The 144,179-nt window shown below is 33.9% G+C and overlaps 7 protein-coding genes and 1 long non-coding RNA gene across 9 annotated transcripts in view; 5 read left to right on the top strand and 3 right to left on the bottom strand.

Annotated features, from left to right (window-relative positions):
• The first annotated feature begins 26,351 nt into the window (after positions 1-26,351).
• LOC123669740 (NT-3 growth factor receptor-like) lies at positions 26,352-34,902 on the top strand. The gene is made up of 8 exons (XM_045603330.1): positions 26,352-26,441; positions 29,551-29,632; positions 30,391-30,534; positions 30,871-30,968; positions 32,496-32,705; positions 33,184-33,406; positions 33,484-33,642; positions 33,727-34,902. The coding sequence occupies exons 1-8, from the start codon at positions 26,352-26,354 to the stop codon at positions 34,503-34,505; spliced, it is 1,785 nt and encodes a 594-aa protein (XP_045459286.1). The 3' UTR covers positions 34,506-34,902.
• Positions 34,903-39,439: 4,537 nt separating this feature from the next.
• On the top strand, positions 39,440-104,847 carry LOC123669349 (dedicator of cytokinesis protein 9). Its single transcript, XM_045602955.1, has 34 exons — positions 39,440-39,654; positions 40,355-40,474; positions 40,689-40,861; positions 41,814-42,108; positions 42,790-42,961; positions 45,067-45,274; positions 45,767-46,070; positions 46,407-46,624; positions 46,731-46,921; positions 48,237-48,481; positions 48,962-49,161; positions 49,464-49,584; positions 49,682-49,954; positions 50,541-50,657; positions 50,962-51,144; positions 51,239-51,376; positions 51,638-51,833; positions 52,287-52,357; positions 52,544-52,703; positions 58,345-58,584; positions 58,913-59,030; positions 59,421-59,564; positions 59,928-60,145; positions 60,765-61,001; positions 61,153-61,313; positions 62,816-62,936; positions 63,337-63,432; positions 64,340-64,470; positions 65,010-65,151; positions 101,447-101,859; positions 102,743-102,947; positions 103,490-103,655; positions 104,232-104,357; positions 104,535-104,847. Exons 1-34 carry the CDS (start codon positions 39,607-39,609, stop codon positions 104,746-104,748), a joined length of 6,165 nt encoding a protein of 2,054 aa, XP_045458911.1. The 5' UTR covers positions 39,440-39,606; the 3' UTR covers positions 104,749-104,847.
• Positions 76,276-79,628, bottom strand: LOC123669350 (prostatic acid phosphatase-like). The gene is made up of 7 exons (XM_045602956.1): positions 79,279-79,628; positions 78,860-78,970; positions 78,538-78,777; positions 77,659-77,841; positions 77,115-77,235; positions 76,793-77,004; positions 76,276-76,490 (listed from the first exon to the last, which is right to left on the bottom strand). Exons 1-7 carry the CDS (start codon positions 79,435-79,437, stop codon positions 76,329-76,331), a joined length of 1,188 nt encoding a protein of 395 aa, XP_045458912.1. The 5' UTR covers positions 79,438-79,628; the 3' UTR covers positions 76,276-76,328.
• Positions 98,182-109,917, bottom strand: LOC123669351. The gene is made up of 3 exons (XR_006745741.1): positions 109,834-109,917; positions 105,749-105,752; positions 98,182-98,193 (listed from the first exon to the last, which is right to left on the bottom strand). It is a non-coding gene; the product is annotated as an uncharacterized LOC123669351 (long non-coding RNA).
• A 629-nt stretch (positions 109,918-110,546) lies between these two features.
• LOC123669131 (protein phosphatase 1L) lies at positions 110,547-112,322 on the top strand. Of its 2 annotated transcripts, XM_045602767.1 has the most exons (3): positions 110,547-110,683; positions 110,760-111,664; positions 111,767-112,322. In XM_045602767.1, the coding sequence occupies exons 2-3, from the start codon at positions 110,777-110,779 to the stop codon at positions 112,145-112,147; spliced, it is 1,269 nt and encodes a 422-aa protein (XP_045458723.1). In that variant the 5' UTR covers positions 110,547-110,683; positions 110,760-110,776; the 3' UTR covers positions 112,148-112,322. The 2 variants fall into 2 exon arrangements, with proteins under 2 accessions (XP_045458723.1, XP_045458722.1); XM_045602766.1 differs by having other exon boundaries at positions 110,547-111,664.
• A 4,722-nt stretch (positions 112,323-117,044) lies between these two features.
• On the top strand, positions 117,045-118,061 carry LOC123669130. Its single transcript, XM_045602765.1, has 2 exons — positions 117,045-117,356; positions 117,477-118,061. Exons 1-2 carry the CDS (start codon positions 117,191-117,193, stop codon positions 118,025-118,027), a joined length of 717 nt encoding a protein of 238 aa, XP_045458721.1. The 5' UTR covers positions 117,045-117,190; the 3' UTR covers positions 118,028-118,061.
• Positions 118,062-119,927: 1,866 nt separating this feature from the next.
• On the bottom strand, positions 119,928-134,170 carry LOC123669348 (cysteine protease ATG4B). The gene is made up of 9 exons (XM_045602954.1): positions 133,853-134,170; positions 133,584-133,779; positions 133,310-133,456; positions 132,867-132,946; positions 121,684-121,832; positions 121,397-121,531; positions 121,138-121,236; positions 120,905-121,058; positions 119,928-120,771 (listed from the first exon to the last, which is right to left on the bottom strand). Exons 1-9 carry the CDS (start codon positions 133,977-133,979, stop codon positions 120,713-120,715), a joined length of 1,146 nt encoding a protein of 381 aa, XP_045458910.1. The 5' UTR covers positions 133,980-134,170; the 3' UTR covers positions 119,928-120,712.
• Positions 134,171-140,361: 6,191 nt separating this feature from the next.
• The window catches only part of LOC123669129 (NHL repeat-containing protein 2), a 10,112-nt gene continuing 6,294 nt past the window's right edge, over positions 140,362-144,179 (top strand). Inside the window, exons 1-6 of the mRNA XM_045602763.1 lie at positions 140,362-140,518; positions 140,601-140,767; positions 141,090-141,249; positions 142,325-142,503; positions 142,978-143,125; positions 143,265-143,432. Coding sequence (XP_045458719.1) covers positions 140,362-140,518; positions 140,601-140,767; positions 141,090-141,249; positions 142,325-142,503; positions 142,978-143,125; positions 143,265-143,432 — 979 coding nt within the window. The remainder of the gene's footprint in view (positions 140,519-140,600; positions 140,768-141,089; positions 141,250-142,324; positions 142,504-142,977; positions 143,126-143,264; positions 143,433-144,179) is intronic.

The following is a 144,179-nucleotide window of genomic DNA, read 5'->3' as shown; positions in this document are numbered from 1 at the left end:
TTTACATATTAAACGGGTGGAGTGACATCTAGCAGGATAATAATAACAAATGTTACGGTGACAGCCCTAAGTGAATATCTACAGTAAAAATGATACATAGCGGCATTTCACGAGATTTCAAGGAAGTCGAATTGTTGGAACGAAGATCCTTACGGCAGGCAAGCTTGACATTTGGCTGGGCGACCAAACTGAAAAAAAAATGTGATACTAAAACCGTAAGAAAAATATATAACGGAAGTGACATAATATCAGTCACACGACTATATAATATGACGTTTGTAAAACTAAAATATTTTAGTGAACATTTTTTAAAATTATTTATGTGATTTTATACTGTCGACGAAAATAAATAAAGACATGTTTGTATTTCACTAAATAGTTTGAATTATTATTATTATTTTGTTTGATTTATTTTATTTTACGGTATTTGTTATTTTCTAAAATACTAAATTTCCTAAATAATTTTATGTACTTAATAAAAACAAATCAACAAACTTAAAAAAAAATCAAGAGCTAGAAAATATATATAAAATTCAACATTTTTTTAAAAATTGTGTTGCTTCTATACTATCCGAAGGAACTTCGTTCCTACCTGGTGTCCCATGACACCACATAATTTTTTATATATTTTCACCTTTGGCTTTAAGCAGTAATGAAATTTACGCGATAGTGACTAACAGTATATTAGAAAGCAGTAGCAGTTTCATCCATTTTAAGTATCGATATTTGCAGATTTGACACTGATAGTTGCTGCTCTGTTTATTTGAAAAAATCTTTGACATCCCTTTCTGCGTCCTCCCGTGACTGTGGTAGCTGTAAAGTTGTCATTTAAAAAACTTGACAAACCGCGATAAAATCGGAAAAGTTGTTTCATTATATTTTTTCTGGTTTCAAAATTAAGTTGCCATATCGATATACGAGTATCAACTCTACCGACCAATCCATAGTGGCATTTCCAACACGTGACAATGGCGAAACTCATCGTGATTCACTAACACTGCTGAAAGCTATCACAACATTCAATCAATAAAAAAATTAAAGCTTTCTAGATACGTGATGTTGGCGAAATCGTCCGTGATATTCTGGCACTATTCTATTCGAAGCCATTAATCCAAATGAATGAATAGACAGTCTATTCCAAAACAATAATATTAAAGTGCTTCTAGTAACTATTTAGGTAAGCGCGATTAAATACTACTTTTCAAATATTTAAGCTAATTAAGCTTTATTATATTAAATGTAAATGATATTTTTGTTGAACCCGATAATTTATCGGATCAAACTCCGGTCAGCAGATCCTGGCGTAGAGCGTTTCGTAACAAGTGCGTAAACAAACAAACTGATTAACAAACGTTTCTGCTTTATATTTATGAAGCAAAAAGGGGAGTTGATTTATACTTCAGATAGGATAACGATTAGTTATTTTATGTCAATGTAAAAAAACAAAATACCTTTATGCTTATAAATGAAAAATACTATTCATTCATTCCGTAAAACCGGTGACAATATTGATAATGTAATTGTTAAAACTTCGACACTAAAAAACTGGAAGCGGGATTAAAATGTCAGCGATATATTTACATGAAATATGAACGTAATCTTACATCGGAGACTATTTCTTTTAATAATAAATCATTGACCTCGAGGTTAAGATAATTCATAACTCCTTAGCATCTCGGTGTCAACGAGAATACAACTGGATCCCGCTTATTTCTTTGGGCATACCAGTTTCGATAATAACATCATGATAAATTAGTATATTATACTGCATTATCTCGGTGTGGATTACGGCACCAAAGGCCTACACGGTTTTGGTTTTTAATAATAGCTTGTCCGTGAAGAAAAACCTATGCAACATGTGTGGATAAGAAATAACATTTTTTTTATGTATCATAAATATTTGTGAATTTTTTAAAATTATTTTATCATTGACATCATCAACTTCATTTGAATATATAATTTCATTAAACGAAAAACACATTACTTAGCCTTTCCGTATCGTAATAAAAATTTATAAGCTATGTTGCGTGCGGCGCACATTTGTCAAAACTCAGTGAATGTAACCTCTTAATAATAAGTCTCAAGACTGCGTAAAGACAATCGTGTAGTGAAGAAGTCCGCGTTATCTCGAGTTTTATCTCGGAACGTGACCCCACTATCAGGCGGGACCCCGCCCGCCCATCTCACCAGAAAATTCTGAGTTGAGATCGAATGCAAATAAATATGAGCCGCGGTGTATTTAACTGAACGAAAACCATTAATTTAAAACTGCCGATCTGTTTTGAATTATTTACGGTCGGACCACCTTGTCTGTTTATTAATTGATCTTATGATAAGATTTTCTTGTAACCCAATCACAGGGTAGTAAAGTTTTCTCTGTAACCGTTGTATAATTTGTATTTGATATGTAAAACAATTGAAGGATAGTAATTTACTAAATATTTATACATGCTACGGATAATATTTTGTTAATTTTAACGTTGTAAATAATAAAATTTAAACTGCATTGCTTATGTCGTACGTTTGCTTTGTAAAATATGAAATATAGCTAAATATATCAATAGTGTTCGTAAAAAAATTATTAGGAGCAAATTATGGATCACCTAGGGGAGCGAGGGGCTTGTTGTAACAGGGGTAAGTAGTAACAGGCTCTTTTCACTAGGATCTTAAACTTTATCAACGCATTTCTTTGACTCGATTTAACCTATAAACCGCGCTGCACCATGTTGCCATAGCCAGTATCCCACCAGCCGGCGCAGTGAGCGGAATTGTGCATGCGCATCATTTTTGCCAGGTAATTTGAAATTGTACTGTCGTAAACTTTTGGTTTGCATTATTAATATCGACCAATTTTAGACTTTCTATATCTTATTTACATTCAAATTTTCTATCTTTGATAATGTGTAACAGTTTTTAAGGTTGCTAAATTGTTTAAATAGTTATGTTGATAAATGTTAAAAATCATACCATGGGGTTAGTTGTAACAAAATCCCGGGGCTAGTTGTAACAAAATTCCAGGCTTGTTATGACGTAGATACCTACTTTTTTCCTTTCTTCTAGAATGAGGGTGTATAAAAGAAGTGTACGAGTTAGCGGCAGCTGAAGTTTTAGAAAAAAATGCAGTATTCGGAAAGCTAGTCAGACTTTCGGATTATGTCACGTCTCTCTTTATAGATACATATTGTCTGGTATGTGGTGAAGCTTACACAGATTCAAATAAAGAAGATTGGGTAGAGTGTATCATTTGTAAGATATGGGCACATGTAGGATGTGTTACAGGAGACACTATTTCTTTTATTTGTATTAATTGTTGCTCAGATGAAGACTGAATTTAATTATAATGAAACCTACCAAATTTTGTTTCTTATATAAGTACAATACTTTGTTAGATAGATATTAAAAAGAGATAATTACGAAGCATACCTTAGATATAAATAATTTAATTACTTACTGTGATATAAAAGTGCAATGATGATTATAAGTAGTGTTTAAGTACATAAAACAGTTAATTATTTAATTTTTAGGCGTTGATTACTTAAAAGTCTATTTGAGTTGATCTTTGATAAGAATTACACAATACCTACTTTAAAAAGGTGTCAATTTTGTTAAAAATAAACAAAGAATAAATGATTACAGGTATTAGTGTCGTTTTTTTTTGTCGTTACTACTTGCCCCGGTAGATGTTACAACTTGCCCCAAGCACGAGGTAAGTTGTAACACCGCACTTCTTCTAGAAAATAATTGATTATAAAATAATGAATAATAGTTATGGTATTATTTTTACTTTATTGGGTAGAGGGAGAGTTACAGCATCCATCCATCTTTATTTAGTAGCAATATAATCAATAGATTTCAAGATATATTAGTTTTCATGAAAAATGTTACAACAAGCCCCTCGCTCCCCTATATGACTATCATAGATTAACTTAATCTAGACGCGCTTGAGAAACATTTAGACATATCTATGCATTTTTGAACAAACATTTTCTATTTACTCGTAACACAGTTCTTTTTCAATAAATTTACGCAGATTTTATAGATTAAGTTGAAAGAAATAAAAGTTGAAAGAGTATACTAATAACTAGAAAAGATTTATTAATAGTTAACTAGTATTTTATTACAAAAAATAGTGAGCGCTTTTAATTTTTTCAGTTTAGCTTCTAATTTTTTCATACATAGATAATAAAGTGCGTGAACGTTATCGAAAATGTAAATCAAGTGATAATGAAGTGCTGTGGAGACACCGGACATGGTTCGAGGGGTCCCGAGCCGGCACGTGGGGAATGTCCACTTATTTATTAAGCTAATAATATCGTACCGTTATGCACCCACTACTTTCTTAAATATCAGCGACATGCAAAAAATTTTTTTATCATTATCTTAGACTAATTCTATCGTATAAATACTGTACTGAAATGTAAATATTTTTACTTCTTGATAGAGAAAATAAATTTACAACTTATGTTTTTATTATTTGTTATTAATAATCTGTAGCTCATTACTTGCTCGATTTTTAAAATTTTACTTGCAGAACTTTAAATTGCAATTGTGTGGTAATTTAGTTCGAATTTCATTGCGCGCCTGGCTCTACACTAGGGCTGATTTGGCCCGAAAATATTTGACAATTTTAGTGAATTTGAAATACTTCACCTTAATATAACCGTGTTCACGATGATTTATGCGTGATAACATATTAATAATAATCAATAATATTAATCAGGTGTGTTATTCAACAAACAATAAAACTACAACTATATCGAAAGGTCTCGGTCTTACTAATGCTCCTGAAGAATGTGTGCACGGTTGAAAAGATATGTCAGATTACACTCAACCACCTATATTTCTAATTTTAAATAAATAAATTTGAAAAGTCGATTTTTTCAAGAGTGCCACACTGCTCTAATATTAGTTGAAAATATCAACCTACCTCTAATACTTATAAGTGTTGACTCTACGTATAGGGCTCTACGTGTAACAAAAGTTTGCTTTTTATGAAGTAGACATTAAACATCGATGTTTAGCAAAGTCTATTAATAATGATAGTGGCAAAAATAAATGATATTTTAACAGTGGCATAGATAGCCATACCTAAATGAAGTGTATGACAAAGATGATGAATGAAGATGAAGGATGAACTTAATCCCAGTTAATTTTATCATAAATTTAACGACCCATCCATTTTTCCAGTGGCGTAGCTAGGTAACCAAAGGCTCGGGAGCAAAATATAAACGAGGGCCCCAACTAAACTATTTAAAATAGTTTGTTTCGTATTTGTCGTAGTCTGAATTCGACATACTCCAAAATTGTCGTAATATTACAGCCGACTCCGTAATAAACTTTAAAACCAAATACAAATTGTAACTTATTTTAGTGAACGAATTAAAACTATTTTATGAAAATAAAAGAAAATATCTATCTGTTACCGTTCAAAACAGTACAGTACAGTCCTGACACAGACAGCGGAGGTGCGTTGATATGATCTTGACCGCGTTAATATAGTCTCATTTAATATGTACGATTTTATTTTTGTGTTACCCACACATTAGGAATTCTAAACATTTTTGAATATCATATCAAAAATTGACCGCTCCAGCGTGGTTCGAACCCGCGTCTCCGACTGACCGTGTCGGCGCTCTAGCCAATTAAGCTATGGAACGATGTACCCGCTAGAGCGAAATTTGATATTCAAAAATGATATTCAAAAATGTTTAGAATTCTTAATGTGTGGGTAACACAAAAATAAAATCGTACATATTAAAAATAGCATGGTGTCGTCTCCTGTCAAAGATTTTCATTGTAATATGAAACTTTGAATAGTTACGGGTCTCTGTAAAGAACTCACTATAGACGGCGCCACGGTTCGCTTAAACCGAAAATAAAAATCATCATATCAAAAATTTCGCTCTAGCGGGTACATCGTTCCATAGCTTAATTGGCTAGAGCGCCGACACGGTCAGTCGGAGACGCGGGTTCGAACCACGCTGGAGCGGTCAATTTTTGATATGATATTCAAAAATGTATAGTCTCATTTATCCTATCTTTGAGAGAAACCCCAAACATTAGTCCGTTCCATTGCACGTTGAGCGACTTTTAACTTGTGGACCAGTCTCTTCCTCAGTGTCTACGTCTCGGCTCCGTATGTTAACACAGGCAGAACGCATTACTCGAAGACTTTTGTTTTCAAGCATTGCGGAATCTTCGAAATGAAGACTTGACGGCAATGTGCACTCGGACCACCCACGTTCGGCAGCAGTCTCCCTAGTGAGGCGGCGGCTACCACGACTCTCGGGGCTAGCTGGGCAAAAAGAGCTCCGAAAGCCCACTTCCCGTCGAGGGTGAGACCCAGGTACCTCATCTGGGCCCCCGCCCGAACCGGGACCCCATCCAGACTAACCTGCGTACCTGGACGGGGTCCCCCCCGAGGCCCATGGAACAGCAGAGCGTCGGTCTTAACCAGGGCGACTTCTAGCCCCAGGACTCGTATACGGCCAACCACGAGTGTTGCACCAGCTGTGGACGACCGCATCACCTCCGCGAGGTCCCTTCCTTTAGCCACGGCTAGGGTGTCGTCGGCGTAGCACGACACTCGCACGCTTGCGGGCAGCGTGCCCCGAAGCACCCAGTCATAGCCGACGTTCTACAGGAGCGGTGACTATACCCCCGACCCGACCCAGGAGCTCTGGCCAATTTACTCACTCTACTGCTTGAAAGCAGTAGGTAGTAGGACTGCTTCAAATTAAAAAAAAGGATGTATCCTGCTTTGCCCTTTCTCAATTATCCTACTTAAAAAAGATTTTTTTTGCCCAGCGCCTCAGGCTGAATTAATCAACCAATCAATCAAAATTATTTATTAATACACATTAACAACAACTGTAATTACTATTATTTAAGTACATAGAATATATATAACAATGAAATAAAAGTCTCTAGAGGCGTTCGTATGCTCTATGCGATTAAACATAGTCAGTCCCCTTAGAATTACCGGACACGAGTGACCAATATACCAGTAGATATTTATAAACTTCAATATATATAGCGAAACAAAGACTTACTCATATAAAATGCTTTAAAACCTACTGATTCATTATCACTGGTCATCGACTACTAAATATCTAATGTATAAAATTCTCGTGTCGCGGTGTTTGTAGTTAAACTCCTCCGAAACGGCTTGACCGATTCTGATGAAATTGTGTGTGCATATTGGGTAGGTCTAGGAATCGAACAACATCCATTTTTCATCCCCCTAAATGCTAAGGGTAATCCACCCCTAATTTTTTTTAATTTTTTGATAAATTATTTATTTTTTATATTATTATGATTTGGCGTTGAAAAATACATACAACCCTAAATTTTCACCCTTCTTCCACCAACCCCTATTTTTAAATAGAGTTTAGCGGCAAGACAACGTTTGCCGAGTCAGCTAGTAGACATATAAAATTTACCTAGTCTTTAACTTGAATACTCAATGAGAAAAGAATTATCAAAACCCTAATCTTAAACGTTTAAAAGAATACTAGAAAGTGTACATGAAATTACTTATTTTTGAAGTCAGAAGAATTCCAATATTTTTAATAAGTTAATTTATTAGTTACTTTGACTAAGCAAATTGTCGACCAACCTACTATAGAACAGGCTATTGTATTAAACTTCAGCCATTCCTCTTTATAGGCTTTAGTCCAGCATTTTGTATTTACGGACCGTTTCAGTTCAGAAATGTAATTATACTGATACTAATAATCAACCTCTTATTAACATCTGGTACTCATCTTTTTTACCCTAGAGTAATTTTAAAGGCACGTAGAAGGTGCAAGTATCACCAGTTGTATCATGGGATTGTTTGCTTGTGTTTTATTGTGTGTAAAGGTTACTCATTAGCATCGTAAATATACTCGTAGATAAAACGATAAATTATGTACAGAATTCATGATTCAGAATTTCATAGTAAGATACACTAATCTTCGCTCTTTACTTCTTAATTAACTCATCTTAATATTATCAATATTATGGTTTTATAAAAAAAAAAAATATGTAGGTACCTGTAATATAATAACAACGTTTATTTTGTATTTAATCTCTACTCAAACAAGACTACGGTCAAAAGTTATTAAAAGAATGGCCGAAAATTACTTAATTAAATTTGTAAGTAACATATATATTTCATCGTTTACATTCATGAAATTAACAGGAAGATCCAGACCTATTTTTCTATTTATATCCATATAACAAGTCTACTTATAATAATCTATAGGAAACCAATCATTTTTTGGAAATCCTTCAATTAAATGTGTAGATATGACCAAAATATTTTATTTATATTATTGTACTACCTATTTTTTACTAGCCATTACGCTATTAACGCTATAAATTTTACTTTTCCACGAAATTATGTATAAAGTCACAAATCGTCATCATCAGAACTAAACTTTTGGTTCTTGCTTTTAAAATTATACGTCATATTCAATGTTTAATACAAAAGTCGGTTTTCTTTTTACTGAGAATGCAACGTTGTGGGGCGTTAATTAATGTTGTTATGTTGTAATCATATATTTGAGTTCGTAGTTTTAGCGATATCAAGGGTCAATAGTTCGATGATATGAAACGAATTTTAACCCCCATAATAATAAAGGTATTCAAATTCTTAGAACATTTTATAATAAGACTTATTAACTAAATTTATCATAAATGATAATCATTATTGTATTTTGTTCATATACCTAACGTAGTAAATTAAACATTACTTTCAATTATGTTACGTTATCATGTTATAATATATAAATAAACAAAATGTTAAAAAAAATATCTATAATTAAGTGACTGTAGATAATGACCAAAAAATATGAATATTTATGTACATAATTTTGAATTGTTTAAGTTAAATAAGCATATTAAGGATAGCGTTTCGAGTTAAAGAGGTTTTAATGTTGTGTGTACAAGTAATGATCGGTATTTATTAAGTGGAAGTGCAGTGGGAACTCGCTGTAAATGTAGTACCTAATTAACGTCACTTGCTCCTGCGCAGTAACCATAAACCGCCTGTGTCACTACTCACGCGCCATAAATGGATAATATGTTGAATTCCTACGTTTTTTATTTAACAATGTTCGATGAGAAACGTCGAATACAGTCTCTTGTTGATATATCGTTATCGATTTTTAAAATCTTATCTTGAAAGAGTCAAGAAAATGCAAGTTTATGTCGTTGATAAATCGCACATATATTTTTAAAAATAAAGTAAAAGATTTTTTTAACGCGGCGTGAGGCTTGATCAAATTATATTTCAATACTATACATATTATATCTACTGAGTAAAAACAGATTTCAAAATTGAAGATCAAGAATTTTAATATTAGATTTATTAAAGTTCTGATTCTATTTTGAAATTTTATTGCTTCTATATTGTTTTCAACCTTTGTGTCTGCAACCTAACCTAATGGGGTCTTATCACGTAGTGATATTGAAAATAGTGATTTCATTGTATTCAGAAATAACTTGAAATAAGACTAATGTATTCATTGAAAGTAAGAAGATACGTTAAAGCACTGTTTATATACATTTATTAAAAAATAAAATAAAAAAAAAAAAACTCTTCAAGGCAATAAAAAATCCGATAACATTTTTTTTTCTTTATGCAAACATAGTGACAGTTGCTAAGTAAATATTATAAAACTAGCTGTTCCCGCGACTTTGTTCGCGTGGGAGATCTGGATACTCATTATTTTTTTAACGGAATTATCCTGATCATATGCGAATTATGGCATAAAAAGTATATGTTGCCATATTACCACTTTTTATTTTATTTTAGTCATTCCAAAAACATGTACAGACATGCAGACAAATATTTAAAAAACGTTATAGTGTTTTTCCCATGTAAATGCCGATTTTGTGAGTGAATTCTGGGATAAAAAGTAGCATATTTGTGGCTCCACAAGCTTCTCTATTTTCCAGTGACAGTCCCATAAAAATCGATTCAGCCGTTCCGGAGATTTGCCTGGACAAACAGAAACACAAACAGACTGACCAATTTTTTTTATAACTATATGCATTTGACAAAACGCAGCTATTTTGAAATCATAGACAGACACTTCAATTTTATTTATATGTATGTAGATAACGTTTTGAAAAAAAAATTTCGGTTCGTAGTTGGCTGCTTACGAAAAAATTAAAATAAATCTATTCAAATAGGCTTCAAAAGTACTTTTGAGTCGTCTTGAAAATTTCCTTCTCATCTATAAATGCCACGTGAACACGCGGAGATACACAGTAAATATGCCATATGGACCACATAACATTTTCATCAATTTTCTTCCATTCACTTCATCCCTAGATGTGTCCGTGAGCGAGCTACATACAAACGGATCGGCACGTCCGATTCAAGGGAGTATTTGTCGACAACAAATCAAACTCCAAGCATAAATTAGCAGGAAGCAAGCAACTACTATACACATTCTATTGGAAATGAACACTAAGATTAATAGAACCTTAATTCAACAGATTTGTTTGAAATGCATGTTCAGATAGTATCCGCACAATATGTCTCGGTTTATAGTTTCTAGTTATACTGGAATTGCTGAGATGTTTTTTGAAGCCTAAATTTGAGACAAGTGAAAAAAACCTAACTGTCATCCCAATTTAACTGCCTGACTTGAGTTAAGTACGATTAAGCCGAACCTTTTTTTTCCTAATGAACCGAATGTACAGTCCATTATTCGCGTATTATCATATTATATATGAATACTAGCTGACCCTGCAAACGTTGTTTTGCTATATAATTTTATTGATACCCCCCTCCCGTTACAACTTAGGGGTATGAAAATATATGTTGGTCGATTCTCAGACCTATCCAAAATGCACACAAAATTTCAAAAAAATCAGTCCAGCCGTTTCGGAGAAATATCTTAACTAACATTGTGACACGATCTCTAAGCCTATTTATTTATTATTCATTAAATCTATGTCAGAAAAAAATATTCCATCCATATGGAAGTGAGCTTTTATAACACCAATATATAAAAAAGGATCAAAATCCGATGTTTCAAATTATAGACCTGTCTCAAAATAATGCGTTGTAGCTAAAGTATTCGAAAAAATAGTATGTAAACAATTATATTCTTCACTTAAAAACTCTTTTTCCGATTTTCAACATGGTTTTCTGAAAGAACGGTCAACTATATCTAACCTTATTTTGTTAAATGAATTTATAACTGGTGGTATGAGGAGGAGAGGGCAAGTGGACGTTATTTATACCGATTACAGCAAATGTTTTGACAGAATACTTCTTCTTGGGGAATTAAAGAGTGCGTGTTGATGATTTCCCCCCGCAAAAAATGACAGAGTGTTTTGTATCGGTAAAAAACGCTATGGTTACTCCCGTCCGTGTTGCTCTTTGTATAAAGGTAACGAATACCTACCCCCTACCCTAATCCGTAAGCTCGAAAATATTGGAATTAGTGATGATTTACTTAGGTGGTTTGAGTCTTATATTTCTAACAGATCCCAGGCTGTTTCTAATGGTGTACCCCAGGGTTCCCTCTTAGATTCACTGCTGTTTTTGATCTTTGTAAATGATATTGAAACATGCTTCCGACACTCTAAGTTGCTATGTTTTGCTGACGATATGAAAATTTACAAGACCATCTCAACCAGATCCGTCCGTACTTGACCTTCAGTCGGATTTATTACGTTTGAGCACTTATTGCGAATTAAATAAATTGGACCTTAATCCATCTAAGTGTACACTTGTATCATTCTGTCGTCAGTCAGCTCACATTCCATCTGAATACCAACTAAAGGGTCAAAATGTGCGGAGACTTAAGGTGCAGGAAAGCAGGTGGGGGGAAAGGTGCGGGATCTTGGGGTGATTCACGATTCGAGGCTAATCTTTGATGAGCATATCGACGAAATTATTTAAAAAGCCTCAAAAGCTCTGGGATTCATCATGCGAACCTCAGAAAATTTTAAAGACATCAAAACTATTAAAATTTTATATTGCACGTTTGTTAGAAGTATCCTAGAGTATGGATCAGAGATCTGGAATCCCCGTAATAAAAAGAACACAAACAGAATGGAGCAACTACAAATGAAATTTGTTAACTTTTTGTGTTATCGTTTGAAGCTACCTTATTCCTCTAATACTTACCTAAGTCAATGCGCACGATTCCACTTGCTTCCTTTATACAAACGAAAACGTGAAATTGCTCACATTATTGAAAATTAAATCTCCGAAACTTCTTTCTAAAATTAATTTTACTGTACCGTTGTAATTAGTACGGCATTATACACCTATTCAACTACCTCTGTTATCCACAAATTACTGCCAAAATGCTTTCCTGTGGCGCGCGAGTAAAGGCTTAAATAATCGGTGTAGACTGGGCGATTTTGATGTATTCAGTTCGGGTGTGGTAGTGGCGAGGCGAGTATCGAGCCAGAATTTTTTTGCATTATTTAATTGATATAATATATGTATTGTTTAAAAAGGTTATGTAACATCTTGACGTGCAATTACTCTGTCCGCATCATGTTTATTTATATACCTACTTCTTATACGTGAAGACCTATCATTAGCCAAATGTTGTTAGTTCAATTGTTATATATTGTTATTTGTGCTGTTGGTTTTCCGAATAATAAATAAATAAATAGATAATTTTATATATAAGATAATATTATAATTATATTATATATCATGATCATGATGTAAGCAGTTGAAGGGAGAGAGTCGTACACAAATCGGGATGAAGTCATATTTTTGACTAGGCCAAGGCCCACATTCGGCTTCAGGGCCTTAGATGACGGTGATGATATTACACTTTACTTTTCGATAAAGTAATAATTGTTTGCTAGCAAACGAAAAAATCCGACTTAAAGAACATCGACATCGAGTCGTCACTACGATTTTCGAAGGTTCCCCTCAATTTCTCTGGGATGCCATCATCAGATCCTGGTTTCCTTATCATGGTACTGCTCTCAGGATATCTTATTTCCAACAAAAAAGAATTATCAAAATCGGTTCATAAACGACGAAGTTATCAGCGAACATACATAAAAAATATATATACGTTTGAATTTACAAAACTCCTCCTTTTTTGAAGTCTATTAAAAATTAGTAGCTATACGGTATTAAAATTTGCGTTCAACATCTAATTAATTTTTAATTCCCGTTTCATAAGAATTTTAAAAATACTTAATTAAGACGTTAATTTTTTTACTTTAATTGGTTCAAAATAGCTTGAAAATTTTAAAATTATCAAAATAAAACGTAATGTAAAGAAAAATTTCTTTCACATATTTTATTATAGAAATAACAAAATTTTATAAAAGACTAGCTCTACCCCGCGGTTTCACCCGAGCGACATATAAGTTCCACAAACACTGATTACACTATCTATCGAACATTAACAAAACCTAAGTAAATATTATACTATCAATTGAATTTATTTAGGTTATTAGTTTGTAATAATTTAAAATATATTGTCATCTATACAAATAAATAAAATTTGATGTCTGTTTGTAATATTAAAGTAACCGCTTTTACTAAATGCATATGGATGATACACGGTATACTAACCAAAATTTATAATTTTTGTCTGTTTGTTTGTCTAATCACTGAAAAGGCTTGGCCGATTTTAACGGGACTTTCACAGGCAGATAGCTGATGTAATAAGGAGTAACTTAGGCTACTTTTATTTTAGATTTTTTGGAACGAAGTTCCTTACGGAAGGCTTGACATTTGTCTACGCAAGCGAACTGAAAAAAATGTAATACTAAAATCGTAAGAAAAATATATAATGTAAGTGACGTAATATCTGTCTAATATGACGTTTGTAAAACTAAAATATTACTAGTAAACTTTTTTTTTTAATTATTTATGTAATTTTATACTGTCGACAAAAATAAATAAAGCCATATGTTTTTTTATTTCACTGAATAGTTTGAATTATTATTATCATTATTATTTTGTTTGATTTATTTTATTTTACGATATTTGTAATTTACTAAAATACAAAATTTCCTAAATACTTTTATGTATGTAATAGACTTAACTATATATATATATATATATATATTTCTGGAATCAGTTGATCAAGTCTTTTAATATGATATCCCACTCGATATTATTATTATTTTTTCATTTTATTGTGTAATCTGGGGGCACGGTAGTGCCCCTGCCAAGACGAGCCAAAAAAAAAAAGAAAAGCACTACCTATCTTTTCTCGAAGCGCTTCGTCGTTTTTTTGAACCCTCATAACTTGGGTTTGGATTATACCAGATAAACAAAATTCTGGGGATATAATGTCAATAGTGGACTTATTAAAATGTTAATAAGTTATGAATTAATTATTCATTTAGCAAGATAAGTCGTGAATCGTGACACAAAAATTAGACTATAAACACACATGTCGAAAATTTACACTTTGTAATTTTGGTATTTAAGTTTTGGCGAAGGTCACCGTTTGCGTATCAGTTCAACATAAAATCAAAAACAGCGTGCTTAAACCGTTACTTAACCTTAGTCAAAATATGTGGCTTGGCCGTTTCGTTACTACCGGCTGCCGATGTTGTAGATGACGACTTTCCTGTCTCATTTATATATATATATATATATTTTCTCTTTTTATTTTTATTTGTATTATATGTATATCAATTATTCTTCTTCTTTTTATTTTTTCTTTAATAGAACTATTGTATAACAGAAAAGTAATAAACATTGAATAAAATTTTCACCTTACGCCCACGTGACGGTAGAGAAACGGCCAAGCCACATATTTTGACTAAGGTGTAGAGTTTGTGAAGTTAGGGCTTGTAGAGTTAGGGCGTGTAGAGTTAGAAGCTTGGCTCTACATGAGATCTGATAACTTTTTGACAGTGCGAGCCATATGATCTCGTCTTGGCAACATTTTACATGAAAATGTTTTTGGTGGGATTATGGTGTCCAAATCCGCCTTTTTGACTTTTTATGTAGTCAGTGTCACTTGGGCTATCAAGACGAATTTAACGACACCTCAAACGTTCAATTCCTTCAAGCCGTTTCGTCTGTAATGGAAAACATAGAATAGATATATATACACTCCAAAAATATTACCCTCCTTCTGCAGTCGGATAAAAAAGGGTAACACTGGTGAAATTAACGTATCGACGTAGAGTAAATGCTTTCTTGATGTTGTATCGTGCAAAAATAACTAATATCGACGGCGTTAAGTGCTAGACGACAGTCGGGTAAACAGCTGGAGCGGACGCTTCAAGGACGCACGCGTTTTTGTGTGCTTTGAGAAGCAGCAGCCCACGCCGGGGCTCTAACATAACGCTCGTACTGATACATGTCCACTTACCCACGCGTAATAAAATTCAATAACATAAATATTTTATAAAATCAGTTATTTGCGGAAATCTATTCAGATCGTACCGACACAGAATTATAGATTCGTAACGATAGAAGAAATATATGAAATCGAAAATTATTTTTGTCGACTACATAATTTTATCGAAAGCTCTTGGAAATTCTACTACAAATGTCGGTATTGTTTTAAAGTAATCTGAAACAAGATATTTAAATATTTTGTTTTACAATTTATTATATCAAAAATAAAGTTAAACAATAATAATAAATTGTATATAAGGGTGATGAAGTTTGATTTTAATAACATTTTCCAAATCGTTGATCCGTTATTATTTATCTATCCACAATAGTAATTATTCATACAGTTACGTAATAGTGATAAAAATGGCATGAGCGTAGCAGTTTTCATCTTAAAAAATACAAGAACATCGTTATTTATTTTATGCGTTTAGTGAAAATTAAATTTATGAAACTCATTAAATAAAAATTTTATAATTTCTAGACCCAGACACGTTCATTTAGCAAAATAAGTCGTGAATCGTGACACAAAAATTAGACTATAAACACACACACACACACACACACACCAACACACACACACACACACACATCAGCCTATTGCAGTCCACTGCTGGACATAGGCCTCCACAAGTTCGCGCCAAAAATGGCGTCAACTCATGTGTTTTGCGTATAGTCACCACGCTGGGCAGGCGGGTTGGTGACCGCAGGGCTGGCTTTGTCGCACCGAAGACGCTGCTGCCCACCTTCGGTCTGTGTATTTCAAAGCCAGCAGTTGGATGGTTATCCCGCCATCGGTTGGCTTTTTAAGTTCCAAGGTAATAGTGGAACTGTGTTATCCCTTAGTCGCCTCTTACGAAACCCACGGGAAGAGAGGGGGTGGCTATATTCTTTGCTGCCGTAACCACACAGACTATAGACAATTGGACTTAACACTCGTATATTTGCTAATTATGATTTTATTTGCGTGTAGTTGATCGTCTGCGACTTTGCCTGTGTATATTACACTACTTCAGCAGTTCTGTTTTATCCCATTAAAATATAGTCTATGTAACTTCGTGGTAACATAGCTTTAAAATCGATTCATTCATTTTGGAGTTTATCCAAAACAATCGAATAAAGGTTTAAAATGTTCCTCTTTTATAATATTAATAGATGTGAGTTGATATAATATTAGCATAATATAATATGATGATAAAAAAAACACATTCACAAAGACTTTGACTAATACTACCTGTCAATTACTTGATTGATTAATTGATTCAGTTTAGCACTGTTGGGCATAGGCTTCTTTATCCATGAAGGTGAAAAGTCGGAGCTTAATCCACCACGCTGCTTAACTGCGTTTTTGCGGATATACCTACTCCCTAACTCCCTACTATAAGAAATGATCGTTATCTATATTTCTTAAAAAAAATATGACATCAATTTGGGTACCTATTTCATATGTACAATCATTAATTATTAAATATTCATTGATCAGAAGCTACAATTATTAACTTTAACGAGAATCTATAGTACTCTGCTTATAGAAATACGTACTTGTCTTATAAGAAAAAAATATACGATTTTACATTAGACTTTCTAAGAAACAATAAAGCTATGTATATTTAATAACTTTCTCACGTAAAATATCATCTTTAACTGATCACTCAATAGAAATGAGAGATGGCTTACTAAGATAAAGAGAATGAATAATAAATCAACTTCATTTAAAAACAGTTCAATACATCTAATACACGTAGAATATTAAGTATCGACATTTTTTAAAAGTATATTAGATGAATTACGATTCTGGATAAGCTAATTTTTAACCGACTTCAAAAAAAGGAGGAGGTTATTCAATTCAACCGTATATATATATTTTATGTATGTTCGGGGATAACTCCGTCATTTACGAAGTTTGGTACCATGATAAGAAAACCAAGATCTGATGATGGGATCCCAGAGAAATCGAGGGAAACTCTCAAAAATCCGCATAACTTTTTACTGGGTGTACCAATTTTGATGATTTATAATTTAATCGAAAGCCGATGTTTATCATGTGGTCACATTTAAATTTCATCTAGATCTAATTACAACTTTTGGAGTAATCTTTAAGAATACGTATTTACTTGACTATTTTTTCGTCTACCTACGTTGTATTACTTGTCGATATAATTGAAGTCGGTTTTTTTACGTTTGCCTGCAAACACAATTATATATAATAATGTTGTCTAAACAAGTGTTTTAAGTACTTGGTAAAAATTCTTTTAGTTTGGGCATAGCTTGTAATATTTTATTTTTTTATGTAGGAAACAATGTTTTATTTTATTTAGTAACTAGCGACCTGCCCCGGCTTCGCACGGTTGCAAAAACTATCAGTATTCCTCTATTATATTATGCATGTATTATACATATAAACCTTCCTTTTTAATCACTCTATCTAGTAAAAAAAAACCGCATCAAAATCCGTTGCGTAGTTTTAAAGGTTTAAGCATACATAGGGACAGAGAAAGCGACTTTGTTTTATACTATGTAGTGATGTTGAACATAACTTATTACACAGTATTTTAGTCTTATCTTAGACGAAAAATCAAAATAAAAAATTGCTTTATAAAAGCACTTTTGAATCTTCGTTTGATAAATTAATATTGTATTTTGTTTTCAATAAACTAATTAAAATGAAGCTGCCATTCTTAATGTTGATTCTGCAAAGAAGTATAGCCAAGAAAGTCCTATTTATGTCAAATTATCAATATTTTTGTGAATATAATTATGTACCTAATATTATTATAACTGTGACGTAATTGTTAGTGTATCTACAATCCGATTCCTTATTTAACGAAAAAATCTTATTCTAAATCTTATTCAAGTACTTAAAAGCTAAAAAAACAAATTATACTAAATAATCTCATATAAACGAAAAAGCAGAATAGTTTTATATTACTATTGAAACAAAAACACACGCAATTTTGCTTATATTTATATTCAAGTAATTAATTAACTATACAAGAAAACAATTAGCGCTTCAAAATGCTTATTTTAGACTAATGATAGAGTGGAATTAATCTTTATTTATTTAATTAGGTATTTACTTATAAAAGCAATCATTTAGTTGTCCGAACTAGTTAAACTTGTCTTCTGTTTGATTATTTGGATCAAATAAAGAGAAATCTCGAGTATAATGATATAGGTAAATGCATCTAATAAGAGAGCGTTACGTAACAGTGCAATGTGCATGTTACATTGAAACAGTACAAGTCTAATTAAAGGTTCATAGCATGTAGGTCGAGTGAAAAGTAGTGTTACAATTTGGAAATTATTTAGTAAAATTGACAGAAAGTTATATACATTATCATAATTACAAAAAAAAAATTGAATATTTTACATTCAAAAAATGGAAATGGTTTTAAAAACCTAATTTATAGTATAATACTATAGAGTTACCTTCCACCAGAACAACATCGTGTAATATAAATCGACGGCATAATATATAGCAAAAATAATAGCTCTTCTTGTCATATTATTTTATACCATCGTCATCAAGGTAAGATGGTACCTAAGTGAAAAGAACAAGTATTCCTACAACTAGGAAATTCTAACTGACACCAGCCCGAAATTCATAACTTTTCAATATAGAAAATCAACTTATCTAAAACACCCAGAGACATTATATTCTTCGACATGCAATGGGATAGCATGGTTAAATTAAGCTTCAATTTCTTTTTAATAGAAGAAGAGGCCTTTTCCCAGCTGTGAAACGTTTAGGCTTTTAAGCCTAGCAATAGTGCTCTTACTATACTCATTTATTTTTAACCGACTTCCAAAAAAGGAGGAGGTTCTCAATTCGACTGTATTTTTTTTATGTATGTTACATCAGAACTTTTGACTGGGTGGAGCGATTTCGAAAAATTTTCTTTTAATCGAAAGGTGGTATGTGCCAATTAGTCCCATTTAAATTTATTTGAGATCTAACAACTACTTTTCGAGCTATATCTAATAATGCGTTTTTACTTGACGCTTTTTTCGTCGACCTACGTTGTATTATACCGCATAACTTTCTAACTACCGATTTTGATAATTCTTTTTTTGTTGGAAAAGAGATATCCCTAGTTTGGTATCATGATAAGGAAACCAGGATCTGATGATGGGATCCCAGAGAAATTGATGGAAATTCTTGAAAATCCGCAATAACTTTTTACTGGGTGTACCGATTTTGATAATTTTTTTTTTGTTGGAAAGAAGATATCCCTAGTTTAGTACCATGAGAAGGAAACCAGGATCTGATGATGGGTTCCTAGAGAAATCGAGGGAACTTCTTGAAAATCCGCAATAACTTTTTACTGGGTGTACCGATTTTAATAATTTTTAATTTAATCGAAAGCTGTTGTTTGTCATGTGGTCACATATAAATTTTATTGAGATCTGATAACTACTTTTTGAGTAATCTTTGATAACGCGCAGTTACTTGACTATTTTTTCGTCGATCTACGTTGTACTACTCGTCGATGTAATTGAAGTCGGTTTTTTTTTCGTTTGCGAGCAAACACAATTATTACATTATACGTTTCAAAGTTTCTGAATCTTGCTATGCTTATGACCAATTATTTAAAAATAACCTATTGAATACTAAGCAGTGCTTTATAGATCCGTGGCCCTGACCCTTCAATCAAACGAAGTAAATTATGTTTGAGTCAATAACCGCGACCGATGTAGTTTCGAAGCCACCTATCCAGCAATTCACATGTTCCAAATGCGCATTTCCGTATTAAGCCCCGACGCCCGGTCTTTATAATACATGATGATAAGCACTCAAAATCATATAAACAAGTAATCGTGACTAAAATACATTTAACCAAACGAAGTTTAAATGTAAAGTTTTTGTGACAGAAACCGTTGCATCATAATAAAAAAACGAGTGTGTTTTGGACCACACGACTAAAGTAAAACTTCTTTGGCGTCATCTAACTTTAATACTGATAATGACTTCTAAAAAATGTAACTCAAAAAATTAGGTGATTTTTAAATTTTTTGAAGTAAACATCTTTACGTACGCTTGATTTGGGCTGTAAGCTGGTGAATGCGTCACATAAGCGTTAGGAAAATTGTGATCGAGCGAGTAAGAGAGAAGTTGAGAGGGATAAATTAGTGAAGATAGAAAGATTGAGAGTTTAGGTAAAGCACGCTTCATTTTTTATTTACTACCAAACGATAAAAAATTTCGTCGGGTATTTTTCAAAGTTCATTACTTTGTAACCATATTATAAAGGTCGTATTAGTAGGTAGGTACAAGGTGTAGTCAAATATAGTGTAAATTTTACTTTAGTCGTGTGTCTAAAGCGCACTCGTTTTTTGATATTTATAAATTATCGTCCTAAAACAAAATTGAAGATATTTTTGTATAACATTATGAATTATAAACGACTACGTTTATAACACGCAATGAGCACTCGCCCTTATTCTGCATATTGGTACTTGAATTTCAAATGAGTATAATTTTATTGCAGACGAATATATCTGTAAGCCGATACACTAATAAATTAAATTCTTGCGTGTACGTATTCATCTTCATCTTGCTGCAACGCTTTCTTTGAGATTGCAAAATAAACTTCTCTAAAGGGCATAAAAAATTACGTTCGTTAACTATGTATTTTCTAAAATTCAAAAGGAATTTAGGTATATAATAAGGATTTTCACCTTTACATGAGGATAGTTAGTCACTTTATATCAAAAAGGAACAAAATATACAACTTTATTGAATAAAAAAAATACACGGATTAAAAAATGTTGAGTCTTAAAATATTAAATATCATTAATTAACAAAACTAAACTTGTATACACTAACTTATAAACATTTATCTTAAACTAGTGGTCGCCTAGTGGTCGAAATTCGACTTTATTGAATACCTAAACAGAACCTTATTAATGTTCAAAACTTATAATTTAAATTATATAATTATAATTATGTGTGTGTGTGTGTGTCAAATACATAGTAGTGCGAGTAATGATTTTTTTATTGGTCTAATATATTTTTTATGCATAATTAAAAAAAAAATTGCATTCTGCACTCCTTCTCCATATAAACTATAAATTTGCGAAATTTCATACTTCTACGTCCGCACAATTTTCGTAAAACAATTATAAAATTTCGTATACAATTTTTGCTTCACGTATTAATCACGTAATTACTAGTGGCTCATAGGTCGAAATTCGACCATAATTAAAAATTTTAATTACAGAAAACCAAAAAATTATGAAATAAAGAACCTTTTTTAAGAATTTTCAATTTGAGTAGAAGACTGACAATCAACAAAATAGTATATAAGTAGGTACGCGTGTGTGTCAAATCCATGGTAGTGTATTTAATGTGTTTTTTATTGATTTAATGTATTTTTTATGCGTAATTTAAAAAATATATTAGTTTCTGCACTCCTTCTCTATATAAACTAAGTGTGCGAAATTTCATACACCTCCGTCCGCGCAATCTTCGTAAAAAGGGGTACAAAGTTTTTGCTTCACGTGATAGATATGATGATAAGAAAAAAGTTCAAATATTCTGTGTATCTTCTATTTTAGTATAATCAAAATACGCCTCATACATTCCTATATATGAATAAATGTAGGCTAGAAGATTTCTAGTACAAAGAACTCATTACATTGGAAAAAGGGTAATAATTAATAGTCGTTATTAAAAGTTTAAAATCGCGTATCTGGCTCATTTACCTGCTAAATTAACAATCAATCAGAGAATAGAAACTAGAATACTGGAATAAGTAACAAATTTTTAAATTAGCACGAATTACGGTAGAGCAAACATCGATTACCGAAATAACGTTAAGAGAAATCAGGACAACACTAAAATAATCTAAACGAAGTTTTATTGCAACATAAACTCGTATAAACCATTCTGTTAACCACAATACACAATTGAATGTCGAATTGTATTACAATAAACTTATAACATATCAAAGTTAGATTTACAGCTGTAATCGAAATTCTTTTATCCTTCGAGGAATATATATAAAAAAAAAAACAAACACAACAGCCCGTCCTGAATTAGGAGTTTACGGGTTGATGAGATAATAAAAAGTGCTCGTTTTGACACCAATCTGGTGTTTATTATTTGGGACAAATGTGACCCGCCGTTCGAAACCTAACACCGCGACGTCTGTCGACCGACACTACACAAGTTGTTTGATCTACTGAGAGCTTTTTAAACTTTTTATGTCATAGTTTAGTAAGCTTTAGCGGCTTTATTGTTGAGTAAACATTTTAGAATTATCATCCTCGGCAGTCGAAAGGAACTTAAATTATTTATCGTCGCTACAAAAAATTCCACACAATCGATTTGTAATGTTGAATCACGATTTCTAAGCATGTTATATCATAAATCATCAACGAGATTATATTATTAAACATTACTCCTAGCTACGCACTATTAAAAGCTTTTGAATTTATAATTATCAACGTTGAAAGAAAAGTTTTCATAAGATAAATAAAAAATAAATTAAGGGCTCTTGTGGGCTTGTGTTATATCTTCTAATGCATAGAGATCTTGAAATGTTGTTGATGTTACAAAAACACTTTTGTTTTCTTAAAAACAAAGTTCGGCGGATAGAATCGCTCGACTGCTGACAAATACATATTTGGAAATGATCATTCAGTAAGTGATCAATGTGTTTTAATTTGTATGTTAGACCAACAAAAGATAAACTTATTAACGGAAATTTATCATGCTCACCTTATAGTTTTATGTAATGTGAAATAATTGTTTACATTATTAAACCCTACATACTTTTCGTTTTGAATCCACGAATAAAATTCGATAAATATGTTTAATCTTTAGGAAAAGATATAAAAATGTCAAAAATAATAAACCATAGTATTTTGGTTACAAAAAATGTTCACTCTTGCTTGAAGCGGACAGACGCTAAGCGGTCGGATTTTTAAATAAACATTTTTAATGATAGGCCCGCGCCCGCTCTCTGCCAGGTGTGCGCAGACGGTGCTCTCGCGCACACATCCCCCACTCTCTTACACGTACCTTCCTACCTACTTCTTTTGTTCCTATTCATAGAATTTCCTGACATGACCTGTAACAATAATCAAATTATACTTCTTCGGAAGGGCATCATAAATATTTAGAATATGTATTCATATGTGATGCAAGTATTACTAACACACAAAAATCGATCATAAAAGAATGATCGCGATTAAATGACAGAATGGAATCACGTTCTTGTTCTGATAAAAGCTTAGATAAAATAATAAGAAGAAATAAAATATATTTATCTACAATCATAAAAATATTAAAATACATTTCAGATATAACGAGAACAAAACAAATAATACAGACACAAGAGAAATGATGTTATACAACGTCCTATCTATACGTATTATGAAGAGGTCAACAATAAGTTATCTTAAAGATGTTTTCCTTTATTTTTATTACAACATCATTATTTTGGAGCCCCTGGCGCCAATCGATGATTAATACAGAGAAATAAACAATGATTAGGTGATGTTGTCTTGAATACGGTAAATAAAAAAGGCCTTTTTTTAATACTCCATTTACTTAGATATTGCGGAAAAGAATAAGGTGGGAATTATTATCCAAGAAACAAGAACTTGGAAAACTGATAAAACTTTTACTACAAGATTTTACACACGTACGACCCGTATCATCACATATGTATGTATGTGGGTGTACAAAAATAGTTTCGATATATTAAAGCGATAATTGCAATTAATGATATACATATGTTACAATAGTAAAAGTTGTAAGTACTGTAATTATTTGTATTGTTCGGCATTACACAGCTCATAGGCGATTGGTTTCGCCTTCAGGCCAGATTGGTACATGATATTTCTATATCAATCAATCAACGCAATTATTGAATGCTCTTTCGAAATCAAACAATAATCGTATATTCATCTGGATGCAGTTTTAACAATTTACGATTTATTAGATCTTGTCCTAAAATGCAAAGTCATTGATAACTGCTCATGCAACTATTTTCATTGGATAGATTGAACGAGATAAATGAAAGAATATGTTTGTTATGCACAGCAATATTTATTTAAGAAAATTTTGGGATTCTTTTTATGTTGCATTATCAAGAAGAAAATATCTTGATAATAGTGGGTACTATAAACTTATCTCACAAATTACGAAGTAATCAAAATGGTAAGGTTAACATTTATCGTATAAAATACTGAATAAATAGACTTTAATCGGAACAATAAATCGAAAATAGTTTTTGATACTATTAACTTTATGTTATAATAGTAATATTGTTATGATCCGACGTTATTTTACCGCGATTATCATATTTCAACTATTATTTTATTTAAAATTACAATGTTATGGATTAAGTAACTGACAGTATGTAGGCGCTATGGTTGATGGTGATAACGTTATGTTTTAGGGCCTGTTCCATCAGTTGTGGATATAGTTTTCCCTGCACATAAGTTACGATTAGACTTTAACAGCAAGAGGTAGAATAGGCCACAAGGACCTGTTTCACCAGTTGTGATAATGCTATTTGACGGATGATGATATCCAACAGACAAAAGTTTTGATACATTATTCTTTTTTAACATCGAATTTCACTGTATTTATGAGATATTTCTATTCGCAAATATGAAGCTAAAAGCTATAAATAACGTTTAATTTAGGTGAAACAAGCCTATTCTACCTCCCGCTGTCCAGTCTATTTGTATCGTCATCCATCAAATAGCGTTATCCACGACTGGTGAAACAGGCCCTTTGTATGGTATATTAGAAAAATCACCGGTATAACATAACCATAAGTTTTTTTTTTCATTCACACTTTATCAATTTAACGATCTATCTTTGTAATGTCAAAATAACAGTAGAAATGGCTCATGTATGTATGAAAAATATGATGTTTATGTATTCCTCTTACGAAACCATATGAACGCGAATTTAATTCGCAGTAGTATATGTTTTTTTTTTTATATTATATATCATCGTTATTATAAATCTACTTTTTTGAAGCTTTATAACAAGGTTGATTTACACGTGCCTCATACAACAAATCATTGACATGGTGACTTGAGCGAGTCTATTTTTAAAACCTATTTATATTGAATTTATTTGATTTTTTTTTAAATTCCTATTCAATTCTTACTCAAGCTAATCTATAATTGACGAGCGTTTGATGTTTCAATCTCTAGACGACATGATCTCCCAGATTTTAGACAGCATGTGGTGAGACATAAATTGGTTTGTCTTCAGATGAAAAATAATCTAGTATAGGATAAATTTTTGGTAATAATTTTTAGATCATTTTGAATGAGTTTTAATCAGGATTGTAACACTACGTTTACTATTAATAGTGTGTAAAGTATTATTTATTATGAGATAAGACGTATCTGTTTAGTTTTATCTTGATCTGTTTTTACCTGATAAAGCATAGCTCCTGAACAATATAATTTGACCCTGCTCTGCTGATGCTTTTCAAAAAGCTGAAAAAACTACGCTTCTTCTTCCTTAGAATCTTAGAAACAGATATTACTTCCCTTTTGGTTTCTCATTAGGGAACATGTCAGTCTGGCAATATCAGTGTTGACTTTGTTCATTGGTCTTGCTCCGGATCGATCACATTTCACTCCGACCACAATAAAGCGTCTCCTTAACAACGAAACCCGTTAGATAAATATGCTCGTTGATTGTGTAACTGTGTAATCTTAGAACATGGATGGTATTCTAAGCTTCGTAAGCGTTTAAACAAAATTTAAACAAATTAGATAAAGAAAAATTGTAAAAATAACTAAGAATACATAATAAAGGTATATAAGTAGCTTTCCACGAGATAATGTAATATCTCAAAAAAAAAAACTAACTCCGATAAATCGTGAAGCTCATAAATTGTAAAAAGCAGATAATAAACCAGTAAAAGTCTTGTTTTATTACCTACCCTATTAAATAAAAGCTTAAAAATAAGGTAAAATAGAGTAGCTTAGAAAGCATATAGTTTGGGAACCCACCCTGAGTATGAAAGATGATGGATGCGAGAAAGAAATTAGTATGAGGCATGAAAGTACGAGAGGCATAATTGATAGAACTGGAATGAAAGAGTACAACGTAAATACAGGCTCCGACCATATCGGAGGTCTAGTAAAAAAAAAAAAAAAATTAAAAAAAAATCTTAGGTACTTTTTTTATTGGAAAACAATTTTAAACTATAGTAAAATAATGAATTATAAACAGGACATACACCCCACGTTTTTTACTCTGAATTGAATTTTACTATATTTTCATAACTTTGTACCTACTATGTTTTTAAAACTCTCCGCACATAGATAGTTGCAAGTAGAATAATTGTTACATTTAATATATCAAGCACCCCACGCTTTTTACTCTGAATTGAATTATTCTCTTAATTATTATAATTTTATTTTGAAGTAATTAATTATGATTGATTGTTCGACCTTCTACTACTGTAACATAAACTCTTTGTAATTAAAAATTATTTTCTACTTTTTAGCTATAAAAGCGTGGTTTTTTAGTTTTTTCAAACTATAATTTATTAACGTTTAAAATGGCATAATACATACTTTTAATCTTGTTTGAAAACTCGTATTATACTTTTTAATGACTAATAACATCTCATATAAAACGTCCATATAATCGTCTCATATAATCATCCTTTCATCGTTTGCAATTCGATTACATATCAATAAAACCTCGAACAAACTTAATCCTTTTGAAGTGAATAGTAATTAATCTGGAACGGCTTTAAAACAAATTGACAGCGTTAAATTAAAAAGTATCATTTTAGTATATATTTGTACATTGAGTGTAATTAAATAGACACTATTTAAATATTGTTCTTAACATAAGTCGCTTGTATTACTTTTTAATGAACTATTATGAAAAAAGTTTTATAGAATTGCGTATTACTACCAAAAGTAAATTATAGCTGTTGGGACTATGGAGATAAAACTCACATTGTAGTTGATTGAAAATACGATTAACATTGCGACAAGTTAGATGAGATTGTGTGAATATAGATAAGTAATTCGTTGTTTGTAGAAACAGCAATATAAATTTTATGCATTATTAGATTTTATTTTCCATACTTCTCTAAATATTATAATAGTATAAAAATTCCTACATTTTTAAATAATGTTATATTTGTGCTAGTTTATGAACTAGATAATGCTTCGCAAGAACTGTTTTCGGTTTTTCTTTTCTTTTTCAGAGTGTAAAATATGAGTATGATTCATAAGAAAACCATAGACACACAAGGAAACTTATAGTAAATAGATTAACAAGTTTCAAAGAAGGTATACTCAAAAATTTCGTTTAAACATCTTGAACTAAACAATTCTATTATATTCATTACAAAAACTATGTTATTTATATGTAACATAAATAATAAATTTTATAATAAACAATCCAAAGTACTAATTTATGGATAAACTAATGTTGATAGCGAAAGAGCAAAACCATAATCATAATATTATATAAACCTATGTTGTAACTCATTATATTACAATGTAAATATTTGAACTTTACCAAAGTTTACTTGAACATTTTTGTTGCATATAAATTTTAATGTAGTAATAATTCATAATTTGTATTTCTGTAAGTGCGCATTGCCACATTTTTATAGGTACATTATACTGTAAGCGTTTCTCAATAGTAGAAAATTTACATCTTTCACAATCGAACAACGGAATGATAGCTCGGGAGTAAGTCTTTAAAATGAGGACTATAAAACATCAATAACTCATTTATGGATATGATATTATTGATTTATCGTAACCTCAGGCAGCAGCGGAGTGGGCACGCACCACGATAAGGTGTCCAAAATAACTGCATCAAACTGTACAAGCATTCAAGATGAAGTTACGATTTAATCTCGTTGTATTTACGTAATACTTTTATTTAGTCTATCAAGTTTCAAAATAATAAACAAATTTAAATTGTTTAATATTCATATGTAAAACAATACTGTTTCTGTTTCATCTTTGTGAATAAATAAAAAAGTGCAAAAATACAACAGAATCCGTACCCTGCTTCGATAAAATTCATGATGTTCACTATTTTGCATACGCGTGTTAATTAATATGCATGCAAATGCATTATAATTAGTAATGAGAATCTGTTGTAAGGCCTTGTTTGCTATGGGTGACGGATAGTTGCCTGTGAAATCCATATAAATCGCATTTATGTTGAGTCCTACCTATAAATATTATTAAATTCTAAGAGAATTCGTGACTGAAATACTTAAACATTTTCAAAAATTTTAAAAATTGGGCACAAAATACTATATAAAAAAAAATTGGGTACCAAATAATTAAACTATTTACTTTCAAATGTTGGTTTTCCTAATTATTTGTCCTGTTATGAAAAAAAGAAATACCTTCTATAAATTCAAAACTCTAAAATAAAGTTTTATTATATTTTCTTATTTTTAAAAGATCAATTAAATAATTGACACAGGTTCGGTCGGAAAGATTCTTGCACAAATGTTACCATATAGAAACCTATTATATATGTAATTTATATAATACATATTATTCAAAATAGTAGAATATTCCAGGAAATTTTAATTTCAAATAATCTATAAATCTATATTTGAAAACGTACCTAACTGACCTCTAACATGGGGCAACGGTAGTAAATGTTAATTAGCTATTTTTTAATTATTAAATTCACTAAATATTTTTTAAATAAAACGTAACAATATAGTATAGCTTATAAGTACGACGCGTTGGCGCAACGGTCATGGCACTGGATTGTAGCTGTTGCGCTGGCGGTTGCGGGTTCGATCTCCGCACATGACAAACATTTGTATTGGCCATATGTATGCCGTATTTGTATGTATGCCGTGGTCCGGGTGTTTGTACAATCATTGTGGGTCTACCCACTGTGCCTCGGAGAGCACGGTAAGCCGTCGGTCCTGGTTGTTATCATGTACACCTGATAGCGAACGTTACTCATAGTGGGAAGAGGGAAGTGGGAATATATCCGCCAAGCCGCATTGGAGCAGCGTGGTGGATTAAGCTTTAATCTTTCTGCTACATGGGGGAAGACCTATTCCCAGCAGTGGGATATTACAAACTGTAGCGTATAGCTTATAAGTAAACAAATCCAAGTATAATTTAAAAAAATCTAATGTCTATATACCTATAGTAGGAAGAAATCTTCAAATTTATTCATATAATATGTTTCATCTTTTCAGCCGCTACGAAAAAAATCAACGAAGCTAGCGAGGGTAGCCAGAGAAGAAGCACGACCTAAGCAGACAGCGCAAAATAACACAAGTTAGTTACAAATATCATTGTGTGATAATCGTTTCTACACGAAACCAACGAAATCATTTGTGCTCTTTTGTCACAACTGCAAGCAATTAAATCAACATCAAAAATTAATTTATTTAAGTAGATTTCAAAATCACAAAACGCAGTAACATTGGCCCGAATTTGAACATGCTGTCATTGACACCACATCATAATAATCACGTGGATTATAAATAATGAACTATCACGGCAGGGACGTAGCTACCGCCGTATCTGCCTTATCAATGTTATGAGGCACCAGGGTTATACTGTCCTCGTAGCAAACTTTTCTATGCTCTAATTATTGTACAAGAAATGCTATTCAGAACTCAATTTAATGATTTAATAGGTATATTACCTCATTAAATTATTATTTTTCTGTGAAATACATGACCCTATTTTGAGTTATGCCGCAGCTAAAATAAGCCAAGACGGGTGCTGCAACCCAAGTTCCCATTCTTTTTAAAGATACATATCAAAGTACCTGCCAACTATGTCAGGAAAGGAAATGATTACTTGGTATTATTGTATTTATCAACGTACCTAGCTACGTGGCGGCACAAATGTTTCTTATTATAAATATTTTTTGTTGAAAATTGAATGAATACTAGTCACTTAAACTTAGATATTGTTATGTGTAATACTAATAAATTAATTTAAATTATAGAAAAATATGATAAAATTTAATATAAGATCTCTTACTAGTTTAATTTGGCTTCTAATTATACATTATTATTTTTCAGTTAAGTTCATCTATGGTGGGTGTGAAACCTCGTCTTGCGGAGAAGAAGCTGCTTGTGTTCAGTACAACACCACTGTACACTACTGCGTGTGCACATCTAACGCAGAACCGGCAAAAGAAGGTGTAAAATGCCCGCGAAGCACAGGTAAAAATCATTTATATTGTAAACAATAGCTTAAAATGATTTTATATTTTTAATCGACGGATATTTTTAGAAAGTGTTACGTTATAACAGCTTTTTAAAAGTACACAAAACTTTTTCACACTAATAAAATATATGTATACGTGTATATCATTGATTTGTAAAATTATAAATCAATGATATATATTTATCTTAATATTATGGTAAAATACGAAAATCGAAAGTCAAAATTAAGAGTCATTACCAGGATGTTTGATAGCCTGATAAGAATAATTATATTATTTTGTTCCATTTGTTTTGAATCTACTCAGACATAAAACATATGTTTCTAAATTCTAGTGCCCCTGACTCAACGTCAAGCGATCCACAACGTAATCCCGCCGCGGCCGTCAAACGCCACCGACCTTAGATATCCACCATCGCCACCTACCGCACAAGTAAGGCTATCTATCACCATTAAAACATCATCTTTTATCTCCTTATCTAACACTTTACAGAACCCTCATTATTCAAAACCAACGTAATCAAGATAAGTACACTCTAATGTGGTATCTTTTAAAGTTGTTACATTCATAACAACCAAATAAAAATTAACTGTAAACAATAACTTAAAGCAAAAAGTTACATATAATAACAGATCTAAATCTCTTAAGCCGTAAGCAAAGCTTAAGCCGTAAAAATACAAGTTTGAACGAAAAGATAAACTAAAATTGTCTTGTAAGTTAAATAATATTCAAATTAATATTCCACGTCTCAGTCACTAATTATAAATACTGACACTATTTAAAACCACACATTTAATTACTTTTATATAATTGTGTATTAGAATTGCTAAAAACAAATTGTTATCAACATTTTTAGTATCAAAAAAGTTTATTCTACCGTATTAGTATTTTCAAAATCGTCAGTCGATAAAATTAAAAAATAGGTAGGTATCTCTAATTGGGAAATATAAACACAATTTATAGTAAGATAATTTTAAGTTTTTTTTTTTTTTAATTTTACATTTTAAGACCACATTGTCACATTAAAATTAAGAAACATTTTAATTATGCAAATTTAATGTTAAAATTCTATACAAAAGATCGTAGGTTTCTTTAGAATAATGAATAGTGAGTGTGAAGCAGACGTATAAACATAATAATAGCTAAAACAAACGAGTGTGTTAGGCAAAAACGTTTTTTTATTTCGCTTAAACCATATCAATGATAGTATTGATTCGAAAAATACGAGGGTGCGAACGAGATGGTACATGAAATCAGTGTTTTTCCATCGTAACTGATAGATTAATATTCATGGCTAGTTACTCTTGATAACGACTTTTTTGACAACCTGAAAAATATGTTTATGAGTAAAATATTACAAATCATAGACTAACCATAGCATGCATATGATTTCAATGCGTAGTAACAGCTAAAAATATAATTAAACTTAAAAAACATTTGAATAGAGGCGAAAGAATTGTTCGTGAAATCATATTGAAACTAACAGTACTATATATCAATATATCTACAAATAATGTTTTTTTTTAATGTGAAACCTCTTTAGACGCATGAGGGTAAAGTTTTTACGGATGAAACGCAATAATAATAATATTACCGTCATGGAGATTGTCAACGTTTTTGTCGAACAACAGAGCCACCTAGCGTGTGCTATGGAAACTACAAAGGTTGTTACATTAATATCGACTATTACGTTGCAAACTAACTAGGTGGCGCTGGGACGGAAATTTAAAGCTTTAGATTTGTATAAATATAAACGAGACTTAAAAATTAGTTTGCCAAAGAGGTTTCACTTCTGACATGTGTACTTTGTACGCACGCACTTTTTATAAATTGCTATTATAACAATATGCTAGATCACACAATAAGAAAATAATTATTTACGAGAAAGTAAAATAAGTTTAATCCGGTAGCACGATATAGCGTTTTATAAAATGAAATTAATTAAATGATAATTTGTAGGTGCCAAATCCATTCATCAGTAGCGAAATTTTAGCAGAAGCTACAACAGGCAGTGACACAGCCATTGCAGGATCAGGATCATACTCGAGCGCCAGTGCGCCTGTTCTTGTGAGCATGGCAGCAGGCTGTGGTGTACTATTGCTCTTAGTTTCAATCCTTATTTTCTACCTCAGAAAACGTATATGTAATATAGAAAGAAAAGACAAACCGGTAAGAAATAAACATTTATAAATAACTATTTTTATAGATTAATAGTTTATTACGATTTCTTTGATTTTAATGTTTAATTTAAATACTTAAGATTATTTGGTTAATATCACTAGTAGATATCATAGACATATATATTAACGACGCGTTGGCGCAGCGGTAATAGCACTGGCTGTTGCGCTGGCAGTCACGGGTTCGATTCCAGCTCACGACAGACATTTGTATCGACCATATTTGTCTGGGCGTTGTGTTTGTGTATTGTGTGTGTTTCCGGATCCCCAACACAGGAGAAAATACTACTGGGGGATCCGTTGAGTATGAAGCGCTTATTTATTCTTATAATTCTTATTCTTATATAATAGTAGTTATATGATATAAATATATATTAGAGGTACTTTCATACAATGATTGTATGATAGAGCTTCGAGACTTTTCTCCTTGCTTCAGCGATGTTACTGTTTAGCATACAATATGTTTATAGCGTATACGACCAGGAGAACCACTACTTGCTGAACGATATATAACGAACCCGCAGTACGGTGTTTGCGGCGCAGGGAATGTTGCGGTGCCGATAACTGTGCCAGGATCACCCGCTCCACTGCCAGCGAATAAAACTAACGAGCCCCAAGTTACACTCTTGGAAAGAAATGCTCTAACATTCGTGGAAGAAGTAGGCGAAGGTTGTTTCGGAAAAGTTTATAAAGGTAATTTAAACTTATTCTTAAAATCAATGACAAAATAATTTTGGAATGGTTAATTTAATTTAAATAATTGTTAACAGGGATTCTCAGAAGTAGTAACGATGAACAACAAGTTGCTATTAAAGTTCTAAAAGATAATGCAGGACGCAATGCGGAAGAAGATTTTGTTAGAGAGGTTTCTATAATGTCAGCATTCCGTCACCCAAACATTTTAACTCTTATAGGCGTAGTATACAAAGGTATGGTATCTAAAATTTGCGATATTTACTTATATATATTTTTAGTAAAAAATATCTAGTAATAAATATTTGCCTTTGTTGTAGATGATACAAATGTAAGTCCGTGGATGGTTTTTGAATACATGGAATGGGGCGACTTGGCAGGTGTTTTACGTGGTTCTCGAGGAGGTAGACAACCAGGATTAGAACTCGATGAAGCAGCTTTACTACACGTAGCTCTCCAAGTAGCACGTGGAATGCAATATTTAGCATCCAGGCGATTTGTGCACAGGGACTTAGCTGCACGGAATTGTCTAGTCGGTACAAATTTAGCTGTCAAAATAGCAGATTTCGGAATGTCACGAGACGTTTACACGTGTGATTATTATAAAATGGGTCGTGAGCGACCTATGCCAGTGCGTTGGATGTCACCAGAAAGTATTGTATATGCTAGGTTTACACACGAGTCTGATGTTTGGTCCTACGGTGTAGTTCTTTGGGAAATTTATAGTCGTGGAAAACAGCCTTTTTATGGTTGTAATAACTATGACGCTTCAAAAAAGATTTTGCGAGGAATACTTCTAGTGCCACCAGATGATTGTCCTCGATTCGCTTGTGAATTAATGCGCGCATGTTGGGCCATAGATCCTAGGGATAGAATAATGTTTGATGAAATTTGTACGAAACTGGAAACCGCACAAGCTAACGGATCTGACTCTAGTCCACAAATGCGATTACCACGACCACCAGTAGGACCCTTAGAATCAGAGGGCTATCTAGTACCTAATCCACCCCCACCGACTGTTGATTACTTAAAGCCTCTGCCTGACAGCGATCGGGATACAGATTTTAGTGAAGACGATGATGTGGAAGAATACACTTGACATTTAAAACCGACACCAAGCTCACAATATGTTCCCCGCTTTTCACCAATGGCTGGTGCTAGGTGGACTGCCTTCACATTCCTAACGAAAATGAACAATGAACAGTTCGAATGCTAAAAAAAATATTCGTTTTACTGAAATGACCAAATTAAACTTAATAAAAAGGAATGTACTGTCTATATGATTTTAATGTAGAAAGAATACTCAACTATAACAATTATGATGTGTGATATTTTTCCTAAATATACCTACATATTAAACAATTAAATGTGTCGTGTGTGTAAATAACCTCTTAAAACAATTGATGACGACTACTGAGTGATCGTCATTTTGAATAGTGTGCCATAAAATGTTTATACCAAAAATATATATGTGATGATTGATGTATTAATTATCATTCTGTATTTTAATATATACTTATCTAATTTATATTTATACTTATAGGTACGTAATTATTAAATTTATGTTGTATACAATATATGTAATGAGTTATTAAAAATATTCATTAGTTTGGAATATGCATGATATTCATTACGATCGTAACTAAGTGTATTAAACGAATGTGGATAATGAAACTTTTGAAATATATAACAATAAATAAATAAATATTAATAATTTTAACAAAAACGTCGCACTTTGTGGATCATTGCTGATAATATTTGTCTGTTCTATCTATCAAATTGTGCAATGATTTATAAAATCGAACCGAAATAACTGAAACATATAGATATATTAATATACGTAAAATATAAGACTAAAAAACGTGACACACATTTATAACAACGTGTGATATCTAATAAGACTATCTTCCGTAATCATGTTAATAGACATAAATGACATATTCCCACATAGCAATGCTAATCATCATCATCATCATCATCATCATCATCACTTCAGCCTATCGCAGTCCACTGCTGGACATAGGCCTCCACAAGTTCTCGCCAAAAATGGCGTGAACTCATGTGTGTTGGCCATAGTCACCACGCTGGGCAGGCGGGTTGGTAACCGCAGGGCTGGCTTTGTCGCACCGAAGACGCTGCTGCTCGTCTTCAGACTGTGTATTTGAAAGCCAGCAGTTGAATGGTTATGCCGCCATCGGTTGGCTTATTAAGTTCTAAGGTGGTAACCATCGGTTGGCTTATTAAGTTCTAAGGTTACCACCTTAGAACTTAATAAGCCAACCGATGGATGAAACGTGGCACGTGGAAGGCGGAACTGTGTTATCCCTTAGTCGCCTCTTACGACACCCACGGGAAGAGATGGAGTGGCTATATTCTTTACTACCGTAACCACACAGCATCTTCAACAACTCAAACTTCTTATAGCATTCTGTAAAATAATAACGTAGATAATACTTAATTATTATTTTTTTCGTAATAAAATATAAGAAGTTTATGAGTTTTAAGATCAAACTTTAGTATAATCAATCATCTTGAAATGATAGACACTCTCAAAACCTTATTGTAATAAAACTTGTTATATCTAAAAGTTTGAAATAATCTCTGAATGTAAATACCTTAATTGTTCATATAATAGTGTACTAATTCATGTTTACCCTATCCATAAATTGAAGAAGTTGAATAGCCTAGCAAAATTACAAAGAGATCATGCCTAGAAATTTTATAAAATATTGAAATAAATGTGAAAAAAGAATTAATATGTTTGGTATGTAATCTTTATAAAATATATATAAAATACAAATTGCATGATCAAATATTTGTTTTATTTAAACGATATCGATCGCCTGCTACAAAGAGTAAGTATATAAATTCTAGTTGTCTAGTGAGTTTTAAATGTCAAAACATTTGACAAATACCCTAGAACGTAACTTGGTACGAAACTGTAAGAAACAATAAAAGACTTATTAATAACATAAAGTGTGTGAAGCCAGTTTGGCTGCAGGAGTCTTTCGCATTTTAGAGCTATGCCACGAATGTTTGACGGAATCTCCATTCCGGGCATGGAATGAAGTTTTCCTTCTTCAGAACCCTAATGATTTTGAGGCAGATTCATCCCTCGGTTACCTTTTACGACCCCCACGGAAAGAAAGGGGGTGGTGCTATTCTCAGCCGACACCACACGGCATTGTCTATGGAATATAACGACACGGTGTTTTAACCACAACCACTACCACACCACCTTCTTCTTCTTCTTCTTCTTCTTCTTCTTCTTCTTGTTCTTCTTCTTCTTCTTCTTCTTCTTCTTCTTCTTCTTCTTCTTCATCTTCTTCATCTTCTTCATCTTCTTCTTCATCTTCTTCATCTTCTTCTTCATCTTCTTCATCTTCTTCTTCTTCATCTTCTTCTTCTTCATCTTCTTCTTCTTCTTCTTCTTCTTCTTCTTCTTCTTCTTCTTCATCTTCTTCTTCTTCTTCTTCTTCATCTTCTTCTTCTTCTTCATCTTCTTCTTCTTCTTCATCATCTTCTTCTTCTTCTTCATCTTCTTCTTCATCTTCTTCTTCATCTTCTTCTTCATCTTCTTCTTCATCTTCTTCTTCATCTTCTTCTTCATCTTCTTCTTCATCTTCTTCTTCATCTTCTTCATCTTCTTCATCTTCTTCTTCATCTTCTTCATCTTCTTCATCTTCTTCTTCTTCTTCTTCTTCTTCTTCTTCATCTTCTTCTTCTTCTTCTTCATCTTCTTCTTCTTCTTCTTCTTCATCTTCTTCTTCATCTTCTTCTTCATCTTCTTCTTCATCTTCTTTTTCATCTTCTTCTTCATCTTCTTCTTCATCTTCTTCTTCATCTTCTTCTTCTTCTTCTTCTTCTTCAAGACTTTCGCATCGACTCTAGGTCTTCATTAACCGATGCCTTCGCATAATCCTATTGATTGACCCGTCATAACCTCCAATGAAAAACTTGGGGAGCGCTACAGTGAAAGCCCGATTGACTACCAGATCAAACACCGGAAATGGAGCTGGATATGCCACACTAGCCTGAGGGATTCTAACCATATACCGAGGCAAGCCCTAGACTGGAGGAAAGGAAGGAAAGCGCAAATTAATTATTGAAATTGCCTCTAGGTTAAGCTACTAGCAGGATATAACAAGTACACCGTGCCAAGCCAAAGCCAAGACTGCCTTAGCCGCAGTTGCTCCGGACGTTTTATACACGCCAGAATAACTCGAGTCATAGAATGAATAAGGGTAGGTGTGAGTGAGAGTAGGTGTGAGTGAGGGTAGGTGTGACTGAGGGTAGGTGAGTATCGAACGATGTGCTAAGTGCCGTGATCGGTCCATCTGTTGTTTATAAATCTCTTGCTAATTACCTACGACAGCACAGGTACCGACATATAGAAATATTTTTCTATTTATACTATTAGTATAATTTAGTATTACTATTTTTTAAATACTATGTGGCTACCACATCGAACTATTATTACGTAAGTAGTAATAGTAATTCAATGAGGCTACCACAAGACAACTTACCTGATACCTTTACCATTTAACCATACCGATACCTTTACCATTTAACCTTACCGATACCTTTACCTTAAAAATACCTTCACCGTTCATAACCATAACCATTACCGTTACCAAGATACATTGACGTTTTCGTGAAACAGAAACTAAATAGCTCTGAAAAGAACTGTTTTATTGTTCGTGAAACAAGATTGTTAGCTCTGAAAAGAACTGTTGGAAAATAGCACAGCACACCATGCAAGCGGATGCACCAGCAATCACATGCACAGATCTTCACAGAAGTCTTCAAGCTAACTTGCACGTATTCTTCATGTATATCTTCACGAAGCACAATCACGCCGCCGCCGAGTGAAGTACACGTCAGTGATCCGTTCGCCGCGCCGATCGCCGCCGAAAAGAGCGATCCGCGGGAACGCGTTCTATTTATAGCTATCACTCTGCGCTACCGTGCCTCCGACTCGCGACGAAGCGCACGAGTAATCGGCAGCGGCACGCGCGGAAAAAGAGAGCCACGCGCGAGAAAGAGACGCAAGACTTCGACAATAAACATCTGCGATTGGTCATAAAAACTAATCAACTATTGTTATACTTACTTTTTATTGTTCATTATTTTATATTTATATTACCATTTTTTATTCAAATATATTCGATCGACACCTTCTGAGAAGACTTTCATTCCGACACAACAATAGTCTCTAAAACTACATAAGTTTATGGTCCTGATTATCATAGATTATGAAAACTGGCAACATTAGGATTACAAGGGCGTTGCCGGCCTTACCACAGGAACACATAACAAACACTACTTGAGGTTAATTTATTTCTTTTCTGCATCTACAGATATACAAAATTCTCGAACACAAACTCATCAAACCAAACAGTACGAAGGCCGGTTACATTCAAAGCATTCGCACATTTACAAGAATTAGTAATAATAATGTCAGTAAAAAGCACCGACTCCATATACATTACAGATACAACAACCGGTCGGTTACAGAAAGAATATAAGTTATGTACTTTAGCGGTCCCGGTTGAAGATATAAAGAGGCAGTGAAAGGGTGAAAGGGCTCTGCCCACTGAAATCAATCATTGGTTCAATAATTCTGTTTTGTAAATAAATTTTTGTTTGGTATTTGTGTTTTATTTTTTTATAGAGTACATTGTCATAAAAGATGAGGGTGTATAGAGAAAGTGAGTGATATGAAGAGTAGATAATGAATGAACTGAGAAAGTGGATACAAGGAATACCATTTCGCGAGTTTTTGAGTAATTAACCCTATAACCGGAGACACCGTAATGGTACGAGTACATTCAATTCTTGTAAATAATTTTATGGTTTTTACCAAAACAGAAAAAATGAAATGTTGATTTTCAAGGATGAAATATCAGATAATTATCGATTCAGTATAACATATCAATTTAAAAAACCGATTTATTTGGTCCGAAGAATCGATTCTTCGTTAATCGATTTCAGATCGCCATGCCTAATCTGTGGCCTGCCCGTGCTAGTAATGTCAAATCGTTATTCGATCCTGTACAGATTTCGGCGATGTTTCGGCGTTTATTGTTGTGATCGTCATAAATTTGTGTAAAATGTGAAAACTGTGTTTTACGTCAATAAATATAAAAAGGATCCCTTTACAAATTTGTTGGGAGATGCTCTACCATTGGTAGATCATAATGCCTCCTGTAATTTCTAGGAACAAGAAGAGTGGTGCTGAATATGAGGTAAATATTTCTACTATAAACACATTATTATCTTCATATACCCCGCTATGTATTTTCTAATAAGAGTTATTTGTAAGTATTCGTTAAAATTAACCATATTTAATAATTGCGATATTTATAATTTCGTTTATAGTTCAAATTTATAACTGTAGCATGTTTTTACTATTTTAAATCAAATGATTGAATAATAAACTACTAGGACCATTTGTTATTGTTTTAAAAATGTAGTTATTTAAAATGTCTATTTTTTTTGCAATATATTGTTAAAGACGTAATCGGAAAGTGCTAATAAAATAACTAAATAATAATAATTTAATCAAAAATATAGATACATTCACTTTGTTACATATTATTTTACTTTTTTGAATACTAAATTATATCTTACAAATTTTATTCAACGATAGTGTAATTGAAAATTTGCCATATTCATTTCATTTATATAATATTTATATAAATGCATAAACAATAATATATAAACACTTCTCTAAGCGTTGAGTGTGAAGCGTTTATATATACTTGTTGTAAATGCAAAACTAGTGTGTGTCTTCTTGTACTTATTTGTAAACCAATAGATTAGTTGGACTTAAACCTTATCAGAGCAAAATTCTAGTTATCCTTGTTAATACAATTTTTTTGTTATATGTATATGAATAAACAAAAATATAATATTAAATTTATTAAATGTAATTTGTCATTTCAGAATATAATAACAAATAAATCCAATGTCCTTGATTTTGAAAAATATATACAAGAAAATAAAACTTTGTTATTAAATGATCCATTGCGAGACATTTTACTATATCCATCGGATGATGTTTCTGTAAGTATTGTATAAGTTATACTTATTTGTATGTAGTTTTGCTAGTAAGGACTCATAGACGGGGTAACTGCCCGGCCCTGCTGTAAAATAAATTTAATTCCAAAATTTCTACACTTGAATAAGGATACAGATAGTTATCTAATGACATTGAAGCTTTAAATACATTATTAATATCTTATAATTTTGGGTGCATAAACATATGTCATATTTATAGAGTGTAGTTCTTCCCCGTCGTTGGAGAACTGTAACGACAGCGGTGCCCGATGTGAGGACGGCCGCTACTTGCCCCCTACTCACACGACAGGCATTGCTAAGCTATGCCTCTAGTTGGAATCTCGTACATTACAAGTACAGCAACTACTCGGGCTCTTATCTTAATTTGCCTAGGTAACATATTTTCCTTATTGATATTTCAACAAAATAACAAGAAATCACTTTGTTTTTAAACAAACTTAATGGTATTATTTGTTTCATGTTAATATTTTGGTTTTATTATTCTTTTTGTCATTTTAATGTCCCATTATGAATTCTCCTTATTTTATTTTATGAAATGTATGTTTTAGAATATAGTTATAATTCTTATATTTTAGATTTACTGTTATGTCTTTACATATTAAATTGCAACGTATAAAATTACGTCACGAAGTATTTCAAAAGTTTACTAGGAATGGTTGCGTTATGTTGATGCATCTCATACACATTTAAGAATCTCATTAGCAAAATAATTATCATACATTTCACGGCCATAGTTTTTTATTGATTTTGAAGGCTATTCAACATTATCACGTATCTGACTCATTTCCTCTACATTTCGTAATAGTGGTCATTGTTTTTTACATAAAACAATAATAACTGTTTCAATTTCAAGTAGATAAATTATTTGTACATTGCATAATATAAATATGAAACACAAGTTTGTAACACACTGTTGTTGCAGTGTTTCTTTTAATATTTTTTTTTAATTAGTCTCATTTAATAGAAATAAATATTATAAATTTACTAATGTCAAAGCAGAATGAAATAATTTTTAAATACTTTTTATAATGCTAAACTTGCAAAAGTGTTTTGAGACTGAAGATTAGCATATTATTTGCATTAGCATTTAATGAAAACATTTTTAAAACTGCAAACTCTTGTAACCTTATCACAGTTCACTTCCTTCGTGTTTGTACTTTATCACATTTTGATAAAATTGTGTAGAAGCAGGAATATTGATAAATCTCAGGTTTTAGTTGCAAATTCTAAAATTAACTCATTTTGATTTACAAGTTTGTGCATTATTACATATTTGCATTATTAGTTGAAATAAATAAACCCACATTTTGTAATATTCACACAGACCAATAGACAATAAACTCGTTGAAGAAGTTTACGATATAGATACCGAAGCAGAAAATGATAATGAAGCTCAAACGAAGGTTGATATGGGAACAAAAGAGGGCTACTTGCTCAAAGGCCCAGAGATTGGTTCAGATAGGATATTTAGCAATCTTGCATCGAAGTCGTTTAAAAAGCGATTCTGTTCAATGGTTAGAGAAGCTGATGGTACCTACATCCTCGAAGTTTACAAGGACGAGAAAAAAACTGATACTAAACTCACGATTGTTATGGACTTCTGTTCGGATGTTGTTAAGGTACTTATTTCTGTGTTTCTAGTTATTTTCTGTGCAGAAAACAAAAAAAAAACCTCTCGAAAGTCCGTAGCAAAGTTAACGACAAATCGCTCGAAAGCAAAACAAATAGAAAGTTTCACATTCATTATATTTGTGTGTTAAGGTTTTATATGTTTAAATAGTTTTTGCTTTCACATAGTACCTACTGCCAAATAAACGGGTTTTTTTTTCAATCAATGAACGATTAGTAAAATGTACTTAAGTATAGTATTAATATAGGCAAACGACTGTTACCCGTCATTCACATAAATGTGCAGGCTTGATCTTATTTCTCAGTATTTAGAGCGTAAATGAACTCGCTAGTACCTGCCTGTTTTTCTCTACTTACGGTTTTATAGGGCATGTTTCTTTTCAACGGACGTCAAGATTTTATTAGTACCCATAAAAATAGCGTTAAGGAGTCTAAGGACGCGGTTTTAAAAGCCGCTTTTTTATTATTTAAATCGCTTTGTAACGCTGATACAGCTATATGGTTTTCTTAACAGAATGTAAAGTTTTGTGATTGTGAGTTTATAAAGACATTAATTCTTTCAATAAAGATTAAATATTGCTACTTATAATGTATAATTAAAATGAATACAAAATATATATACACATTAAAAAATTCAGACACTAAGTACTTAAAATGATTATCGTTTTTAGAATCCCAAGCGTGGAAAATTCTGTTTCGAATTACGTATGTCGGGCAACAAAGGGTATACGTTCGCAAGTGAAAACGAGGAGGATATGAATGATTGGATTAACGCATTTCAAGCAGCTCTTAAAAAGAATCAGGACCAAGACGGTCAACAAACTGACGAAGTTATGGATAAAGGTTTATTTCTTTTATTAAATACCTTATGCTATTATATGTAAATATATAATTATCTTAGAATAAAATGTAATAAAATCATAGCGAAACGAATTGTGTAAATAGAAATATTTTTTAAAAACAATAATGCATAGTTATTATATTTATATGCATATAATTATCATTACATTCTACTCTCTCCAAAACAAACGTATTAAAAATAGGCTGTTGTAGTTTAGTTAATAAAAATGAATGATGTCAAATTAAATTAACATTTAATTGAAGCTTAAGTAAAGCAACAATTTAAAATTATGAGTATTCTATAAATATTTTCGTTGACGGGCTAACAATGCCTGCATTGTCTTATTGATATGATTATGAGATACATATATACGCCTAGGCTGTTTTATTTACGAATACTAAATTAAATTCAAAACAATCGCATAAAGATGATGAAGCTCAGAGCACATTAAACTTTGTTTTTGTTTTTGGTGAATTTTGGACGAAATCCCTATTGTTCTTAAATTATCAAAACTGTTAATAAGTTATCAATAACTACTTTATAAAAGTAGACCATCTTACATTATTATAGACGAAAAAAAAAAAAACAATTATAAAAAAAATAATAATATTTGGCTTATAGGTACAAAAGGCACAAAATTCCGAAGCTTTTATAACGCATGTCCGTGATTTTGAAAAGGTTAATTAATATACAGCAATTTAGCTAACGGATTTTATGTTCTTTTTAAGCGAGATAAGATTTTTTGTTATTTCCATATAATATTAATATAGAACCTTGAACTTTTAACATTCAATACATAGCAACACAGTTAAGAGGTTGACTTTGAACAATCTCTTTTTTCTTTTTAGTCAATTTTTAGACGTAACTAGACTATATATACCTTCATTGTTTATATTTGTATTTTAATAAATAAATATACATAGTGGATTAAATACTATTACAAAAAGTGGCCCATTAACGATTGCTAATAAAAAGACCGTCTTTGCAACTAACTGTAGGTATTTCAGTTTTGTAATTTTAAGAATGCTGTAATTTTTTTTAATATATAATAATTATATTATATTTAATAAAAGGTAGTTTATTTTAGACTATATAAAAATCTGGCATTAAACATTATCGGTCTTACTTATAAAAATCTCGCTAAGCAATACTTAGCCACCGCTTAGTTAAACCGCTCTTAAGCTACAAATCCATGTTTAACTTTTGTTTACTTATAAACGTTGATTAGCTGTTACTTAGTTAAGAAACAAACAAAGAATGATAATTTTTTTTTCTAACAAACACACGCAAGTAAGTAGATCAAACGTCACAATATAACAGCTGATCTAAGTGAAATCCGCCATCTTGCCGCTTAGCAGGAGTTAAACTATGCCTCGGCAGTGTTTAAATTTGACGGCTATTTAAACACTACTTAACGACTTCTTAACGCTAAATAGTGTTTATAAGTGAGGTTTTTGCTAATCCGTTGCTAAGCAATTGATTAAAAATTAAGAAACGTTTATAAGTAAGACCGTATATGTATAAATGTCGTTTATGAACCGATTTTGATAATTTTTTTTGTTGGAAAGGAGATATCCCAGGTGTGGTACCATGATAAGGAAACCAAGACCTGATGATGGGATCCCAGAGAAATCGAGGTAAAACCTCGAAAATCCGCATTACTTTTTACTGGGTGTACCGATTTTGATAATTTTTAATTTACTCGAAAGCCGATGTTTATTATGTAATCACATTTAAATTTCATCGAGATATGATTACAACTTTTGGAGTAACCTTTGATAATGCGTATTTACTTGACTAATTTTTCGTCTACCTACGTTGTATTACTTGGTGATATAATTGAAGTTGGTTTTTTTTTTCGTTTGCCTGCAAACACAATTATGTAACCACCGACATAAGAATAGGGCTGTTATGAGTTTAATGCCAAAGTGTCTGTCTGTCTGCATGTGAAACTAAGTTTCCTTGCGGTGTTTTTTAGCTACGGTTGGTAAAAATCAATTCACCAGTTCGAAAAGTATCATCATCTATTTTCCAAAATTGTGTAAAGAATTTTCGGCATATAATGAAATTAACTTTTTATTTTTGTATGATTTGTATCTATTTATAGATGTAGATATATCCCTGACCGCGGAGCCGCCTCCTCCGACGTACGGAACCCTTAAAGGTCTCGAACACAGCATGAATCCTCTTCTAATGAGGTACTCTCGTGAAACAGACCTCTCGATAGCCGCAGCACGCAATGACTGTCGTTCTAACATATTCTTTTTGCCTTATAAGAGGGTACCTTCGCCGGAACCTCAGTTGGAACCTTTCAAGTAAGTATTTTACGAATTATTTACTGTTTAAAACAGTGCTTTTCATATATATATTCTAATTCGCGGGATTATAAGCTGTTGTAATTACGAATGAAAAATCGTATTTCCATCTTTTACTGTCATTTTTTACATAGGAATGCTGACCACCACAGTGGCAGATCACTTTGTTAAACTTAACAGGCAAAATGACCAACAAAATAAATTGGATTGGATGCCCAAATGGCCAACAAAATAAGTTTCATTGGATACCCAATTTATTTTGTTGGCCAGGATTGTTTAGAGTTTGACTGTTTTGTTAATGTCTCAATTTTATTTTGCTGTTCACATTTTTTTTACATTATATTTTCTTCCGAATTACTCTGTGAAAGTAACGATCTTAATAATAATTATATAAACGTCTTATCGTACTCAATATATATTTTGCAATCATGAAAAATACCTTTACATGAGGTAAAGGTATTTTTCATAATCGAAATTAAATATTTCTTTCAGAGAGCATTTTGGCCAAAGAATTTTGCTCAAATGTGAAAGCTTAAAATTTAGATTACAAGCGCCGATAGATGGCGATAAAGAACTGCTCTGCCAAGTAGAGCCCTATTTTACACATCTCGCAATTTACGATGCCCGAAGTGGCAAGAAACTCACGGAAAATTTTCACTTTGATGTAAATCACGCCGCAGTGAAGGATCTAGTCAAAGAAAACGAGTGCACAAAAGCATTAGTAGAAAATTTTAGTTACGATGTTAAATTAGACGTTAAACAGATCCCAGAAGAGTGGTTCCGATCGAAGAGACAGGTTTGTTAAAGTTTATCTTTTAATAATTAGCTACTGGGTCTGACTTCTTCCAAATCTAACAATATCCACTAGGTACGTAGGGTAGATACTAGTTAGCATTTCCGGCAATGACCATTTCTTGTGCATTCTTTGAGACCTCTTGTACCTCTGAAAGTACTGGTCTAATAATTAAATTTAAAAGATAAATATTATTTACAGCTAATGATTGAAATTATTCTGTTTTTTTATTCATAATTGAAGTATAATTTGTTATGTATTTTCATAAAGGAAAAAATTAGAAAAAAAAATTTTTTTGTATGTGTTTTGCCATTTTCGTTTAGTATCTTTTTTTTTCAGGTTTTATTATCGATAAACAATCCTCATCCAGACCTTTTTATAGTAGTTAAAATTGATAAAATTCTACAAGGGCACGTTAACCAAGTTATCGAGCCTTATGTGAAGGCCACAAAGGACCCTCGCTTAGGTCTTAAAGTCCACAAAACCATACAAGCTTATGCCAACCGTGTTGGAAACTATCGAATGCCTTTTGCTTGGACTGCTAAACCATTGTTTAAGTAAGTTATTGTGTATATATATATATATATATATTTTTTTTTTTTTTTTTTAAATTCAAAAGCTTTGTTCTAGACAGTAATGGATTTAATCATATTTATTTTACAGGTTATACAGCAATGATTTAGATACCACTCCTGAATTTCCAGCCATATATCGCCAAGAACCTAATAAAATGTCCGATGAGGACATATTAAAAATTTTGTCAGACTACCGAAAAGCTGAAAAGTTGGCTAAACTGACAGTCATACCTGGATGGCTGAGCATCAATATACAGCAGAGCGTCGAACAAATACCGAGTATGCATATGCAATAATTTCCAGTATTTTGTTAAATAATAGGGATTCTTTAGCTAACAATGGAATCCTTATAATGTACGACTTGACTTAGTAATCTGTTCTTAATAATTGCATTAAGACTGTAATGCATTAAAACATATTATACTTACAAGCCTAAAGAGTTAGTTACACGTAACCTTTATTATTCTTTAGCAGTAGGCGACTCACGCGGTTGCATCCTACTTTATGTTTATCTTACGCTTCAGCCTGTAATATCCCACTACTGGGCATAGGCCTCTTTCCCCATGTAGGGGAAGGATCAGAGCTTAATCCACCACGCTGCTCCAATGCGGGTTGGCAGATTAATTCCCTACTATGAGTAACGATCGCTATCAGGCGTAGATGATAACAACCGGGACCGACGGTTTAATGTGCTCTTCGAGGCACAGTGGGGAGACCCACAAGGACTGCACAAACACCCAGACCACGGTAAACACCTGTATGGCCAATACAAATGATTGTCATGTGCGGGGATTGAACCCGCAACCGCCAGCGCAACAGGCACAATCCATGGCTGTGACCGTTGTGCCAACGCGGCGTGTTTATCTTAAAACCTTAATAATACAATACAATCTTAAAACAAACAGTTAACCACATAATAGTGTTTCATATGTATGTCTGTATATTTTTAAAAACCTCGAATACTCTTGTACACTCTCTTTCATACTAAAGAACGCCTCATTATCGATTCTCAATAAACTACTAATACTATGTAAACAAATAATTGTGTTTGCAAATGATAAAAAAACCGACTTTAATTACATCGAAAAGTAATACAACATAGACGAAAATATGGTCAAGTAAATACGCCTTATCAAAGATGACTCAAAACTAAAAAAGTAGTAATCTCGATCAAAATCACTAATTTTTGAGTTAATGAAAAATGAGACTACAAGACAAATAACAACTTTCGATTAAAACAAGAATCATCAAAATCGGTATACCCAGTAAAATATTATGCGGTATAATAAATAAAAGTATGTGGACGAAAAAGTAGTCAAGTAAATACGCATTTTTATATTTAACTTGAAAAGTTCTTGTTTAATCTCAATTAAATTTAAATGAGACCATATGACACGCGCCACCTTGCGACTAAAAAACTTTCCTGAGTGGTCAAAAGTTCTGGGGTATGTACTCTACTTCTGAGGAATATCATACATAAAAAAATACAATCGAATTGAGAGTATCCTCCTTTTTTGGAAGTCGTTTAGAAAATTAAATTAGTCGTAAAAACATTAATTCATATCATTTTGAGCATTTCACCTTCTGCCCACAGATTGTATGACGAGCTCGTATGCAGCATTAAAACCATTCCCGCTGCCTCCACACTCACCTCTCACACTAGAGCTGGCAACGCTGAACGTAGAGTCCGAGCAACCATATGCCGCCTACATCCATCACTTATACGTACGACCGCTGACGTTGAACTTCGAATCTCAGAAGGTATTCGTGAGAGCGAGGAACATCGCCTGCACCATTGAACTTAAGGAAAATGACATGGGTGACGTCAAGCCTTTGCAGGTACTTACTAATATCAGTTATTTCAAATATATTTATATGGAAATCCTTTGATAACTTGTGCTTTGAACGGTGCTGGGAAACAAAGATGGCGCTGTGTACGAATGTTGGTCAAGACTCCCAAAATGTGGGAGTTTGAGAGCATATATTAAAATTGAGAAATTATCGAATTGTTGACGAATATTGATAATAGATAGATAAAAAAAGGATATAAAAGAAGGATATAACTGTCGGAAATAATGAAATTTGTGTCCTATAAATTAACCTTATTTAAAATATGGAATCAGTAGTTATTGAAATGAGCTTGATTCTTGATATGCTTTTGTAATGTACTACACCTATCGAGTCTTTCACTGTTGAAATAATGTATTATTAATTTATGGATTCTAAAAGACAATAACTTGACTTAAAAACATTCCAATTTTTTTATTTATTTATTGATCTCTTAACCCTTTTCGACTAAAATCTTTTGTATTTTGCCAGGTTATATACGGACGTATAGGTATGACGTCACAGTACCGTTGCTCGGTACTACATCACAATGCAAACCCGAGTTGGTGCGATGAAGCCAAAATAAGATTACCGGCTACCATCACTCCCACTCATCACTTGCTGTTTACCTTTCACCACATATCTTGCGACCTCGCCAAGAAAAATGACACGAATGTCGAAACTTGCATAGGGTAAGATGGACCAAAATATAAAAATATATATTTTTTTTGAATATTTGCAAAACTAATTAAATAAAAAATTTAATATAAGCGAGAAGCATTCAATTAAACTACATATACCTAGGTACTATTTCAAAGCTACATTTAAAAAACAGTCAGATAGAAGCAGTAGCTTAGGTATAAGATAGCTTTATAACTAAACTGAAAATTGAGATGAACATGTAACAATTAAAATATACTAATTATATATATATTTTACTCATTCAAATTCTGTAATTATTTTTTGTGTTCAGACAATATTTGTTTTATCATAGGTATGCTTGGGTGCCTTTGCTGAAGAATGACAAATTCATCGATGAACTAATCAGTTTACCCATTGCTACTCATTTACCATCTGGGTACTTAGCAATTCAACCACTCGGTCTCGGTAAAGGGGTGAGTTACTACAATATATCGTATTTATTTATATTGTAATAAAAAATTAAAACATATACTTTTTGCAAACTGTTACAAAACATACTTTTATATACAGAACACAGGCCCAGAAGTAGTGTGGGTGGAGGGAGAAAAGCCGCTATTCCGATGTCAATTAGTACTAGACTCAACGGTGGCGACAAGGGATGTACACTTGCACAACTTATTCTCTCAAATTGAGCGTTTGATAAAGATGAGTTCTCCCCCCACGTCCCCCACCCCGCCACCCTGGCATGACGTCTGCAACGCGCTCAAAACTGCGCATGCGATCGATTTGACCTCTTTGATCGCCTTTATGCCGACGATTTTAAACCAACTTTTTGATCTCATGGTAAGAAATACACTGTACTGTTTAGTACTAAACTATTATTTAATCTTTTATACTTTAATAATTTTAATTAGTCCTTAGAGTATACATATATAAAATGGAGTGTGAAGCGTTTGCATTTATGGACAAATACCATAGACAAAGATTTGATTTATTGTTACAAAATCAGAATAGAAACATTATTTAAGGATTTAGTTGATATTGACGCGACGGTTGAAGAATGTTAGCCTTAGAATATAAATTGTTCAAAAATTTTCATAAAATTGAGTTTGAGCAAATATGTAGACAAAATGTACATATATAAATATATTTAATTATAATACACTATAATATAAAACGAAAAACTACGTGGTTGGTTTCTGCTAGGTACAACATAACTTACATTTTTTATTTAATGAAACACTTTTTTTCGGATTTTATCGCGGTTTATTATTAACTTTTGATTCCCGATGATATGATGATGATGATGGGAATCAAAAGTTAATAATAAACCGCGATAAAATCCGAAAAAAAGTGTTTCATTAAATGAGTAAAATTCGCGTAAACATTAGAAAACAATATATTACATTTTTTATTTTTCCCTCCACAGACAATTGAAAAAGGATACTCACTTGATATGGGCTTCCAAGTAGTTAAATTAATTGTACATTTTGTGCATTTGGTACATGATTATGGAAGGAAAGACCTACTGGACAGCTATGTAAAGGTAGTTTTAATATAGATAATAATAATAAAATAGATATATTTTAATTTCTTGTTTAATTGTTGTCAAATTAAAATACACTCAGTATTTTGTGTAAATTTTTTATGGTGTTTAAAAGTACATATTTTAAAGATACAATATGGATCAAACCAACGATTTTTAAGTTTTCATTAAAAATTATGATATAACACCTCATGAACTTGCCTATGTGTACTTACAATTAAAAATTGATATATTAGAGTAATATTCTTTAGTTATCAAGTAGTTAGTATTTATCTACAATTGAAGAAATTAATGATCTTTTCAGTATGTGTTCAACTGTGTGGAGTTCAAACTGCACACAGTGCTGACGGCTCCTCTCCATCTGTTCGTGGACCCCAACCAGCAAGACTTCCTCATATGTCACAAATTCATGCAGTATTCCAGCTTTTTCTTTGACATCATTGTCAAGAGTATGGCGCAGTATTTAATTAACACAGGCAGAATTAAAGTATGAAAATCTTTTCTGGATACCTGAAAATTGTGGTCTGAAAATTGTATTGTGCTAGCAGAGAAAGCTACATATTGCTTTTATTTATTCACAGATGTCTCGAAATGAAAGATTTCACAGCGACCTATTGGAAAACATTGATAAATTAGTATCTACCGTTGAGCCGTCGTATATTTTGCAACAACCAATGCAAACTCATATTTTTAACAAAAATTTGGCTCTTTTTTTAAAAGTAAGTATTTCTTATGAACTTCTAAGTTAATCAAATTAATACATGGTATATGGTATTATCTAAACGGTGATGACCTTTGTCTTGGCTTAATGGATTTTTATAGAGAAATGAAGGCCAAAAAATGTGAATGAGATTTACTTTCAATATTTCCATATAACCAACCAAATGCTATTTTTACTATTTCACCAATGTCGTGTAACCCCTGAGTAATCGCCTAGAAAGATTCCCTGTACAGATTATTTACACAACTTTTATTTTCAGTCGTGTCTATCATTCATGGACCGAGGATTCATATTTCGTCAAGTGAAGAAATATTTGGAAAAGTTTAAATCTTGCGACCCGAAAGCGTTGTTTGACTTCAAGTTCACGTTTTTGCAAACAATCTGCTCTCACGAACACTACGTTCCTTTTAACTTGCCACTACAAGCCAATAAGCTAGCCAAAGATTCAGATGAAGGTAAATCAGTATAATAAATTAATAAAATATAATAAACATTTCACACTCAACGACTCCCTGTCGAAGGTCCAGAAACACACAAACATTTGTATGGCCTATACAAATTTTTGTCATGTGAGGGGATTGAACTCGCGACCACTAGCGCAACAAACAACACTGTGACCTTTGCGCCAACGCGTCGTCCAAAGTCTCAAGTCAAGTTAAAGTATAAAATCATTATTTGAGAGGATTGTTAATATATAATTTTTGCTTCTGCTGAGATAACAGTTTTTGGCGTCAGTTAAACTGATCAGTTTTGCGCGTCAGTTGATATATTTCCCCACTGACTGGCGTCACTACGGCTCTTCAGTTTTCCTATGATTTTTTATGAGACAAAACTTTTGGTAGTTATATAATTCCAGCATAAACTGTTTTTACTGATTTTGATTTGAAAAACATATTCTATTGTCACAGAACCATCAAAATTAAAATTAACGGATGAGTTCATCATGAGACATTTTCTTGCCGGGGTCCTCTTGAAACAGGTGAGTGTTTCTAAATTATAGATATGTATAGTTATTGGCACGAATATTATGCGCTAATCTTTAACCTGTGCAGGAACGTCTTTCATTCCTTTCCAGTTGGTTCAGGGGTGTAAAACATTTATCTCTTTCCATTGATCGAAGACTAAAGTATTTGAAAATAATGTGTGCATATGCTTCCGTGCGCAGGTTGAGCAATCACTCCGCGAGGCGCCACAGAAGCGGCGTGCGGCGCTGGGCGTGCTGCGCGCGCTGCTCACCAAGCACGAGCACGACGACCGCTACCGCACGCGGCAGGCGCGCGCGCGCCTCGCGCAGCTCTACGCGCCCTGGCTCTCCGTCGTGCTCGGTCAGTATCAGCGTCAGTGTCAGTGTAGCGGCCACAGTCACAGTCACACGGCGCGCTGCTCACCAAGCACGAGCACGACGACCGCTACCGCACGCGGCAGGCGCGCGCGCGCCTCGCGCAGCTCTACGCGCCCTGGCTCTCCGTCGTGCTCGGTCAGTATCAGCGTCAGTGTCAGTGTAGCGGCCACAGTCACAGTCACACGGCGCGCTGCTCACCAAGCACGAGCACGACGACCGCTACCGCACGCGGCAGGCGCGCGCGCGCCTCGCGCAGCTCTACGCGCCCTGGCTCTCCGTCGTGCTCGGTCAGTATCAGCGTCAGTGTCAGTGTAGCGGTCACAGTCACAGTCACACGGCGCGCTGCTCACCAAGCACGAGCACGACGACCGCTACCGCACGCGGCAGGCGCGCGCGCGCCTCGCGCAGCTCTACGCGCCCAGGCTCTCCGTCGTGCTCGGTCAGTATCAGCGTCAGTGTCAGTGTAGCGGCCACAGTCACAGTCACACGGCGCGCTGCTCACCAAGCACGAGCACGACGACCGCTACCGCACGCGGCAGGCGCGCGCGCGCCTCGCGCAGCTCTACGCGCCCTGGCTCTCCGTCGTGCTCGGTCAGTATCAGCGTCAGTGTCAGTGTAGCGGCCACAGTCACAGTCACACGGCGCGCTGCTCACCAAGCACGAGCACGACGACCGCTACCGCACGCGGCAGGCGCGCGCGCGCCTCGCGCAGCTCTACGCGCCCTGGCTCTCCGTCGTGCTCGGTCAGTATCAGCGTCAGTGTCAGTGTAGCGGCCACAGTCACAGTCACACGGCGCGCTGCTCACCAAGCACGAGCACGACGACCGCTACCGCACGCGGCAGGCGCGCGCGCGCCTCGCGCAGCTCTACGCGCCCTGGCTCTCCGTCGTGCTCGGTCAGTATCAGCGTCAGTGTCAGTGTAGCGGTCACAGTCACAGTCACACGGCGCGCTGCTCACCAAGCACGAGCACGACGACCGCTACCACTTACAAAAAAAATAAAAAGTTAAAAAACTGTGTTTTGTCCGGAAAACATGTTAAATTTATTTTTCTTTTTATTTGTTTTAGATATAACCGCTTTAGCGGCCAAACACAAATTTCAATAATAATAGGTACAGTGCAACTTTGATATAACAAATCGGAGGGGAACATGAAAATATTCGTTATATCAAGTAATTCGTTGAACTGAGGTTTGTTATGTTGAGGTTAGGTTGGTCTAAAATTCGTTATAAAGAGGTAAAAAAATAGTTTTATTTACCTAAACATTATGTAGGTACTTATCTTGTTATAGCGAACAGCTTCTACTAATAAATGATAACACATTTTTATCAAATTATTGCATGTATTTTTTATTTAAAAACAATTAGGTAGGTAACAATTTTTTTCTTGCAATAATAATAATCAAAATTAAATGCAGTAAAATCCGCAAAAGAAAAAAAATCCGTAAATTAATGATGTTTCGCTTTTCTGCGACCGATAAGGAACACCTTTTACGTTTCTGAGCCATTTTAATTTAAATCTTTACCAATAGTGACGAGCAGAAGTGTTTACATTACTTTCCATCAAACAACAATGATTGTTTTACAGACAAAAGCGTGTCGAAACATGTCGCGACATGAATCACATAGTATGAGATTAATGCCCGGTTTCTAAAACGTTTGTCAAAGTATAGGTCTGCTAAACGACTGTTAGGATTTAACACGGCTGTCAAATAAATTTGAGTTGCTAAAACGTCATTCGTTTTGTAACATTTGGTCATGTAACATTATAATTAAATATTATTTTATAAATTTGTGATGTATCAAAACCTACATAAACTATTAGTTGTGATGTTATTTAATAAATCTGATAATACTGATACATCCAATAAAGCATCATATAAAAGAAGATGAAAAAATGGAAATAGTTCGTAAAAAAAATATATAGGTATTAAAAAAAACAATATTATGAAAAAAAAGATGAAGAGTGTATCTTTATAAGAAAAATTTAAATTATCAGAATATAGACTGATTTAAAAAAAACATTCGTTATTAGATTTAGAAAAAAAAAATATACAGAGGAGTATGAAAATATGATAAAGTAATTATAATTATAATAGCTTGTTTTAAATTCTAATTATTAAGTAATTATAAGTATTTTTTTTAATTGTTCCCATAAATGTATATTTATATATATATATATATATATATATATATATATATATATATATATATATATATATATATATATTGTATTGTATTGTATTGTAGTGGGCTCGGTTTTCCGCATTTAGACACAGAGGTGGTCCATTATGCGTGAAAAGTGGGATGACTAGTTCAGCCAGCCCAGCTCCTTCCAGAAGCTCAGAAGCCTCCTGGGGCGTTCACAGGCTTCTCGGAGCGTCCTTATTCCCTTAAGGATGGTAGCCCGGTGTGTGGCCACTCCCTCGCATTCCAGGATTACGTGGGCGGCTGTTTCTTCAGCAGCCAGACAGCCCCTGCAAAGAGGGCTGTCTGTTGCATTCATGATGAATAGTTGGTGATTAAGTGCCATATGGCCGGTAATCGTGCCAACAACTATTCGGATGTCTAAACGGTTAAGACTGAGCAGTCGGCACGCTAGTTGCGGTGATACCTCTGTGAGTATCAATTTAGACTGCCTACAGCCGGTTTGGTTTGCCCAAAGGGCATTGTGATTTGCACGTGTACGTTGCCTTACCCACGAGCGCAGTTGTCCAAAAGGTAGCGGCATTAGGATAGTTGGGCCGGCAACCTTTGTATTGGACCCCTGTCTAGCAAGCTCGTCGGCAGCGTCGTTACCGTGTGATCCACTATGTCCTTTTATCCACTGTAGTATTACCTCATTATGTGAGGCTAATACTTCCAGGGTTTGATGACATTCGTATATAAGACTAGAGTTAATCAAGTTGCTCTCTAGTGCTTTAAGTACAGCCATGCTGTCCGACAGAATACGGATTTTGTAATCCCTAATGCCTTTTGACAGGACGGCGGTGGCTGCATGGGTTATAGCAACACATTCACATTGAAAGATGGAACTGTGTTGGCCCAGCGTTAGTGATAAATTGATATTAAGGTCTTGTGAGTACACTCCAGCACCGGTACCAGACCCCATTTTGGAGCCGTCCGTTTAGATGCGGACCTCACGTATGCCGGACTGGTCTCTTACAGCCTCAAATGGTTGTATATGGTATTTCCTTTCAAAAATATGTTGTTTGGGAATCCTATCACATGGAGCAGCAAGTAGTGGCTCATAGCTCACAAGGTTGCTCCAAAGTTTGTTGTGTGGACCCTCCTGGTTGCACCACAGGCCCAAGTGTTTCAGCCTGATAGCTGACATAGCCGCCTCCTGTTGTATAAACAGATCAAGCGGTGCCAGGTCAAGCATAACCTCAAGAGCTGCTGTGGGAGCGGTACGCATGCAGCCAGTGATTGCAGAGCACGCTATTCTCTGAAACCGCTGGAGCTTATTTTTAACGGTTATAAGTTCTGTTCTCTGCCACCAGATAACCGCACCGTAGGTAATAATAGGCCTGACAATGGTTTTGTAAAGCCATAGAGTAATTTTAGGTGATATGCCCCAGCTTTTGCCGAGGAGCCGTTTGCATTGGCAGAGGATTATGCTGGCTTTGTTGATTTTTGAGTCTAAATGCCTGTTCCAAAGAAGTTTACTATCCAGGATTACTCCAAGATATTTGACCTCCTTGGTTAGGGCAAGACTGGTGCCAAATAATTTAGGGAGTTTGAGGTTCCCTAAATTCCGTTTATTAGTGAACATCACAAGTTCCGTCTTTGCGGGGTTCACTGTTAGTTCGTGGTCTACACACCACTGTTCAACGACTTTTAGTGCGGCCCTCATTTGGTCGCAGACTGTCCTCTCAGATGGTCCACTGACGAGTACAGTTAAGTCGTCTGCATAGCCAACTGTGAGAAATCTGCGGTCATTGAGCAAGGTGATCAGTTCGTCGATCACTATGTTCCACAGAAGTGGGGAAAGGACCCCCCCCCTGCGGACACCCCCTCGCTACAATGCCTCTGGTTGTTTCATTCACAGTGAATTGGATGGCCCTGTACCTGAGCATGCTGTCAATCCACCCGGCAATTGTGTTATTGACCCCACGCTTAGTCAGGGCCCGGCTTATGCTGGTGAACTTAGTTTTATCAAAGGCCCCTTCAATATCGATAAAGGCGCCTATTGTGGTGGAGATTGCCAAATCGAAAGTAATGTGGCATGGGAGGAAGAGCCAAAGAAGACACCTGTAATGGTGGACTGGATCACCGCCAAGAAAATTGTCACACATGACAAAGTAATCTGGGCCATCAACAGTTTCCTTCCATATAAGTCGGCAGGGCTGGATAAGGTGTTTCCAGGTCTGCTAAGATGGAGTGATAGGAAGCTAATCGACCACCTCGTCTCTATATATAGGAGATGCTTAGCATACTGCTACACTCCAAAGTTATGGAGGGAGGTTAAGGTAGTCTTCATACCCAAACCCGGCAAAGGAGACTACTCGCAACCAAAATCATTCAGACCTATTAGCCTTACCTCCTTTCTATTGAAAGTTCTGGAAAGGCTAATAGATCGGGAGCTGAGGAGCACAACTCTGGTTGAGCAACCTCTGAATCCCAACCAGCACGCCTATTCAATGGGCAAATCAACGGACTCTGCCCTACATAAGGTTATATATATATATATTTATGATTGAAATTTAAACAAATTATTGTTGTGACCTTTTTTTGATATTCCCTATTATTTATATATTGTTAGTAATAAAATTTAAAACTTAACAATTGAAATGTGTTAATAATAGAGATGACCACACAGAAGTGTTTTCATTTATTATTGAACTTTGACCAGTTTCTTCTTGGTGATAATAAAAAAAAGAACAATAAACTTTAGTTTAATAAGACCAAAATGTAGACTTTTATAAGAAAAAGCATATATTACATGTATAACACTTGGTTATAAATATGCTTTATATAATAAAATGTAGTTTCACGTAAAAAATAATTGTTTTCCTTAAGTTAATTCGCCGATATACACCGATTAGTCGACCGAGTATTTGACAGACGTTTGATCAATGTTTATAGCTTAATTCACGTTTCAGAAACCCAAAATGGCGGTTAACATACGATTCCAGAGTCAAATTTGACAGCCATGTCAACTGACAGGATGATTAAATTAAGAAGTTTAACCATGCTTTTAGCAACTCATTTGATACTTAACAAGAGATTTGACAGATGATTTGGTAATTTTTGCGTTAATCATCCTTTCGGAAACCGGTCGTAAGAGTTATACATTGGTGGGAACTTTATATAAAAGTTTTGGGTTGACAAAATTCGTTAATAAGAGGTATTTATACTTTTTCTTGATAGTTGAAAATTCGTTATAAAGAGGTTGTTCGCAAAAAAATGTTCGCAATGTAAAGGTATATTTTATATTGATTCTTATGGACAATTCAAGGGGATTATGAAAAATTTGTTATATCGAGGAAGTCGTTATATTGAGGCACGTTATATTAAGGTTGCACTGTATATCAAGTAATTTTAAGATAGAGTTCTCTGACAAACTTATCAAGTTAGTAGTAATTCTATATATTCATTATCATTTATTAAATTGTAATTACAGATAACGCTCATCGTCTGGTTACTAAAACACTCGCAAGCCCTGTTCTAGAAAATGGTCATGATAAAGTAGACGGAGATATCACTGGTACGTCAGCTCTCAATAGCACACAGAAGGAGGTTGTATCAGCGAACAGTACACCGCGTAGAAATAGACTAACATTGCACTTCGACCACACTCCCGTGCGGAACTCAGCTCACTTCAAAGAACCGCCCAATATTTCAAATAACATGTATGGAAAAGGTATGCAGCAAGTTTTAATACTTTGGTTGTGGGTTTTATGTTAAGGATCAAACCATATTATAAGGTCGATCATGAACCAATTACAATTTGGAACATTTTCATATTTTTTAAGATTAGATGTAGATTCGATGAACACTATCTTGATTAAAATAGGATAAGGCCAGAGATAGATTAGATATTTGGTACTAGACTAAGAGTGAATCAAGAACGAATCATGATCGGTATTATAACGCAGATGGGTCCTAAAAGCTTTATATTGTCCACGTCTATTATTCAAAGTGTTTGTTGTGATGGTACAGCATATAATGTATATCATATATGTTTGTAGATAACGTAAATAACATGTCGCAAAGCTCTCTAGAATCGGTGTCGACGATGTCGGGCGGTGATTCTTTGCCACGAAATACACGATTAGATTTGAGTGAAATCGGTGACCAAGTTAACAGGTAAGTTGATAATGTCTTAATGTCCGCACCACATTTGTTACTTTTTACTTATGAAATATTTACTTACTAATTATCAGACAGATAATAAATTTTACATGACATTAAATAGTTTTTGTGTATTTAAGATGCAAATTTACAACAACAAAAATTTGAAGGCCTGTATAATATTCGTTGCTAAGTATTATATGGTGATGACAGCTGAAGTACGGGTCTCCTAGTTCGGCTGTGGGTGATATTTAAAAAAAAAATGTGTCTATATAGTTGTGTAAATGTTCTGTAAATTTCTTGATGTGGGTACTACTTAACGGAAATAATTTTTTGTTTGTTGTTGCTAATTGTACGTGTAAGCTATTTTGTTACATTGTGAATTTAGAAAAATATATCGTTTAGATTTGGTGTGATGTCCGCGGAGGAGGTGCGCGATGTGCTTTTGTGTTTCCTGTTTGTTTTGAAGTACTTGGATGACGACAGGCTCGTCGAGTGGTGGAAGACTCACTCGCAAGCACAACAACAATCATTTTTCAATGTTTTAGAGTGAGTTGTAATGAATTATTCTAATCAGGTCGTAATTCTCTTTATAATTTATCTGTAAAATAAATTAAATCTATTTTATATATGAGAGCAGATGATTAAACTGAATCACCTAACTTATGAATAAAATCGTTAATTTGGTGTGCACTGTGCAACATCCATATATTGACTACTTTACCTTTAATAAAAAAAAAAAATGTCAATGATGTTACGTAACTGACGACTTATTGTTTACTTGTTTTTTCGTATACATATATTTTTTGAAAATTTTTCACCGATTATTACTTGTTGTCCTCTAGATTTAATTTTTCATAACACTATTTAAGTATTTAGTACAAAAAAATTCAAAGAAATTAATTATTTCAGAATATGTGCAGAACAGTTCCAATATATCGGTAGAAAGAAAATTCTATCAGAGCTACGTGTCCCGTCACCAGATTGCAACGGCAAGCCTAAACCAGTAAAAGCCAGGACATTGCCCGCTAGAATGAGTCCGCCGGACTTCTCGAAAGAACCACCGATCATAGTTGAGAAAAATAACACCGTTAACAGGGAAAATCTAGTCAATACCACAGTCACAAATGGTACGTATATGTACGAATACGAGAGTACGGTACTAGTATATGATCTATACAATATTTAAAAAAAAATATTTTTTTTTTAAACAAGAAGCTTTTAAAAGAGTGTTAGAATTGTCATTCTACATAAATCTGTTCTGTCACTGGATTTGTAGTTAATTTTAGTTTCTGCAAAAACAAAGTAGAATTTAGGTTGGCATCTAATTATAAATAATAATTTTATTATTTTAAAGCAAAATTATTCTAATTGTAAGTTATTTGCATTTGAGGGTAGTGGTGCGGTTCACTATCACATAAGACGCCGATCAGCATTCCGTATCTAGAATATAATCGTTAATAGTATGAAATTAAAGATAAATTTGTTGACTCTTAGAAAAATATTGTGAACCACAAAACCTGCGAACTGAACATTCAGTTTGCATTCTTATTATTTATCGAATATATAAATGTAATAAATAATACTTAAATATAAAATATGTTCGTTCAACAATATTTAAATGCTTGGAACAAAAATATTCTTCAAGAAAATTTAAAGTAACAAAAAATTTGCTTAATTTAGATAATTGTAAATATGTGTAGTATGTTTTTTTTTTTCGGTATATTAATATGTTAATCTATGTTTCAGAATTAGAAACACTGTCCGAGTACACAGTAATAACAGCCGGCTGCCTCGCTACGGAAGTGGGACTCATTATTATAGATAGGGTTTGTTTATTTATGCGAAACTTTGGAGCAGCCGAGGGGGTTGCTGCAAAACCATACCTTAAGCTCTTACAGTACCCGCAGAGCGAAACATTGTATAAACATCTTTTCGCGGCTCTGAGAGCGTACATCAATCAATACTCAGATACATTATTTGAAGGTATGTTATGTATTTTTTTTTTTTTTTTTTTTTTTGTAATAATAATACTAAATAATTGATAAAAAAGAATAAGTGTAAATGAAAAGGATTCAGTACATATGAGGAGCCCCACGTCCCAAGGGACAGTGGGCTACATGTGAGGGTGGTGCAGGCGGCAGCGCGCTGTGCGGCGGCGTGGTGCGCGCGGTGGTGCGGCAGTGCGCGGCGCGCGCGGCGGCGCTGCGGCGCGAGGCGGCGGCGGCGCTGTACCTGCTCATGCGCGCCAACTTCCAGCACGCCGCCGCCGGGAACCTCACGCGCGTGCACCTGCAGGTCCGCTCGCCTCCACCCCGCGTGTCGCCTTCCAAATACTTTGTTTACGCCGGGGAAATCTTCAACTAAAAGATTCCCAGCGCTCGTGTGAACCGGGTAATGTGGGATTTTTACCCACTGAAACCTCCGCGATGGCCATCTTCGGCACGTTGTTGGAGGAGCTACGGGATCGCTTGCGCATCCGCTTCTCCTCCCGAGCCTCACACCGCAACGAGGTCATCGCCGTCGAAGTCTGACCCAAATCTACCTCCCCCTTCTAAATATGAGTTCGAAACGGTTCGTGACCAAAACGAATGGTTTTAAATACTTATAGGAACAGGGCCTAATTCGATCCGCTGCTTACTGAATGATTTAATTGGTTTTACTTAACGAATGAACTGAAGAAAATAGGCCTTAGAATTTCTTCCTATAGTATGTTTATATATGTTTTTCCTATAATATGTTTCTATATGTTTGATGCTTATCTAGTATCGCAGTACCGTTTTTTATTACGGTAGGGCACAGCAGTATATATCCTGCTTAAAATCTTGAGTGACCCGTCTGTGGAATTGTCATAACTTTCTCCATTCTCAATCTTCTGTAAGATCACAGCTAAATAACACTTCTCTCGAGTAGTGCTGTGTTCCTGTGGTGAGTAAGGTGGCCAGAGCCCCTGGGGAGAGTCGAGGCTAGGGTTGATAACACGCTACCAATGCTTTTGGTATTGTAGGCGTTTACAAGCTACGGTATCCGTTTATCATCAGGCGAACAGTATGCTTGTTTGCCACCTTTATAGATATAAAGAAAAAATCATGTGCTAGAAATTTAACATTTCTTAAGCAAAGTGAAGTTAATTAGTTTTGAATGTAAAAACCGAGCTTAACTCGATACTATTATTTTAGTGATGAATGAATTGATAAAAATGACTAAGAATTTTTTCTAAAGCGTTTATACCATTAAAATGCTTACACTGGTCCAAGCAACATGAATTCTAAAACAAGTTTAACACTTGAAAAATTACCTATAATATCCGCATGCGAAATAAAAATTTAAATTTGAAATATGAACTAGGTTATCTTTTTATGAACAACTTTAAAATAAATACCCTTTTCTTAGACAATTAAATTGCAACAATAAGAAATACATTTCAAAAATACATTTTATAATTTTTAAATAATACTACTATTTATTAACTAGCCCGTTGGCGCAGTTTGTAGTGGCCCTACTTTCTGTTCTGCGGGTTGCGGGTTCGAGTCCCGCCTGAGTCTGGGTGTAATATTTGTATTTATATATTCAGACATATATTATTTCTATATGTATTGATCGAAAAAAAAAATAGTTATAGCAGTCGGCTGTTACCTGTAACAAGCGTTAAGTTGCTTATCATAGGAACAGACGACCGTGTGTGTATGTTATAAGATATTTATTTATTGACTAACATAAACTCTCATTGAGCGTTTTTATTATTTCTCTTCAACTATACGTCTTATAATCCTAAATTTAACTTGCGGTTTTTGGAACAGGTCATTATTGCAGTATCAAAATTACTGGATAATTCGACAGCACTTAACTGTAAACGGTTTCAAGAATCACTTTCAGTTATAAACTGCTTCGCTACTGGAGATAAAGCTATGAAAGGAACAGGTAAAAATTATTTGTTTTTTAGTTTTTAAATAACTGAAGGAATAATTAATAAAACAAAATATGTCAACAGATCATATTTAAAATAATAATATATTGTCCGATACAAACAATATTTAAACGGCCAAATGAATGACGTCACTAATGTAATTAATATAAACTCTTGAACAATTGTGGAACTTTGTCACATTTAATTGAAACTAGAAATTATCAAGTAAAATTGAAGTAATACTATAGAAAGATTTTTCTTAAATTTGTAGTTATTATAAAAATCTTTTTTTTTTAAAACCTGTCGACCTGTTTAATTTATACTCTATAAAATATCGTTTTGAAACAAAAAAGTGGAGCAGAAAATTTTTAGCACAAAATATATCTTCAACCTTGAAATCTTAAATTGTGCCAGGCCTGTCTACGGAGGTGGCGGAGTTAATGCGTCGCGTACGCACCGTGGTGGGGGCGCGCGCTCGCCTCGCGGGCGTCGGCGGCTCGGCTGGAGCGGGTAATTAATTTTATTCTTTTTTGTAGATATATATTTTTTAATTTTATTAAAAATTTCATATTTCGCCTTTTAATCATAATTGTAATTTTTGCTTTTAAGTATTTATATAATACAGATACACTGTCTTCTTACACATATAGATCATAATACATACATCAAAATACAATGTTCCATTTTATGCATTTACATCTAGATTAATGGTACCAGTATAGCTAGTTGCGGCTGTCTATAAATGGATGCACTGCAAGAGAGTATTAATTTTCTGTATATTATTTTTTTGTGTATTTATGATGGCGTGTTTTTAAATAAATATAATGTCGCGCTGTCGGCACAGGGTTTGGTGCCATAATTTTGTTCTAATTACTACTTCATATAAATAAAAAGATGCAACAAACATGTGTGACATATATTATGAGGGCTATTTCGATACCAGCAATTTATAATAAGCTAACTCATAAAAGAGAACTTTACAATAGAGGCTTATAAAAGGGAAAAACGTAATACCTTTTATATTAATTGAGAAAGTTATTTGAAATTTGGTATCTTTAATAGTTAATTTATTCATTGCAATTTCACAATTTTTATTATTACAAAAAAAAAAAACGCATTTATTCAAGTTGCATTAAGAAAACCAACTTATCGAAAATTCGAGTTGGCGTAGTATAAATTGTTGGTGTCGATTTATTACTAGCGCTCCACTGTCTATGCTTTAAATAGTATTAGGTAGATATCTAAAATATTAGCGGATTGTACACGAATAATAACTACCAGTGGATGATGACCGGGGATATTCTATATTTTTAGGGGGACTTAAGTAGTCCCACAAGTAGACCCGCATTATATGTTCGATATCATAGAGCAATTCGATATAAGTAGTCATTTCGATACAATAAAATGAGGTGTTCAGGGGCGGGCAGCGTGCACCTGGCGGAGCTGCAGCACGCGCTGGCCGCGTCGTGCCGCGCCACGCCGCGCCTGCGCCACGCCTGGCTCGCCACGCTGGCCGAGCACCACGCGCGCCACTGCGACCACGACGAGGTGCGCTCACGACCCGCACACCGCCTCTCGCGCACGCACCGCCCACACGCGCGCACTCAGCGCGTACCGAATTTAAACTGCTATCATATCGCCACATGCTTAAAAACTAGCAGCATTTTTTTTATGTCACTAGTTCGGCAAACAAGCGTACGGCTCACCTGATGGTAAGCGATTACCGTAGCTTATAGACGCCTGCAACACCAGAAGCATCGCAAGCGCGTTGCCGACCCAATCCCCAATCCCCCCAGGAGCTCTGGTCACCTTACTCACCAACAGGAACACAATACTGCTTGAAAACAGTATTATTTTGCTGTGATCTTCTGTAAGGTCGAGGTACTACTAATACAGCATACGTGCTTATCATACACTTGTGTCTCGTTACTACAACTACTACACCCAAACGTACTAGATTATTAATTTAGTAAAGTTGATTACTCAGAAATATAATTTAAGCTCTGTTAAGATAAAATGTCGGACCACTCTCAGTTTTAAAATTTCTATATATGTAATTTCGTAATTAATTAATATCGTATTTGCAGGCAATGTGTTGCCAACTCCACATAGCAGCACTCATAGCAGAATATCTGAAACAACGCGGAACGCTGACTTGGGGCGCTGAAGCCTTTGACGGCTTGTCGAAGAACATCCCGAGAGACGAAACCGGCCTTAAGATAGATGAAGGTTAGTAAAATTTTTATTTATTTCAATAATTTAAAATACATTTTAATAACAATAAATACCACAGCAATGTTGGATTACAGTGAGCGAAAATAATGTGCTAAAATCTCGATTTTCTATGTTAAAATTATGTAAAAACAGCAAAAATTTCATTGACGTTTCTAAAAGCCTATTATTAATATAATATAATATATATACAGACCAAATACTATTACAACTAAAAGAATCGATAAATAGATTTAAAAATAACGCATTTCGGACTTATCTTAAACTACAAAATAATAATAATTCTCTGTATCATGTCGTAGGAACAATTTCACAGTCTTTCTTATAGTCGTGCGATACGATGTATTTCGTTATCTCCGTAAATGTGTCCAGAGGACAAAAAGCGTTGCACCCGGGAACTTCCATCAGACGAGGTTCCGCTGAATCATCGTCCCAATAATATATCTGAAATGATTTTTTTTTGCGATGTAGAAATGATTGAGTAGACGTATGAATTAAGAAATGTAATATACTTCGGTTAAATCGTATTATGTTAATCTTATACTTGTGGGTCTCACCATCTGGTATCGGTTTCGGTTGTTATCATAGACATTTCATAGTGATCATTACTATTATAGTCGTCACAAAATAAAAGGCCCGTTTAGACATTTGACAAATACTCTAGAACGTAACTTGGTACGAAACTGTAAGAAACAATAAAAAAATTATTAATAATTTAAAGTGTTTGTAAAACATACGTACGTTTTTTGGCGCGTTAAATAATATGATCGAATATATTGGGAGTATTCTTTTTGCGCTTACTTTATAGTAGCATGCAAGTTCTAATTATTACAAAACGTCTCAAAACCAGTTACGTTTTAAGCCTTTTTTTAAAACATTAGTGATGTAACTAATTTATTACTGAATTTCACCAGCTTCATTCGATTTTAATCGTAATTTTAAATGTTGCGTCGTAATCAAAACAATATAAAAATATAAAATAAAGACAAATTTACCTTTTGTGCCATTGTATTATTTCAAATTACCTACAATATTAAAGTTTAAGTTGAATTTCTGATCAAAATTTTAATCAAATGCACTTTACATTACTTTACATTACATAATCAAATCGATTAAATACTCAAACAAACTTGAATCGATTTATTGTCAGTATCGAATACCGAGTTGTATGGTTACTTCGCTGTTTACGTCCCGATGACATGTCAGATAATTTTGTAATAACAGTAATATTAATAACACACACACGCACATACACACGCGCACGTACACGCGCACGCACGCGCTCACGCACGCACGCATGCACGCGCACACACATAAATACACACGTACGCGCACACACATAAATACACACGTACGCGCACACACATACACACACACACACACACACACCCACACACACCCACACACACACACACACACACACACACACACACACACACACACACACACACACCCATATACACACACACCCATACACACACACACACTTCTCACAAATTTTTTTTACTTTCATGTTTTTTTTAGAATTGACTTATAAGTTTCAAACAAAATTAAAAGGTGCGTACTTTGAATCCAAATCGCTGACCGTGGCTCAACGCATTCTGTTCCTTATTCCCCTGTTTCGAGGGTAATTTCTCGTGTAACTCGAAGAGCAGCGCGGCGCCGGGGTCGGGCAAGCGCGGCGGGGGCGCCACACACGCTGACAGCAGGGCGGCCACGGACACTGGCGTTCCTATACGAACTATGATCTTGGGACTCGACGGGTCTTTCGTGTTCGATATCGCTTCTCTTATTATCTGTTGTAGTAATGCACCTGCCAAATGTTTTATTTTTTATAAATATTATCTTATTAAAATATTTTGTTGCTTCTGGACGTGATTTGAAATTTATATTAGGGTATCAAAAATTCAAAGCGAGAGAAATCAATCCCAGTTTGGAAACTAAGACTAAGACTGAATTTATTATATCTTGTTTTAAGCAGGATTATTCATAAAACTAATCATGTGTAATATATATCGTGCTTTTGCCACGGTTTTTAAAAAAATGGTAAATCCGGAACTGTTGTCTTAATTATAGTTGTCATACCAACCTCCACTAAGTTTTCTTAGTAGATTATTATGAAACATCATGTTGTATTCTAACCTCGCGACGTCCATCAGCTTTCTTTTCACATGCTTCGCCCATTTCGGGTTAGCTACTTTTATGTCGTCCTAAAATTATTTTGAAATAAACATATAAAAAAAAATAGTACTATTAATATGTATAGGTATTATCGGCAAAGTGTATAATTCAGTAATTCTATAGTAGTCTCGGTCATGTATGACATACAGTTTCTTTTGTTCATCATTACACATATTGATAGATGATGTATAGAATACGGAATAAAATTTGAAAGGTACGATTTTATATTCTTTGTCGATTTGTTATTTTTTTCGAATGCATTTATCTACGAAAGTGCTGAACTCATTTCATTACAATAATTTTAGATCCTATACTTGGTCATTACTTAGTGTATTAATTGTGACTCAGAGAAGCGAAACAGTAAACATTAACGAAAGTTGAACAGCAAGATTCAGCTTCTCAGCCCGAAAAGCCAATTGAGTTGTCTGTTAGAACAGTTAACAGTGTCCGTGCTTTTTGGTCCAGTTGTGTAGATCCGATTCCTATCCTGAGTCTGACCAAAATTCAAACAGGAAAGTTCATTGCGAAACGCGTCGCAACATATTCACCACACTTTCCACCTTCTGGGCATTCTATAGTGCTTAGGCAATACATAAAAAAGAAAATTATTTATCATACATTGTTTCAACCTAGTCAATGTACAAAATTATTAGGTATTCCCTAGAATGCAAGAATATATACTTTACCGGTAACATTATAACAGATATAACGAGGTAATGAATTAATTAGATCAAATTCAAATATAAAAATAATTATTTGTAAAACTTACTTGTATTACAAATAAGTTGTTTAAATTATATGCGTCTTGGGGCGTACTGAAGTTAGTTCCGGTCATATGTGCTATCTTTTGGAACAGATCTCGATACGGTGTAAGCAGACCTTCCTCGGTAAACGCTTTTAACAATCTCTGCTTTTCTTGGCCATAGCGCGGGCAGTTTTCATCATAAAGAATCTAAAACAATAGTAAACATATTTAAAACAATTATAAAATATTGATAACTTAGTTAACGTGAAATGACCACAAATAAAAATAAAAATTCTAAACAAATAAAATTTTTTTAAAACATTTTGAATTTATAACTTGATTATCTATCTATACAAATAAATAAAATTGGAATGGCTGTTTGTAATATTAAAATAACCGCTTCTTACTAAATGCATATACACTGTACATATACAAAATATATAGCTATAAAATAGTAAACTATATCATTGTTCATTGTACATAATTAGGTAAATTATAAAAAAAAAATGTGAATTTTAATGTAACCTTTTATAAATGCTAATTAAGTAAAATTGTTTGTTTTGATATCCGAGCATACGATATACATTCTATTCATCGGTGTGTCAGTTAGTCTTAAATAAAGTAATGGTCATCTGTTCCTAAGGAAGACACTGCCTGTGCTTTAGGTAACAGCCGACTAATAAATGTAGATATATTATTGGGTGTTTCGACAGCTCCGTCTTAATGTATATCATTATTTATACATACACAGAACAGCTGTCAAAACACCCAACACAAAAAATACAGTCCTTAACATTAAACGAAATAATATTACCATAATTCTGAATGACTAGTAATTTTTACGTGTACCTAACAGTTGTAAATATTATTAAAGAACATAGAAAAAACATTTTATATAGTACATTTGGTATTATGTATCAATTTTTTTTTTTTTGTTCAACGTTTAATAAATCTACGCAAAGCTGACGCCAAAGCTATTTGTACTCTAAAATACGACGGTTTATGCCGGTTTTATATTAAAATATATATAGGCTTCTGAAGGTGTTCTGGAATATATATATTTATAACTTACAAAGTCTTCATCCCTCGGTGGATAAGTGTAAGGTACGGGCTGCCAGTTTAGTGTCTCGTTCCAGACTTGATCGGGCGGCGGCGGCCAAAGCCCTGCCGCTGTCAGTAGCGCTGTCATCTTACTAAGATCCGTATCGGACGCTATGACGAGACTTTTCTCTGAAAAAATTATCATGAAATTGCTGTGTTATTCAGATACCAATGATAATATGTCTTTTTTTTCTTATAAAGTTTTAATAAAAAGTTTTTTGAAGTAAAACTTCTTTACGCACTTTTGACTTAAGGAGTAGTTGGTAAATGCGTAACGAGAGCGTTACGAAAAATGTAATCGGGTGAGGCGAACGGAAGATGAGGGAGATATAAGTTAGATGGAGTTAAAGAACACTTCAGTCGTGTAGTCTAAAAAACACAAGTTTTTTTTAAATTATTATTATAAAAATGTCCTAAAATGCTATTAATCCATTCAATCTAAAAATTCTTTAACTCAGACAAGATGATACTATACATTTCACTTAAATTATAATTAGAACTTAGAGGGAGATCGATAGTGCTTTGAATAAATTCGTAATATATACCTACTCGTATTCACATTACGCATAAGTTTTAAATCTTAATAAAAATGTGTGATAAAGATTGGGATTATATATTTACCAGCTTCATAGTAAGGTCCTAAGAAGTCGTTATATCGTTTTCTAAGTAATGCGCCCATCTCGAAAGTCAATAACTTTCCTTCCTGTAAAAGAAAAATAAGTTAAAGAGAGAAAAATGACGAATAAAATATATTTGTGTGAGTCGAGTGCCGTATGTTGAAGATGATAAATCATTGTTAAAATGACACTAATCTACGCCTCTCGACACCTCGTTCCTGTTTAGAACACGACCTTCAGAAGTCGAGCTCCCTCCGTCGGACCAGGAAGTAAACGCTTCAGTGCAAACTATCTTCGCCCGACCCTCGAATGACTATGAAACTTTTAACACCGTTTTTTGGTTTCTTTGTTTACTTGAACACGCTAATCTTAAGAACTACAGGTCCTATTTGAAAAATTCTTTCAGTGTTAGATAGCGCATTTATCGAGGAAGGCTGTAGGCTATATAATATTTTAGTAACTCATTTTTTTTAATTAACGTGGATGAAACCGCGGGGAACATCTAGTTTAATATAATAAAATAATATTATCGCACGGTCGTCTATTCCTAAAATTTTTGCATTAGTGTAGGTAACAGCCGACAGATATAGTTTAAGGTTGTTTTTTAACAGATGTACATTTAAATTATAAATACATTACACCCAGACTTTATGCGGAAATCTAATCACAGCCCCCGGAGTAGAAAACAACTGAAACAACCCTACAAACTGCGCCAACAGGCTAGTCAGTTCGTACATCTATTAGCAATTTATTGTTACGTGCAAACTTAATCCAACATATGCTCTAGGTATGTAAACTACATAACAATAGCCGAGCGTAACATTACATTCATCAGATTAACTCAACAAATAGAGGAAATACGGTGACTGATACACTTTTGTTAACACTGGTCTCGGTACAAAATTGATGAATGATCTGTAATAATTTGAAAAACTGTCATTAGCTTCTATTTCGCAGTTTTTCCTTATTTCAATGTATAGAACTCGACTGTATTTTTTTTAAGACGAAAAATTGCTATCGATTAAAAACTTTTATCTTGCTGTTTTGAATTTTGCGCACGAAAATCATAACTAGCTATAGCTTAGTCTATTTTCTATCTTACGTATGTTATCTGAATGAAATCCACAATAAAATCTGATAGTTATAGCAAAAAAAAAAAATATTAAATTCTAATGGATGTAACATTGGTGTGAGGAACATAAAGATACTTACATTGGTCAAGGCTCCAGCGCCGTAAGGGACAAATACTTGTTCCGGGGGTGGTGCCCCGAGCATGGCCAATTCGCGTTCACTGGGTGTGCGCTCACCATGCGACATGAGCTGTTACACATATTCACATACGTTTATACATTATAATTGTAGTAAATGTATTAAGTTAGGTATGTAATTTGGTAAAGTTATGGACTAATTTATTACATATTAAAGTTGGTCTATTAATCTTTCTAAAACAATACATTTTTGGTTTTTTATATTCTTAAAAAGATTTGTCTGTAATGTAAACGTTACAAGCATAAAAGAAAACCTTCACTATATACGATTTTAAGAACTATCTCATTAAAATTTTAACCCAGTTTGAATGTAGGTACACATTATGGTATAATAAATGTAACACATTATGATAAATGTAACTTACCACATGAACTTGTCGCAGTATAGTGATTTCAACTGTTGTGTCCTTCATCAAAATCACTGCAACGAGGGCTGAATTCAAAATACCATGTTATTTAGCTACACACTGATTAAATTTGGTCAGATTCCAAATTCAAAACTGAAACATATTAAACACTATACCACAAAATCCTACTACAAGACTGGTTGCCCTAAAGAAACCCGCTGATCTATGCGAACTGTAATCTGGTAACCGAAGGTGACCATCAATTTAAGGCTAAAAGGCGAATAGTGAAGTAGTAGTAATAATGCATCTCTTTTGTTACGTCGAGCTTCTTACCCTAAGCTGTACTAAAGCTTCAGATCTACCAAAATACTTTGATGTAGCCATCTACAAATGTTGAAGTAGGACACAGCAGGATATATCTTGCTCAAAATCTAGCTCGTCTAGGGAAGTACTCCAACCTTACAGAATATCAGAGCTAAATAGCACTGTTCTCAAGCAGTGTTATGTTCCTGTGATGTGAGTGAGGTGGCCAAAGCTCTTGGGGGTCGTCTGGGTAGGGTTGCCAACGCGATTCTGGTGTTACAGACTAGACGTCTGTAACACCAGAATGTAGACTACGGTCACCGCTTACCGTCAGGCGGCCCTGGCCTGGTCCTGCGCTTGTTTGCCGACTTAGTCGTATAAAAAAGGAGGAATGTGAAGAATGGTCAATTTTGAATATTCTCAGAAACATGTTCACCGTTGTAATATTTTATGACTAGGTTCATCTACTGAAACCGTTTACTGATTTTTACTAAAACCATTCCTCATACAAACCGGCGATGAGTGAGACGCCCACCAACACGCCAAGACAACAGCAGGTGTGCTCGGTGCGCATACTCGGCGTCGCGTCCGCCGCGTTGGTCGACTCCTCCTCGCGACCGCCCTCTTTCCTTCAATATTTAATTTAAACAAATTTTGAAAATTTGATTTAAATCTGACAAAATAATCATTTTTCTAAACCCATATTCGTAACAGTGTCGTTAAAATTTGATTCAATAAGAGTCAGGAAATTATTTTGTAGTAAACCAATCATAAAAAGCATACGTCAATTTGTTTGTTTCAAAAAGAACTAGTGCTTCGCTTAGGTGACGTTTTAAGGAATAGAGATCAATTACGCAAACTATCCCTTTATCCATTTTTGTATCCATATTTATTTGTGCGTTTGTATCTTATATGCTTAGTGCGTCTACGCTTTTTCCAAACTAGTGCAATTGAGTTTTAAAAAAATGTCACATTTTATTATTAATACTTCATAAATACCTCTTCTAACTGTTTACGTGAGGAATTGTCGTTTGTACTTAAAACGACACAGCCTAAAATTTATTAGTCAAAAATATATAACCTCATTACAGTTTGGTTTTTTTTACTATATTTGTTTTTCATTGCATAAACCATCGTTTTTAAATATTTAAAAAAATGTGAATTGAATTCAATGTTATCAGAGATTGATGTGCTATTTGTTTTATAATATTTTGATATATTTGTATTTGCCGAAGTTAAATTTGCTTAGATGAATTATTACTTTTAATTAAAAAAGTATACTATCACTTATCGCCTTTATTTAAACACAAACTAATTGAATATGTATCAACATTATAAAGTATTACAAGGTACCTTGTCTATCTTTAATACTGTATATTTATTACCGTAGCATATTGTGATATGCATGTCTCTAACACTCGACGACACGTATTTAAAATAAATATTTCATGGAATTAAAAGTTGGCAGTAAGATCTAGCCCATATCCATGCGACACTCACATTGTCCTCCGCCGGGTTAACAGCTCTACATTGTAGTCCTATCGTGACTCGTGCCTTCACTTATAGTATCGTATCCCAAAAATATCTATGATAGCTTCATTATATACACAGCGGGTATGCGGGATCATACGTTCGGAACGGTCTAAACCCGATACAAGGATGGCGGAAGTGCACGACGCGCGAAGTGATCTTCCACTGAGAGCGACACGGGACGCTCATCAGATTCACGGTCGTTGCGAACCGCCGCTCAGATGATTGACTTTGTCCAATCGATTGTACGATATCTATTTACACGTACACATAAACTGACTTTGCCACTTGTATGGGTGTACCTGCGCCCCGGTGACGTCCTCGCCGGCGTTCAATTGCAACTACAGATTTTATCTTGTCATTATATCACAATACACACAAAATGATATTTTAATTTAGCATTGAACTTTGTGCCGATTCAAATTCAATATTTAATTCTTATGCACTTTTATTTGGGACAAGTGATGCGTGTTAATCCCACGCTTTATGTTATTTTGCCATTTGGCTTTGGCTGTAAAAGGTACAGCATATTTTATTAATGAAATAAAGTCTAAACAATTTCATGACCCTCATTTAATGGATCGGGTGAGGTTGATTTTGACTGATAGAGTGAATTAAAAGATTGCGTTGGCAATGTGCGATCGAACTACACCTTCCGTTTATCCTCGCTTGCAAACTGCGATGTGTCTCTGATCTCCTATTCGTCGTGATATTTCTGTTTACTTTTAGATATTTTAAAAAATTTGTTAAAGTCATTTCGGTTATATTCGCTTTCGATAAAAATCTGATTATAATTTAAATTTTTCAGACAAACAAACAAAATATTCTTGAGCCTTACCTTAGAAGAAAAAAAAAACATAGTTTAAATGCGCTCCAGTACCTACCGACTAGAATTAAGTTTCTTCACCCTAAAGTTTCTCGTTTGTAGTAAACCAACAATCAGGTAAAAAAAAATTCGACTAGGTTAGATCTAATCAACATGATTCAGCCCGAAACATTCCACTACTAGGCCTATTTCCCTATGTAGGAGAAGGATCTTAGCTTGATCCACCACACTGCTCCACTGCGGGTTGGCGGATATATTCTCTATATAAGTAACGATGGTTATCAGGTCTATATGATAACATATATACCGATAATTTAACACGCTCTCCGAGGCACGGTGGGGGGACCCATAAGTACAGATATAGAAACCAGAAAAAAATATTTGTACAAATACAAATATCCGTCTCGAGCGGGAATCGAACCCGCAAACCTCCATCTCTGTTAAAGTCATCCAGTACAATTTGTACAGAAAAAGATTTATAAAAATTCTATTAAAACCACCTAATTTATCCAAATAGAGGAAAATTAAAAAATATGAATAGAAAATAACAAAGTGTGATAGGAGCTATCATGCGAACGATTAAAATCTTGTATATCTATCTATATATCCTCAAAATTTAAATTATTTAACAGGTGCTCGTATATTAGAATTACAACGAAAACTCATAAAATTAGTAGTAACTAATTACATTCATTCGTCAAGTTGCGATGGGAAAAATTTAAAGCTAGTTTTCACGCAAGGAGTGGCAATATCATATGTACTTACATTTTACACACAATACCTATCAACTGAACCATAGCGTAACAGATATTTAATACATAGAATACGTGTTTATCTCACAGCACGTAAAAACCGTAACAGGCGTTAAATTCTTTAAATTTATTATTATATCACGGGCGACGTGATATACTCAACTAATAGCATTTTACCTATCTTATTTGTGAAGACATTTGATAAACTTAACAAATATCATATAGTTAGAGGACATTTCAGAAATTATTCCAAATATAACTCTATGCAACCTTACATATTATTTGTATGGACTAATGTGTGTAAATAGTGATTACGCTACAAGTAGATGTATTTCCTAAATGTCTTGATTCTACCTTCTGATTCTACTCTCCTGAAATACTAAGCTATATTATCAAGTCTCGATCTGATCCTACAATATATTAACTGTCAAGTCGTCGATCGATGATAACGATTTAATCGTTAGAAAAATAAAAAAGGATTTTAAATCAGTAGGAACTTAAAAAAATCAACCCAATCAAGACAGACGCAAGTTATCTATGCTTATTAAAGTATAATTAATAGTAATATTTACCTTAAAAAAGTAAATATTTGCCTTAAAAAAAAAGAAAAAATTCGAAGAGAAATTCAAGAATTGAAACAAAAAATGAAAACAAAAAAAAACAGTCAAAGGAACTTGATTAATATTTGTTTAACAATGTAATTTACCTTAACCTTAATCCATTTATTATAAATACTCATGGAGTTAAATTTCCACTTCCTTGTAAAATATAACTTTTTTCCTTATTCCTGTTAGGAAAAGTATGCATTTATCATGAGAACCTGCATTTCCCTTGAGCTCATCATCATTGAACATAACTGTCACCTTCATAAAAAAATAACAATAATAATAGTAATATTGCTTAAAATGTAAAAATCTTTTTTTTAACAATTATTTAGTCAACGATATAAAAACGAGTAAAAATATATGTGTAAATAAAAAGAAATAAATTTAAATCACAGCCACTTTATTGTACGTCCATTTTAATTAGTATAACAACTCAATACAGATAATTATGTATATATACTAGTAGTCGCTCAGTGGTCGAAATTCGACCATAATTAATTTCAATTATAAGTTTGAACACTATACATAAGAGTATATATATGTGAGTGTGTGTGTCAAATACACGGTAGTATGTGCGATGTTGTTTTTTTTTTTGATTTGACGTATTTTTATGCATAATTTAAAATAAATATTAGCATTCCGCACTCCTCTATATAAATTATAAGTGTGCGAAATTTCATACTACTCCGTCTGCGCAATTTTCGTAAAAAAGGTTATAAAGTTTTTGCTTCACGAATATACATATTTATAAAATACCTTTTTCACAACTACCAAAAATATAAACACAACTAATTATAAGGAATCTAAATTATAATTTCCAATGTCGATGATATTAAAATTTTCCTCTTCTTATAAAATTATAATTTTATTACATATACATAAGGTAGTTATTCTATTTGTTAACTTATTGAAGGGAAACATAAATGTTTGTAATCGCTTCTCTGTAGTACAGTTTGGTGGGTCAAGTTAACAAAAGTGTCGTAGTCGCAAAACGCTTGGTCTTCGCAACCTTCGATCGGTAGCACAACTCCCGGGCTTCCTCCCTCCGGTGCGTACACCGCCTGAAAACAAATGTGTTTGCTCGAAAACGAATGAAACCGACTTCGACAAGTAATACAACGTAAGTTGGTAGTCGGTAAAACGGTCAATTAAATACGCAATATTAGGAATAATTCAAAGTACTCCTCAGATCTCGATTAAATTTAAATGAGACCACCATAACACGACAAGCACACGCTTTCATTTTAAAAAATCGTCGAAAGAAAGTTCTGAGGTTACAAACTTAAAAAAATACAACTAAGAATCTCCTCCTTTTGTGAAATCGGTTAAAAAGTAGTACTGTAAGAAAACATTTTTAACTTACGGTGAAACCATATTTATCAGTTAGAGGTCGTTTTCTTAATTCCAAAGATATCGTCGATCCATATTTAGGTTGATGAGGCTTGAACACCCTTATAGCCGCCATGAACCCAGCCACGTTGTTTTCATGCGCTGAATATAAACGTAGCTTCGGCTGGTCGCGATCGCCATGGATCAGCGATCTCGTAGCATTCAACACGTCCGCAAGCAGTACTCCTGCGATTAAATCATTGCCTTATCATATTAACCTTATCGTTGACATTCGTTATAGATTGCCGGTAATGCTTGTTTAATTAAAGGAACTAATGAAGATTGTATTTTTGTACCTGATGCTAATTTTATCAGTTCGTTGTTGTAGAATTCACATTCGTATTCAATTTTAGTTATTTCTTTTATTTGTGGCATTACGTCTAATGCCCATTTTGGAGGTTTTACGCCTACGTTAGCCTGTAAAATTAGACATTTAATGTATCAAGGATATCTTAAATTACCTTTATTTTTTGTGTTAAAAAAACACTGATATTATCAAAGATTTAAATATAAAACAGTACTTAAATGATCTAATTGTTTATTAAGCTAATTATAATCTATTTTAATTTTTTAAATATACTAAAAGTTTAAATAAACTTTGTATGTATTAATCGCAACAAATGGGATTTAAAAATTGCTATCTCTAAATAGAAATAAATCATCGAAATACTTATGTACGCGCATAACTTACGAACGACTTCACCAAGTTGTTTTTTTTTTTTTTTTGTGTTTTTAATTGTCAGGATTAGGTTTGTATAAAATAAATTAAATAAAGAACGAATAAAACATAGCGGTGCAAATTAAAAAAAAAAAAAAAAAAATGTATTTGTATTAACTTACCAAAGTCTGAAATAAATTATCCAAGAAAAAAACATCTTCGGGTGTGGATATGTTCGCGCCTGTTTTTATTTTTAAAAATTTGAAGAGACCTTCGTAAGGTTTAAGCTTTTTCTGTACTTCAGGTAAATTGTACACTTGCTTTCTAACATCGAGATAGCGAGGACAATTGTAATAGTAAAGCAGCTGCAAAATGTATATTAAGCTTTATACATTAATTAAAAATGTTTAATTTGTTATGAAATATTAACTTTCTTATTTATGTACTTGGATATAAATTAAAGGTCCTTAGTAAGTGGTAAGGTATCAATAATGACTTAATTGTACAACCGTTCTAGTGTAGTGATAGGTTTAATGGCCTCATCATACCCAGGGTCGCGAGTTTAATTCAGGCACAAAAAATAATTTATATACTAGCTATTCCCCGCGGTGTGACTCGCAGACTCATTAATCAAAATATAATATAGCCTATATTTTATGTTGGACAATGTTACATATCTGTCCAAAATATCATTAAAATCGGTTGAGCGGTTCAGGGATTAGCCCAGACAAACATCACGACATGAGATTTTTATGTATGTATATAGATAAATATTCGTTTCTACTCTGGGTGTGGTCTGTGGGTCACTCCACCATACCTTGGACGATACGTAAAGCTGTCAATCCGGGCTCGTTGCATAGGCACCTGATACCAGGCAGGTGATAGCAATCGTTACACATAGTCGTCATAGATACCGACTAACAACCCGTAGTTCTATATGGAGAAAAGGCCTTTGCTTAGCACTTAACAATACATTTATCCTTGAATACAAGTATACATAATTTGTAAGTAATTTAATAAAAAAGTGTATAAAGTGTTTTGTTAATATTATAAGTACTTACATCGTCATCTGTACTGGCGAGGGTACTGTAAGGAATGGGTTGCCAGCTGAGGAAGGGGTTCCATTTCTGTGCCGGTAGCGGCGGATACATAGCGCTCAGAGCGGTCAGAACTGTCATTTTAGTGCGCGCGTAGTCAGTCGTTCGAACGAAAATTTCGTTGGGCAGATATAACTTAGAAATTATACTATCATAACGTCTTCTTAAATATTCACCGACGAGGTAACCGCGCTGTTTACCTTTCTGTTTGAAATTGAAATATAATTATTATTTATTCCTCTTTTACATTAAATAAGATTAATTTTATTCAGTTACCTCCACTTACATTAGTCAATGCTTTCGTTCCGTAAGGAAATAAAATGTTATCGTATTTTTGATCTGTTGGGTACTTTGTTAATTCTTCTTCATCTGGCGTCCTATCACCATGTCGAAATACCTACGAGGAAAAATGGTTTACATAACACTCGCAACACTATTGTTTTGGTTGAAATTGGCTTATAAATTTAGTATAATTAATGTAAAAGTTTTTTCAACAATATCACAAAATTCTAAAGAATACATAAATAATAATCTAAGATAAACATAACGCACTGAGTTGTAAGTATAATCAAAATACAATTATTGTAAATGATATTTTAATAAATCACAAAAATCAGTTGAAAATCACTTAATTAATCTAAAGTACAACTTACTAAATTCTAATAACATAAAAACTAGGTATAATAAAAATTTACAAGGACGTACCACAAAAGACATTAACAGCTCTGTATTGGGTAGTCCGTGGTCTAGCATATCGAGGCTGTTTTTAGGGTCTAAGGTAAGTCCAACTGGGTGTTTCTTAGGATAGTACTCCTGACCAAAAACGGCTGCCACTGCCAAGGCTATTATAAACACAAAATCCATATTTTATGTTAAATAACAATCAGTGAAGTTTTTGTTATGGTAAATAACTACGCGTGTTCGCGAACCGATTTCGACTGCCGTACTGAGAGCTTCTACTCAATTTATATAGACATAAGTATTAGGTACATGTAGTTTGTATTGTTCTGTAAGACATTTTCACATCGGCCGACACGGTGTCAGATATTGGTACGATAATCTAGTCGTATTAAAATGATCTAGTCCTAGTTGTTCAGTCGATATTTGAAATAATAATAATAATAATAATAATAAATACTCTTTATTGTACACCACAAAGAAACTTTACAAAAAAAGTGATACATGCAAAGAAAGATGTACAAAGGCGGTCTTATCGCTAAGAGCGATTTCTTCCAGACAACCTTTGGGCATAGGACATAGCGTAGAAAAAGAGAAGCGGTAGGGAAGTGTACAAACAGTTGATAAAGAATTGGCATATAGTTAACAAGTAATATGATATTAAAAGAAGTAAATATACATACATATACACATACATATATACACAATATACATAATATATATATTTATGGAGATGATAGTGATATTTATGAGGTATTTAGTGACAAAAAATGCTCCTTTAGATATTTTTTAAAACAAGCAAGAGATTGAGCTTTTCTTATAGAGAGAGGAAGAGAGTTCCAAAGTTGTAGCTTTAACAGAAAAGGAGTTTGAATAAAAGAAAGTAGTATGGGAAGGAATTTTGAGTGAAATATTAATATATAAAGGACGATATTTTTTATTGATATTTTTAATGTGATGTCATAATTTGTACAGATATAGTTACATTATTATAGCCATGCGAGTTTTTATAGGTTGTTTATACTGGTTTCAGGTAGTATTCAATGTATAAGTTTTGCAACTTTGTCTTAGGAAAGAAAAAACGTAATTTGAATAAATATTAGGTTGGAGAAAAAGTTTCTTATTATTTTGTATAGATATTCAAGGTAAGATTTAATCAAATCTATTTACATTAATTATAATATATATGTACCATTTTGTTCGACTACTTGTTGCCATCTCGTAGGTAGTGACTAGGTACAGTTGCTATAGAAATTTTGAGACTTCTCATTAAAAAACCGCGACAAGTAGTTTTGCCAGTCCTCTCTTGATATTAACTTTACACTACCTAAAGAATTCTGAAGAGACCGAAACAGATGGAAATATGAGGATGCAATTATTTATATGGTGGATACATTAAGACTTCCCAGTCAAACTCTCAATTGTTGTTGAGTGCTTAAATACATACTTGATCGGCTTTGTTATCGTGACGAAAGGCCACACTGTTCTGTTGATCAATACTGGCTGCTTATTCTCAATTTCTTGCTTATATCTCATCAGCTGTTGATAGTAGAAATCCGAATAGATGGTTTTTCCCCGTTGGTAAAAGCTCATAATGAATGATGTCCTTCTAATTCCACAATACACTCAACATCACCTAATTGCGTGTCGACCTGGGTTTCACGATTGTCTGTGCAGCTTGACTGACCTTTGAGCATAATTCTCTTCGTACATTCTTATCGTAGCTGATCGTCTTAATCGCAATGAGTACACGGTCCATTAGGTTTCTTGCAGTGAGTTCATGTGGCACTCATATATCGAGTTTTTTTTTGTGTAACCAACCATTTTCAAATGGGTCAAAACCCTTTTTTATGGCCATTTCTCAAATCTTCAGCTATATAGTAACTACTCAAATGTCGGTCTACGAAGGAAGGTCAAAAACTGACTGATTCATTGTTAGTATATATAAGCCAAATTTCAGCCTAATTGAATCATTGGCTTTTGAGTTATCAACGAGTGAACAATTCAATCGAGAAGAAACTAGCCACTACGAATAAATGTGAACATCGCGTCGTCATTATGTTTCTCACCGAACAAGGAAAGACATCCCAAACCGTTTTGTTGATGGCGACTCCGCTCCTGGGAAAACTATGTTTTATAAATGGCACGTTCTTTCAAACAAGGGAGGCACTCCGTTTAAGACGTCTCCCAACCTGGACAGCCGATTGAGACTACTATGCCATAAATAATCGAAAAAGTTTTTTAACCTTGTATCGGAAGATACACGACTAAAGAAAAAACTATTTTCAGCATCAATTGGAGTATCAGACACAACCATATTAAACATCCTACATAAATACCTTGATATGACTTAGCTTTGTGCAATATGGGTTTCGAGAATGCTTTCTGGGCATTGGCGATGAATCTTGTGTTCACCATTATGAACATGAGTCAAAGCAAAGGCCGATGCAGTGGCATAAAAAAAGCACATAAGAAGTATAAGTGTCTCAATCGGCCAAAAAAAAAACATGGGGCCGATATTTTGAGATACAGAAGGTATTCTTTTGATTAATTATAATGCATGTGTGTTTCCAAAACAGGAGAGAATACTCTTCTTGACTAGAATAATTGAAAGAAGCTATTAAAGAAAACTGAATTGAAAAGAAAAAAAAAGATACTTCATAAATAAAAAATAAATAAATAATTATAATTGCATGTTGATAAAAAATGCTATTACAATTTTTGTTTGTCTGTCTGTCTGTTTGTTTCGGCTAATCTTTGAAACGGCTGGAACGATTTTGACGGGCCTTTCACTGGCAGATAGCTGATCTAGTAAGGAGTAACTTAGGCTACTTTTATTTTAGAAATTTATTTATTTTATAACTCTGCGAACTGAAAAATAACTTTTTTGTTAAATTCCACGCGGACGAAGTCGCGGGCACAGCTAGTTATAAAATAATTTCCGTACTGATACTATAATTTTGAAGCCTGTTAACCTGTATATTTCTCTTTATGACATATGCCTTGGCCGAAAGTTATTTTAAATAAAGACACGGTAATTAAACATAGGAAACCGATATCTTAACTATTAAAAGTTATAAAATAATTCTAACTCCATTGAGCATACTCTAAAATGATGAATGATGAGAAAAAAATAACAAAATATATTTATTTTTTGCCTTGAATAACTGCATAAGAATATAAGAAATAATGATAAGTTGAGGATAATAACTTATTACTTGTAATAGGAAACCATGTTTTATTAAAAAAAAACAATATCAGATTAAAGGTATTTTTTCATCGCCTAACATCGCAAACTTATTACAGAAATGCCTAAACATTTTTTTTTAGATTGGTATTATTACAATAAATATGTATTGTTTGTCCTATTTTGGGACAGTATCAATAATAATTGATTGCTAAAATATCATTAATATATTTGAAAAAAAAAAGGAAACGTATTAATGTACCAAATTGTAGTAGATACCTTATTTCGACTTTTTTAAATAATCTCATACTATTAAACGAACAATTCTTGTATATATATACATACTAGCTTCCCGCCCCGGCTTCGCACGGGTATTTAACAAAAATTTCCAATCCCTATTATTTATTTTTTTAAATAACTTCTTTCCTTTTCGTTTCGAAATCGTTTGTTTCGCTGTTCAAATCGAACTAACTCTGGCGGGCGATATCGGGCTCTTATATATTCAGAGAGCTAGGCCCTAGTATATTCGAGAAAGTTTGAGAATATTTTCTTTCTCACACCTTCTAGAATGTTCTCGACATTATCGTCCGCCGTAACAATAGGTTCTGCAGCTGTAGCATACGTAGTAAAAGCGCGAAATTTAAAAACTTAAATTTTAAAATGTTTTCAGAACTAATTTGAACAACTAAAATTATGTCGCTTTAACTCCAAAATATAAGTTAGCTACTGCTGTATTAATAAATAAAATTTACTAACTTTTTTATAGTAACAAATGTAATTTAAGACTTTATTGAAGTTGGAATTTTAAATTTCGAGCCATTACTATACATGCTGCAATTGCTCGCAGCGCCTTTCGAAATGCAACCCAAATAATCGTTGTTCTGAATGAAGTTCAAATACTCGACAACAGATGGCACAACACTTAATTTCCAAGTTGAAGGGTTGGAAAAGCCCTTATATCTTTAAAAACACATCCTTTAGATTAAAACGGGAACTTTCTTGTTCGAGAGGGGAAAAAGGGTCTACTACTAAGTCCCTTTATCGTGCTGGGACTCATTTCTAAGTTTTATCGGCACGCACATTTTATCAACTTAGTTTTATTATATATAATGACTAGCTGACTCGGCAAACGCTGTCTTGTTGACAAAAGAAACTTTTCTAAACACTATTTAAAAATAGGGGTTGGTGGTAGAAGGGTGAAAATTTAGGGTTGTATGTATTTTTCAACGCTAAATCATAATAAAATAAAAAATAAACAATTTATTTAAAAATTAAAAAAAAAATAGCGGCAGACTACCCTTAACATTTAGGGGGATGAAAAATAGATGTTGTTCGATTCTCAGACCTATCCAATATGCACACAAAATTTCATGAGAGTCGGTCAAAGTCGTTTCGGAGGAGTTTAACTACAAACACCGCGACACGAGAATTTTATATATTAGATAATGTAATTATAGAATCTAAATCTCGGTAACGGCTCCAACGATTTTCATGAAATTTAGTATGCAAGGGATTTCGGAGGAGATAAATAAATCTAGCTAGGATTTATTTTTAGAAAATATCGTTTATCTCAGTTTTTAGACAATGAAAAAAATGGCTACAATATCTTTATAATACGAAGGTAAACTTCGCAACTGTCAATAAAGTTGTAATAGCTCAGGTGGGAAATCGGCCGGTCACGATCGACCGAAAAGACCACGGTTCAAATCCTCAAATTTCTAGATCGATTATTACTGTTATTATTATTATTTGTATTTTCTAATTGCACTCTTGATAAGTTTTTATAATTTATTTATATTTTTTATTATTGTCGGTAAAAAAAATATTATTCATATTTTTAAAATATGTGATTCGTATTTAAATATGATTTCCAAAAAATACGATTTACTAAAAATACCGAGCTAAACTCGGTCACCTAGGTACTTAAAATTAAAGCAAAAGTAACGCCAAACATAACGGAACGATAATTTATGGAAACGTTAATTCAAATTATGTTGCATCAAAATATTTTTTATTTTTAATTTTGTAAATACAGTTTTTATGTGTTTTTTATATTTACTGGTTAAATGATAGAACATTGATTAATATATTCGCTGCGTGACAGTAGAACATCTTTCGTGAGGGCAATGAATGTGCCATAATCGCAAACGGGCTTTCCCCCGCAGCCGTCCATCGGTAACACAAGCCCGGGACTGCCGGCTTCCGGCGCATACACGATCTGTAAAGATGACGTAAATGTTAATTGTTCCATGATACTTTTAAGATTTAAAAAAATAGTGATTCATTTATACATTGTTCTCTATTTTACCGTAAACCGTCATTCATTCTTGTTTTGTGGTGTAAAAGTTCCGGTCGGAACAGACTTAACACTAGAGCAGGTTTAACGCTTCAACTGTATGAAGACGACCTCTTTTGATACAGTATTGGAATACTTATTGGCAATTTTAGATCAGTACATCAAAGATAATTTTCAAAATTAGTCATCTTAACCCTAGAACTACAAACCGGACTAAATATTTATTCCAGATGAATTTTGAACTAGGATTCTAAATTAGTTTGTGGCATTTTCTACAGAAAACCTAACCGTAATAAAGTCACTAGACCACCATCGACCAATTTTCATGTTCATTGTGACGTAGTAAGGACTTAAAGCTCTGGTGGGGTTGATATCTACACCAATTCGTAATTGCCGTTCGAGTTTGTGTTGCTAAGTTATTTTTTCTTTCTTGCTAAAATTAATTTAATTCACGTATACAAGTAACAACACGTATATAAGTAAATTACCTTGATAATTAATACCTTATTACATAACCTTATTTTACATTAAGCATTAGATTAGCATATTTTAAGTACGTATACACTCTAAGAAACAAAAAATTTATATGCATTATTTTTTTTTCTCTGTGACAGCAAAAATATACTAGCAAAAATATACTACGTTTATAACTGCTGAACAATATGTGAAAAATATGCATCTATTGTAATTCTCAAATTGATTGCATCTCTAGTGTAATAGTAATATACATAAGGAACTTTTGATGGCGAACAGTACCTGTGTCTCAATATTCAATTCATTTGTTCGTATTTATGTTTCTTTTGAATATTACAACAATCTCGCACCTGAAGAAATTTGCATTGAATTATCTTAGGTATTTACAGTAAATTTTCTACGTAATTACTGATGCAAATTGATCTTCACGTCATTATTATGTTTTGAATACATTATTTACAAATGCGTCAACGCTTTGTTTAAATAAAGTTTTTAAAGAAACTGTTTTAAAAGTCTAGTTAACATAAAACTAATATTTTATTTAATAGTACACAGATCAACACATATGAGCTGTTTATCTTATTTTTTTTTAAATATAATTTAAATTAAGAACAAATTAATAATCACCATTATCCCGTAATTTCCGGTTTTAGAATTTCTTCTAAGTTCTAAAGAAACTGTAGCTCCATAATTAGGCTGATGTGGCTCAAATACTCTTGTGGCTGCTAACAGTGCAGCTACGTTAACCTCATGAGCCGAATATAAGCGTAATTTAACTTGTTCTTTACCAGCAATAGCAGCATTAATGGCTTGTATTATTTCAGTCATAAAAACTCCTGAAAATTGAATAGTATTTTGTTAGTCTGTAAAATTGTAGTTTTAAGTGAATTGCATGGCTTTAACTGTTCCGTTCTCTTCCACTAAAATATAGCCTACTGCCAATGAATCAGTGTAGCGTAGTAGTATTTCTGACTGAAAACCAGTGTTGTGAGACTCAAGTTGAAATGTGGAATTCCTGAATTCCCTATCTTCCTCCAACCGTGTTGGGGCAGCTTCCACCTTTCCTTCTATCTTGCTGCTGTCGGCGAAAACAAGGAGACTGACTATTTGGTGGTTTTTTAAGGTCTGATGATCCAGGTCCTCCAAGCACTCGTATTCGGTTGTTATGAGTAGAGATGGGTGGGGATTTTGTCTCTGCCTGAGATCGGCAAACTCCTTGTTGGTTGGAGTTCTGCCAGAGTCAAAGTGCTAGATAAGCGCCCACTGCGGTGCTACAAATGCATGAGCATCAAACATACTCGCCCGCTCTATCCGTTCGCGATCGACCGAAGCAAGCTGTGCTTTCAGTGCGGGAAGGATGGACACATTGCCGGCATCTGTAACTTATATGCTATGCTGTGCAGTCTGCACCAATGCTGGCAAACCGGCGGCGCACATTATGGAGGGGGGGTGAGATTGTCGTCCCCTAAAGATAGGAAAAACAATGGGGCGTAACTCAAACGCTCCCAGTAACCATAAAGCTGCGAAGGTAGCTGCGGCCATGTCGCGTAGTACGTCTCATCTCCGCTCCGAGGCAATAGAGCGCTCCCGGTGCCCATGAGCGCTCTTTAACCGAAGGAGACCGCGGCACGTGTGGCCAACCATCGGAGCGTCGCGGTGCATGCTTACGCGATCTCGTGGCGTCCCACTATGACGTTGAGGGCACCGCTGGTTTTTAGTGGGTAGTCGGGCGAAAAAAAGGGTGGGGATTTTGTAAACGCAATAACCTGCACTCCATTTCTTTTCCTGATAGAATGAAGTTTACTCAGTGTCTTTTTTAATCGTAAATAAGGTAGCAACCTTCTGGATTCAAAAATCAAGGCGAAAGGGGCTCTTTACCCTTTGCATAACTTTATAGCGAAACCTCTCTGAAGCGCGCCTAACTCTTAAGAGTTTTTAATTTTTGGGCTTGCCGGAGACCATGCGTCGCATAGAGAACCATAGGCTCTATCATCGCCACATATAGGATCCTTTCTATCCTCCATTTATACCCTACGTAACCCTCCCCGCGCGTGGATGTTGTTTATATATGTCTGCGGCTTTTTTACATATAGCAGACGCATGCGCGTTAAAGGACAGTTTAGAGTCTATGATTATCCTACTAATTTGATTTGGTTTACAAAACCCACCCGCTTGCCGGACAAATGGTATATGGAGGGGTCATACTTGAGCGTTCGCAGTAGTAGTATCGACCTGGTTTTGTGCTGTGCGAAGTTCAACTTATTAAGGCTGCCCCAATCCTGAACAGCTGTAAGGATAGATTCAGTTCGGGTTTGTAACATGCTAGTTTGGTGGTGAAAGAACACGAAGACCACGTCATCCGCAAAGGCTTGAAAATCAATCCCTGACATTTTTTGGAGTAGCGGGTCCTTTCTAAATCCACTGGGCCAGGAGCTTTTTTGGGCTAAGACTCGCGATGATCTTTTCCAATTTATTGTAAAGGATGACTTACTTCCTTCCGATTCCGGTTGGTAAGTTAGGAAGTCATCATCTGACATATCTCGTATCTCCCCCGGAGCTACAATCACCTTATGCTTTTCGGTTTTAGCTTCCACAAAATCATAAAGATAGAACGACTTTGCTAAGAAGTCTTTCCTGTTCATAATATTCTAAAAGTATATATATAAAATGAATCGTGAAAAGAAAGGAAGAGGGTTATAATATATTGTTCCAGGCTTTACAATATCGAAGTATATGTTGATAAGAACTCTTAGAATATAATTAAATTTGATACTAAAATTTTTAAAAATTACGGCGCGTTTATAAAAATAATAATAGTAAAATTACCTGCAGATAACCTTATCAGCTCGTCATTGTAGTATGAACATTTGTATTCGACCTTAGTCATTTTTTTTATTTCTGGCATAACTTCCTCGATCCATTCAGGAATTGCAATACCGCTGTTATTCTAAAAATAAATAATATAAAATTTAGTTACAAACAAGTCTAGTAAAATGGTACGATTTCTGGCAAAAAGCTCGTTGGTCCTGGTCCGGGTTCGAATCCCGCTCGGAGCAGATACTTATTTACAATTATTTATTACTTGTTTGGGTTTTCGTTTTTGTAAGTTTCCTCTCTGTGCCTTGGAGAACATGTACAGCCGATCGTTATTCATGATAGTGAAATTATCACCTAATCTGCGGTGGAGAAGCGTGATGGATTAACGAGTAGTCTTAAGGACGCTATCACATTTTTCACTCGCTCAAGTTTAGGTATTTAAATCGCAACACAATAACATTACGCGTACGCACACATTGATACCGCTATCTGCTCGATTTTGTACCGACGTAACTAATCTTGGTACTTGAAAGTATTAATTTTTAATTTTACTGGTATTGATTTGTAAATTTAGTTGTAAGTTTAAAGTCGAACTTGGTAACTGTTACTAAGTACCTACTATTCACGGAACCTCTCCCCTACTCTGTTTATGACGATGTCTTAAGGCGTCAGGGTATCTACTACTCGTTCGTCGTACTATACAATAAAATATAAAAGATAATAATACGCTTATTTTTATAATTCAAAATCACATACAATTTTAAGTTATATTATTATAGTTTTAACATTATAATAATATAAACATAACATATTTTACGTCAACAATCTATACAAATAAATACAATTGGAGTGTCCTTTAGTTATATTAAAATACTGCTTTTTACTAAATGCATACGGATGTATACACGGTCCATATACCAAAATAACATTTTTCCAATTTTTGTCTGTCTGTCTGTCGGTATGTTCCGGCTAATCTCTGAAACGGGTGGACCGATTTTGACGGTACTTTCACTGGGATATATCTTATGCAATAAGGAGTAACATAGGCTGCTTCTATTTTAGAAATTTATTTATTTCATAACTCTGCAAACGGAACAATGATGATGATGATGAATGTAAATTTAAAATAAAATAATTTTTAACAAAAGAAACCGATTTCAAACAGGAAACTTCTTCAATATTATAAAATATTTATTTAATCATTTCTGATTAACTAAATCAAAATACGAATTACTTTGTACTAAGTTTATTTTTCACTTTTTAGTTTCCTGTTAGAAGTCGGTTTTTTTTTGTTAAAAATTATTTTATTTTACAATTTTTAGTGATGGGTAGATCTAACAAGGATGCTTTTTCTCTTGTGTCGGGGGTCCGGAAACATACACAATACACAAGCACAAACACCCAGATCATGACAAACATCTTATATGGCCAATACAAATGTCTGTCCTGCGCGGAGATTGAACCCACTAACGCCAGCGCAACAGCCAGTGCTGTGACCGCTGCGCTAACGCGTCGACATACTATGAGTAAAGTTCGCTATCAGGTGCACGTAATAACAACCGGGACTGACAGCCTAGCGTGTTCTCCGAGGCTAGGTTGGGAAAACCACAAGGATTAACAACTAGACTGAAAATAAATATTTGTATAAACATAAATATCCACTCCAAGCGGGAATTGAACCCGCGACCGTCAGTGTTTAGGCGCCGCCGACGCGGCACATGCACCATTATATCAAAGCGGTCGTCAAACAGCAAAAGGTAACTGCTGTAAATTGTTGAGAAATTCCCTCGAGTGTTTATGGGCTCCATCATCAAACCTGGTCCTGTGACACAGATGACCACACAGCAGGTAATTCCTCGAATATCTTTCGTCTCCATCATCAGACTGTAATGGCACTTGTAACTCATATAGGTGCAAAGTTCTCATCGATAGAAACGAATTAAGTTCAAACAGCAGGTAATTGCTATAAATCGTTAAAGAGTTCCCTCGACTATCTTTTATCTCCATCATCAGACTGTAATGGCACATATAACTAATACAGGTGCAAAGTTCTCATCAATAGAAACGAATTAAGATCAAAAAGCAGGTAATTGCTATAAATTGTTGAAGAGTTCCCTCGACTATCTTTCTTCTCCATCATCAATCAGATCGACTCCAGACCTTTATTAAATAGTAGTGCTTTATAGTACTTAATGAAAACATGATTAAATTTACTAGTCACCCGTACGATTTTTGAAAGTTTCCCTCGATTTCTCTGGGATCCCATCATCAGATCCTAGTTTCCTTATCATAGTACCAAACTAGGGATATCTCCTTTCCAACAAAAAAAGAATTATCAAAATCGGTTCATAAACGAAAAAGTTATCTCCGAACATACATTAAAATTATATATATATATATATATATATTCGATATATATATATATATATATATATACGGTCGAATTGAGTAACCTCCTCCTTTTTTTGAAGTCGGTTGAAAAGAAGACAAATGCAAAGATTACTTATTATTATTGATTATTATATATAAACCAGATGCATAGCAAAGACAATCGATTGTGAAGTATCAATTTCGTCCAAGCACAGTACACACAAAAAACTCATTTTTTACGTAATTATTACTTGCGTTGAAGCGATACAGCCGTGCTTCCATGAGCGCGTTTCGGCGCGGAATGACGAACGACGATGGTTCACTTGTAAAAAATGTATGAAGAAATTTGAGAGCGTTTCTTATTTTTCTCATAAATGGAAATATTATTTATTTTTATATAAAATATCTAGCGCTACGCATAGAGGACTAAATAAGCAACAATTTGTTAGTGTATTTATTTTTCTTAGTGCAGTGTATTTAGGCTATAATGGTTCCAATTCAGACCCGTCTTTTTTTAATTTTTTGCGATTTCTGTGATGGTTAAACTGTATTTGTGTGAAAAGTTTGTATGGGGCTATATAATTTTTATGGTCTCACTCGGAGATGAATATATTATCTTTCATTTGAAACCAAGATATCCTCTCAGGGTGACTCCTAATTAATTAAAATGGTACGTGAAAAACACTGATATTTGTAGAAAAATGTGATAGCGTCCTTAAGTAATAAATGAATATTTGAGCGTGATAAAGCGCGATCACAATCACGAATCAGCCAAAAACGAACAGTGTCAAACGAAGTCAAACGAACCGTGGCTCTTATTATTTTTATGATTCTGATTAAAAGCAACCGGATCTAAATCCTCCTGATTTTTTTTAATTTTGATAATATAACCTTGCACCTGGTACCAATTCAATAGGCATCATAAATAATTTATTTATAATGCAAACTTAAAGTCCTTCTAAGTCACCCTTCACTGAACAATATACCCAAACTATCACTTTCTTCTTTAAGCGAATTTCATAACAGACAGCATTGCATCGATCACTCCTTGGGGAGAGATAGGTACACTGATGAGAAAATTCTGATGTCTAAAAGGGGAAGTCTGGTCTGGCCTGGTACACAGGAGGATAAGAAAATCCTGTTGAGCCAAGGATGCGGAAGCGATGAAGGTCGGTCATTACCAACTATGAAGCGCAGGAACGTCGTACATTACGGCGATATCATCTTGTCTGGAGCAGGTCTGAAAAAGTCTTAATAACGCAGAAGGAGGCCGCGGAGCGGGCCAGAGAGAATAACGTCTCCGCTGACCCACTCCGGCGCAGACGTACGGAGGCAAGGAGGAGACTGTTTGCCCACCTCCTCCTCTCCCCCTCGTAATAATGGGGTCGCCGGCCGATAGTCGGGGGACTTCGGCCGGCCGGACGACACGACTCTACACGTCTGAGGGGTGGCCTTGTTGTGAGCGAGGCCACCCCACCAGTGTGCCGGGGCCTGGAGGTTTTGTCCGGGTCTAATGATGAAAGGCATGGGATTGATTAAAGCTCGACCAGTTTATGTCTATGACCCACTCTATCAATAGATATAGTTACAATTATTATAGTGAGCAGGTGGCATGTGGTGATTTGTGTGCCGAAACTTTAAAATCAAAAAGAGTATCGAAAGTTTTTTTCCACCCAATGTATAGTATATTTATTAAAACTTTTGCTACCTTCATATTTTTTTCTAGTCTTTTTTTTTTGTGAACGTAGATTTTTTTGACGTTCATTAGGTGTGTATTTTAATCGCCTTATGGCGAAATATATATTTTCATTTAATTTCTATTAATATAGATAAAAATTTAAAATCGCATACGCCAAAGGGTCTATCTACCTCGGCAATGTTCGTCATAAATAAAAATAATTATATAAGTTCATATTGTAAAATAATATCATACCAGGGATTGAAAAAGGTTGTTCAATGAGAAAACATTTTCGGGTGTTCTTATATTTCCTCCAGTTTTATCTCTTAGCATTTTGAATAAGTTATCGTATGACCTGATTACATTGTATACTTCAGGAACTTCGTATATGCTGTTTTTTAACCGTCGGTACCGAGGACAATGGTAAATGAAAAGGAACTGGAAAATAAAATAAAAGATTTAAAGTTTATCAATAACTTCTAAATCTTTTTTACAAATTATATTTGCAATGTATCGGATAATTTACAAAAAGTCTTTTTATCCTAAAATTTTACTTACATCATCGTTTTTCGAAGACATTGTATCGTATGGTATCGGTTGCCAGTTCAAGTTAGGATTCCATCTTTGAACTGTCGGTGGAGGATACATAGCCGCGAGTGCAACCAGAGCTGTCATCTTAGTACGCGCAAAGTCAGACGTTTGGACTGATATCTCATTTGGCAGATACAATTGTGATATGCTATTATTATAACGTTTTCTTAAATATTCTCCAACAAGGAACGCCCGTTGCTTCCCGTTCTGTTGCAGTAGCGAATGTTTCGATTATGATAAAGATATTTTTAAAATAGATAATATGAAAGTATCAGATATATTTAACTTATATCTTCTATACAAATGAATAAAATTTGAGTGTCTGTTTGTAACATTAAAATAACTGCTTTTTACTAATTGCATATGGATGTATACACGGTACATATACCAAAATAACATTTTTTACAATTTTTGTCTGTTTATTTGTTTGTTCCGGTAAATCTCTGAAACGGCTGGACCGGTTTCGACGAGACTTTCACTGGCAGATAGCTGATGTAGTAAGGAGTAACTGAGGCTACTTTTATTTTAGAAATTCATTTATTTTATAGTTTTGAAAAGTGAACAAAAACTTTTTTAAAATAATATAAACACGCGAACGATGTCGCGGTCACAGCTAGTTTTGTAATAAGATAAACCATATAACAAAACAGGAAACTGATAATTGTGCAAAACTTATGGCCGCCACCCCATTGAAAAACCTTCCACTGTAACACTAAACATCATCCATTTAATTATTTTGCATAACTAGCGAACTACTTGTGCACAACAGTATAACTCACATTCGTTAGCGCTGCCTTCCCAAATGGGTAGAAAATGCTATCATTGAAATTTCTCAATGGAAACAGGTTTAATTCGTTTTGATCCGGTGTTCTATCGCCATGTCTAAAAACCTGCCGCAAATAAAAAAACCATTATACAACATTAAACAACTTTAAACAACTAGTAAAAATTAACTTATGAAGTATAATGAGGTAGGAAACTGACTCTGGGTAAATATACCTTCCACGTAACCGTCAAAGGACCAGCCCTTTCGGAGAAAAACGCCAAAAAAATGTTTATACATACTTTTAATAGAAATGTTCACTGAATTTACAAGCAGATAAATAGCCTAATCAGTACATGTCGACTTAACACGTTTTTGTCACAAGTTAAAATTTCACACCCAGTATTTTTTACGCTACGGTAACCTTTTACTAGCATGCAGAAACAACGCTGGTTTTCCACTCTAGTACTTAAAAAAAAACTTAGCTTAACATTATGTAAAAAAATATTTGTAGGTATCTTACCTAATTATTATTAATTTTTTTTATTTCTTTTTTTATATAATTAGGTCGGGAAACAAGCATACGGCTCATCTGATGGTAAGCGATTATCACCTTACTCATTAACAGGAACATAACACTGATTGAAAGCAGTATTATTTAGCTGTGATCTTCTGTAAGGTCGAGGTACCCCAGTCGGGCTGCTCTAAATTTTGCGTAGGAAATTTCCTGCTGTGCCCTACCTTAGTTAAAGTCATTAATTATTTAGATTGTTTTTAGGGGTTTATTGGTTTACTTGTAATTAATATTCACTAAGTATCATTTTAACTGAACTTTAATTTGTATCCATTATTCAACTTTACTTGTTTCGTAGCAGTTAGAGAATACCTCACCCCAATCATGCTTACAAACTATATTTTATTGGGTTGTAATAATTGTTATAATAAATAACTCCCATTTGTACGAACTAGTTTTATCTTTTAAAAATTTGGGAACTATAACGGGTTTAGTTGACAGTAATTAATTTTTTTAATAATGTACATCATATCATCATATATATATATACATATATGTATATATGTATATATATATATATATATATATGTGTGTGTGTGTGTATATATATATATGTATGTATATATATATTAATACGCTAAAGGCTAAGACGTTTGCCTCCCTTTTTAGAAAAAAACCTCACAATTACTCTACATAAATTATATATCAATTTATTAATAATTGCTTGGTCTACCGGCATTCACAACAAAAAAAAATATGCTTTTGTTTTTGTAAATTAATTAATTATTAAAATTATATATATAGATATACAATGAGACACAACTCAGCAGTGCTACCATCTGACGACTTTAATTTTGAAAAAACGTCAACATGATTGACGGTCGATTTACACTTCGGATATTGTTTATAAACAAGTTTTGCAATAAATGATATTTTTTTTCTTGTAAATTTGTAAAGTGAAAATTATTATACATAATTAGAGCAAATTATCCGTACGGATATTCTGTATTACTAGTATATTTCTTGTATAAAATATATATTTTTATTATATCTAAAAAAAAACCTAACGCTGGTGATCTTGAGGTCCCAATTCCCCTGGTCTATGTTGAAGTGGTTAATTGATTTATTACCATGTATAAGGTATAACGAAAATATTATTTGGGATGACAAAAAAAATATTGTGAGAATTTCAGCCCTTACTTTCATTGCAATTTTGGATTCTTTTTTCCGGAGCAGGTTTTTGTCTCATATATCCTCCATCGAGGTAAAAAAAATGTCTTGGAAACTTTTTTTAAGATAATTAAATATTCCACAAAAGTCTGATTGACATTTTTGAAAGAATTTTAAGTTATTCAAAAAAAAATCATTTTGACTTTAACTTTAAATAACTTTCAAAGGAGTGAATTTAGCTACAAATGTAAAGAGACTTTTTGTAGGGTACCTATTAAATTTTCTTCGAGAACCTCTATTGAATTTTTTTTCCGGATACTGATTATTCAGTGAATAACTTCCAAAGTTAAAAATCAGTGTTAAATCATACCAATTATCAAGGCGTGGTTATGAGAAAATGGTTCATCTGACAATATAATATACACCATCAAAAATGTGTAACAAACTTTATCGTTTCAAGCTTAAATATTTTGTCTATGAGTACCTTGTTTGTCTCAGCAGACACTGGACTATTTGAACTTGTTTTTTGTTTTTAATGAATGCGTTTTCACTCGTTGGCATAAACACACGTTTCAGTTATCTTTTGAACACCATGAAATTGTTATCTTATCATATCTAATTGTAAAATTCTTCGTATAATTTTTAAATAAAAAAAAGACCAAGCGCATGAAGGGTTCCGTACCATTATCTATAAATCGGCAAAAAAAAAACAACATATGGAAGCCTTCTTAAATATTTATTTTATTCTGTTTTTTAAACGGTTTTATTTAGCTCACCCCGTTTGTTTTATTTTTAAACGGTTTTATTTAGCTCACCCCGTTTGTTTTATTTTTTATTCTTGGGTCAAATTTAGTAATTCAAATTTCACCCTCTTCCTGTCAACCGATTAATCTGAAATTTTGTATACACTTTGGATTTTGGTGACAATACAATTATGTTTATTCATTATCATTATAAATTCAAGATGGCCGCCGCTACAAAATGGCGGATAATTTATGTTTTATTAATCCCATCAATATGGGTATCAAATAAAAGGGCTCAACAAGCAGAATACAATATACTATAAAAAATTGAAATCCAAGATGGCGGCCGCTACAAAATGGCGGATAACGTAGGTTTTATCAATCCCATCAATATGGATATCAAATGAAAGGGCTCAACAAGCAGAATACAATATACTATAAAAAATTGAAATACATGATGGCGGCCGCTACAAAATGGCGGATAACGTAGGTTTTATCGATCCCATCAATATGGGTATCAAATGAAAGTGCTCAACCAGTATAATCAATGTACTATATAAAATTAAAATCCAAGATGGCGGCCTCTACAAAATGGCGGATAACTTAGGTTTTATCAATCCCATCAACATGGGTATCAAATGAAAGGTCTCAACAAGTAGAATACAATTTACTATGCAAAATTGAAATCTAAGCTGGCCGCCGCTACCAAATGTCTGATAACGATTTTTTATCAATCCCACCAATATGGGTATCAAATAAAAGGGCTTGACAAGAAGAATACAGTGCACTGTACAACCTCAATATTTAAGATGGGTCTTGCAATAATGAAGCACTAAATGAATTAAACAGAATGCGAAATAAAAACTAAAAACTAGAAAATAAAAATAGGTAAAAAACTTTTTAAGTTAAACGGTTTTATGTTAAACATACATTGCAATGTTTAAGATAAATGTACTAAAAACCAAAAAATAATGAAATAGATACAGTCGTGGGAATTATAAACATATGCATAGACTAGACTAAAATAAAACCGTGGGGCACGTCAATTGTCTACAAATTATCGACTTAATGTGCGATAGAAGAATCGTTTAATTCGTCGTTAAAATAGGCAGTTGGCCCGCAGACGGTGAGGAAATTACTTACTATTTTCTTGCTCATGGAAATTCCAATAGTTATACACTCCATGTAAATAAAAGAGATGTTTCAACTAGTTTATCGTTGGACATTCACACTGCTGGCTGGCGAGGAATCGTTTCACTGCTCGTAGTTTGTCTTTAATCGACAAAACATATGATAAAAGTACTACTCGCTCACCACTATGAAACCCTAAAACTCGCTTATAATCGAGCTTGCTAGCTTGTTTCCACATTCTAGCCCTACTTATCACACGTCCATCGTTGTCGGTTGAACAACTGCCTAATTATAGTGTAACATTACAAAACAAACATTTTAATCAACGATTGTAGACAATTGACGTGCCCCACGGTTTTATTTTAGTCTAGTCTATGCATATGTTTATAATTCCCATGACTGTATCTATTTTATTATTTAGTATTTGTTGTTATAGCGGCATTAGAAATTTCAATTGTATAACTATCACGGTTAATGAGATACAGCCTGGTGACAGACGGACGGAGGGACGGACAGCGAAGTCTTAGTAATAGGGTCCCGTTTTACCCTTTGGGTACGGAACCTTAAAAATTATAAACATATATAACTGAGGTAGGGCACAGCAGGAATTTCCTGCTCAAAATATGGAGCAGCCCGACTGGGGTAGTACCTCGACCTTACAGAAGATCACAGCTAAATAATACTGTTTTCAAGCAGTATTGTGTTCCTGTTGGTGAGTAAGGTGACCAGAGCTCCTGGGGGGATTGGGGATTGGGTCGGCAACGCGCTTGCGATGCTTCTGGTGTTGCAGGTGTCTATAAGCTACGGTAATCGCTTACCATCAGGTGAGCCGTACACTTGTTTGCCGACCTAGTGACATAAAAAAAAAAAAAAAAAAAAAAAAAACAATTTCTTTATAAGTCGCTATTGTTATCGTTTTACAAGTTGTTATTTAAATTAAATATATTTTTACATGTTATTATATATTTTTATTGTGATTTTTATATCTATGAATAATAACGGTTATACTTATGATTGAAATTCATCTACTCACCACAAAAGATAGTACCAATTTATAGTCCGATCCATCAATTTCAGAGTTACCATCATATAGTTCTTTCGATTCTAAATATATTCTTCTTTCATGTGACAAACTTAAAGTAGACGCTATAAAAAAACCAATGAACTGCCATTGTAACATTTTAAACTATATATTTATTTGCGAGCAACTTTCGATAGCTTAATGTCACTGCCTTAACCAGTCAGTAAAGACTACTGGTGTGCCAAACGATACTCTTTTTATAACGACTGATAATAATGCTTAAAACTGACAATAATGTAGTACATAGATAATTCGGTTTTTATTTATGTGAGCATTTGCTATTTGTATAATATACAAATTCAATTTATTTATTATTTTCATTAACCCAGAAATGACAGATGTGGCTACAATGCTTTCACTGTCGCATTTCACTCTAAATCTTTTGTTATGGTTTATTTTATTTTTCTATGTATCGGGGCCGGATCTACCATATGGCTTTTTAAGCTTCAGCTTAGGGCCCCATGGATTCAAGGGGCCCCCAGCTAAGTAAAGTCAAAGTCAAAAATAGACGATACGACGATATATAATGCGAAAAAATTCATAACTTTATTAAATTAAACAGATCGTATGGTTTGCAGCCCTGCGAATCCTACGATTAGTCGAAACCCTTCGAACCAGGTAGTGGTACTTTGAACTGACAGTTAAAATGTTCGGCTGCCACACACACATCACATTCATCAGCACATTATCGTGGGTGGTATCATCTTAATCGTGGTCGAATTAGGTGGATCCCTAAGTAGTATTAGCCCAAAACCCCCCCTAAACTCACAGTCCGGCCCTGCTATGTATTGATCGTGCATATGCGTACACGGCTATCGGATTTTCTTCAACATTGTAAACTAGACTTCCCTCGCAATTATATTCACGTCTTTATTATACTTTTTTTACTAAATGTGGAATTATATTTATTGTGCATTTTAGTTTGTATATAGTTATAATAGTTTTATTACTCGACAACTTCTAATATGCCTAACCTACCTGACCCGAACTGACACTTGAACCGCTGAACTTCGTATCACCATATGTAGGGTATACAGATTTCTTAAAATATTATTATAAACAAATCTTGCTCTGGTAATACCGAAGGCAAATAAAATATCCCATTTGGTGCAGTCGTTCTGAAGAAATGCGCGTACAAAAATTTCGGTAATTTTCATTATTATATACCTGTATAGATTATTGTTGGGGCCAATGCCCTGTGCCATGGTGGTTAGGAGAAAACTGGGTACCTGAATGCCGGCTATTTATGGTATCGTATACTAGCTATGCCGGCGACTTCGTCCGCGTAGAATTTAACAAAATAGTTATTGTTCAGTTTGCAGAGTTACAAAATAAAATGAAAATTTAAAATACAATATAATTGTGTTGCTGGCAAACGAAAAAATAGTCAAGTCAATGGCATTATCAAAGAATACTCCAAAAGTTGTAATCAGATCTCGATAAAATTTAAATGTGACCACATCATAAACATTGGCTTTCGATTAAATTAAAAATCATCAAAATCGGTACACCCAGTAAAAAGTTATGCGGATTATAAAGGATTTCCAAAAAAAGAATTATCAAAATCGGTTCATAAACGACGAAGTTATCCCCAAACATACATATATATATATATACGGTCGAATTAAGTAACCTCCTCCTTTTTTGAAGTCGGTTAAAAAGTAAAAAGCCTAAGTTACTCCCTATTACATCAGCGAAAATAAAATAATGAATGACACTACGACCAATCCTTTGACGTTTGACAAACCCAAAGACTGCGCGTGCGACAGAACGCAAGAAGAATTTTGTTGCCAGACATAATTAATTTTAATAAAAAAACAAGTATAAGAAATTTTATTTTTTAATTAAATGATATCAGATGATACATGTTTATTTTATTTTGGAAACAGAATAAATGACATTATCAGTCACGCACAGGAAGATCTAGATCTTTTAAATGATTGGTTTCATCATAATTTATTAACTATAAATGCTGCCAAAACGTGTTATATTATCTTTAAACCAAAAAATAAAATTATTTCACAACACAATCCACAAACAGTTCATAATACTCCAATTGAAGAAAAAACCTGTGAAAAGTACCTTGGCCTAAGATTGGATAACCAGTTAAGTTTTAATAATCATATAGATCATATTAAAAAAAAAATGTCCTCTTTGATCATATGCCTAAAAAATATCTCTCAGTGCATTCCTCAAACATTACGCCATTCTATATACAACTCATTGGTTAAGTCGCATTTGTTATATTTGATTGAAGTATGGGGTAATTCCTCCAAAACAAAATTACAAGAGCTTCAAAGAAAACAAAACAAAATAATAAAAATACTATTTCGATATCCATATTACACATCTACAACTAAAATTTATAAAAAAACTAAAATCATGAACCTACGACAACTTTATATATATAATTCCTGTATTTTAATAAAAAAAATTATCAGTAAATCTATTCGTTCAAATTTGTCCTTTATAAAACGTATCACGAAGCGGAGCAATCGACGACCCAGCTTATTGGTTCTGCCTAAGACTAGGACGAAATTTGCCAAAAGGGATATCACATTCGAAGGAGCACAGCTTTACAACAAATTACCTTGTCTAATAAAAGATGTAAGCTCAGTTAACGAATTTAAATCTCGGCTTTAGCAATATATTCTCAATAACACTTTATCGTTAGAAGAAACCATTTAAACTGTTCGTTAATTGAGCACTAGGATTTATAAGACGACGATATGTATATTTTACTTTTATTGTAGTGTATTGTTCTCATGTAAGTGACATTGTCTTTTTGAGAATAAAGTTCTTTAACCTTTAATGATGGCCATAAAAGCAAAGCTCAGGACTTCTTCTAAAGAAAATCACCAACAACACAAAAAACCCCTCTGCAACTCCTAAAAGTGTTACAAGATGTTGAAGAATTTTAAATAAGTATTTTGTAAAATTTGTTACAAATTGGAAATAGCATATATAGTTGGAATAGTTCGTATACTAAACCAAATGTGCCTCATGTTTTCATTTCTTAGTTCGTTTTCATGAAAATAAGATAAATTCGCTTATTTTCTGTTTTCAAATGAACGTTTTTACGCATATCTACAGTTGCAATGTGTCATAGGTACTTATTCGAGATTAATTTCACCCTTTAGTGTGACTTTGTGAACTATGCTTTCGTTATGATATTTTCATACGAGCTCGTTGTCAGTATGTTAAGATAAAATGCCTATGACATGGAATCTTAATTATAAAACGTTTTTTGAAAATAAAAATAAAAAACTCACGAGGTTTTGTTTTGTGTTCTGTATAACAACAAACGCACTATATTTATCTTATTTAATTGTGGCATTACATATTTGTTTGAAAGAATCAATTATTTGTTATTGTTACAGGTATGACAGACGTTCATTACAATGAGCAAGCACTGCTAGATCAACTGATGCTGTGTACGGAGTACGTGGATAAAGCGGAGCGATACGAACTTCTGGGACCCTTGTACCGCCTCGTGATACCTATTTATGAGCAGAGGAAAGATTACCAATCGCTCCTTACATGCTACCAACATCTCACCAAAGCTTACGCTAAAGTCATTGAAGTCACTAATTCAGGAAAACGACTTCTCGGTAGATTCTATAGAGTGGCGTTTTTTGGAAAAGCCCATTTCGGTGATGACGAGGATGGTATAGAATTTATTTACAAGGAACCGAAATTGACGTCACTGAGCGAAATCTCAGAAAAACTTCAAAATTTTTATGAGCAAAAATTCGGTGCAGGTTGCGTCAAAATGATCATGGATTCGGCGCCGGTAAGAAAACTTTGATAAATAGTACTTACTGGTTTTTAGGAATTCGAGAAATAATTACTAATATAAATAAATTAGTCGTATTGACTTTGATTTTGGAGGTCGAAATTATTTTTATTATATATAACTTGTAAATCGTATTCCTATTGTTTGTTTTAGTTAATGTAAAAGTTTTTTTTTTTTTTTTTTTGAAATAAACTTTGCCTTACAAGAAAGCTAAAAAGGCTTAAGAGATCAGATAATTCTTTATTAAAATTTATCTTAAGCACGCGTCACAAGTATACCATTATTTTTCTAATAAATGAAAATGTATCTAACGTTTTTCTTATTTAAAATATGTTTTGAATTTTTACGGAACTGTTTGCTATGTGTTCTAATCGTTTTTTGTATCGTTTACGTCAGCTATAAAACATATAATACGTCACAATAAGTCGCTACCAAACTGAATATTAAGTGTACTAGCTTAAGCCTGGTTGCTATATTCAGAAAATTGGGCGCTTTGCTTACGGACCATTAAATTTCAAACAAGACATGTGTTCTTAGTCTAACGGTTTTAACTATTTTCCGAACATCGGGCATTTTTCGCGTTTATTATTGTTGATAGAATTCATAACACATAAAACTACAAAATAATAGCAACAAAAAAATTACAGTCACGTCTGTAATATCGTAGTCTACTTATCCATATAGGTTTTTCCTGAACGCTATAATTTATGGGTTTTTTAAGCGTCGAGTGTACAGACATATTTTATCTAATGGCCGGCAACTCCTCTTATATGTCAATGGGCGACGATTACCATGTAACATCAGACAGGTCCGTCAGCTCGTTTATTCCCATTGTTATAAAATAATTAAAAAATGCCTATATAGCATAATCATCAAATAGGTGAATCGAGACGAGCTGGACGGCAAGCTAGCGTACATCCAAGTGACGTGGGTGCGCGCGGCGGCGGGCGGGCTGGCGACGGGCGAGGGCTCGTTCGAGCGCGCGCACAACGTGCGCCGCTTCGTGTTCGAGACGCCCTTCACGCGGGACGGCGCCGCGCGCGGGCCCGTGCACCACCAGCGGCTGCGGCTCACGCACCTCACCGGTATCACTATATCATATTGATTCATTCTCTGTTTTTGAAGCAATAACTTCTTATTGGAGGGTAAGCCGCTTCGGTACGTAACGCGTTACGGCGCCAGTCTGTCTGGCTTCCCTTTCTCTCACGTCCACGACAGAAGTAGGCATACTCCTCCTCTCTCTCTCTAACCCACAGTTCGACTTAAATTAGTTAGAGACGCAGACTATAAGTTCTTCTATAAGTCAGCAAACAAGTATACGGCCCATCTGATAGTAAGCGGTCACCGTAGCCTATAGACACTTGCAACGGCGGAAGCAACGCAAGCGCGTTGTTGACCCTACCCTCGACCCTCCCCAGGACCGCTGGCCACCTGACTCACCACAGGGACACGACACTACTCAAGAGCAATATTAGTTAGCAGTGATCTTCTGTGAGGTTAAAGTATTCTCCTAGTCGGGGTGTTCTAAATTTAAAACAAGATATGCTCTGTTGTGTTAGACCTGAATAAAACCTTTATTTTGAGTCAGTAAAAATATCAGTTTTTAAAACGACATATTTTGATGCAGCTGAAAGCTGGTTCCCGTATGTAAAACGTCGAGTGCCGGTCATCGAAACGCAAGTGGAAGAAAAAAGTCCCATAGAAGTAGCCGTTTCCGAGATGGAAAGTCAGGTGGCCGAACTTGCGGAAATCGTCAACGCGAAAGCACCAGATATTAAGAAATTGCAACTCAGGTACGTGCTTTTATAATATACTCGTAAGTTACAATTTACACAAAAACTAAGAAAATATTATACCTGATATCACTCTCATCGTATCAAAATGATGTCATTCAAAATATTGATGAAAATGATTGATAAGAGGCTAGAAGACATTACTTCGCTGTTTTCAATCGATTCTATCTTGTTTGTACACCACTGGAAATAAAAAATAATACTAGTAGGAGTATGTCCATATATCACTTTCTTTATTAGATGACTGAAAAATATCATAGTAAATTTTAAATAATCTAATATGTTTGCCTTGTATCCTTGTAATATGATATAGTGAACTGTGATATTTTTCTCTGATAGTGTACAATAAAGAGTATTTGTATTGTATTGTATTGTATTGTATTTTAAATTCGTAACGCGTTTATTTTGTTTTAGATTTTACGCTATTCAAAATTTAAAAAAAAAAAAAACTAAAAGCACTACTACTTATTCTTTTACTTACGTTTTTTGTACAATATGTAATCTATTTCCATATTTTATACAATAAATACAACAAACAAAAACAATTTTGGTAAATATGGTTTAATTCATTTCTAGATTACAAGGAAGTATATGTGTGCAAGTGAATGCTGGTCCACTGGCGTACGCGAACGCTTTCCTTGACCCCACGTTAGCTCCGATGTATCCAGACGACATGGTCAACAAACTGACGACGACATTCAAGTAAGGCTTAGAAACTCTTACAACAAAAATCGATTGTGTTATTATTTAATAATATTATATTTTTAATAAATTTATATGGCACTTTATAAGAAACTAAATATAATTATTAAAAAAAAATTGACTATGTACTACGTAAAATTATCATATACTATTGTATCAATATTTTTTTTTCTTCAGAGAATTTCTGACAGTCTGCCACGCGGCATTGCAACTGAACGCCAAATTAATAAGTTCGGATCAAGTTACATACCAGGAGGCTTTGGAAACGAACTACTACAAGTTAAGCGACTCGCTAACCACCATGCTCGGTCAGCCTCTACAAGACATACTTGTTAACGGAAACCTAAGCACCACCGTCACTGGCGTAGAACTCGAATCTAGTAATGCTTAGAAAATTTTATTTAATTATCTGCACCGTTTATAAGTTAAAATTAGTATTAATAAAACTGTTAAACTGACCTGTCGTCAGTGTTGCCAGATTATTAATGGATTCTGATATCTCTTACTTAGACAACGTTATAGCACAAACTTGTCGACGAAAAGCTCAACAGCCTAAAACATGTAACTAACTATGCTTAAATTAACTATATTTTGGAAGTAAAATGTAATAGATTTTGTATAATTGACCAGTTGTCGGCAGTATTGCTTTTTTAAAGATTTTTTACACGTTTGCCATCTGAGACAATTTTACAAGCCATACTCATTGCCCAACACACTGTAATATCACATAGGATTTGAATATAGGAGTGATTGAATAAACTCCAAACATAAAATTGCTTGACAATTCAAATTCTCAAATTATATAACTGTTCAGTGGACGGTAATGTTGCCAGTTTTATATTTAAGTCTTATTTTTAGTCAAGTAAGATTTTTTTTTAATTGTTAAAGTATTAAAACATTTTGGCAAATTACCATAAACTTATATCTTCTATAGGGATAAATTTCTTGAATTTATATAAGGTGAATAGGCTGTATCTTGCGTGTTGTGTAATGAAGTGTTATATAAATTATTATCAAGAACTTTTATAAGATAAAGGTCAGCATATAATCTGATTTTAATGGTAGTTAATTAATCATATATCCATAATTAGCTAGGAGTTTTGTAACTTGAAATTATATTTATAAGGTGGCTATTCAATTCAATTACAATATAATCATATTTTCTATTAATTCACAATAAAGATCTTTTTGGGTATAAAACTAATACATAGCATACTTTAATTGAGTAAAAAGAACACAATTCTCCAGATAAATGAAGAGTTTACAAACACGGATATAAAAAAGAATCAAATTGTTCCTTCATCACAGACACATAGTACTACGTACATATACATAACTAAAACTGAAATCTACAGAATTCAAGTCAATTACTAGGTCCATCCTGTATTTACACACCTAACATCTTCAGATAAATATTTCAATATTAAAAACTGTACAAAAAACGTAACAATTTCTTTACAAACATTGAGACAATATACTTAACTAATAATATACCTAAAATATGAACTTGTATAATGGACTGAACACTGAATTAGTTATTAAAAATATATGGGTTTTAGCAATCTGCCTAACAGGATTCTCATTTAAGATCAAGCTTTTTAAAAGATTAAACTTATTAAAAATAATAGCTTTTATATGGAAACATGACATACATTTTTGTTATGTGGCTGTCGTTTTCTAGTACTAAATTTAATGTATATTAAGAATACATAACCTATATTCATATGCATGCCCATCTTTTTTAATACGTAATAGTTTATATTTCTTAATACATGTGTATATGTACAATTGATATTATAAGGTTAATTTCGGATCTGTAAAAGATTTGGGATCATTAATATATCAATAACCTGCCGACCCGTGCCCACTTCGTTGGGCGTTAATTATTTTTGCAAATATATAGAAAAGATTTCATTTCGCTCGCACATCTCCGACTTGATTCACATGTACTATTATTTTTCTCAGAATTTTTTGTTCAATTACAATAAAATATAGCCCATATCACTCCTGAATCATTTAGCTTTCTGTTAGTGAAAGAATTTTCATGATCGGATCTGTATTTGCGAAGATTACCTCCTACAAACAAAATAAAGTTAGAAACTTTACCTCTTTATAATATTATTATAGATTTGACAATAGTCTTACTTTACTTTTCAAAGAATCTGTGCCCATTTCTTTGTTTATATACTTTTTTGCCTGATGAGTTACTATTTAAACCTAAGTAAGAACAGCTTAATTTCAAAAATGTAATAAATACGTCATGTCCGAAAATTTTATTTATCCCTTATGGATTCAGATGTTGTATTGTGTATTAAAACAATGTCACAAACATAAAGTATATTCATAATAAATAAGTAAATCCATAGGTATCATATTATGACAGACGACACTAAATTGTTAGTTAATCTAATCGATTTTATCAGTCCTTCCGTAATTTGAACGTATATCGCATCGCATGTACAACTGTTAAAATAAACCCAAATATTATTTTAACAGTTCTTTTTTTCTATTTTATGAGTGTATTAATAATATCGAATAAGATTTAAAGTTCCTCGTCACTTCAACACCTGGCTACAAATACAACCTATTTATTAATCATTTTATTAAGTAAATATTATATACTTTTGTAGATATAAATATACTCATATTTCGCTCATGCAATTCGCTCAATCACTTCTTGCCTCTTCGTTTTAAAACTGATTGCTTATCTCACAGGAAAGCCTATAATCATATATTCTCATTCATTTAAATAGTTTTGAGTTGCATTGAACAGGCTATCTCGGGCAACTCACATAGCCATATATAGAATGTAATTTTTATTATTAAAAATATTTGTAGTCGTCACCTTAATGTTTAAGACTACAGACTACAAGGATTTCTTAAAAAAGTCATTAAAGGTTTTTTATTATTATTTATTTATTAATAACATCTAGAATGACAACTGATTATTTATTATACATCTCTCGTTAGCGTACAGCGTATGTGTACGCTGTAAGAACAAATCTAAACGAACATGTTATAATTATAATTCTTTTTGAAGTGAAACTTCCTTAGAATCGTTGTTATTTGAAACTCGACGTAACGAAATTGCATCCCGATAACGACAAAAACACATACATGTATTGGAAACAGTTACACTTAAATGCCGTTTTTTCGATCTTTCAATTCAATATTTTTAAAATAGCAAGTTCCCAATCAAGCCACCGAATCCATGGTAGTTTTAGTGTACAAATAACAATGAAATTTTGTAAGATTTAATTTAAATTTAAATATGTTTTAGTACAAGTTGATGTTCCATTTTAATTTTATGAGAAGTTTAATGTCAGTTTTATTTATTTTGTTGTTAGTATTGGTATTTATGTTACGTGTTCTCTTTAAGTAGTATATTCTCATTCCATTTTGTATAACAATCATTTCACATTATAATACTTAAAGGAACTTTTAATAAAAATAGTTAAAAATTCTTAATTTTAATCTTTTTGTAAAGAGCATATAAGACATTTTTAGTTATATTTAATGAACACAAGATTAATAAACTTTTTTAATATGTATAACAAAAAAAAAAACTCCTCAAACTGTAATATCTTCGAAGTAATTAAATGAGTGTTATTATCTTGTCAATATTTGCAATTATAACTAAATCGCATGTAATTGATTATTTTTAATTAAATTACTAATACATTTAAGACTGTTTCGTGAACATGCTTTTTTAAAATTTAAGTTTTGTTTTTCATTATAATTTTTGTCGAGTAATGTGCTGTTGTCAATTTATCAACTTTGTGTCAAAATTTATTTTAATTGTTTCATGTATCAAATATACAAATAATATATATTATTTTTTCTGTCAAATCATAAATATTGATTTATGTTTGTATAAATTTTTTTCTGTAATAAACTACACTTGGACAATCGTTTAAAACAGTATTCGTAGTTTTGTTTCAAATCTAACGATAAATAATTCATTTTTTTTATATATATATATTTCGTCATATTTTTTTTAAACAAATTTAATATACCTACCTAATTTATGTTGTATTGTGTTTAGTTACAGTACTTAAAGTTTCTAAGTTTCAATTTATGTGTGAATTTATTTAAAAATAATATATTAAGTATACTATATGCCATATAATATAATAATTGTCTATTATACCTACTCAGTAGTAATTTTTACAATGTATCTGCACAAATTAATATAATCAAGGGATTTGTAATTTGATCTGATTTGTAATCTGGATTTGCTGTTTTAATACATTTATAAGAATAAAAAATGTTTTTTTATTTTTTATCATCATATTTTGTATGCTATATGCCACTTGGCGAGTACCTAAAAGTTCATCTATTTGGTTTTAATCAAATACCTTTCTTATTTTTTGTTAGACAATCTGTAAATCGTATTGTTTCATTGGTTTCAAGGTACATTAATCTTTTTGGTATTTCAATTTTACATTAATCACGTAAGGTTCGAAGGGTGGATGGATTTGTAAAACGTGGGAAACGTGTATTCAAGAAAAACTCGATTTCTAAAGCGAATAAACACCCGCAACCTTACTAATAATTCGTGGTAAAAGTTTTCGTATTTTGTAGTAAAAAGAAGCAATAAAATCTTTTTGGTTGTATTGTTTGTAACTGACTGGTTTTGATACCATGAAAAGGTGACATTTTAAAAATGAAATGAATAAGTAAAAAGCAGTTTCCCGCCAGTTTTCATTTATTTTTCTGTCCGCCAAAATAGGTGAATCCAACGAAAAAACTCGGTACATTTTAAAGTTTTAGTTTAAAATAGGAAAAATTCGACTCAAGCCACGAAAATTTTTGACAAACCTGACGACATTTTTAAAAAAAGCGGAGTGACTCCCGACTCCCGACAAAAAAAATCTCCCGAAAAACAATCATTTCAAGCAGTGTTGTGTTTCTGTGGTGAGTAAGATGGGATTGAGGGTAGGGTCGGGAACGCGGGTTTTAAGCATCTATAAGTGACTGTAATCGCTTACCATCAGGTGAGCCTTACGCTGAACTCATGTGTATTGCCCATAGTCACCACGCTGAGCAGGCGGGTTGGTGACCGCAGGGCTGGCTTTGTTGCACCTAAGAAGCTGCTGCCTGTATTTCAAAGCCAGCAGTTGGATGGTTATCCCGCCATCGGTTGACTTTTTAAGTTCCAAGGTGGTAGTGGAAGACTAAGGGATAACACAGTTCCAGGTAACACATAAAAAATTCAGTCGAATTGAGAATCTTCTCCTTTTTTAAAGTCAGTCAATAATTTAAGCTCTTTTTTTAAAGTATACTTTAAATCTACATTTTCATTGTTTGATTATATATTTAATTGGAGAAAGTAATTCAGAAGAAGGCAACCTTACGGCCCTCACGTGCACATAAACCAAGGCTGCCAGATGTGCGATTTTCATCGTACTCATACGATTTTTTTGCATTTTTACTTAAGTACGATCGCTAGACCAAGATCATACACAAAATGAACGATTTTTATATTCCTATTACCTGGAAGCATTTCATAATTAAAAAAACGTCATCCACTGGCAAGCATGAATTTAGGAGAACTACCCCAACTACCTAACGCGTGCCTAGGTCTTTTACTTGAATGAAGTCTCTTTGAATAATCATATAAGAGCTGTATTTGTTTGCTTTCTAACAAAACTAATATATATATATATATATATATATAATATAGATATTTTCTCTTTCGGTATTAATTTCGACTTGAAAAAAAATACATTTTGAAATAAAAACAATTTGAAAATTTTAAAACACTGGCTCAATTTGCTTTAAATTTGTTATGTTTTAAACAAAACTTAGAAAAAGTTTATCCAATGATACACGTGAGTGCAAATTATTAGCTAAGCAATCAGTTAAGAAAAAACGAAAATTTTACGAAGTTTAACCCAACAAATTCTTTTATTAAAAATTATGACTACAGAAAATTTTGTACGAGTGTAGCAAATAGTTTTAGTACATTTATTTTCTAAAACTAAACGAATTTTGATAATTTATAATAAAAAATTAGTACTTAGTCTTAAAGGGCTGTACGATCTTTTTATTTCAAAATTTTCTTGGCATACGATTTTTTTTGGCATACGTACGATCACACTTTTTGTGCACCTGGCAGCCCTGACACAAACTTTTTATATCATGGACCAAAGAGCATAATAGCATATGGACCTAGTGATGGATCATGGTTTATAATTGGAAGTTGTCTATTGCTTCATATACAAAATTGAACTCCAAGTTCATCATTTGTATTGGGTATTTTTTTTTTCTCAATTCAATTTAATTTCGTACCTGAAGACATGGAAGACGAATTAGAAGATAAGGTATTACATCAAACATACATTTCTTTTGTTAAAATATTTTCACGATTTACTAATAGTATTGCGTTTGACACTCCAGTGAGCTATTTATGGAAAATGGTGCGACTTTATTTACTACGATCAGAAGTTTTAGTGTTCACTTTAGCTATAATCATATTCCTTATGTATCTCCAAACTATTGGACTATGGAGTCGAACACTATTAAGCAGGTTATCACAGGCTATGAGCCCCATAAGTGCCGTTCAGCGCATGAAGTTAATGGAAGGATCTGAAGCTGATAAACAAAGCTGGGAATTAAAAGGCTCACTGAGTGCAGCGTATGCAATCAAAGGTAGAAGAATGCACATGGAAGATAAATTTATTATTAATGAAAACATAAATAATACCGGCATTTCTTTGTTTGCTATTTTTGACGGTCACGGCGGAGAATTTGCTGCCAATTACGCTAAAGATCACCTAATACAAAACTTATACAATAAGGTAATAGAGTTGAGTGCTTTTAAAGATGGCAAAACAGTCATCATTCCTCAGAAAGATAGTCCTGAAGAACCAAAGAAAGAAGAAATAAATGTTAGTGTTGAAAGAAAAACTAGTTTTAAGAAGTCAGCCAGTACTGCTGATGATACATTAAAGAAAGAGATTACAGATCCTGATTTGTTAGCTCAGCTCTCCAAGGCGCGGCCAATAATTACAAGGGAAGTAAGGCCAGTCAAGCCTGTTAAAAATATTGCTGTTCCTCTCTCAAGTTATGTGGACAAAGGAAAGATAAACTATGGTAAATTATTGACAGACGAGGTTTTGGCAGCTGATAGGCTTCTAGTAGAAGCTGCAAAACGTACTATGAATGTAGCCGGAACTACAGCTTTAATAGCTGTTTTAGAAGGTAACCATCTTATAGTGGCTAATGTTGGTGATTCAAGAGGAGTGATGTGCGATAGTCGCGGTAATGCAATTCCTGTCTCATTTGACCACAAGCCACAGCAGGTGGGCAGGGCATTTTAAAATGAACAAAAATATAATAATAATTTTATTTTGAGAAACATGTAGCATAAAATAATTGATATTGTTTATATTATCTTATTACAGGTACGTGAGCAGAAAAGGATTGAAGCAGCAGGAGGGTATATTGCTTTTAATGGAGTGTGGAGAGTAGCGGGAATTTTAGCAACATCTCGTGCAATGGGTGACTATCCTCTCAAAGACAAAAAATTCGTAATCGCTGACCCTGATATCCTTACTTTTAACCTCGATGACCATAAACCAATGTTCTTAGTATTAGCATCTGATGGGCTATGGGACACATTTACCAATGAAGAAGCAGTTAAATTTATAAAAGAAAGATTAGATGAACCAGATTTTGGAGCAAAAAGCTTAACACTCCAGGCTTATTACAGAGGATCAGTTGACAATATTACAGTTTTAGTTATAAACTTTCTTAATAATCAAGTTTCTATATCATCACAGTAAACATCTTATTTTTTGGAACTGTGAAATGACAGAGTACATATTTTAATACAGAAAAAAATGTATAGTTGTAATCTTGGACTTGGAAGTGAGATGTATTATTATAGAAAGGAAATGCATTTGGTTTGTATTTTATTGGATATATTTATCAAGTAATTAATCAAAGTCCAATTATAAAGACAGTCTTTTTACAACTAATATATGTTTTTTAAAAATTTACTATTTTAAATACCGTTAAAATTCATTACATACATTTATAACATGATTGATGTGTATATATGTATATATTTTTATTATAAAGTTTGATAAATGTGTATATAAATGTTTAAGAAGATATAAAATGTATTTTAATGTTACATATATCATTCTATTTAAAAATGAATACTATTTGTGTGGTTGTGATTTTTCTTTGAAAGTTTACTTCTTGAGATTTTCAACGTTTGCTATTTTATTTTATAAATGATACGTAGAATCTACTTGGCTATGTACTTAAGCTGCTGCAATCATTCTTAACTCATCAGTTGTGCAATAATAGCAACACCTAAATACTCTTTGTATTTTACACACACCAATTTGTTTGTTAAAAATGTTAAAAATATATGACAAATATGTTATTATGTAATTAAATGATACAATTGACGCCTTGTAAGGTAATTTTATGAAAGCTATCCTTTAAAATATTGACAAAGATAATAAAATTGTGAAACTTATTTGCAGCTTAAATATTGACTAATAAATTGATAAATATTTAAATATTATAAATGTTAGAAATACACTTGCCATTGTTTCCTAAAACACTAGTTATAAAAAAGTAAGAATGTTTTAAAATCGTCCATATTGGCCAATTTATTAGGATTGTTAAGTTTTACTAATTTTCTGTTTAATTACTATGGTTGTATTTAAAAGTTCACTGAAATTTTGACTTGTCAATTAGATTGACATATCCATAAATTTGAATATATAAAATATATTCGTAATTTATTAAAAATTCATATAAATCAAGGAATGCATTTTTGAACCCAAGCTTTATTTTACTTAGCTGTAGAAATTACTAAATGAATTTAAATTTTCCTTTGGTGCTAGTCATTTAAATATATGCTATGGTACATCTTATGCATAATATTTTAGTGCAATATGTGTGACGATGGAGAAAAAGTATAATATTTCTGTTGTCATAAAATAAAATACCAAATAGATAATGTAGTTGTTAAAAGTATTTCTGTTTTTTAACATTACCTGTAGTTAAATAATACTATTTGATGTAGTTATAAAATATTACTTTCTTTAAATATTACATTTGTTATTATTATTTTTAAAAAATCTATTGATGTTCATAAAAAAATGAAATATGCATTATATGTAATATGTTTTGCCATAGCTTTGACAAATTTTGGGGCCAAAATTATTACACTATACGCTGCTTATTTTATACCAAAAAAAAAACTTAAAAATGCTTTATATGTGTGTTATTAAAGCTTTATTAGAATTCTTGCCTGCCTAATTTGGCTTCGTAAGTTTCATTTGTATTGTTGTTTTGTTTTTTAGCATGTTTTTATTTTGCTGTATAACATATAATATTGTTCATTAGGGTGCATATAAAGGTACTAACAAAAATTTTAAGTATAAGTGCTTGTTTATTAAATATTTCAAATAGTAAATCATGTATCATACTAATTAAAACAATTTCATGATAAAAAAATGAGTGAGAGATGTAAACCTTTTTAAATTGCCTGCATGTATTTATTATTCTATTTTATAAATTATTTATAATTAAGTGTGTCTAAAAAAATCTTTTAGGATTAATAAGTAGAATCTTTTATATGTGAAACATATGCAGGTGTAATAAAATTAATTTATATTCTGTTCTGGTTTAATTACATTATATTTACCAACGCATTACTTACAATCGTCACTGTATACTAGAGTATTTACAATAACTACAGTATTTACTAATTAACATCACTTAAATATCTAAATAGGATACAATATCTATCCCTGGCTTGTGTCTATATCATTACTTATTATTCAAATTCTTATATGTACTTATTTCATTTTTTATCAATTGTTTTTTATTTCAGTTCATTTTGAAGTAATAATTTTAAAATTCTATTTTTTTATTTTGGATAAGCATAATATTATTACAAGATTGGAATAAGTTATGTCAAAATGATTAATCCTTAACGCCATAGTATGATATCTATAGTCTGCTTTTTTTAACAAACGATTACCGAAAATTTTTGCGGCTTTGTTATTAGTCCAAATTATCAAGATAGAGTTCGTTTCACACAAACGCTGTATTTACATGCACACCAAGTTGACTCCGCGTTTACCTGCGCGTAGCACGTGTTTTAGTCAGGTGATTGTAATAGACCACTTATGGAAATTACCCAGAGAATATAAAGTTCAATAGAAATTCATGTAGGTAGATGTACAAGGTAAACATTTTTACTTAATTGAAAATAATAATATATATATACATAGTTTATTATAAATAGATAATTTAATTAATTATACACATTAGTAAATTACGTCAAACTAAAAAAAGAGGTAGAACAGTATTTTTGTAGCAAGGTCGGATATAGATTTATGGCGACGAAAATATTTCCTCAATAAAATTAAGTCTAGGTTGACAATGCAGTGACTACATCGAAATCTGCATTCTTAGGTAATAATATATTGTTTAGTTTTGTATTTTCTATTTTTTTATAAATTAATCTGCACATATTATCTTATAAAAACGCTATATATTATAGTTTATAATATACCTACGTTTCATTGCATTCTTAGGTAATAATATATTGTTTAGTTTTGTATTTTCTATTTTTTTATAAATAAATCTGCACATAATTATTATCTTATAAAAACGCTATATATTATAGTTTATAATATACCTACGTTTCACTGACAGAATGATGCTTTATTATTATTACTGCAGGAAAAGGCAAGCGGATTATAAAGGCCGGCGCCCACTGACGGCGTGGCACGGCATGGCACGGCAGGTTGTGCAGAGGCAACCCGCGGCGTGCTGTAACATCCCGCGGCGTGCTGCGGCATCCCGTGGCGTTCCGTGGCATGCCGTGGCATCCTTCTGAAAGCCCAGTCACTCTGGCATCCATCAGTTTTGCTCCGCGCGTGTTCGATTTTGGTTGTGTCGTTATGGTTGACTGGGATTTAGTTTTAATAGCACTTCTAGCTGAAGATGAAGAGAGACAAATAAGAAGTGCTAATTTGACGAAAAGACAATTCTGGGTGCATAATTTATGGAGAACAAGATCTACAAATGGTGAATTCAGCAACTTGTTTAATGATTTGAGATACGACATGCGAAAATTCTATGATTATTACAGAATGGACTATGAAAAATTTGAAAAGTTAAGTCATTTGCTAAAATCGCATATAAAGAAAAACAAAACTAATTTTCGATCGCCTATACCTGTTACCGAGAGATTGTCTGTATGTTTAAGGTAAGTATATATTACATTACAATGATTCATATACCAACGCGTAATACATACAGCTTCCCAGCTAACTTGTTCTAGCTATTATATATTACAATCTAAGTTATGGTATGTGGATAGCTGTTTGTCATTAAGGTAATTGTATAAGGGTATTCTGTGTTCGCGCTCATGGAAGCAAGACATGCGCTCATGAGCGGCAGGTGACACCACGGAGCATTTACTAATATTAAATTAAAAGTCTTGATATATTTAGTAATTATTTATTTTTATAATCAGCTATCTACCACAACTGCTACATGGTGGCACTTGACCATCAATCCAGTTGTGTACCTACAGTACATTATGACAAAAATGAAAGTATTATAAAATTTTATGAATTTTCATAGTCCGCCAATTCACTATTGGAGTTATTGTCATGTATATCATTATTATTATGACGTCTGGATATAGCAGTAGGTATGTATTCTATATGTGTAGCACCATAGTTTGGTTCGGTGTTATATTGTTGTTCGGCCTTACTAAATGAACAAAAATTGTGTAAAGGATTTGATCTTTCGATTATTGTATTATGGGTTCTGGCAACAGAAGTTGGTACGTATTGCTGAGATGAATGTAATTCATTTGAAATATCGAATCCTGAACTTGATGTTGAAGGACGACTTGGCTGCACAACTGAAGTTAACTCCACATTTTCCAAATGCTTTATTTCTGCATCAGTAACAATATGTAAAACATCGCGTTTTATTTCAGCTTGTAATTTTGGTGACAAAGTCTTCGCTGTTGCCGCCATTGCCTGAAAAAATATCTCCATAGGATGTTGTTCCTTTTTTTGGTTTTCAATGTATTTTTTTAATATTTCTGCTGTTGTTTCCGTATGCTGTGCTTCCGATGACATGTATGATCGCTGACGATCATGTCTAACTGGTCTAGAATCTGATGCCTGTGATAAAAACGACATTGGAGATATAGGTGATTGTGCTCCAGGAAAAGGAACAGTTGATGCTGTTTCGGGAGGTTGTGTATTTTCAATATGCTGCGTATCTTCGGAAAGCTGTGTATCTTCGGAAGAAGAGTCTAAATTTGAGAGCTGAGGTCTATCTTGAAAAAACTTTTGCAGAAATTCAAGTTCCTTTTCAAATTTAATTGGTCGTCTCTTTTTGGCAGCGTCACCGCTTTTGTACACCCTGTTTTTTAAGGCTTTTCTATAATTGTTACGAAGGCAGCTCCACGCCTTCTGGCATTCTTCATCTGTAACAAGAATGAAGTATTTCAAATAACACACGCTTTTAAGTCGTTTACTAAAGCCGGGTCCAGACATGTATCATTTGCACGATCCGATCACCGTATTCGTATCCTCGATGCGTATCATGATCGCATATGTATGTATGTAATGATCATGATCATGATCGCATATGTGGACGGGTAATGACGCGTTTACCCGTCCACATATGCGATCATGATACGCGGATACGGTGATCGGATCGTGCAAATAATACATGTCTAGACCCGGCTTAATGATTTTTTTTTGTTTTGTTACAGGTATTTAATTACAGGAGCTTCTTTTAAGTCTTTAGCTTTTAGCTATCGTATGGGATTCACTACCGTGCGTAATATAGTCCACGAAACCTGTAAAGCAATATTTACTGTATTAAGGTCGACTGCATTGCCGAAACCCACGAGCCAACAATGGCAGTCAATTGCAACCGACTTTGATAAATTTTGGAATTTTCCTAACTGCATTGGGGCAATAGATGGTAAGCATTTCAAGATTAGAGCTCCTAATAACAGTGGAAGTATGTATATCAACTACAAGAAGTTTTTTAGCATCGTTTTATTAGCTGTCGTGGATGCAAAATACAAATTTGTGATTGTAGATGTCGGAGCATATGGTCGAAATAGCGATGGCGGTATACTCCAAAGCTCTAAATTTGGTTCGAAACTACGTAATGGGTTTTTATGCATACCACCGGAAAAGGCTTTACCACATTCAACTCAAAAATTACCCCACGTATTTGTCGCCGATGAAGCCTTTCCACTAACAGAAAATATTATGAGACCATACCCCTCACATCTTTTAAATGATGAAAAAAAAAGGATATTCAATTATCGCTTAAGTAGAGCACGGCGTATTGTAGAAAATGCTTTTGGGATGTTACAAGAAAGATTTGAATTATTTCAAAAAGGTATAAAAGTTCAACCAAAGTACATTAACAACATCATACTAGCAAGCACGTGTTTGCATAACTTTATCATTGATGGTCATTCTATGGAGGCGCTTAGCTCTAATACTAATAATGCAATCGATAGAACCAATGATACAGTGTTCAACAATCTCGAAGGGATGGTTGTAAGAGATTGTTTCACGGAATATTTTTCTAATGTTGGTAACGTGTACTGGCATAATAAAATTGTTAATAGATGTTAGCTTCTATTTTTGACAATAAATAAGTAAAAAATAACTTACGGGTTTTATTCATTTCTTCTGCAATTTTCAGCCATGCGTTCCTTTTCATATGTTGATCCATGTAGAAACGGGAGGACACATTGTAGATACACTCATGCGAACGAACCAGATTAATAAGCTTTTCTTCATCCATTTTTCCGTATTTTACGTGAAAGTAATATTATTATATCGCGTACGCACGTGCTAATCACTTTTCATGCGCAGTCAGTGTTGTGAGAGACAGACATAAAATGGCGCGCGCCAGTGTGTTTTCTCCCTCCCTTGCCCCCGCGCACAGACCGGACTGCGCCCCACCGAAATGCTGCACAAGTTTCAACCTTATTTCAACTATCTAGCAATCATAATTCCTCGACCCCAAAGTGACCCATACGTCTCGCGGGATGCAATGGCGCGCCGCGTCATCCCGTGGAATGAAAAAGCAAGACACGTCATGCCGCCGCATTCTGTGGCGTGTCGTGTCATGCCGCAGCATCCTGCGGCACGTTGCGGCATCGTGGTACCAAAATAAAGTAACATAAATTCTAAACTCATTGAAATAAGGTTCAAAATAACTTAATTAGTGTTAAAATCCTTTGCTATGACGCACCGTGCCGTGCCGGCAATGGGCGCCGGCCTTTATTGTACTTATCGGCAGTATAAATGAATTTGTAGAAGGATTGAAATATTTTATCATTACATAGTATAAAATGAAGTCGCTTATTGCCGCTGTCTAAATGCTTAGCTCTTTAAAAGTACGCAACGGATTTTGATGCGGTTTTCTTTAGTAAATAGCGTGATTCCAGAGGAAGGTACATATTTAGAATACATGCATAATATAGTAGAGGACTGATAGTTTTTAAAACCGCGCAAAGCCGGGGCGGGTCGCTAGTATCTAATAAAGCCGGTGACTCCCCGGTGAACCACCAAGATATGGACACCATTGTTTGCAAAGTGGTTCCGACACGTTTTACCTTAATTGGACAAGAATGCAGTTACTGTTTTAGATAATGCATCGTATCGTTCTCAAAAACTAGACAAAACACTTACAACTTCATCTCGCAAACAAGACATTGATGCATGCATCAATATTAAAGTTGCAACTTTTGGATTTAGTTAATTAAGCAAAACAAAGATCGCTTTGAAGCATTTGTCGTAGACGAGATTGCCAAGTCCACGACCGTCGCGTCATACGTGCCACCGCGTCACTGTAACTCATCCCAATTGAGCTTGGGCTCAAGTTAAGGGGCTACGTGCCAGAAAATAACAAAAGTTATAAAATTGATGAAGTTCGAAATCTTTTTAACCGACTTCCAAAAAAGCAGGAGGTTCTCAATTCGACTGTATTTTTTTTTAATGTATGTTACTTCAGAACTTTTGACTGAGTGGAGCGATTTCGACTTTTCTTTTGATCGAAAGGTGGTGTGTGTCATTTGGTCCCATTTAAATTTATTTGAGATCTAACAACTACTTTTCGAGTTATGTCTAATAATTCGTTTTTACTTGACGCTTTTTTCGTCGACCTACGTTGGATTAGATATACCGCATAACTTTCTACTGGATATACCGATTTGGATAATTCTTTTTTGTTAGAAAGGGGATATTTCTAGTTTGGAACCATAATAAGGAAACCAGGACCTGATGATGGGTTCCTAGAGAAATCGAGGGAAACTCTCGAAAATCCGCAATAACTTTTTACTGAGATCGAAACAAAAATATATGACGAAGTCGACAATGATGTGGAAAATATGTTAGACCAGTTTATTATTCGTGTTTACAGAAAGTTCATCAGAAGGAAGTGATGACGATAGTTTTTAAGATTACAAGAATTATATAATAATTATTTTATTTTATAGGTACTCATTTATTAAAAAAAAGACGCAGCAATAATTAAAATTTAATTGGAGTTTTTGGTACTTATGAAAATCACTTTAATTTCAATGGTCAAAACGTTTATAAATATATTAACAATAATATAATTACTGCAAATAGTTTAGTATTATTACCGCGTAAGCCATCAAAGAATAGATACAATGATTTCTTCAAAGTTATAGTTAAATTGATTTAAAAAGGAAGTATCTGAAAGCAGATATCCAGTGTTATCTGAAAATCAGACTAAAATTGAAATTTTCAGTCCTAAATATATATTTATATGTATATGTTTTAGTAGAAAATAGCAGGTAACATTTGAGCGGCACTACGAACGCAGTATAATAAAAAGACATACAATTTTTTCTCGCCTATTTACACTATGACTAGAGTTGGCAGTGAGACGGTAGATCATAATAAAATTAAAAGCAAAGATAAATAAAATTCAAAATTTAGAAGCTTAATTTTACAACGCGGTTTTATAATTTTTTACTTTTCAAAGGCACTGTAAATTAGAACTGCTTATAAAATATACTATTTATATTTATTAATAAAATTTTTAGGCACAACAGCTTCAACTTACATTGCATTTTACCAGTGAGTCAAATTTAATGTGTTTCATATTTTCGTGACCAGTAAATAGTAAGTTTATACAACATAAAATACATTCCCAATAGTAGAATAGAGATAAAAAAAGTGAAACAATAATTATCTACCTATACAAACAACCAAAAAAATTATCTTAAGAAACTTAAACGAATCTATTTGTAATGTACTCATTGATTAATATACTTCATTGCTTTAAAGAATCTCAAATTCACCATCTGAATCATCAAACCGGCGGTCATCGTCTTCAAATTCTAAAAATAAAAATATAAATTTACAAAAACCATGACAAACAATATCTTTAAAAATAAATTTTTTAACTATATGAAAACTTGAAATTTTTAAATAAATTCTAAGAAATAATAATAAATTTAAGTATCTATTTACCGAAAATTGTGCTATTTTCATCAAAATCACTTGGTCCCCAATGAGCTGGTCTATTCTCACACATCTCAAACAGTGGCTGGCTCTCTTGCATCAATTTCTTTTCGATTGTTTCACAAAGTTCATCAAAATCACTCCTTGTTAGACATAGGAAACACTGCAAAATATAACATTTAATTGAACTATTGAAAAAATGGTTTAATTAGAAGCATTCTTATACACCAAAATTTATTTACCACTGCAACAGAAGGATCCATTTCAAGCATTGGTATTCTTGATGCGTATTTACAATGATATGTACAATCCATTTCCTTTTGTTCATCTGTAGTTTTATCCTAACAATAAGAAAAAAAAAAAATTAATGTTAATTATGTTAAAGCAAAAAACAATTATATTACATATGATTAAATTCTACCGAAAACTTGACACTGCCTCTAGGTATTTATTATTACCAAATGAATTTGTAAAAATTTAGAACTTAAAATGTCACAGTACCTCAATTAATCCAGATCTCTGAGTAGTGTGCGGATCTAAGTAAATAACTTCCTCACCAACATACCCTATAAGATACAAAGCTTGGTTGGGTTTACCGCCGATCACACCAATTGATTGTGGAGTTTGGAAGCAGAGCTATAAATTAAAAATGAAATAAATTTTAATAATTTTTTAAAAGTCCAAAAAGTTTAATTCTTATTATTATATATTCCTCACAATTAAAAAAAAAAGAATTTTTAGAGGAATAGATAATAAATATGGCATATTAGATGAGTTTTCAAACTTACCTTAAGCCCATTGATATAAGTAGGATTAATTTCGCTCAATCCAAGTCTTAGAGGAACTATTAATAGAAGTGGCATCCATTCTGATACATTACTGTTATCTGGAATACTTGTTGAGTCCCCTCTATCATTATTGACAGTGCATTGTTGTACTGAAGCAATATAATCAATACATATAATAAAAATGTAACGGGTTGTGGTCTGTACGGTTAAGATATTTGAGAAAAAATATTTCTTGGGACCTTTATCAACACAAATAGCACCTTTTGTCTGCGTTTGTGCACGCTAATGTCAGCAATGGCTTATCCGATGGGGTTTTTACTAATATATTGTGGCAAGTAGGGCAACGAAACTCGGTTCAATTTTGAAAACCCGGGTTTTCGAGTCTAAGAGTAATTAAAACCCGTAGACCGGTTTTTTCGGGCATTTCGATCTTTTTAACCGACTTTCAAAAAAGGAGGAGGTTCTCAATTCGACTGTATTTTTTTTTTATTGTCATTTTTTAAAATACACTAATCTGAGTTTATATATCGATTTCTTACAATGAGTACAAAAGTAAAGGATGAGGAAGAATTTAAATAAATGAAACAGTACTTTACAAATTACAAAAACAGTTTTAATGTTAGATTTATTTTTTCTTCGGAATATCTTAAAACTTAGTAAGTAATCTAGCCCTTTTTTAAATCACAGACTTGCAGAGATTAGTTTTAACATTAAATTAATTATTTTGGTAACATTCACTTATTGTATTTAAAAGCTAATAAAAATAATATTGTAGATAGTTGAGGTTGTGTTGGGACGGATGACGACGGGGTGATGGCGAGAAGCAAGAATAAGGCGTGTATGGAATAAGGATGTATTCGACTATATCAGCTGTTTATACAGTAAACGACTTTACCAACACATACAGTTCCAATTTAATTTGAACGCTGAATGTATTTATTGATTACTTATAAAGTGCTTAGTAACTCGTTCAACGGCTTGAAAGCAAGTTAGTTAGGCGCTTTATAGGTCCCTACGATTCGATACAAAACCAAAATATTTGACGAGGGGTTATTCATTCAGTGAAACACAATGATAACGTGATTTAAAATACTAGTGGCGCCATCTCTTAGCCACTGGTGGCATACTAAGGCCCTTAAGCTTTCCAATGATCGTTGAATTTTATTACGTGTTATTACACTCTCCTCCTTTAAAATCCGAAGTTGTCCCAACGAGGGTTACTTCCTTTTAGGTCTGGTAGGACGTTGAGACAATTGGGGAGTCGTAGCCTTTCGTGGTCTTCCTCGTTTCCTCAATGGTCGTGCCGGATCGGGGACACCTTGCTTGGATCCCACATATGGAGTTATGGCTGAGGAGTGATATAATCCGAGACTCACATCTGGATTTGATGGGTTAGCCACTTCATACGACGAAGTGCCATGTTTCTGTTTGATTAAGTATGGTCCATCCCTTCGAGGTGCAAACTTGGCACTTAACCCTTTACTGGCTTGATTGAGAGGATGTAGCGTCACCATGACTAAATCTCCTTCTAAGTAAGATGGACTCGCTCTCCGCTTCTGATCTGCGTATTCTTTTCTTCTTTCTTCTTCCAATTCAGCTACTTCTCTAGTCTTTTCGAACACTGAGACCAATTGTAGTAGCCTGGGAGTGATTTCCGGTATAAAATTTTCCGAAAGAATGATTTGACGATAGTCGTGCAGATGATCATCCAAAGTCTTCAGTTCCCTGCCGAAGGTAATAAAAGCTGGAGTGTATTTAGTTGATTTGCAGACAGCGGTATTCATAGCGAATCTGATACTCGGTAAATGTTCAGGCCAGTTTTGGTGATTATCTTCTAAAATGATTGCCAATTGAGTTTTCAAATCTCTGTTGCGGCGTTCTACCGGGTTTGCTTCAGGGTGGTAGACCGGGGTATACCCATGTTTTATTTTGAGACAATAGGTGACCTGTTGCATTATTGCACTAACGAATTGGGGCCCATTGTCACTGATGATTCTGCGTGGAAAACCGTAGCGTAGGAATATTTCATTGATTAAGGTAGTCGTACATCTTTCGGCTGTCGCATCCTCCAGTGCGAAAAGTTCAATCCAACGCGAATTGATATCCTCCACTATGAAAACCCAGGATTTTCCTTCTTTAGAGACAGGCAAAGGACCGAAGAGATCAAAGGATATCACTTCAAAACGCTGGCTCAAAGGATGTGTTTGTAGAAGACCCGCTGGTTTTCGATTGCTAGGCTTATATCGCTGACACTCAACGCAGTTTTTAATGTAGCTCTCAACGTACTTTCTCATACCAGCCCAATGATATCGCCGCGATATAGCTTGATATGTTTTCTCTACACCATAGTGACCTGCAGTGGCATCATCGTGATAAATTTTTAGAACGTTGGCCCATTCATGTTCGGGTACCATAAGTTGAGCCTCATCAGTGTTGGAGTCGGGGCCATGTCTGTACAAGAGTCCATTATTCATTACGTAACCCTTGTTACTCCAATACTTGGCATTTTCTTCTTCACTTAAGGTTTCCAGAGCTTTGATAATCGTAGCTAGCTTGCCATCTTTTAACTGTTCAGCTCTTACATCTGCCGGACTCCGGGGAGGTAAGTCAGAGGATATACTGCAAATACCACAATCAGGTTTATTGTCTTCCGAACACGGTGGTCTGGACAATGTGTCTGCCACCACATTTATTCTTCCAGGGGTATATTTGACCGTGATATTATACGCTTGCAATTGTAGTGCCCATCTTGCCAATCTTCCGGATGGTGATTTCAACGACATAAGCCACTTAAGTGCTTGATGATCCGTCAGAACGGTAACCGGAGATCCTTCTATATATCCGGCGAATTTCGAGACTGCCCAAACGACAGCTAGAGCTTCTTTCTCTGTAGTGGAGTAATTTCGCTCAGCTTGTGTCAGCAGCCTGCTAGCGTATTCTATAGGATGCTCATCAGAATCCTCTCCTTGTACAAGCACTGCCCCCAACGCGTAATTACTTGCATCAGTCTTGATGATGTATGGCTTTGTGTGGTCTGCTTGTTTAAGAATTGGAGCTGTGGTAAGTCGAGCCTTTAATGTTTTATAGGCGTTGTTTTGCTCTGTATCCCATACCCATGTAGCATTCTTCTTAGTGAGTCGAGTAAGTGGTTCGGCTATGTCTGAAAACCCTTGAATGAATCTACGATACCAAGAGCAAGCTTGTAGAAATGATGTCAAGTGCTTTAAGCTTGTGGGCGGCGGACGTTTTACTATAGCATCTATCTTTTCAGGATCCATTTCTAGTCCGTTTGGCGTAATAAGATGCCCAAGGTATTTGATCTTCGCACAGCCGAATCTGCACTTCTCTTTGTTAATGATGAAGTTGTGTTCTCTCATCCTTTGGAACACATCTCTTAAATCACTCGTGTGTTGCGCAAATGTGGACGAGAAAATTATCAGGTCATCCAGATACGCCAGCATCTTAACATGGCTGAGGCCAACTCGAAATCTGTCGATTATTCTCTGAAAAGTGGAAGGAGCGTTTCTCAGCCCGAAAGGCATTCTCAAAAATTTATATATTCCAAAAGGAGTGATGAATGCGGTCTTATCCTGGTCGCTTTCCTTAACCATTATTTGCCAGTAGCCAGCCTTCAGGTCCAGCGCTGTCATGTACTTAGTGGCTTTGGCTTCATGCAAGAGATCGTCTATACGTGGAAGAGGGTAGACGTCTGGTATGGTTATTGAGTTTAATCGTCTGTAATCAATACATACTCTGAATTGTCCGTCAGGTTTCGGAACCATTACAACTGGAGCGGCCCAAGGAGAATTAGATGGTACTATAACGCCGTCTTTCAACATCTTCTCTACTTCTCTTTTCAGTATCTCTTTGCGTTGCGGAGACATACGGTAAGGAGGAACCGCAATAGGAGTGTGATCGCCAGTATCTATACGGTGTTCCACTCCTTTGACTGGTTCCTTGTTTGACGTGAACAGGTCTGAGTACTGGTTCAACAAAGCTTGTAGTGCTTGCTGCTGATCTCCATTGAGTATTGACTCAGTGATGTCTATGGTCATGAGTCCTACATCATCGAAGAGCGACCTTGCGTGGGGTGACAATTCGACCTCGGCTGAATCCACACTTTGTATGGCATCCTGCATCATGTAGTCGAACCTCGGTGAGTGGCCATCAAATAAAATTCGCCTCTCGGTGTTGCCAAGTTTTGGAGGAAGATCGATGGGAACCAACTTATAGGTTGATGATACAGCGTTCTCTTTATCAACTGTTGTAGAGGATTGCAGTTTTCTCTTAAATGGTTTCAAGCCGATCGGCGCGAAGTCTATTTGTGGTCACGTTAGTTCATCATACCTCCCTGGTGGAGTCCATGGCTCCTGTGCATCTTTGAAGATGACAAACTGCTCCGGGTACAGCTCGTACTCCTCTGGCGCGCCCAGGTAGTGCCACGTGTATTGTGCTATATTGAGGACAATGCCTGCCCGCTGTAGAAAATTGATTCCTAGTAGAGTCCTATTTTCGGTTGACTGTGGAAGAACAATGAATGTTGTTTCGGTCGTCCGTCCACATAATTCAACATTAGCGGAGAAGAATAGGACTTTTCGCCTTCTCACGACTCCATCCGCTATGGTTATGTTCACCTCCTCTTCGTTGAAAGTTTGACCTGCTGCCTTTAGAGTCTGAAATAACTCAAATGATGCCACATTTAATTTGGCACCTGTATCTATGTATGCCTTTCCATCGTGACCATTTACTTTGAGGAATACCATTGGCCTTGAATGGTTTTCTCTTTGGATGTTTATAGAGCAGAAGCCCAGGTTGCCTTTCTTATTGCTTGTGTCCACTGGTTTTGCAGAGCATAGTTTGCAATTGCTTCTATATACACCTGGAGTACCGCAACCATAACAGGAGAACTTGACATCGGAAGCGGAAGAGGTACCTGGAGCCGCAGCTGTGGTTGTAGCTACTGCGGGTTTGTTGCCGTCCATAATCCGCTGTCGCTTCCTACAGTTATCGAAGACATGGCCTAATTTCTTGCAGAAGTTGCACCTCGGTTTCTTATTGTTAGTGCTGCGAGGGTTGGGTGCTGTTGATGCTGCGTTCTCAATATTATCCCGTTCTGTTATGTTCTTCTCTTTGACCAATACTTCGACGCCCAATGCTTGGTGTAGTAGATCGTCAAATGATGTTATCCCGTCTCTAGGTACTTTATCCCGAATGTGTAAGTTTAGAAGTCCATAAACGATGTCTAACTGTTGCTTCTCTGTAAGTTGTTCGTGCTTTGGCAGCTCCGCAAACAACAAACGCTTGGTGGTTACAAATGTGTCAGTAGGTATGTCCAGTGTCTGCTTTTCACCATAGATCTCCATGTATATAACATATTCTGGCTTCTTCGGCGCGAAAGCCGCTCTGAGTGCGTCTTCAAAGTCAGCCCACCGTGTGACAGAACACTTGGCGCCTTGCCACCATTTCGCTGCATCATCCTTCAGAAGCATAGGTAAGCTCGTCAGCGCGTCCTCATCCGTGATATGTTCCAAACGCTTGAATACGTTTACGGCGGTGAGGAAGGCCTCGACGGTTTCACGGTCCTTTAGGCCGTTGTATGTAGCCTTGCACGTAGTCATCGAACCGTGACGTGGTGAAGTTCCAACTCTGGATAAAAGCTGCTGGAACTGCTCTTCACTTAGTGTGACAGACATAGCCGAAGTACTCGAAGTATTCCTCTTCTTCCCAGTCGGGCACGTCGCCGTCGCTTTTCGTCCTGCTCTCGTAACGACGAAGGTAGTCGTTCTCCGAGGCCCCACGTTGGGCGCCACTGTAGATAGTTGAGGTTGTGTTGGGACGGATGACGACGGGGTGATGGCGAGAAGCAAGAATAAGGCGTGTATGGAATAAGGATGTATTCGACTATATCAGCTGTTTATACAGTAAACGACTTTACCAACACATACAGTTCCAATTTAATTTGAACGCTGAATGTATTTATTGATTACTTATAAAGTGCTTAGTAACTCGTTCAACGGCTTGAAAGCAAGTTAGTTAGGCGCTTTATAGGTCCCTACGATTCGATACAAAACCAAAATATTTGACGAGGGGTTATTCATTCAGTGAAACACAATGATAACGTGATTTAAAATACTAGTGGCGCCATCTCTTAGCCACTGGTGGCATACTAAGGCCCTTAAGCTTTCCAATGATCGTTGAATTTTATTACGTGTTATTACAATATCTTAAAAAGGCATTTTTGTAGTATCACAAATAATTTTAACATGAATAGAACTCTTCTTCGTATTAACAATTAAGTAACGAATAGTTCTAGTCTTCTATTCTGCTATCTATAATCAATAATATCTATCTATCTATACATATATAAAAGCGAAAGGTCACTCATCACGAAATCTTCAAAACTATAACACCTACAAACTTGAAATTTGGCAGATATATAATATTAAACGGGGGTTGGAAGTTTGTATGAAAGTCCTATGTTTTTGAAGTAAGAGACTTGAAATTTCAAATGTATGCCTTATAGATGATGAGAAGGTATCCAAATAATGTATCTTTAGAAATCTACTCCCTTTTGGGGTTAAAACGGGGGATGGTAGGTTTACTCACTCATCACGAAATCTCCGAAACTATAACACCTACAAACTTGAAATTTGGCAGATAGGCTCCTTATAGGGCGTAAACATCCGCTAAGAACTGATTTTACGAAAATCGACCCCTAAGGGGATAAAACGGGGGTTGGAAATTTGTATGAAAGTCCTATGTTTTTGAAGTAAGAGACTTGAAATTTAAAATGTATGCTCTATAGATGGTAAGAAGGTGTCCAAATAATGTTTCTTTAGAAATCAACTCCCTTTTGAGGTTAAAACGGGGATGATAGGTGGACTCACTCATCACGAAATCTCCGAAACTGTAACACCTACAAACTTGAAATTTGGCAGGTAGGCTCCTTATAAGACGTAGACATCCGTTAAGAACGTATTTTACGAAATTCAACCCCTAAGGAGGTAAAACGAGAGTTGGAAATTTCTATGAAAGTTATATGTTTTTGAAGTAAGGGACTTGAAATTTAAAATGTTTGCTCTATAGGAGGTGAGGAGTTGTCCAAATAATGCATCGTAATCACTCATCACGAGAACTCAAAAACCGCTGGATGGTCCATCCATCCAGGATGGACAAAGACGAAATTGGGCAGGGAGGTAGATTATAGTTAGTATACGTCCGCTAAGAACGGATTCGGTCGGTTTAAAGGAAAATAACCGCGTTTGCAATTCTATGTGTTCAAGAAACACTTATATTGATCACTTATAAGTAGTATGAAAAAAAATATTTTTTTACAATATCTAACCTTTCCTTTACTAGAATACTTTTTTTATTCACCCCTGTCGTCACGGAGAGACGGAGGAACGTGCGTTACGCGCTATTTCGTGACATATATTTACGTAGAACCATATTAAAAATTAAAATGCATACAATACTACATTATTACTACATTATTTTATACCACAATTCTGACGAGCTCAACGAACCATTTTGTTGGACGCGACGCGCGCTTCAAGCAGACGTAACTGTTAATGTATTTATAAAACAAAAGTCCCCAAAAGTGTATGTGATCGATTCTCTCAAAATCTACTGAACGGATGCGGTTTAACCAATGGAGAGAGCTCTTCAAGAGGGCTTCAAGAGGAAGGTTTACGGAACGGCTAAGCCGATTTTGATGAGAGTTTCACTGGAGGTTTGCCGGGAAAACTTTGTGACACACTGATTTCAACGCGGGCAAAGCCGCGGGCACAGCTAGTTCTAATATAATTTAAATTGCAGTCGTTTGGTTAATAAATCAGTTCTTTATCTCATTAACTAAAATACGAAGTAAAAAGTAATTATGCATTTGATACATTATTTAAACAACATAGTTAAGACATACACTCTGACCATCTGACCACTTTAGAAAAAAAGAGATATTCATATAAAATAATAACTAATACTATTTTGGATATATCCTAACGTAACATAAAAATTACAGAAATCAGAACTGAATTATTAGAATTTCTTCTTACTTTTGTAAAATGAACGTAAAAAAATTAGGGCATCCAAAGTTTTGTCACTCAAAGTCGAACACAATCTATTGCAGACAATTCCAGCCGAAGAAAATATACGCTCCGGCTCGATGCTAGTAGGTGGAAGTTTTCAAATGTTCATATACCAGCGATAGGTAACGCCCTCGCTGTCGCGTACCGCAATTCTCGAAGATTGCCATTTCTACCCTCACAGCAGTTAGCAAATCGTCTGATGGGCAAGCTAATCCAGTTTTAGTACCAGTATTATCAGTAGCAACAGCTTGACTTAGCTGTCTGTTCAGATCCTCTTCATTTGTCAAAATAGACAACTGAATGTCAATTTCTCGCAGGTCTTGGTCTGGCGCTGGCAAATTTTCAAGAGATATATTTTGTTTTTTGCTTATGCGTTTAATCAAATTAACAATTTCGTTTAGCATTTCATCACCTGTAGGCCGATAAAAAACAGTTTTATCTTCATTTCAAATGTTCTCAAAATATTTACCCAGATTACTCAAGTACTGTAGTGTTGCTGCTTTAGTTAGTCTTCTTGCGTATCGTTTGCTCAATGCAGTTGCCATTTCGTTACTTAGAGGTGTCTTCATTTCATCCATTTTCTTCGATGCAAATTTTAGGGAAACATCAGCTGTAAGTAGTGTTGCAGCGCCTCGACGACAGTTTTAATAATGTCCAATATTTTATGGATCTCATCTATATTTCTCGTCATCATCAGTAAATGCAATGTCCGTTTTTAAATCAATTAAAGCTTTTGTAATAGATATTTTCAATTTCAGAGACCGACATAACATGGCAGAAATGCTACTCCAGCGTGTTTTCCCATCTAACAGCAGAGAGTACTCCTGTCCAAAATCAGCTCTGACATGTTTTTGAAGAATGTCATCTTTTTTTTTTGTCGGAGAGTTCTTGAAGATTTTTACCACTTTTCGTACTTTTGAGCGTTGTATCTAAAAGACTGTGAACAGAAAGACTCCATAAACGAGGATTCATTATTAAATTCAACACTATCCTCGTCATTGTCTGTAGAATTCGTGTCGTCCTTAAATTCTACAGTTCGAAGTCTTTGAGCCAATACCGATAAAGGCAAATCTTCATCCTCGTCAAGTTCGGCAAACTGAGCGACGTTTTCCTCGAAGCCCGCATTGCGTTTGTACATTACGTCCATAATTGCCAGCTGAACGGCATGAGCGATGCATAGCTGATGGTATGACTTAAAGGACTTCCCTAATGCAACCATTAGGCTGCAACCGTCTGGGGTTTGAGCGACGATGTCATTTGTTAGAGATACCCCATATTCGTCCAACTTGGCCTCAATCAATTGTACACATGACCCGTGAATGCGTATGAACCTAGATTTCGAAAACTGCTATCCCTTGCAAAATTAGGTGAATGTAAAGTGAGCCCTATATATCTACTATTTTTATTGGATGTATATTCATCGAATGATATCGAAAACTTCTTTTCATCTAACAGTATAATTTTTATCTCGTTGATTATTTCTAGCTTCCTTTTATCAAAGTCTTCAGTAGTGGGTAAAGTAGCTTCCTTTTATCAAAGTCAGTAGTGGGTTATTTGTTGCCGGTCTTTTCAAAAAGGTACTTTAAATCTTGAGATTTTGAGAATGTTCTAAGAGGAATTCCATCAACTGCAGCCATACGAGACACCATAACCTGCATACTTGGGATTGCATCAGTCTCAAAATAGTGTGTCAACTAAGTTTTCTTTTTTTTGGCGCTTCGGGAATTTCTTTTGAAGAAGATGCACTACCTTGAGCTATTCGGTGGTTGAATGCCTTGCAACCTCTATATCAACTGTGTGAATATTCTTTAAATGTCTTATGGCCAGTTTCAATACTCTATCTATCTCTAAATTTGCTTACTAGCGATAGATTTTTGACACAATTTATATGGAGTTAACGTCAAAATTCTATCTCTAGTAAGCAAATTTAGAGATAGATAGAGTATTGAAACTAGCCATTAGTAGACTGCTGCCACTGGCTGATTTCAATACTTTTTGGCATGTTTTACATTTAGCTTCATTTTTGTTTTTGTTTCTGAGAAAATAGTGCCAAACAGATGTGTTGTCTCTTCCTTACTAGTTACTACACCAAAATCTATGTCACTGATTTATGGTCAACGAAAGGGATTCATCTGAAAGGAAACTTAGTTTTATTATAATAATGGCAATGTATTTTATTTATTTATTTTTCGTATTTTTTCACGATGTAATGCTTGCAGGCAACAAAAATCGGATAGAAATACCAAAAAAAGTTCAAATACACCTAAAAAAACACCATGAAAATAGAGCGACGAGTGGCGGACGACATCACGTCAATATATCAAATCATCAGGATTAGTTACATTAGAATCCTAGAACAACAAGCTAAAACTGTAAATTACGTTTTATTGAATAACAAAATTAATTTAGTAGATACTCACCTATAAAGAGCGTCACCAAACACTATATATACCGCCCGCGCTGGCGAATCGAATACTTATGGCAGACTGACTAAACAAAATGGCGGAGATATTCATCACCCGCGCAAAGCGCGACGAGCTTCGCTACACCTTCCCCTCTTCACTGCTCCACACTTCACCCTATTCATGTCCTGAGATGGACGCGCGCGCTCCATTTAACTTGCATGGCTTGTTTTATTGGTAGGAACGTAGCAACGAAGCTACTTTTTACGTAATAAATAATAATTTATCACACCGTGTTTTTATTCCATTCACTTATTATTGCATTGGAAGTGGCTTAAACTTGATAATTTAAAGAATCACATTGAACAAGTAGTCACTATTCCATGCAGACGAAGTCGCGAGCACAGCTAGTTCTCAGTTGTTTAATTTTTAAGGTTTTATTTTCTTAATTTTCAGTTGCATTTAAATAGTGAATATAAAATAGAAGAATTCTGTATAATAAATCAACTTTTACCTTTAGTAATTTAATATCATCAGTTTTTTATTTTTGGCACATACATCGGTAAAACTTCATCTCCATATAAGAAAAACAAGCAAGAAGAAAGCAAAATAGTAAATAAATAATAAAAATGTAGATAATGAAGATATCTCTGATAGATGTTACAGATAGTTAAAGATAGCATTGTGTACTTACAAATGTCTTTCGTAACCACAGTATTGTCTAATGCAACGTGGATGATTAGTGAACTCCATTTATCATGCTGAACTAACTTTCTGCAAATTGTTAACAATACAACAAAGTTGAAATGTCATTCTACAATCATTATTTGTTAGTTTATCTTATTACACACAATAGTTCCTAAATTTATTTCAATTCACTGTGCTAATAATAACAACTGTTTTTTTCTCTTACGAGTTAAATACATGAAATACTTTGGCAACTTTTTAATACATAGAAGTAAACATTTACATAATTGAAGTCAAGGATGAAAATTTTCAGATAAGGACAAACAGGCAAAGCTTGAACTAATGCCAATTACTTTAGAATTGTACATGTGGGTACATGTACAATTTTTATTTCATTAAAATAGGGCTGTATTCTGAATGTCTTAAAAGTTTCATTCTATACATTCTTACTTGATCACTTGTGCGACAGTGTTGGGTCCAAACCATTGACCAACTTCTTTCCCTTCAGAAGCACCCATCAATGCCACCTGATGAATTGAATATGGTGCTAGCTTTCTGTCTTCAAATCTTTGAACTATTTTTAAATATGTTGGATCTCTGAAAGTAGTACAAATAAACATATAAAATATCTCCTATATATGTAGAGGAAAATGGTTTAGAATACATTTACTTTTTAGAATTAATATGTTTTCTACAGAAATGGTCTCTTTCACAGACAATTCACCTTGTTTCTGGTGTCCACACCCAATCAGAAGACAGATGAATTCTCGTAAGTGCTACTCCAAGCACCATTTGCCCACATCGCAACATACAACCCCACCCTTTGTCTGACGTCAATCCCTCATCACCTATAGGAACAAATCCTTTTCTGTATGTACACCAAATGATGGAATTAATATCACGTCTTATTCGGTCAATATCTGTAAATTTAACAACAAAGCTGCGCATTTTTATTTTTATTTTAACTTTACATAGCATATGAATATATTTTACCTTGGAATGCATTATACTTCTTCCCTAAGACCCAAACATCGTATGTTGTTGAGGGAATATCATCTGGTTCAAAATCACTTACTTCAGACGAAAAGTTTAGGAAAGAAAGATCAAACAGGGCATCCATGCTTTACCATAATTTTTCCACAATTTCTTATTATGATATATATTTACAAACGAACATGAATATTATCTAACTTAACAAAAAAGGTGACAAAGAAGTTAAATTCATAAAGGAATCACGGCGTAGATACTGTTTTTATTATTATGTTTTGTAAACATCAAAACATCAAACATGTCATTGTAACTTTTCGCCACGGTCTTATACACAGGTCGTGCAACGTGCAACTACAGTAGTGGGGGTACGTCGGCTTAATGCTTTAGGTACGGCCGCCAGAGGCATGACGATCGACGGGTATACTGTTACGTATACTGTTACAACGAAGACAGAAAAGCATTCTGTCTCTATTCCTATATACGAACGCACTTATGTTTTAAAATATAATGTAACGCGGGCAACACGAGCGCCACCGACAGCTCGCCAGAGACCACGGAGGTTACCGGCTCGTTACCGCGATTATCTATGAACTGTCAATTTTGAATATTAAAAAAATTAGATTAAAAAGAAGAAAGGGATCTGTCGATTGTCGAATGATACATTATTATTCTTTGTCATTAAACCTATAAAGAAACATTATTTTGAAAACATATTTGTGGTTTGATTTTTATCGACTACAATAACCAATTAAAATGAAACGTGACTAAATGTAACTAATTACAATGAATCGTCACTTAAACGGCGTGCGCAGTGCACACCGCACCACGTCACACATCGATAGGAGGATAGGAGCTCCGTGGTACGTCAGAAATGACGCCATCCATTGGGATATAAGGACGCCCACCATGGAAGAATATGTCCGCAAAATAACGCGCGCTCACTCACGTGGATAAAGGTGCGTGCATAACCACAGGATTGACCAACACTATGCGAGACCGCCGGAAGGGCGTCCTCTACCTAGCGAGCTCCTGCAATCACCACTGGGGCGCCCAGCGTGGACAACGGTAGAAACGATCCGGACGACGCGATAGAGGACATTCCGACGTTGCCACGACCAATGGAGGGACCACCTGATAGAGATTGACCGACGAGGGGAACACTTCAACCAGATGAAACCCCTAAAGGTTATAGGATCCTGGTCCATCGGGCCAAAATAACGTAACACCGGTGATGAAAGCCTGGGTAAAGAGGTGAGCCTCAAGGCCCGTACCTAGACAAGCTCTCTGGCCAGCCAAGACGAACCACACACATCGTACTAATCTCTCAGCATTGTAATTGAGTTTAGTTTTATGACCTTGATATAAGACCTTGCTTTTCATAACCGCTACCGTAAATCGGGGTTATTAGGAATTGTGACGTCAATAGGGACAAACCGGGAATGAAATTCGGCAATAACTTTCATTAAATTAGAACCTACGAAATGGATATGACTAATTTTACCGTATAATAGAATATCTCATCTTGGCTTTAGATTCAACAAAACAGAGAGGAACTTTCAAACAATAAGTATCTATACATATAATAAAATGGTAGGAAAGTCAAAACTGGACATTGAATATTTTTTTAAAAGAATACTTGGGGTGTGATCTACAAGCGATACCGAAGCCAAAAATAGAGTTTTTAGAATTTTTGTCTTTTTTCTGTTTGTCTGTATCTATGTCCGGGATAAACTCAAAAAGTACTGCATGGATTTACTTCAAATTTGGCACGAATATTATTAAGAAGTCGGATCAACATATAGGCTACATATTATCACGCTATCACCTACGGGAACGAGCAGTGAACCTTTACTTCGTCAACGCATTCTGTAACAACGTGTAATCTAATGACGCATATTTAAATGTTCTTGTTATTATGTTAATAACCGTGCTATAAGCCAGATTCACACTATAAATAAAGACATTCTGTAGTATATTTAGTATCAGCATTGCACCCGTGCGAAGCCGGGGCGGGCCACTAGTAGGTAATGAACGTATAAACATAGCTCCTAGAATTTATGCTTTCAGTGACTTAAAACTTAGTTAATATCTACAAAAGTCTTAGTGTTTCCTTATCAAAGTCAGTTTCCAATAAGAAGTAATTTATTATTATACATTAAATATATATTGATATATAATGTCAAGCCTATGACCGTTATATGCTATGTCTGGTTCCAGTTGACCCCGGTTTAAATGGGATATGTATGGTATAAATATCTTATAATATATTGAATGCGCTAAAACGAAAAAAATAAATGTTTACTTTAAAACTTTTACTATCTACTGATAAAGACCATATAAATCATTACATAATTTTAATGGTATAAAAGCTTCTCACGAGATTTACTTGTTTAGATAACACTTCAACCTGTAATATCCCACTACTGGGCATAGGCCTCTTTCCTCGTTTAGGAGAAGGATCAGAGCTGAATCCACCACGCTGCTCCAATGCGGGTTGACGGATATATTGATATCGGCGATGAGTAACGATCGCTATCAGGATATGTCTAGATAAATAAGTAAACAAATAAAAATATACTATAAACTTGATGCGATTGATTTTAACTATTAAAGTTTTTAAACTAAGAAAATACGAGTACTCAAATCTAAGTACTCAAATCTCAAATAATAACATACATACATTGTAAGTTAAATAAAAGCTTGTAATTATTGCTTATAGTTTCAAAGATAACATATTTATTTTATTTTAATTATTTATCTTTAATGTACACCGAAATGCAGACACATTGAAAGAAAGATACAATACAATATGTACAAAGGCGATCTTATCGCTAAATAGCGATTTCTTCCAGATAACCTTTAGGTACTGGATACGATACAGTAGGAGCGGTTAGAAGTGAAGAACATAGAAAATTTATCGTGTTAACTTCGAAATCGTGCCTTTTAAACCCCGTTTTATAGTACGTCACAAACGATTAAACGAACTATATTGCAAGAGAACCAACTTGAGAACTGCTACAAGGTTTCTGTAAAAAAAAAAGTATAATTAATTATATAATTTCACAATAAAATTGGTTATACAAAAGAATTATTCGATTAAATACACTATAGTTATAAGACACAAAGAGACACTTGCAATCTAACGGAAATAGAAAACAATAAATACAAAATCAATAAAAGCTAGGCAAAATATTATAAAATATTTATATTTTAAAAATAGTTTTAAATCAAAACCAATTTTTTTGAACAAAAAACTATTGACGATGATAAAGTCTTCATTGAAATCAAATAAAACTGTCTGGTCTGTTGTTTGTAGGTCTATGTGTGGTATATATATTAATACTATCAAAGTGTATACACAATTCTCTCACTTTGGACGCAAATTGATAGTTTCCACTTAAATAATAATTTAAAATAAAAAAATAGTTTATACATGTAAAAGAAATAATGTTACATTTTATAATGTTGAGAGATTAACTATTATGATGCAACCGGGAATTATAGTTACGTAAACTCCAAGCCTCCAAGGCACAGTAAGGGAACTACTAGTATAAATATCTAGACTATACAGAAACATTAGGCTTATACATATACACATTTTCATCTCCAAGCAAGAGTGAAACCACTGTCACGGTATGTGTCTGTCAGCGTTAATTGATGGAGCTTTCGTCACTGACCAATACACGGGCCAACCCACCAGAGCATAGGATTCAATTAATGGAAGTCTCTTGAAAGGGTAGAAGCTTAATCTACCAGGCTACACTCCAAGTTTGACTAAAAATTACTTGCTAAGAGTATTAACTATAATTATAACTAGCGACCCGCCCCGGCTTCGCACGGGTGCAATGCTGATACTAAATATACTTACTACAGAATGTCTTTATTTGTAGTGTGAAGCTAGCTTATAGCATGGTTAATATATAATAACAACAACATTCAAATATGCGTCGTTAAAGTACACTTAGTTACAGAATGCGTTGAAGAAATAAACGTTCACTGCTCGTTCCCCGTAGGTGATAGCGTGATAATATGTAGCCTATATGTTGACCCGACTTCTTGATATTCGAGCCAAATTTGAAGTAAATCCATGCAGTACTTTTTGAGTTTATCCCGGACATACATACAAACAAACAGACAAAAATTCTAAAAACTATATTTTTGGCTTCGGTATCGATTGTAAATCACACTCCAAGTATTCTTTTAAAAAAAATATTCAATGTACAGTTTTGACTTTCCTACTATTTTATTATATGTATAGATATAGATTTATGATACGTGGTCGCTGAACATTGCGGGGAAACCCATTAGAACATCCTTTCTTGTTTCGGAAATCCAAATCAGAAGCAAAATAATTAAAAAAAGGGTACTCTAAGCCGTATTCGTAACTGTGTCCGTCAGCATTGTTTGAACAATTTGTTTAGCCACTAACCATCGTCCGTGAGTAAAGTCTGTATTGTAAAAAAAAAATCTATGTGAGGGTATATAATGATATTATCTTATTTCACCAAACTGCGACATTATAATCAAAGTGGGAAATTTCGTCTTTAACATACCAGACCGGATCGATTTATATTAAAATGAAATACGTATGATATTTTAAAGTTAAGATATCCTAGAATAAGTAGATAACATACCAGATTTTTTGTAGCATATTTAGACGTGATATACAAACGTGCACATATAATATCGTAAACATTAATAAAAGTTTTTTTAATGAATAATATTAACAAAATTACACTAAATAGCTTTTAACCATTATATCATGAGTATGAAAGTATTACAGACTTTACTTACTACATTTTCCAATGTTCAAAGTAGGTAGGTAATAAAAAAAAATTCAATGATGGTAGTAATAACTTACCTTCAGAGTCTGCACGAAGGATAAAAAGGTAATGAGATTTTTTGAAAGTGTCTATCAAAATCTTTTCAAATCTGTCTATCAAAATTAAATTGATAATTATTCGCTACAGGATAAAATTTTTAGAGAGTATAAAAATATTCAGTTCAAATGTATGTATATTTCTTTTAATATTTATTTAAGTGGAAATTTTTCTTGTAATGGATTCCTATTTACTAGGAAAAGTTTAAAAAGTGTAAATATATAAAAAAAACGTGATTTTTACTATAGTACACATAACTACATAAATATTATATTTAGTATGTTGCATATTATTGCTTGGAGGAATTTTTTAAGCCGTTCAGCCATTTAATGTACACATATTTCATTTTATTTATTTATAGATATCTTCTCATATCATATCATCCATTAAATTAGTTGCATTTATATCAATTATATGATTATCCAGTGAACACTATCGAGTATTTTCAGACTACGGAAAGTACATATATCTACAGTACTACCGATATAGCTGACTTTTTTGTACATCAGTACATTCTTTATTTATTTATTTTTTTATAGCTTTACAGGCAGATTTCGCCTAAAAATAGTTCATTCATAAATCTATATGGTAACTCTTAATAGTACTTAAATAAAAATAGTACAAGAATGGTCGCCTATGTCAAAGTGTATTTTTTTTTTACGAAATGACTGTTACTGGCCTATACAGCATCACAGCGACAGCGGAATGTGCGATTCGACAAGTAGTCTAGTATGATGAGCATGAGTCTGTTTGATATTTCAAGTTTGTACAGCTTGTAAATTAAGCCGTTATGCCAGACTTTGTCGAATGCTTTCGCTATATCGAAAAAGAGAGCGCCCGTTGAGTGGGCTCTTGTCTTAGCGAAACCGGATAGGATATGTTCGGTGATGCGGTGCACTTGGTGAATGAATGAGTGTCCGGCTCGGAATCCGAACGGTTCGTCAATGAGCGGAGATTAGAGTGTATTATAGTCACGGTCTTATATACAGGTCAGGAGAGTAGGTAACTAAGTCCAATTTCAATAGTGAGAGATTAGTTGACATTGTGGGCCTTTAGTGGAACGCACTCATTATCTCTCATTCGTTTCGTCAAAAACGCAACGATAACTTCACGGGAATTTATGTTGAATTAACTTTTACTCCAATCCATGCGAAATATTTACTCACAACCCCTACACACAGCTGCCTGTTTTTATCATGCCGCCATATTGCAACCACACAGTACTCATTTATGCGTTCCACCTATAAAAATCGCCTGCAACGCCCGCGTTTTAACCATTGAGGTGAAAACAGATTTATTATATCGTGGGTTTTTCCGTTAGTAGAATGGCATTTTTGCTGTGGTCAATGACATTGCGGGCCTTTAGTGGAACGCACTCATAAAGGCTAAAATAATGTTATTTTGATTGTCAATTGTCATTAGATTTGAAATTTATACATAAACATTCATAATTTTTCAAATTGATTCATGGAGATTGTTAATTATAATAATAGTTAAAAGTGCTTTTCATTTGTTTTTGCGAATGGTAGTAATAAGCTAATATTACTGTAAATAATAATTAAAATTATAAACTTTATTAAGTGGATTTTTTTAAATAAAATAGCGTTTTAAGTGTATAACAATTGTGTAAATATGGAGTCAAGTCCACTGGATTACGTAGCCCAAGCTTGTTTGGATTTAACTGAAGCAATGGTGTCTGCAAACAGTGAAGCTGAAAGAGACGCGCTCATTATAAACCACATAAAAAAAGTTTGGCCAATCGTGCCACCAATTGATGACTTCAAAAAAAGTAAATCTTGTTTAAGGCTTAAGAGAAATTTTTCATTAATTTTAATAGACCATTACTATTTAATGTTTATTCATTATTGCAGATTTAGAATGGGTCAACGTTAGTGAACCACTTTCCCTTACTCAGCATTGTGCAGAGAAAGTGGTAGTATTGGATTTCTGGACGTACTGCTGCATTAACTGTTACCATGTACTACCAGACTTGGAACATGTAGAAAAATTACATAAATCAGATAATGGCTTAGTTGTGGTATGTTTCACTTTTAATAACCTTAGGGTTTTTTCGTCTTAATACTAATGCGACACATTAAGGAATAACTGTAAAATATTAATTTATAGATATTTTTTATTATAGTAATTTATAGATAATTTATTATTATATAGCAATAAATAATAAATTACGTAGATAATTGATAGATTAATTAATTCAGCCTGTAACATCTCATTGATGGCCAGAGGCTTCATTTTTCATTAAGGAGAATGGTCAAAGCTTAATCTACCATGCTTCTTGATTACTGAATGGTACATAAAGGTTTTAAAATTATTTAAGAATTTTTTTTGTTATTTTACAGATTGGGGTACATTGTGCTAAGTTTAGTAATGAGAAGATATCTGGAAATGTTTTGGCTGCAGTACAAAGGTACAATATACATCATCCTGTAGTCAATGATGCCGATAGTTGTATGTGGGAAACATTAGGAATCAGATGTTGGCCCACTCTTCTTATATTGGGTATGTTATATTTATTGTATTATGTTTAAAGCGAGTTTTCATTTTTAGTCTAAAATATTGCTATATGTATTATAAATATATATATATATATATATATATATATATATATATATATATATATATATATATATATATATATATATATCTTATATATAAAATTATCATGTCACAATGTTAGTTACAATACTCCTCCGAAACAGCTGGACCCATTTTTATGAAATTTTGTGTTCATATCGGGTAGGTCTGAGAATCGGACATCTAGTTTTCATACCCCTAAGCTATAAGGGGGGGGGGGATTAAGGGGGTTAATAAGATATATGGCAAAACAACGTTTATGGGGTCAGCTAGTATATACATATATATAGCTATTAAAGTTTTAAAAGCAAGGAACTTATTTTGACATTTTAATATCATTTGTTAGAATATCAAAAAACAAGTTTAAGCTTACCAGATAAAGATGTCCTATAAAACCTTTCAATATAAAGAACAAAGTTATAGTCAACCTTTTCCTATCTATATAGAGTATACAGCTATTTTGCTTGCTTAAAAAGTTGAAAATATTGAGATATTTGTTGCTAGAAATTCAATGATAATATTATGGTTTAAGGTATCCCAAAGCAAAGCATTTTGCATACACTCTAATAATCTCTAAGATAGACTCACTGACATTTAACTTTGCACAAATGTACATAGCTTACAAGCCACGCATGTTGCTGCTGATATAAGTTTTAGCTTTTGATATATTCAATTGGCCCTACTTGTTAAGGTCGCTGCATACGTATTGTGTAACATAGTTCGTAAAATGATGGGGATTCTTAATTCACACGTACCGCACGCATATTAATACGCACGGCCTTATGGCCGCTGTATACGTAACTTGTTTCTGTCTGGACAGAATGGGATTTGAAATTTTTGAACACACTTCACGGATATTCAGGCGGGACGGGAACGTGTAACGCGCGGGTAGAAAAAATTTTGTCGGTGACGATGTTTAGCACGTATGCTGCGTATGCATAGTGGCCCCGTTTGCTCTGGAAATAATATAATTTGGGTTCATTTAATAATCTTCTAATAGGTCCATCAAATAAACCAATCTTCATCATAACTGGAGAAGGTCACAGAGATGAACTCATTTCGTATGTCGGTGTCGCTCTACGTCATTTCTCAACACGGATCGCAGCAACCCCTCTACCTGTGTCGATAAACTCTCACGTAAAAATGAAGGAGACTAGCACACTATATTTTCCTAGTAAGGTTTGTGATAACTTTATTTCAAAATAATATATTATATTAATAAATAATAATTAATTTTATATAGGGCTATTTTTTAATTATAATTATTTTTTTAACTGACTTCAAAAAAGGAGGAGGTTACTCAATTCGACCGATATATATATATATATATATATAGTATTCATAGCAAATTATCTTTGGAAATGTCTCACTGAAACAGCTTTGCTTCAAAAATTGTGGCCTACATTTAACCTAATAGATCACCTTTAATAGATCAATTTCCAAAATCTTTCGACTCCTTTCAGGATTTGTTTGAATATTATAACCTATATATATATATTGAAATATTGATATTCTATGTATATATTTTATTACAGAAAGCGTCGAATATAATTTCAATTTATATTATTTTTCTACATTAAGAATTTAATAAATAATAGAGTCCGTTAGTGACGTAGGTAAGAAGAATAATTTGTAACAAATTATTTGTTATAGCTTGCACTTAATCCATTCTACCGTGGCCGTGGAGAGGAACCTTTTATGGCTATATCGGATACTGGTCATCATAGAGTGTTGCTTACGGATTGTTCTGGAATTATTCTGCGCATTATTGGCGGACCTGAACCTGGTTTTAAAGATGGCAGTTAGTATTGTTTTTCCGTTTTTAGCTTACCATTTTCTTTTTGTTTGTTTTAAGTATAGTGCAAGATTAATAGTAAAAAAATTAGATTTTTGCTGGTACATAAGTGTGGATAATAAGTGAGTTGGGCTCGCTGGCGCAGAGTTCGGCGAGGCGCAGTTCGACTCGCCGCAGGGCGTGTGCTGGCTGTCGGGCAGCGTGCTGGTGGTGTGCGACACCGACAACCACGCGCTGCGCGCCGTGCACCTGGACGAGGGCAGCGTCGAGGTGCTCGCCGGGACCGGCCGCCAGGCTGCTGTAGGTGACCGCGGTAAGCAATCGCACTTTCTTTTTTGAAGCAAAATTTATTTAGGCTTATGTACAATATAGGTAGATTTTTTATCGGAGGTTAAGTTTTTGTTATTTCTGACTTTACCTTAATTCCGGTGCTGTGGTAAGTGTACTCATGCTCTGTACTGCGACTATCACGCGTTATTTTCGAACAAATTTACGTAAAAACGATCTTTACTGCAAGATCAAAATACGATACGAACTGACCTTTAACGACTGACAAATCACACTTAAACAAAATAACGCGTCAGACATAAAATATTCTAATAAAATTAGTAACATTGCGTGTTAGAATATAGGTTTAGAAATTCGAAAAATACCCAAAACCGAATCGGAGCACCCTACTGGCCACATGGTCTTGGTCTGCCCTACCCCTAGAGTGTTTTTTTTAAGCCGCGGAGGCGCGGAGGGAGGGCAGCCCTCGCCCGCCATGCGAAAGCGCGCGAACGAATGCGTAGAGGAGCATGAGTGAGCGTGCTTACGCACTTCCCGCAGCGCCGGAGCCAAGCGTTACTCTAACCTTAAAGGTTACAGCGGGGTTTAATAAAAATTTACCTCTGATAAAAAAAATCTACCTATATTGTACATAATAACCTTTCTTTACGCTCGCTTGACTTGCGGAGTGAGCTGGTGAATGCGTGACGAGAGCGTTACGAAAAGTGTGATCGAGCGAGGCGAACAGAGTAAAAGAGAGGTGAGAGCACACATTTTCTTTCTCTCTTTTTTT

Source organism: Melitaea cinxia, chromosome 3 (genome assembly GCF_905220565.1).
Source record: "Melitaea cinxia chromosome 3, ilMelCinx1.1, whole genome shotgun sequence".
NCBI lineage: Eukaryota > Metazoa > Arthropoda > Insecta > Lepidoptera > Nymphalidae > Melitaea > Melitaea cinxia.
Note: the sequence above shows the minus strand (reverse complement) of the source record. Positions and strands in the feature narration are given on the sequence as shown.

What these genes read in the sequence shown, in the direction of transcription:
- LOC123669348 (XM_045602954.1), bottom strand. Translation starts at nt 133,979, where the DNA reads ATGGATGCCCTGTTTGATCTTTCTTTCCTAAACTTTTCGTCTGAAGTA. An exon ending in ACTGTCGCACAAGTGATCAA is followed by an intron (nt 132,947 to 133,309) that starts GTAAGAATGTAT and finishes AACAATTTGCAG; the next exon opens with AAAGTTAGTTCAGCATGATA. An exon ending in CTTATATCAATGGGCTTAAG is followed by an intron (nt 121,532 to 121,683) that starts GTAAGTTTGAAA and finishes TTTAATTTATAG; the next exon opens with CTCTGCTTCCAAACTCCACA.
- LOC123669131 (XM_045602766.1), top strand. Translation starts at nt 110,660, where the DNA reads ATGGAAGACGAATTAGAAGATAAGGTATTACATCAAACATACATTTCT. An exon ending in TTGACCACAAGCCACAGCAG is followed by an intron (nt 111,665 to 111,766) that starts GTGGGCAGGGCA and finishes ATCTTATTACAG; the next exon opens with GTACGTGAGCAGAAAAGGAT.
- LOC123669740 (XM_045603330.1), top strand. Translation starts at nt 26,352, where the DNA reads ATGAAAGATGATGGATGCGAGAAAGAAATTAGTATGAGGCATGAAAGT. An exon ending in GACAGCGCAAAATAACACAA is followed by an intron (nt 29,633 to 30,390) that starts GTTAGTTACAAA and finishes ATTATTTTTCAG; the next exon opens with TTAAGTTCATCTATGGTGGG. An exon ending in TTTCGGAAAAGTTTATAAAG is followed by an intron (nt 33,407 to 33,483) that starts GTAATTTAAACT and finishes AATTGTTAACAG; the next exon opens with GGATTCTCAGAAGTAGTAAC.
- LOC123669349 (XM_045602955.1), top strand. Translation starts at nt 39,607, where the DNA reads ATGCCTCCTGTAATTTCTAGGAACAAGAAGAGTGGTGCTGAATATGAG. An exon ending in CCTCAGTTGGAACCTTTCAA is followed by an intron (nt 45,275 to 45,766) that starts GTAAGTATTTTA and finishes TATTTCTTTCAG; the next exon opens with AGAGCATTTTGGCCAAAGAA. An exon ending in TTAACACAGGCAGAATTAAA is followed by an intron (nt 51,145 to 51,238) that starts GTATGAAAATCT and finishes ATTTATTCACAG; the next exon opens with ATGTCTCGAAATGAAAGATT.
- LOC123669350 (XM_045602956.1), bottom strand. Translation starts at nt 79,437, where the DNA reads ATGGATTTTGTGTTTATAATAGCCTTGGCAGTGGCAGCCGTTTTTGGT. An exon ending in AGCTGTTAATGTCTTTTGTG is followed by an intron (nt 78,971 to 79,278) that starts GTACGTCCTTGT and finishes TTTTCCTCGTAG; the next exon opens with GTATTTCGACATGGTGATAG. An exon ending in CTGATAAATATGGTTTCACC is followed by an intron (nt 76,491 to 76,792) that starts GTAAGTTAAAAA and finishes ATTTGTTTTCAG; the next exon opens with GCGGTGTACGCACCGGAGGG.
- LOC123669130 (XM_045602765.1), top strand. Translation starts at nt 117,191, where the DNA reads ATGGGATTCACTACCGTGCGTAATATAGTCCACGAAACCTGTAAAGCA. An exon ending in CTGCATTGGGGCAATAGATG is followed by an intron (nt 117,357 to 117,476) that starts GTAAGCATTTCA and finishes TTGTGATTGTAG; the next exon opens with ATGTCGGAGCATATGGTCGA.